The following is a 144,179-nucleotide window of genomic DNA, read 5'->3' as shown; positions in this document are numbered from 1 at the left end:
TCTGTGTCAGAGTTGTCTGTGTGTCTGATGGGCTCACAGTCGCTGTTACGCTGGACAGGATAAAACATCCTCTTGGTTAGGTTGTTCACAAATTTTCGCAATGCAGCACCTTCTTGTAAGGAAGTGGGGATCTTTTACAATGTAACAGTCTGAAAATATTGTTTTTCACCCATTAACTAGCTTGATCACTGCTAGTCTCACTTTGATTCACACTCACTAAAACAGCCATTTGGTTTTTGTTAAGCACCACAACTGCTAAATGGTAAATAGACTGCAACTTAAACAACACTTTTCTATCCCTGAGTAACTATTAGGCAATCAAAACTAACTGGTTAGGTTTAGTGAAAAACATTTTAAGTTAAAATGAACTTAAAATATTAAGCACATCTTGAAAGTCAAGTTTCTCTTATATGCAACAATCTTGTCTGTCATTTCCTGTGTTTCCACATTATGCATTCTTGGTCATCATGAATACCTGTGCTTCTATCAGTGTTGAAAAATGATGCTAAAAGGAATGTGTTGCAGCCTGATGTATGAATGGCACCTTATTAAGTTTAAGATTAACATGATCTGTGTGTGAGAAAGGAATGTGTTTATAAACAGGGACGGTTTCTGATGTTTAGCTTGAAGTATGTAAGTGGAATCCATTCAATCCATGAAATGACTGTGACTGACTGGCTGAAAAAGGCAACTTCAGGGTATGAAGCCACGGTCGCACAATTTCCTTCAGGATTTTCTGTAGAAAGCAGAATTCATGGTTCCGTCAGTTACAGCAAGTGTTCCAGGTCCTGAAGCAGCAAAGCAGCTCCAGACCATCACACTACCACCACCATGTCTAACTGTTGGTACGAAGTTATTTTTACGACATGCTGTGTTACCAGATGTAACAGGACAAAATCTTTCAAAAAGTTCAATTTTTGTCTCGTCGGTCCAGAAAACATTTTCCCAAAACTCTTGGGGATCATCAAGATGGTTTTTGGCAAATGTGAGTTGAGTCTTTATACTCTCTTTGGTCAGGAGTGGTTTTTATCTTGGATCTCTCCCATCAAGGCCATTTTTGCCCAGTCTCTATCATATTGTTGAATCATAAACACTAACCTTAACTCAGGCAAGTGAGGTCATTTGTGGATAATGGCTCTCACTGTGGTTCACTGGAGTCCCAAAGCCTTAGAAATGGCTTTTTAATCATTTCCAGACTGATTGATGTAAATTAGTTAGTTTCTCCTCTGTTCTTGAGGGAGTTTTTTAGATCATGGCACAATGTGTTGCTTTTTGAGATCTTTTAGCCTACTTTACTTTGTTCAGGCTCTATTTAAGTGATGTCTTGATTCAACAGATCTAGCAGTAATCAGGAATGAGTGTAGCTCATGAAATTGAACTCACCTTCCCAAAAAATGTGTTTAAACACAGTTAATTCTTGTATTAACAAGGTGGGCAAGTAATTTTTCATATCGTTTTTTATATTTCATATATATATATATATATATATATATATATATATATATATATTTACTCGGGTTATCTTTATACAATATAAAAAATTTGTTTGATGATCAGAAACGTGTGACAAATGGAAAACAAATGGTAAAAAAAATTAGTAAAGGTACACACTTTTTCTCAACACTATACAACCCCAATTATTATACATTTTTTCAGTGGAATTGAATTTACCACTGATTTATATGATACTGACCAGAAATAAAAGTTATGCTATAATAAAAGAGCTTCATGCACAGCAAAGGTTTTTGTTCTGATACTGTTCGAAAATACTGTTAGTTTGGGATTATTTTTTTAGGGAATTGCAGATGAGCTGAAGAGGGAGTGGGGTTTTAGTCTGCAAAATCATTCCACATCCATAATCATTGTCTTCACAGACTGGATATACAAATCATGCAATCGCTTCTTCACTTTAAAAATAAATCTTCCTTTTATCACCTGTGACTTGACTAATTTCTTTCCTGCTGAGACCTATGACGTCACCAGCATAAAATGAATCCACCCCACCTCCGTCTCTCTCTCTCTCTCTTTGTTCATTTTGTGCACAGCTTAAAATTTGTAAACAATCCTGGTTTGATTGGTGTTTATATAGTTTTGTATTATGACATTATTATTTCCTTTTCCAGGAACAGTGCTGTGGTCATCTTTTTTTTATTAGCATTTTGTTAATTGGTTAAAATCGTGCGTTCCAATGCGGACCGTAATGAAGCCAAAAAATGTTGCAGTTCAGCTGCAACACTTCAAAAAACTGCTTCCAACGTTTTCCACCTGTGTGATTTGCCATACCCAGCCTGGTTAAAATTCTTCCCTTTGGACTTCACACACATGTTTTTAAAAACAAATTTGAGCAGGCTGAATTTGAGCTCATCTAAAAATAACACAAAGCTGCTTTCTTTCACAGCAGGTTCTTTTGCCAAATTAATTCTTTATATACTATTTATTTTTGAGCTTCTAAATTGTTTTGGCCTTATTGCTCTTCCCCTGTACCCACGCTTGTTTATCCTGTTTTAAATAGCCGGCAAACTGACGTGCGTCTGGTGATTTTCACCAATTTTTGAAGCTATCTGTGAAGTTTTTTTCTTGCCCAGCTCCCTTGCTTTTACTCTCAATTATGCAGTCCAATCTGCTGCTGGTGTTTCTGGGTATTTCTGTGTGCCTTCTGTTCACATACATAAGCATTTCACTCTTCAGCTTTTTGACAATACAACTGTGTAAAATAGAAGTTTGGGGTTTTTTGATCACATAAGAATGTTTAAATTTGCATCCATGCATTTCCATTTGAATTGAGCCTGAGCCCAGAGTAGGTGTTGTGATCTACTGTATTATTTAGCATCAGATATTATTATAGATTATATCCCTTTAAATTTCACCTCGTGGTCTGACTATTTCAGAAACAAAGTTTCATCTAACATGTTATTAAATAACCTCATGAATGGAGTGACCTATTGGCTAAGTGTGTGGGTATTAAGTATGTGGGCAAAAAAATCCCTTGGCAGTCCAACACATGTCATTCCTCTGCTCTCTTTTCCAATACCTTCTTTCCATTGTTTTACTTAATCTGCCAACTAAAAGCAGAAACACACACAAAATAAACTTTAAAAAACTTGTGAACCTCATAGAAGTTTGATGATATTTTAACTAAAAAAATGGCTTCTGTGTACACTGGCATCAGTGACTTTTTCCTTGCCAGACAAGCCAGTAAGATGACACCTTAGCGCCAAAGGATTGGGACGTAATTGTTTACAGCGCTTTAGAAATGTCTGCTATGTTGTTATGGGTGTTATATATCCTAATGACCTTATGGAGACACAGATTAAGTACTGATTCAGCATTCCTATTAAAGTCCCTAGTTTTCATTACTAGATGGATAGTTAAGAGTTGGGGGGTGGGGGGGCAATTTCACTACAAGTATAACAGGATGAGAATGAACTGAATCCTCATATTGGCAGGATTATTGAAAACAGCTTACTATTTTCCCCATTTTTCACTATTCAAAGGAAAAGAAGTCAAATGGCATTTATGGCAGGGCCAGGGATAATGGAAAATTGTCCATAAAAGCAAAGAAAATGCCTTGAATAGAAGAAAAAAAAAATAAAGGCTGGATCCAGCTCTAAGCCATTACAATAGTGTACAGGCAGAGGGAAGAGAAAGAATGTAGGGCGAGAAAATGAGTGGGCACAGTTAAAGATTATCTGGGACCTGAAACGGTCGATTCTGGGGAGGTGGGGATAAAGAATGGCGTGCCATCTTGAAATTAACAACTCCATCTGATGGTCTATATTTGGCTGGCCACACACAGTAGGTGGAATTGAATCCCACATCTCTCTCATCTTCCGCTCGTGCAGCTACTAGCAGCAAATGCCCGGTGCTCCAACCTGCGTCCCTGGCAAACAAGGAGGCAACATCCCCTCCTGCCAGCTTCACGGCTGACTGACCCCTTCTCGCAGCTTCACTTTGTAGCCTAATAAATAATGAAGGTCTGATTTCTCAGAGGGGTGTCTGCACACTGTGCACCTGGACACTCTGCATGTCTGCTGGCAGGCATCACAGGAGCTTGCCAACTAAACTCAAAGAACCACTACCATTTCCTGCCACACACAACACACTGTTTAGATGAGAGAGGCATTCTGACTAAACTGGCTTTTTTTCCCTCATGTGAATTTGCATAGAGCCAGGCTAAATTCCTTCACAGCGTGAATTTCCTGGCAACTGAAAAACTAAACACCCCTGCTCTTTACAAAACAGAAGACAGTTTGTGTTTCAGAGGTTAACATCACTAGTGAGATCTAAAGCATGAGAGACATGGCAGGGAATTCTTCTGAACAATGTACCTACCTAATAGGAAAACACAGAATAGATCAGAGTGGAGATCTAATATAGCAGTCAATCTATCATATGGAGATGTGACTTTATTAATGTAGCAGTCAATTCTCCAGACTGTGTTTAAACTGGAGGTACATTTATAAAAAAGTAGAAGAAGATAGACACCCATCTCCAACACTGAGCCTCTTCTGGGAAAAGCATTTTCAAGAAACATCTGCCTTCAAGTACAGTTCCATTATTACACATCAGACTTGGACGTTCAAAGTGTTCCAGGTGTTATATCCACAGGAAATGGTATCATTTACTTTCTTTGTTGCATGCATTTTCCCTCAACCTCCCTGTTCCACTTCTACTTCAGTAAGCGATTTCCCACATTGCACAGAACGGCTTGGAAATCCCCAGAGAACAGGCAGGAACATATTGAATTCAGCAGTGAGCTACGCATGTAGGTGGATAAAGAAAGGCTGATAGCAATTGCATTGAAAAAAAAGCAAGAGAGCAAATGCTTTCGCACTTGGGTGAAAGCCTTGCACAAAATGTAATGTCTCTTGTGGCTTCTTTGCATTCTAGTTCACTGGATATTAACACGGTATATTTATTTATATATTTCATGGTATATGCAACTTTTTCTTTTGCAGAACCCATCGTTGCAAATACTCAAATTAGCCTCAGAAGAATTGATTGTCAAATGTGTAGAAAAAGTTCTTCAAAGTGTATGTGTAAAGTAAAAGTAGCAAAACAGCAAAAACAAAATAAAGGGACATAGAGTTTAAACCAAAAATGTAATTTACAATCCTCTATTTTCTAATATATTGTAAGTTATGCAAATTTTTTGAACAATTAGTGGTAAAAAAAAAAATGCAGTGAAAACAGCAGAAATACTAAGAAAAAGATCTACTGTCACAGTTAGCTGTGATCTGTACAGTATCACAACTATGTGGTAGTTGTGGTAGCATTCCTTAGTATAATAACTAAGGAATGCAGTCAACCAATTCTTCCTTCATCTAAACTTGTGAATTCAATCTGCAATTATAATTATTCAGGTTAGTCTAGGTTTGTGTAAGATGAATTATTGTAATACTCCAATACTTTCCTTTATATTGCTATAATCCTGCATGCAAAACAACAAAACTTCCTTTTTTGTTTTTGCTTTGTAATCTTACCTCATATCAAAAATCCTCAACATTTTTTTTCCTTTTAGCATCATAGCACATGTTCTTAGGTACCAGATATGGTCACCTAAAAGTGAATCACATGAGAATAGAATAATTGCATTTTCATGGGTCTTCTTCCTTAATGATCAATTTAAATTGATGGAGGTGGTTATTTGTTATTTTAACATTTTTTTTTATTTTACAACACTGAAAATTCCCAGTTTTCTGCTTGTAAATTAACCTGCATTCGATCTTGCGCTGAGCTGAATTAATGACAACTCAGATGAAATTTACCTGCTGACATCCAGGTAAAAGTCAATGTAGGTCACAATAGCACAAAGCCCCTGCTCAGGGCAGGTCCCGTATAGCTATTTCTCTATTTTCCTGCTGACCAGGCATAAGTACCCTTTAATAAGATCCATTCATCTTTCTTTATTGGATCAAACTGCTCACCATTATTACTCCCAATCAAATCTATTTACTCACCATTTACAGTAGGGAATATCACACGCACTTTGTATCAGTGTGAAGCAGCAGGACAGATTAAGAAACGCAGCAACATGCTTTAATAGCTGTATAACAAATAAGCATGTTAGTGTACTGAAGAGACTAGCTTGCACATACCTGGACGCTAGATGATTAAAAAACTTGACTAAAATGTTAAATACAGCGAACAATTTGACACATTGCACATTACTGATTTTCTTCTGGTACATAATAATGCACCATATTCCTAGTATATGGACAGCTGGGATGTTTTATGAAGAGTTTTACATTTTTAAGTCAGAAAAAGTATTTAGCTACCCACAGGAACATATCTGAAATCATAAAAAATGGTTTCACCTAATATGAACAGTGTTATCTATTACTAAAACCTAATGAAAAAACTTACCCGACAGGCAGAATTGTGTCTGTAATAGCATAAAGTTGAATAATATAAACAGGCATAAAAACATTGGCTCTACAAATGGCTAAAATGGATTGAACATCATTGTGCTTCACTTGCTTTGCATCAAATTCACTTGCTTTGTAGTTTCCCTTTCTTCACATTCTTTCAGATCTGTGCTCCTCAACATCCTGATTCAACCTGACATTATTTGATTGATCTGATCTTAAAAAGACTTTCCCATCTCACCATTGTAGGCCACAGAAAACTGTCTGGTTTATATCCTATTGGTGTCAGCGGTAGCTGAAGGCAATGTGATGAATCAAAAAAGCTCTGGGAATCATTACCAATTCTCCATTCCAAAGAGGGATTAAATATTATTTATAGGGCAGGGGGTAGACTTAAGTTCACTTCAATTGCTTCTGCCCCTGTTGTCAATCTAAATGATACGCTTGCAGGCATGAGGCCTTTATTGGAGAGTTGGATATTGGAGAGTTTAAATTCTCCATTTCGCTGCAAGAAGTCTACATGATAAGCTGCAAACCAAATTACACTGAATGGACAAAGTACAAGAAAATAAAACTGAGCGACAACATGCAAACAGTTAGAACCTGTGTAAGTATTCTGACCTACAAGTGATAATATTGTTACTGATAGTTTCTAAAAAATATATAATTTCATAGAATATTCAGGTTTTACATGAAATTGACAGCGGCAACTAAAAATCCTTCCACTTTAGCAGGAATACTCATCTCCAATGGAGAGTCATATACAGCTCTCTCTCTCGCACCACCCCATTTTGCCCATTTGTCTAGGGTTATGGTGCACTAAAACACACTCCACTGCCTCCACTGACCCTCTCCAGCATCATAGATCTACATTACAGACTTGGACCTGCATAGGCTGTCTGTGTGACTGATTCTGCCATGTGCCCCTCCTCTCTGCACAAGGGCACAACTCTGAGTTCTCCTAAAGTTTTAAGAGGATGGCAGTGCTACATGGCTCCATGGCTTAATTTGTCATTTGTTTATTATGTAGACCGTTTTATTAGTTGGCAAAACTTCATCAATTATAAAATGAAACCTTGGCGATGACATCTTTTAGAGATAAACTCATCCAACAGTGATTAACGAAACGCTATGAAAACAGTTTTTCTGTTGTCTTAAGAATTAAGACTTCAAAGTTCAAAGTTATTTTCTGTCATCTCAACACTTGAATTTGTGGTGCAGGGACTGGATGATAAGGGCAGTGAAGTCCTTAAGCATAGTCGAGTCTGTCAGATTCTTTAGATGTTTACTTTGTAATATTTTAATTGCTACAACTGTGGCAATCATGCCATTTTTGTCTGCCTCTCTGTCTGTCCATCTAAAAGATGCCCTGTTTGCAGCACAATTCTTAAAAGGCTTCCCTTTAATTAGAGAATCTGCTCAATTTGTTTCAGGATTTGTGCATCCGTCACCTGCTTTCTCATCCGTTTCACAATCCGTTGTCATGGGACCATGGCTTTATGAGCAGGTATCATGCACAGTTCTTTTTGGGATATTGATATAATGGCAGCGGAGGGTACTGATGGGCTGTACGCAGACTGTCAGCATTCATTTAAGTTGAGGATATTTTGATGTATCCTCCTGCAGAAGAATGTTATTACTTCCTAGCCACGAACTGCACCCTCCTATCTTTGCTCTGCACATCTGTCTCTCTGTTGGCCTGTCTTTGTCACTGTGTATACTGTCAGAGAAGATGAGACCGAAGGGAAAGGAAAAACATCTCAGTATGACATAGCCTTCAAAATCTCAGATCCACTAAAAGCAGTTCCACGATGATGTCAACAAGGCTGAGCTGTCCTGTTTTAAATGTGTCAATTCAGCTCTTGACAAAAGCCCTTGGATTCCTAATGGCGGTATTTTCCAAAGGACTTGTTAGACAAGGTATTTTTACCTAACATTTACAGTTTAACAGGCCCCAAAAGGATTGGTGATTTTTATTAGGCAAATGCCTAAATATTCTTAATTGATATTAATATTAACAACAGCAAAAGATGTTTTTTGTTTTGGGTTATTTTAACTTGAAAAAGCATTCTCCGTGTAAAAAAACTAACTATTAGGGAAACGAAATCGCACAAAACGAAATCAATTTATTTAATTAAAAAACATCAGTTAGTAATATGTTTAAAAGTGGTAAGGATTAACCTTGAGTTTGGATTTAATGAATCATGCAGTCTTTATGTGATGCATGTGTAAACTACACAGGTGTGTACATATCCTACAAATACACAGAAAGTCCTTCAGTCAAGTTTATGCTTAAGAGCTCTTGTCTCACATAAAAAAAACCCCAAAACATATGGCCTATGTCGTTCAGTCTAATCTCACTGAAGACCATTAAACTGCCTTATGTACTAGGTCACAGTTGTCCGTCATATAGGAGACAGAGAGGGAGAAGGGAAATGAAAAGCTGATGGGAGTGTTCGAGATGACTTAGCTGTCTGCGCCGTGATGAAGTGGCATTGATTAACTCAGATTAAGACGTAGAGGCCCGGCCTCCACTTCAGCACTGTCATTTTTTTAAAGAAGGACGAGACTAAGGCAGACAATGTCTGCAATTCTTTCACACTGTGTGACAAATATAGTTGTTCTGGACCCATTGTTATCAAATACTTTTCACTGTCTGTGCAGTACAAAAGCTCATAACAGGAAATCATTTGATATGGACTTTAAACTACAGAAGATTTCACTGTACTGCATATGTAGCGTTATGACATAGGGTTTAATCAGTGCTCTGTTTTTGAAAATATAAAATGCATGCCATTTTTTCACTAATTGAAAAAGCAAAGGAGGTAATGCAAAGAGAGGCTTATTTTTATCGGCGTCAGTAGATTAAAATCACGTGACTTAATAGAACTTTGTGCAATTAAACTGGCGCATTAATCTTCACCTTTGCAAAGAACGTTTAATCTTATGTTTGTTCATCGTGTAATTAATGATGTAGTTAAGAATTGATTTGTGGCCAAATTAATGGGCAAAGCTTATGTTTACAGTGTTCTAATCTAAACATATGAACATCTGATGTTTTTTTTCTCCAGTATTTTTCAGCACATGCTGGTCTTCCTCATTACTAAGTATATTTACCACCCGGCACTGCGTTGCCATAATTAGATGCCATAGTGATGATGGTGCATTTAAAAGATAAAACTTTCATTAAGCTTAAATAAATCAATTTAGGAAGGCAAAATTAAAATTACCCAGCTATGAACAATTTCAGGCGGTTGTGTATTAGCGATGTATAATTAAAGTGAAATGTAAAATCAGTTAGTTGCGGCTCATTAAAAGCAAGAAACCCACATGAAACCTTAGCTCAAGGAGCGTTCAGGAGTTCAGCAGAGATGCTAGTGTTTAAATGTTAAATATAGGCACTGGAGAGGACACCGGTTTTTGATCAGGCTAAGTGAAAATGATTTGCTGTAATCTTGTTGCAGACCTGGCCAAGCAGCTTCATGATTTTCTCTCTAAAAAGCATGAAGCTGTGTTTAATTCCTTTAAAGCTCTCTAGTAACTACATCTAATCCTGCACTCTTAATTTCACAAATTCTTGTTTCTCAAGAATCACTGACTGCTTATTCCTCGGAGCCATTTCTTCATGATGAAATATTAAAATCCCTCTAAACGAAGTGGATCGCTGTCTATCACTTGGTTGCATAGGGGGAAAAAAAAACTCATTCCAGTAGAGTGTTAGTACGAAAAGGACATTTGCTTATTTGTAATACCCAGGGCACCACTCTGACCAGCCATGCTGGAAGGACAAGCAGGGCAATAAAATGCAAGGACACTGAGCCCCTTCCCACCACCACCGCTACCACCACTCACCCATCATTCTGCTCTTCCCTCCCCGCTCACAATAAGGAGGGAAATGATGCGTTAAACACAGTGGAGCCACTCGTTCTATAAAACAGCGCCATGAAGGAGAGGAGATATTGCCGGTAAAAAGCGTAGAAGTGACAACTCGTTATTCAAAGTTCTCAGACACTGTGCCTGCAGTTTTATGACTAAGAGTTCCACAACTGAGCACGATGATGAATCTGCCCACAAATACCTACACACAGCAGATGTAGCCTAAAATCAACTAAGTAGACAGTCAGACATTCATCACCACTACCACGGGTATGAGGCCGGCACCGTTAGCTGCTCCTAGAAAATTTATGAAAACATCACCATGACATACGTCGGCTGAAGATGAGGAGTAACTTTCAGATAGAGGTGGATTCCTTTATTGCTCTAATGTAATATTCTTATAATTTGGGGGTAATTGAACACCAAATCCCCTTTTTATTTTTTATCATATTTTATTTTTTTATTATTAATTGGAGGCTCAGGCTACCTAATATTCTGTCCATTACAATCCTGTGTCCGAATGGACATTTTTATGACTAAGAGCAGGAGGGTCAGCCTCACGGGAGGGGCAGAAGTGGTGAGGAGAATCAGCTCATGCAGAAGCAGCTTTGGTTTATGGTGTCAGCTTTATGGTGCATCATGTGAGAAGAAGTTGTCGGCTGACATGCGCGTGGCCATTTTAAAGCCATAATCGGGCTGCTGTTGTGCAGGCTGAACCTGGCATATGCCATTTATGCTTCTCTTTCTGTTTAACAGCAGGCATAAGCAAGTAAAAGAAATGTTCAACTCTTTAAAATATGTTTTTTTTTTTGACTTGCAAAAGATTGGTAGACCATGGTAATTGGTCTATAACTCACAATTAAAATGACCAAATCAACTATACGTCAGGGAATAAAGTTATATCCTAGGTTTGTTGCCTTTTTTAATGGACAAATTATCTGTGCATCAGTTAAAGATCTGAAAGGACTCTGATTCAGTAGGTGGGCTGAATTAAGATTTGAATAAATAACATAAAACTCCAGCCCTAGTTTACCCTACAACACTATGCAGTGCTTTCACAGGATTCAACTGTGTGAACACGCAACGCAGCTTTCTCAAAATCTCCCAACTCTAAAGGCAACTGGGATATCCAGGAGTATCAGGTTAAAATGTTTGCTACTACGGTTAATCTTTGTGCTCTGTGGACTGTAAAAGGATCTCAGGAAGCACTAGGTATACTGCAGAAATCTAACACAGACACACACACACTCACACACAAATATGCACGCTACATTTAATACAGAGGAAGCACAGCTGAAATTGAAGAGACTAAAGGTAAAATTGAATTGCTGAACTCCATTTGTCAGTGAAAGACGAACAGAGAAGGTGGAAAGAGAAAACAGCAACACCAGACTCAGAAACACTGAAATTTCTCTTCTCCTTGTTTTTTCTTTTAATTGATTTCTGCTTATTTTGTTTTTTCACCTACTGGGAGATAACAAGCACTTCCTCTACTTCTGCACTGATCTGTGTCTGTGTAAGATGTCTGCAGAGCAAAACTGTTATACTGAGACGAGCATACATGTCAGAAACTCATATACTAAGCTGTTTTGTATTGTTATTATATTATTATGTATTAAAATCTTACTATTATATATATTATTTATTATGTATTTTTATTGCAATAATTAAACCAGTAACTTGTTATACATTGAGCTGAAGTGCTTTAATTCTGCAGCCGTTCAGTATTGATCAAAACACGTAATGTTAGAAAGAGCGGATTCGTGAGTTTCACATGGTTGCTGGTAGGTAGCATAGCAACAGCAGAGGCTGCAGTGACTCCAGCCATACTTGCAAAAATATGGGACAGGTTTGACTATTGTATGGACATATGACTTACGTCTGGGGGGGCACAGTGTCACGGTTCTGGGTCGGTTCGACCCAGCATTTTGAGTTCTCTTGTTTTGATTTATTTTTGAATGATCGTTTTGTTCGCTGGTGCTTTGTTGATTATTATTATTATTATTTATCTATTGTTTCTGTGATTCTGGTTTTGGTTTTTGCTCTCAGGTTTTGTGTTCTCATGTTTGGTGTGGGTTTTGTCTGCGTCTTTGTGTAGTGATTTCTTGTTTCCTGTTTTATTGTGAAGGTCTGCGTCTCATGTGAGTGTTTTCAGTTTTACCTCCCTTGTCTCATCTTGTTAATTACTCCCAGCTGTGTCCCCCACCTGTGTGTAATCTCCCTGTGTTTCTCTGAGTGTATTTAAGTCTTGTCTTCTGTCGTAGTAGTCGCTGGTCCGTCTGTGTATCTACCATGTTTCACCTGTGTGTTCTACCTGCTGTCAACCGTCGTTTGCCTCTGCCCACCCTCCTTCATGTTCGTGTTCTGGTTTGTGTTTAGTAGTTTAGTTATTCCCAGTATAGTTTAGTTTAATCTCCGTTTGCCATTTTTTTCCCTGTGCTCTGTGTTCAATAAACCACCTTCACACCTTCACTACTGCCTGCAATTGGATCCTCCTTATTTTCTCCACACGGCTCACTCCACTCGCCGTGACACACAGCATATCTCACTTGTGATCGCTGTAAATTTTGTATTAAAAACTATATTTAACCAGGCATTTTAAAATTTACTGCAAGCTTCTATGTCCGATACTTTAAACTATATCGCCTTTTGACTGTTTGTTTCTTTTTGATACACCCTATATACCTGTATCCATTGGTGCTGCAGTAATTGTCTCATTTATCAAAGACAAGCTTTTAGCCACAGGCTCAGGAGGAAGAGAGGGTTGTCTGCTAGTCACAAGGGTGGTGGTTCGATCCCCGGCTTCCCTGGTCTACATATCAAAGTAAACCCCATCTATTGGCAAGTGCATATGAATTCGTGAATGAGGCTCAAATTGAGTAGAGAAGTGCTATATAAGTACCAGTCTTTTGCAATCTGCTTACAAATTACTATTTAAGGCAATGCTGACTGTTACTTTTACCAGATGAAATGAACATTTAAACCAAAGAATAAGCTAAATGTAGTAAATGTCATACATTTATTCACCAGTGTGCTAAAACAGATTTTTCCTGTGAAGAAATCACACTAAACATTTCTGCACAACAGCTTTTCATGACTTTTTCCAGATTACCTCAGGTTGCCCTATGTCTTTGTCTTCTAAAAGCACAGTTTTGTACCCCTGGGACAAAATAATAAAGATCTGCGCTATGTTATCATTCTGTGTTGTGCACTGGTAGGCCCAAAGGCTTTTGAAGTCATCTTTCAGCGGCGAACAGAATGTGTTATTAAAATTTTGCTCAACACTCCAGGGCAATTGATGAACCTGGTCATGGCTGAATGCCTGTGAAGAACCACATTACATTAAAGGTGCGCTTTCTTCATTTGTGCATCCTCCACTTGAGTAGATCCAATATTTAAGATGAAATCTACTTGATGAAAGGCTCTGGCTGATTGTCCAATGTGAATCCAAACTCGTGAAAAAGAGAAAATTTGATGTGACAAATATCTAGACATTTCATTTTCTAAGAACTGTAAGTCAGTTTGGGCCCCTGCTTTCAGACAAGACAGGTATATTAAAGCTTGGGTGTTTGTTGTGCGGTCTCCAATAGCGCCAGGCTCTATTGATTTAGCAGCTAGCTACCGGCATAATCAAAGCCCACCCCAGAGGCAGCACTGTCACTGCTCTGCTGCACTCCAATCATATTCACACTTGATCACATCCCAAAGAGCTTGTCACCTCAGTGTTTTGTGACACTTAAACCCAATATATACATTCCCCGACTTGTAAAATGGAAGCTGACCTCGTTCTCCTTTGGTTAAAAGCAGGCTCCAGTGCCCTTTGAATGAGATGTTTTATGCCAGCATCATGGATTGCCTGTTAATGCCACACATTATACCTCTAACCCACTGAACAAAAAGCCCACAACCTTGCTTGGTGAAGTAAATATAACCTTAATATTGTTTTTTTTTGTTTTTGTTCAGTTTATTTAAAATTATCTAAATAATATTAAGGAGTTTAGCGAAGAAAAGAAAAAAATGCTATATAAAATAAAGCAAAATACATTTCAATATCGCTTCACCTGTTCTGATTCAGTTACATATCAAAAAAGAGTGGGAAGAAGTGCACACTTATTAAACCCAACCCTTCCCCATAAGTTACCAGTTAATATTTATTTAGCTTCCTTAACCATATAAAGTGTGGTAATTACAATGAACATATTTCTAACATAATATATACACCACATAAAGTACAAATTCTTATCATATCATTTTGTTTTTGTAACTCCATAACTTGCCTCCACACAACAAGGCCACTACCTCTAGTTTTGAAACGTTACAATCGTACAATCCAAATAAGCACGAAATAACAACTTTCTAAACAGAGACATTCACTGAAATTCATAATTTTGCCTTTTTTTTTATATCTCATGAAGGTCATATCTTTACAACTCTTTTTGAACTGCTTTATCTTTGAACACTGCTTCAACTCCACACTCAAATTGTTCCACAGTTTCACTCCACTCACGAAATACAAAAACTTTGCCTAATAGTACACACATTCACAGCTTTGAGAGGATGAGTAAGGTCCATTCAATTTGTTTTGCACTTCCTGACTTCACACAAACTCTCTAAATAGGAAGAATCGCTCAATATAAGCAAATATATGTTTTTTCTGTCCCAAAGTCAGTGGGAGGGCAATTCTTGCTTTCATTTAAGGACTAACTAGTTTCACACGGCACGGTGGTTAGCACTATTGCCGCACAGCAAGAAGGTCCTGAGTTCAATTCCACCATCAGGCCGGAGTCTTTCTGTGTGGAGTTTGCATGTTCTCCCCGTGTTTGCGTGGGTTCTCTCCGGGCACTCCGGCTTCCTCCCACAGTCCAAAGACATGCAGTTTGTGGGGATAGGTTAATTGATTAATCCAAATTGCCCATAGGTGTGAATGTGAGTGCGAATGGTTGTCTGTCTCTGTGTGTTAGCCCTGTGACAGACTGGCGACCTGTCCAGGGTGTACTCCACCTCTCGCCCTATGACAGCTGGAATAGGCTCCAGCGCCCCCTGAAAAGGAGAAGCGGAAGCGAATGGATGGATGGATAGTTTCACACGGTCAAGCCTCCAGGTCTCTGAACACACTCTGATTCCAATAAAATAAGAAAATTTATATTTTTGAAATAGTATGGAAATCATATTTTTACTATGAGTCATCTGTGCAGGTGGATTCATTGAAAACAATTCAATGAATTATCAGTTTAATCAAAGGTTTTTTGACTTGCCCAATGATATTACAACATATTTTTTTAAAATATGGCCACTATGACCTCAAAGGTCCTCTCTTTGTGAAACACTGAGTGTGCTAGTGATCCTGCTACTGTATGTTTGAATGCCTCCATGGAAGTCCTGTTCTCATGACTTTCATGTGCCTGCTGTATCCTCTGTTTCACGCTAACCTCAGACTTGTGCACAACCAAACAACTTCAGTGTCAGAATGAGCCAACTTTCATGAAGAGGATCATAGGGCCGGGTCTCTGGCTATGACTCAGACACCAAACAACAGGCTTTCAGTGAAGAAATCTGCAGAGTTCAAGCCCGAAGGCACCTTTCAGGTGAGAAGCACGATCAATAGCATGCTGTGAGCCGTGAATTCTTCCCCAGGGTCAGACTGCCAATGCAGACTTCTGTTGTAAGCGCCTGAGACACCCAAAGAAGAAGATTTGGCACAAACAACTGAAATGTTTGCTTTTAATGGATAGTTTTGAGATGGAATATGATACTACACTAGAAATGCATTTTTCCTAATGTGTGTCTCTAGTGAGTGTCCGGCCTCTTGTCCAAACATAAGCAGAGAGCTTTAAAATGCAAATGCCCATTTCCTTTATACACTTCTTGTGGTCTCACAAAATGCCTAAAGCAGATGACTGAAAGGTGAAGTGCACATAATGTTGGGCTTCTAAAGTTGGCAACGACTCATTTCAGAACTGTAAGTGCAATAAAAGCTTTGGTATTAATCTGTCTGAAACAAGCAATATGCAGACAAAGATTTCAAACAGCTTAAATTTCTGTTCATTAAAAATCTCACAAGCCAAGTGCAATTGGCAGGGGGTCTGCTTCCGATAGCAGGAAAGCTAATGTAGGCCACAGTATTAGCAGATTTTTTGGTGATGACATTACAGCTGCTCTCCCAGACATGTTTAAAAGTTTTCCAGTCCAAAGTTTGCTTGTGACCATGCTGGTTAGTCTGATCGCCATAAGATAACAACTTGTTTATTGTGTAAGTTTTAAAAAAACAAGAGTAGAGACACAGTCCACAAGAGAGCTAGGCTTTGATGTGGTATGCATGCTGTTAATTTGGTCCAAACTATATGATTAATTATTAAAGATTGGTTGGTGATTTCAAAATCGTTGAGCATCTTTGTATTACGGTGCACTCCACAAGCCTGCACACATAACATTTTCATGCACTGGATGCATTCATTTCATTGTTCTCATTGCCAGACTCTAGTGTACATGAACATGTTGTCTGGGGAAAATCAATATAGGGGGCTGCAAAAACGAGATTTGCTCAGAGTTAGCTCAAGCTGTCTGGAGTGTTCAGCATCAGTGAGCTTCAACCAATGGAAAGTCCTCAGAGACAAAGCAGTATCTCTCTGCTGTCTATCTAACTACCCCTGACTGGCATTATTTAGCTTCTGGTCATCTTGGTCTATACCGTCTCGACTCTAGCCTTTAGTATTATATTTTTTCACATTTCTCCAGCCTTGTCTTTAAATCTGTGAGGCAGAAATAGTTTAAAAAAAAAAACGAAACTTTTCCACAACTTTTTCTCCATTTGTCGCATTGTCTGGTAAGCCGTGATTATGCTTGGTTTTGGAAGAAAACTAATGTGATGTTTGTCAGCCTAGTAGCTTTTTTTCCTGTGGGGAAAAACAGCCGATTGGATGAGAAAATATCAAAGAAACAGTGGCAGAGCTCCGTACCACCTCAGGGAAATGGAGCATGTTGCATACAGGTCTGACCCTGGAAAAGTAATTGATTGATATGTGGTCGGATGGTTTAATGACAGACAGCATTCCACCAGAGACTGCCTGGCAAAAAGACATCACCGGTAAACTGTGTACAAATCGCCATTCTAGCAAATGTGCCACTTTCTGTCAACCTGCATCAGGCTAGCAGGGCAAGTGATTGATGACAGCTGTCAGTCTGCTATCCACTCCACCTCGTCACCCCTGCAGGATGCCACTTCTGCTGGGTAAGAGTCCATCTCTGTACCCAGCAGATCTGACAGTAGAGACACATCAAAACTAGGTCTCGTTCACCCAGTCAACATCAGCTGCCCTGCCTTTTTCTCCAAAATCTCTTCCAGAAAACTAGGCATGGGAGCTTGCAAGGATGACATATATTTATTCTGACGGAAGTGTAATCAGTTTTCTAGAACGTGCTCAACATTGGGACATTCGGTTGAGCTTTAAAAGTCATCACAATGCAAGGCAAAGCAAGCAAGGTACAGTGAGAATGAAAGAAAAGGAGAGAAGCCAGACCTGCACTGTCAAGCAACATCTAGAGAGCCGCTGATCATTAGCCTGCAAATATGGTTTGGCTCTAAATAAACCTGCCAGAGAGATGACTGAAAGGCTGTGAATGTTAATAATTAGTCCACGTAAGATCACAGGCCTCAACATTTAGATCAAAGAAAGTAGCTTTACTTTCATTTTTTCTAGCAAAGTTCAATACAGCACTTCGGAAGGGTTGTGCTTTTTTTGCTTGTGGAATTAAACAAGTGCAAGGAGAATTGCAGAAAGACACAAGAAGCAGCATTTTTGGCAACATACTAAGTAAAGTTATTGTATCGATTGCGTGCACCTTTAATCAGGCATCAGAGGTTATTACAGCCATTACTGACCTGCTGGATGGTAAAAGGAAAAACATCTGTTTTTGCCTTTAACAAGTGCAGACGTCGTAAATTTATATGCTTAGATGGTCTTTACTTATCTTGCATTTTAAATACTTAAAAAAAATCTGAATTTGCCTGGCATTTGTATTCCCAGTAGAAAATGACATATGCTCTCTTTAATAAGAATCTTTATCACATACGTTTAAAATTTTGCTGGTTTGAATTATGGTACTTCATTTGCCATCTGTTTTGTCCCCGCATCGACCTCATCAACTACACATCTCCTTTTGCTGCCAGATGCCCACTGGCTGAAAGCCACAGATACACTATTAAAACCTCAACATATGACAGCATGACTTTACATACCGTACCGCAAAGACTGCAGTTAAGGACAAAAAAAATTATGCTTTGTAAAGAAACTTTTCTTAGGGCAGGATACAAGTGCATATGAGCAATGATCTGAAGGTGTTAGTGTAGTGTCACTCAAATGTGTTGTTGCTCCTAACTATAATGATTCAATAAACTTGATGACTCATGAAATCAGTGATTGATTATCCATAACATATCTCTATATATCCTAACAGATTGTTAGAGGGGCAGGCTGCCACATCATTAATCCACCAGTCAATAACTCATGACCTTCTGGTTTATAAGCTCTTCTTGGAAAAGTATTCATATCTTGAAACAAAAAAAATCCATCTTATGAGCACAAATGTGTTGAAGTTGTAAAAATCTAAATTATTGCTCACCTGAGTTTATGAACACATGGTTACAAATTAACCATTAACCATTGCTTTCCAAACCAAAGTATAAAAACTACAAGTCATCTGCTCAACAATCAAAACTTGTGCTCAGGAAGTTAAAACAAAGTGCTTCGAATATTAGTTGTTGTTTTTTTTCTTTAACATTTTTAGAACACATCAAGACAAAGAGCAGGTAAATAAGTACAGGTAAGTAACAAGTGAAACACTAAAGGGTAACATTTCTGATTTCTGGAACAACAAAGATAATTTTAAAAATGAACATTTAAACACAGTAGCAGTGGCTTTTTCGAGTGTTTGTTTTGTTTTGTTTTTTACATCGATCCATTTTTTTCTGATGCAAAAAGTACACGGGGCTATGGACAAATAATAATAAGTCTCAGGACCTCAAGCTGTAATGCTTCATATATCTGAGACTATAATGATAGAGATTCTCACTGGACCTGATTGTTAGTAGCAGATATGACTGGTTATTTGTGCATGTTCCCTCTGGTGGCTTTTGTCAAAGTGGATTAAAAACATAAATATGGTGGGGGAATCCAATAACCATGTGCAGCGAAGGAAGAATATGCATCATCTAAACCTCGCAAACACAAAATGTCAGCAAGCATAGAGGCAGCTGTAACCTTGACAATGACAATAATGCCTATTAAAATAGAAAAAAAAAAGATGACTTTGCCCACTGGGATTACCCTGTCTGATTTGTCTATGCACCAATGTTGCAGTCACAAGTGGCTGGCATCACAAACCCTATTACCGTGTGATCATAACACAAGCACAGTCTGTGATTGATTACCTCGTAAACATAGTTTACAGAGTGTGATATTAAGTTTCAACAAAGGTAAGACACAAGGGAATATCTGAACCCACATTACAGCCCAATGCGATGCACAGAATTGCTGTGATTGTAGTGACAAGCTGGTTTGTCTGCATGGCAGCCATATTTGACTCACTGCAATATTTTTCATTCACTATGTAATTAATAATAGTTCATCTTAACTGGGTCAGCTGACTTGTCTGTGACCAATAGGTGTTGCCTACTTTGCTGCTAGTGTACGCATCTTCACAGTCGATACAATTCCCTCATTTTATTTAACAAAAAAAAGCTGAATTCCAGCAACATGATTTTAATAAATGCTGATAAATATGTAGCGGCTGTAAAGGAATATGCATTTCTGTATTTTTTTTTTTGTAATAAATAAACATTCATTTAATAAATGGTTGTGTTAATCCAGTTAGTTCTAATCATTAACTTTATGGTTATAGCCATCGTTACAGCCTTCCATTTGAACAACAACAGCAGGTTTGGCCTTTCGGAGCGAACAACACTGAATGTTATTTGCATTTAGCTCAACATTACCACTTTATGCTTAATGTGTTCATGCTTTATCTAGTTTGAGCTACTTGACTAATGGTTTATATTTTATTTGGATCATGGAAACTGCAGCTGAGGATTTTCATGTGTGTGTACAGTACACGTGTGTGTCTCTGACACATAGAAACAGGCAATAAATTTACTACTTCTCATCGCTTGGCGAACTGGATAAAATGTCTGCTTTGGCTTCTGCCATTTCCTAACTGCTGATTGGAAGCATACACTTAGCATGCAATAAAGTGCCAAGTGTTCAAACACAGGTCTGTGGAGAACAAGACTGAGGACGCATGACTGGTGATACAAAGAACTCCTGGCACACACTCAGGTCAAATCAATACAAATGAAGATGTCTTTCTGAAATAGGGCAATGAGCCCCTGCTTCTTCTATGCAGACTCCCCTAACGGATCAATCTGACAGGTCATGCGTGAGGTGGGGCCGCAAACGCAAGTCATTTAAGCATAAAACTGATGCTGCCCGTGTTTCCATCCCTGATATTTGTTCACTTAATAGCACACTCCCTCACAGATTTTAGGTGATGGGATATAAAGCCTTTCTTCTTTATGCCTTGTTATTTACACTCAGTAATTCTATTAGATCCTACCGGCAGGAAGAAAGGAGGCTTTTGTGTGTGCTACATGTGTGTGTTTGTGAAGGGATTTAAGTCCACTAGTTAAACAAAGGACTGAAAGCTGCACATGTTTGATTAAGGGTATCAGTTTTAATGGCAGTAACTATTAAAGCTGACATCAGTTTGAAGTTGGATTAGACCTATAATGAGAAGATGCATCGTGGTAATCAATAGTAAAATCAGTTTTGGGGGTAATTACAGCTGGAACATATCATCATATCAATACATGATTACTTTGTTAGCTGAGAGAATTTTACAGCTGGCAGGTCGTATAGCATTTTACTATTTGTATCCTATCTCATTAATTTTATACCATATGTGACTTTTGTAAGACACCTTTTAGGCAATCTTAAAAAGTAAAATACAACGTATCATATGCTAAAACAGAGGAAACTTTTTAACATATTGGTTTATTATCAATTTGATCAACAGGAGCCAATTCAAGAAAGAGGGCTGTGGTTTCACCAGTCTATGAAAGACTGTGTGGGCAAAGAGCTCTGTAAATTAAGAATAGCTTTTGTCAGAGTAAATAACAGCACTGAAATAATATCACTGACAGTTTCTCATTCTCATCTTTAACATTTGATATGCCTTCGTACTATCTGAAAACAAATTAAAGGTTTAAATTATTTGCAAATCGTTCCATTCTGTTTTTATCTATATTTTACACACTTTTGAAACTTTTATTGGAAAAGGTGGATGTAAATTAATCAATCTCTCTCAGATCACAGAGTCTCATTAAGTTTTGCAAGCATGGACAAAGGTTCTCCTTAAGATAGGAAAGGAAAACAGGAAAGTTTAAGAGTACAGCTTTAAGTCCTTCACTGACATCGTATTATAAATGGACAATGTGCACTGGGACCTAATATATTATTATGAAATTATCTGTAGTTTTTGGTTCTTGGTGTGTGAGGCTGCCATTATTTTTCAAATACGACAGTATGAGACAATTTTCCCACAGGGATCAATATTTTTTTTCACCTGAATGAATACAAAATTATATCTGAATCTAACAGAAAATAAAGGTCGCTATAACAAGCTAAATTAATCTACTCTTTGTTCATAACATGTTCTCTCTTCTTGCTGGCAAAAGAAATCCCCCTTTACTGCAAAAGAAACTAACTATATACTGCTGTGAAGTTGTAGAAAATCAACAATAGGAATACTGTTTGTTTGTTTTTGTCTAAAACATTAATATACATTATTCTAAAGGCCTACAGGATTATACGTTCTCTGCACATTTGTACCTGTCAGATTGGCAGGTTTTCCTGCTTGCAGGAGATCATAACCAACAGACACTAGTAAAGACTGACTCTGTGGCACCAATTTCTCATTTGGCGGCTTTGGCTCCTCCATCATTGTCCCATTGTGCCTCTTCCTCACGTCGTCTCTCTCTCTCTCTGTCTCTCCCTCATTCTCTCTCTCTCTCTCTCACACACACACACACACACACACACACACACACACACACACACACATATCTACACACACCAAGACAAGGAAACAATTTAAGTGAAGCACAAGGAGACATGTTAGCATAATGAAGAGCACACCAAAGAAGAAGATAAGAATAGAAGCTAGAAATAATTCTCCATATGAATTAAACATAGCCCAAAAAAGGTAATCATGTCAGTGAAACGGTAACAGCTTATTGCACTGACTCCAAGCACCATTTTACCCCTTAGGTGCATAAGTGGGTCAAAAATGACCCGGTGAGGTTGCTTTCTTGCAATATCTATTTTAGAAACGTTGTTAACATTTCATTTAAGAGTGTCACACCTTAAAAAGACACAGCAAGGACTAACAGACAGCCCACATTCAGCATTTAGAGAGACGTTCATCCTCATTCACTGTAGATGTAGGTTCAAATTTCCGCAGTAGATGCCAAACAAGCCCATCAAGTATGGATTAAAGCTCTTATGGGATTGTGATGCATGCATCCCCTATATTTGGAATGGTTTCCACAGGGAGAGAAACAGGGGAAGAAGTGAGGGGAAATTGTCCAGCAGTTATGCACAAGATTCAGAAACACGAGACGCAGCATCACCACAGATCACTTTTTCTCCAGAGCTCAATTAGCGCAGTGACTCCTGGAGACACTATTGTGGGGATACCACAATAAGCAAAAGGCAGACATCCTTCCTCTGCCTTACCATGGTCAGCTATGTCAGCAAGAAAAGAATGGCTGTTGTACTCCTGAGGTCGATGTATCACAACAAATGGTGGATGAAAATGCCAGACAGGGGAAAAAACACAACTGATCACAAAGGAAGTGTATGTACAACGAACCAAATGGTTGGCACTTACTGTATGCCTAATTTTAACATTGATTTTAACACGGGTCATTTTTGACCCACTAATCGACGAGTGTAGGGTCCAGTTACTCATGCATCTAAGGGTTAAAGCAGTCACTAATCTTCTTATAGTTATTGCACAGAACTGTAGTTTAGGTACCTCAAATTAAGCTTTACAGTGTGGCTGAGTTATTAAAGAAATAGAAACGACTGAAATCCCCTGAATAGTGCCTAAATATAAAAATCCCAGTGAATGGATTATTTTAAATTTATAGTAATGGATTTCTTTTTCCCATTTTAACAGCACACCAAATAACTATGTACACGTAGAGTGTTCTCACTGGGGGACTTGCAGTTCGGAGCTTGGAGTCTGCTTTTCCCACCAGTGTTACAAAACTAGTTCCAGTTCATTATTTTGGTTTCAGCCACCAAACGCCATTGATTTGTGTGCTGGGTGAGTAAATGGGGAGTTGTTTGGGGAGATAATACTTCTATAGGATAATCATACGTCAGATGTCTTTTTTAGTTTGTTCCACTCTCCCAAATTGGAACAAAAGACTTAATACTCTTTGAAATACTGGAGGGCTGGTAAAATAAAATAAATAAATTTAAAAAAAATTCTGGGATAAATATGACAAAAAAGCATTTTGTGCTCACATTCTCACAAAATGACCAGGATTGTGTTTTATGGGTAAATAGTGCTAAACAGAAGCCATTTATAACTGAAGAAAGGTTTTGTTGTACAGCTAATCTTTAAGACAAAAACATGTGTGTTGCACAGAGGGGATGTAATCGAAAGGTGCTACAGCACAGCTTAAAATGCTGGGCGTGCTTTGTTCTTCTTTCTGGCTATAAGAAGCTTCAGAAAATGTTCAGACAGACAGTTTTCCTGAAGCACAAGAGCAACACACAAAGCTAAAAATCAGTATTATCCCCCTTTTAAGCCGTTGTCAACTACAGACAAGAAATACTCCATCCAGCTTCAGGGAATTGTAATACTCCCACACAGACTGTGCAGTATTGAATAACAGCCTGATTTAAGTGCCCATCACTGTCCTAATTGGTTTCCTCTGGCTCCATGTCTACTCTGCTTTCTCAGGCCCTCTCTTACATTCTGACCATCTCTCTCTCTCTGTCTTTCTTCCTGAGGCATCAGGCAAATTCCTCGCTTGCCCTCCATCTACAGCGATGTATTAAATTTGAGCTAGCTCTTACATTGATCAGCCCTCTCTCTTCCAGTTTTGAATACAGACAAGCCTTAAGCAAACCATTCATGAACACGCCCTGGTTTCATTACCGGTCGTTGATGTCCAAGGGAAGTAGTGCTTTCACAAAAAATGTAATATTGTACTTAACCCTGTAACGCCATGTGTATCATATCAATACATGAGTCTTTGTGAGTTTTTGAGAGAGCTACATCATTGGTGTAATTTTGTTTTTAAATAAATAAGTAAATAAATTGCACAATGCATTTTTAAGCAATACATTACACAAAAATGCTGGATGCAGCAAAAATTATACAATAATGATAAAATGATCATTAAAACTCCTATATGTAAAAATGGTATTTTATTTGACAGAAGATCCAATAAATACTCTAGTTTGGGGGAAAAATAGAATTTTCTGGTAATTACTTCAAAATTCAGGCTTTACAAAGTAAACAGCAGAAGTGGGAAGTAACAAAGTACAAATGTTTTGTTACTGTACTTAAGTACAATTTTCAGGTATCTTAAGGCTACTTTACTTGTCTAGTTTTTTTCTGACTACTTTTTACGTTTATTCCCTACATTTTAGAACAAACATTTGTACTTTCTACTCCTTACATGTTTAAAACGGGCTAGTTACTTTTGGTTTAACGCATTTGGGTCGAGTTATTATTTCGTCACTTCAAGTCTCCAAGCATCAAACTGACTTGAGCCTAAACAGTAACACGTGTAAGGCAGTTGTGTTCATGTATTAATCATCAGAGGATGTCGCATAAAAAGAGGTGACGTGCGCCAAAGTCAGGGGTTTAAAATGGGATGGTGTTTTTTTGTTTGTTTTGTTTTTAATTTTTGCCAAAACGCCGGAACTGCAGGTGTCTGTAAGTTGTGGTTGTGGCACTTCAACATCTAGCTAGCGCTACAAAAGAGGAGCTAGCATAAAGGGAGTGAGTGTGTTATTTTAAAATATGAGGTCATCTCAAATGTAATGTTTCTAGCAGCTCAACAAACATCAGCAAACACACAAACTGTTTGTGTGCAGTTTGTGGCACAGTGTGTTGCTAGCTAAAGCTGCTGCGTTTACAGGGAGAGAATGAGAGTTAACTTCACTCAGAGATGGAGAAAGATAAGAAAGAAAAGACAGGAGAGGAAGAAGAGAGCTCAGATTTAAAGATAACGACTGCTCATTTAAAGCTTACACGTAAGTCCTCGTGTTTTTAAGTTAGATATTGGGTCTGTACATGTGACATGTTTTTTCCTGTTGTGAAACGTGCTGCAAATCAAACTGAAGCGGACTAACTGTGTTATTCAAAGGCTGCATGAAGATACTCTGCAGGTTAGTGCAGGATAAACAGGTTTGTTTGCTGTACTGTGATGAGTTTAAAGTGAAGAACAGTGTGTGGCTGGTGCACAGTGGCTGTGGTTTCATGGTCAGACATTTCAGAGCCTGTACTTCTTTGCTTTTACTTGACTAAAGATGTTGAATCAGTACTTTGACTTTTACTAAAGTACTTTTTTAATATTAGTACTTGCACTTCTACTTAAGTACTGTACTTTTGCCAGCTCTGGTTCACAGTAAACTTTGATGTGCTACCATCACCAAAATTATCCTCTTTTTTTCAGTATGACACCTAACCTACTATTCACATTTATGAAATTGATAGACAATATAATTTTATATTATGTTATTCTTATGTTTTAGAAGCAAAGGTGCTCTGACTCCTGCTTGTGTGATAATTTCTGGGTATACTGTTATATTGTATATATTCTCTCAGACTGCAGGCCTACTTGTGGTTCCTATGGTGTTTAAAGTAGAATGGGAGGCAGAGCTTTCATGCCTGCTGAAAGCTGGAGGTTTCTTCCTGTTAAAAGGGAGTTTTTCCTTCCCACTGTCACTAAAGCACCTGCTCATAGGGGGTCATGTGATTGTTGTTGTTTTCTCTGTTTTCTTTGCATTACTTTATGGTCTTTACCTTACAATACAAAGCACCTTCAAGCAACTGCTGTTGTGATTTGGTGCTATATAAATAAAATTGAATTGAATTACATTGGATTTTATTGAAAAGCACAAATTTTAATAGTTAAATAACATTCATTGGCTATATACATATGTATTTTATATATGTATATATGTAAAATATATGTATTTTTTATGCCATGACATTTCTATTGCCTCAACATAAGAGACAGGGTCACATTTTGCATATATATTTATAAAACACCTGTATTACATACTAAAGGACCACCTGGCTCTTTCACACAGCTGACGAGTAAAACAATGGGCAGTAGACGTCACCACTGTGTGCACTGAGGGAACATGGCACAGGAAGTAATGCCCATTCGAGCGCAAACCTCAAATAAACCTTCTGTGCCCCGAAAGTAGGCCTGCCCTTCGTTTTCAGTAGAGCAGCTGCAGGCTTTGGAGAAATAACAACAGCAGACTCACTCAGTGTAACTAGGGGCTCATTTGTAAATGTTAACTTTCACTTATTAACTATTATTGAGTTTTCCCATTTTTGTAGCGGTTGATACCCCGAGGGGTCCAGCTGTGGCATTTCTTCCCTTACTTGCGTTCATTTGCAGCCTAATGAACTGTAAGGTGTTGTAACAGGGGTTCATTGTGTGGTAAAATGTGGGTGGTCTTGATGTGTTAAAACAGAGAGTTTAATGGAATGAGTATTTATTTATGATGCTGATGAATTTGCTCATTGTGGGAGTAAAGCAGAAGATAGTACTCTTTTTTAATTACATTGGTATGGATAATATAGAAGTAGATATAGATTTTTATTTGATTCCTATTTTAACACTTTGTCAGTCATGCACAATTCAAACCACAAATGTATTATTGAACCTAGTTTAAAATTAACTGCTACAACTGATGTGGTGTCCCAGTTAAGAAAATGAGAAATTCTTCTTATTAAAGTATATTATGGTCACATGCCTGCAAAGACTTCTATTTTCTCCTGTGGAATCAGGTGATTGACAGGAAGTAGAGCGTAATGTAATGCGTGCACTAATGTAGAAACGCTTGAGCACAATAACATAACACACACCAACAGTGTCGAACCTAAATTTAGGCTCGGGGTTTGCCGTGGTGGATTATTTCACTCCAGTGGAACTTGTTTTTGTTACTGTTCAGACTGTACACAAATAAATGGCAGGTAATGGAGCAAAACAAGCTCTGCTACATCCAGATAAACATATGCAGGAAATGCCAGAGAAAATGAGGACAGCAGCAGCCTGCCACAAACTTCACATTAGTTATAGCAGTAATAGTTTTTGAATATAATAAATAGGAAGAAGAGGGGGAAAAATGCATGGTAAAATGCAAATGAAACCATGACCTACAGAATATGTTGGAGGGTGTGCAAATAAATAGCAATGTCTATTCCTGTCTGCAAACAAACTGTTTAAAATATTGAATTTTTCGTTAACAAACTCGTAATCATGTTGGGTCAAATGTAAGTCTTATTTTATTTAAGTCTGTGTTGCACAAGTCAGGTACTTTACTTTACTTTATTGATTTATGTAGCACTCTTCACAGGATAAAAACCACAAAGTGCTTCACAATAATACAAAACAGATAAACATACAACAGTACAAACATACAGCACAAATCTAATTAAAAGCTAGTCTAAATAAATGAGTCCTGAGATGATGTTTAAAAGAATAAATACAATCCAGGCAACGTAAAGATGGAGGGAGATAATTCCACAACCTGGGGACCACCGCTCTAAAACATCTATCACCTCTGGTTTTAAAACGTGTTCGGGGAATTACCAACAGCCTTTGATTAGATGCTCTCAGGCTGCAAGAGGGAGTGTGAGGCTCTAAAAGATCAGAAATATAGACAGGAGCGTCATGATTCAAAGCTTTAAAAATCAGTACTAAGATTTTAAAATGAATTCTAAAATGCAGTGGTAGTGCTGGGCCACAGCATCCAGTCTGCATTAGGGTCTTTATACAATATATGGCTGCTGTTACATCTCTTGACAATCATGTTGAAGGACACAAAGTGAATAAACTTTGAATGTAAAGATGACTGAAGCTCTTGAAAGCTAATCACTGAACCAACTATTGGAGAGCTATAAGCACTTATTTGTTTTTAACCTAGCCCTGACCAGAGCCCTGTACTTCGAACATCTTAGTTTTATTGCAGTGTAGCATGTGATAATTAAAAGCTACACTTTAGCTATAAGGAGTGATCATAATCAAAGTAGCTATTTATTTTACGTTGATCTCTCCCTTTCTACTTATGTTTCTACATAATTCTTCTTCCCACGTTACTTACACTTTGAAGCTGTTTATTCCTCGCTCTGTTGTTGAGACTGCTGACCCTCCTCCTGCACTCATTCACAGCTAATGCTAGCAGCAGCAGCTTCCTGTAACTGCGAGGGACTATTAGTTGTTGCTGGTACTAGTGTTGATGGTGCTTCTGCTAACATGTCGGTCAATTTGATACACTTTGCTACATCTACTTTTAGTTTCTTTGGGGTTGTCTGGACTGCCAACTGGGCAATCGTCTAAAAAGACAATGTGTGAACACAAGAACACGACGACGAACACGACGACGGTGTGAACACAAGAAGAAAAATAAGTACACATGAGCTGTGTCTAAGTGTTAGTACTGGGGAACAGTGGCAGACAACCTGCTACACTGACACTGTACTCCCCCCAGAAAAGTCATGTTGTGTCCTTTGCATCTACAGCCAGTGCAAGTCCTGAAATAGACTGAGGCAGAACTGGACGGCATGCACCAAGAGCATGTGGTGGTTGCAGCTGGAAGGACTGCCAGTCCAGGCCGAGTGGCATACTAAGGTGATGGAAAACCTTGTGGCCCTGTCTGGGGTTCATCATGCTGCATAAGATGGGGGAGATGGAGAAGATCCACAGTCATTCCTAGACATGTTTGGGCTGTGTGCCTCCCCTCATGTCTGGAGAAGCCCAAAAACCAATGCTCAGCCTACCAGGGGATCGTGTAACGTATCGTGTCCCAATTCCAAGTTCCAAATGGCTAGACACCAGGCTATGGTTGACTTGGGCTGTATGCAGACCCCAGTCCAGAATCTGTTTGTCCCAGAGCATTGTTGGAAACAGTGGGTATAACAGCCATTGCTAAAGTCAAGAGTGCTGTGGCCCACCTTTAAAAAAGAACAGAAAATTCTGGTCAGAGTATTGAGTAATGTCCCAAACTAACCACCTGCTATTGCCAGTTTTAATTCACCCTTAATACAAATAAATACATTTATATGAATATGTGACTGCACTTTTTTTTTTGTACTGCAGCCCACCTGCAGTGCAGTCAGCCCACCAGGGGGCCCCAGCCCACAATTTGGGAATCACTGGTGAACAAATAAGTGTGTACATTGTGACATACATAAATATCCCAGAGTGCCAGGGGGAATTAAACACAAGGGTAAAACACATACGGTCAAGCCTGTGGTTAGCCCCTGTCCTGCACACCTTCTTATTCTGGGGACAGATTCTCCAGAATTTAATAAACTGGTGGGACAGTGTTTGGCGGTGTATTCATGACAGGGACATACAAGGCTGTCTGACACTGCTGCTGAGTAGGGGGAACCTGTAATACTCTCCATGGAAGATTTTCTACTGGAGTAGTGATGACACCCTAATGCCGGGTAATCATACCCCTGTTTTGCAATGAGACAGACTTTATTCAGTGAGTTGTGACATTGCATGGAAGAGGAAAACACCCAATTGTTGGTGCTGAAAAAGCTGCACAGGGGTGCCTCATTCTATCCAATGACTGGCCAATTGAGATTTGATAACACACTGGACCAAATTATGATCCAATTCTATTGGCCAGGTATGCAAGGAGATGTGCTCGGTGGTGCTCCTTTGCCTTAGTCAGGCCATGTGGTTATGTGGTTATGTTAGCCATCAGCCATGCACTAAAAGCAGGTGGTGGTTAATCTGAGGCAGCTGGAGGCACTGCAAGCCCAGGCAGAGTGACACATCCAGGTGCTAGAAAACCTTGTGTCCTAGTCTGGGGACCTTCCATCCTCCTAAGTGAGCATAACATGAGATGTAGGTCCAAGTGTGTGTATATTCAGAAACTCACGGTGGCAGACAGCCTGCTTCAGTCCTGTTCCCTGGCAGGGCTTTTAGTGAAATGTGTATTTAAGTTTAACATAACCAGTTATGTGAAAAGGTTTCAACAACATTTAATGATATAAAATGTAGGAAGTGTCATGATGGGTTCCAAGTAGAATACATCAATGTAATCGGCTTGCAAGCAAATGCATGCTCAGCTAATGGAGAGTAAAGTGAGAACTGAGGCTGAACTGTTCCTCAGCTTAGCAAGTCATGATCCCATGATGTCATGTCTCTCTTTCATGTTCACTAGTCATGATAGCTGTATTGTTCTCAGTTTGTCATTCAAGATGCGAATAAGCAAAATAAAATGTGGATACATTCTATAGTAGAGCAGTCACGCATGTGGTTTTAATTATTTTGGTAGGTCTCCTCTTTTCTCTGTGGATGTTTGTAGGCAGATTTCATCAGTACAATAGCAGAGCAACTGTGCAAGACCTACTACAGGTCTTGCACAGTTGCTCTGTTGATTTTAACGGTTATTTTAATTTTGAATATGTTGCTCTTGCTTTCATGGACAATTTTTTTATTCCTAAATTTAATCACTCAGTTTTTCAAAATGTTCAGCGATAAAACACTTCAACTGTTATTTTGTATTCCCTAGTATTCAAAATAACAGGCAAAACCTTTTTACCACTAAACTATCCGCACAGTTAAAAACAAAACCTAACCAGCAACCCCTAAAGGCCTAGTTTATAACTATATGTTATAAATGAGGCATTTATTATTAACTACGTAACCATAAAATGTAACAATAAAGAGGTACATGTAAACTTGAAGAAAAAGATTGGGATCTTCTTTTTAAATGTCAGAATGTGCTCACCTGTACTGACATTCTGACCCATGCATGTGAACATTATGGAGACTGGTGAAATTGATGATGCAGATGGTAAGAAGGTGAACTGAAGCCAGATTGTAGAAATTAAATGTGAGAGGCATCTGTTGTGGAAATCTTATGAGACCACATTTACTCGTGCAAGAAGAACATTCAGGAGACTGAAATGTCTTATGCAGATATTAGAGCTGGGCGATATAAGATTTTTTCATATCACGATATGTTTTTTTCATTTCTGGCGATAACGATATATATCACGATATAAGCCAAATAACTATATTTGTAAGATTTAAATGTGCCGTTGCTCACAGGTAAAATGTGAAATAATTAGCAGCTTGTCTTGATTTTACTATTTATTTCCCATAATAAGTTCAACAGGGTAGATGTACTTAAGGAACATGAAACTTCAGTTTCAGATAAATAAAGGCAAATATTGCAAACTACACAAAACGCAGCTGCTAAAGCGTTTAAGTTTCAAAACAGAACAAACAAAACAAACTACTAAATTGTCAATTCCACTTAGAAACAAAATTTTAATTCTAAAAATAAATCTTAGTTCGTTTTACAGAAGAACAGACAAAATTGACTAACTTTTGTCAATATCAAATAAACTGAGAACTAAAAGGAAATTCTCAATCTCTGCTTGTTGTATAGCTTAGCTTTTCAAACAGTTTTAACAGTTACTTTAGTCTGACAAAAGCCGAATGACGAATTAGTGCTTTCAGTCAGAGATTGAGCATGCACCGGTTTATTGTATTTCCAGACTTGCTTTCGGCACAATTTACAGTGCGCGCTACTCTGTTTTTTGTCAGACTTGAAATAGCCGAAATACCTTCACACTACGGAACTTCTATGGCCCTTCCGTTCGACAATCTCTCCGGCATTGGAACCATCATCTGTTTTCTCTTCGGTAACCTTCGCTCACGCTCTCGGTTGATTTTTCTCTAGTCGGCAAACTCATTTCCTTCATTACCCGGGCGGCCCGGCTGCAAAAACAAATACACATGTGCGCCTTGGCACTTGTGCTGTACGTAACAAGTCACGTGACGTGACGCTGCGGCTGTGATTGGTTAGGCTCTGCGCTACTTAATTTGGATTGGCTGTTCTTTTTTTTCCTTTTTTTTAAGAGGACAAGAGAGATGAGGTCTATCGCAATAGTTAAATTTTTCTATCGAGAAAAAGTTATTTCGCAATACATATCGTTATCGTTCTATCGCCCAGCTCTAGCAGATATATGTATGTCAGAAAAGTTAGGTGAGGAGATGGGAGTGCAGCAGTGCAGGTACACTTAGGTTTTTACATTTTTGGACAATTAAACTTGTTTTGTAATTTTGTCTCTGTGCACAACCAGAAAAGATTTAAAATCCAACAACCAATATGAAATTGAAGTGCAGACTTTAAGCTTTTATTCAAGAGGTTTAACTAAATGATGGTATTAACTGCTTAGATATTACTATTCTTTGTTTTGTTTTTTATATAAAGTACACACATTTTCAGTGGCTTGTGACTATTTGGACAAAAATATATATTTATAAATATAATAACTGATTTTGTTTTCGCCATAAATTCTGACCTGAAGTCTAGAACCCATAGACATCATCAAAAGCTGTGTTTCCGCCTTTCAAATGCTCTGCACACTCTTTACTGCAGATGCCTTTCTGTGGATCTTTCTGCCTTCATTTTTCTCTTCAGTAACTGAAAAGGATACTCTACTGAGGTGAGATCAGATGACTAACTTGGCCAATGAAGAATATCTCTTTTTTGCCTTAGAAACTCTTGGGATGCTTTAAAGTATGCTTGAGTCCTCATACATTTGTACTGTGAAGCACTGTGTCTCAGTTTTGTGGCATTTAGCTGAATCTGTACACTTCAGAATTCCTGCTGCTACTTCTATCAGCCATCACATCAATAAATCTAAATGGTCTGGTTCCACTGGAATACATAAACACTTATGTGATAGCATTTCCATCACCATGTTTTTTGACATGTGGTATCTGATCACGAGTGGTTTCTTTCCTTCTCTATACAGTACATTTCTCTTTCATGTATCCAAAGATATTTTTTGTCCTGGACTGGCCACACTCTTTTAGATGTTTTCCAGTTAGATCAACTGACCTTTTTGTTTTTGAGCACAACTAGGAAACCATCTGATTTTAAATTCATGAAAGCATCTTCTGATTGCAGATTCTGACAAAGATACATATTTCTCCTTTTGAGTTTTCTTGACGTGACTAGGGTTCTGTAAAGGAGCTTGTTTGTATGGGGAGGGTTTTTTTTTTTTTTTGGTTTTTTTTAACCAAGAAAAGATTTTGCAAATGTTAATGTGGCAGAGGTGTGGTCCCGGGCGCGGCTGCAGGGGAGGAGTGGTGCAGTGAGCTCAACGGGGCGGTGCTGGAGAGGCAGGTGAGAACAGCTGATGGCGTTTGGACTGATGACGGTTTCCTTCCCCTTTTTTAGTGAGACGGGAGAGGAGCGGAGGGGAAGCTGGGATCAGCTGAGACCGGAGCTGTCCAGACTACGGACTGTCACAACAAATGAAAACTAAAAATAAACGTGGCATGTGGCAATAAAGAACTGTGTGTGCGTATGTGTGTGAAGTGCATCTCACAGTTAACTTTACTTTTCTTTGCCTGGCCTTTTTGGGGTTGCTGAGTTGGCCAATGCATTCCTTCTTTTTAAGAATATTCCAAGTTGTATATTTGGCAACTCATAAAGTTTTTGCTGTCTCTCTTTATTTTATATTTGCTATCCCTCTTTGTTCTGTATTTGCTATCTCACTTTATTTTGAGTTGATTTGTATTTATCAGCCTAACGATCGCCTCTTTCACTTGCATTGACATATCCTTGGCCCTTAAGTTGAAACGTTCAGTGAGAAGCTAACAAATGCAAGTTTAAGATTTTGAATTTACCCCAGAACTTTTATCTGCTTAATTTATTATTTGTCAGCATATATACTCAATTGTACTTTTCAGTACAATTACTTTTGAGGCTCTGGAAATGGAGGACTATAGTACGTGCAAAAATGTCTATAATTCCTAAACGATTAATGCAACAGTTTTTTTTTTTCAAATCCCTGGAATCAGAGATGTAAGTCTGCATTTCAAGGACGTATTGATTGTTTTGACTGTGGTGATGTAAAGAGGAGCATATATATATGGTTACTATGCTATCAGATTCACAGGGCATACGGTAGACACACCAGTGTAGGTCTAACACAGACACATTTTTCATCTTTATCACCTGCATATATAGATTGTGTAAATTTGCAAAGTCTGGAAATGATACCAGTGAAAGCTGATCCAATTCACAATGCAGGTCCACTGCACTGTCGTACCTCAGTAGAAATACAAATTGTGACCACTCATATCATCATTTCCATGCATGGCATGACATTCATGAGATTCTTTCATTTACAACTTTTGTAGATGGATTATGAGAGACAGATTTAATTTCCCCAGTACAGACACCATAGCTACTCAAAGTTACATTCACACACGATACACTATAATTAGCATTACAAGCCATAAAATTAGTACAGGAACATAAGGAGAGATAGGTGGATAGTTTTGACATACCTACTGCTGAGATCTACTTCTACTACTACTTCACTGTGGAAAGGTGTACGCACACACACAGATAGATTGACGCAACATGCTATAATATAACCCAAACACTGATATATTTTTTTTCTTTGCATATTACTCCTGATTGGTAGCTTCCACTAATCAAGAGTAAATCTATCTCAGTGTCTTGTGGTTGCACATCATTCTTCTGAAACATCTAAGCCAACCTGAAACCTGTAGCAAAACACTGCTTTCAAATATAAGTCCTTACAATAATATACTGTATCTGGCTATGAGTGTTTTACATTGCTCTGGAGGATTTTTGGCCCACTTTGCAGAATTGTTTTAATGTAGTCACATTGGAGGGTTCGGGGGCATGATGGTCTGTTTAAGGTCATGTCAAAGCATCTCAATCCAATTTATCTTCGGACTTTGACTAGGCCACACCAAAACTTTAATTTATTTTTTATTTTTTTGTTGACCACACCTCCCAACGGCATCACAGGGGTTGTGGTCAAAGCCTGCGCAGACCAACTGGCAGGAATCCTCACCAGTGCTGTTCAACGTCTCCCTTACTCATGCCACTGTTCCCACCTGTCTGAAGGCCTCCACCATCATTCCTATCCCCAAATAGACTGGAATAGACAGCCTCACTGACTATAGACCTGTAGCCCTCACGTCTGTAATCAGTAACTGTTTTGAGTGGATAGTTTCTCAGCAGAGAATCTCGACGACTATCAGTTTGCTTACAGAGCAAATCGGTCCACCGAGGTTTTCCATCACTGTCACCCTTCACAGACTGCTGAGCCATCTGGAGAACAGGAAGAGCTATGTGATGATGCTCTTTGTGGACTACAGCTCCAGCGTTCAACATTAAAATTCCAGACATCCTCACCACCAAACTGGACCACCTTCAGATCCCCCCTGCCATCTGCTTCTGGATCGAAGACTGTCACTCAGCGCCAGATGCCTGCAGGGCTGCGTTCTCAGCCCTCTACTGTATGCCCTGTACAGCTATGACTGTATACCAACCCACCCAACAAACGTCATGTAAGGTATGCCATTTTAATCACTCAGAGTTAGATTGGCTGGCGTGTTTCCATTCATTGCTTTTCAGCTTCAGGGCAATTTCTGCTTCAGGGCAGAAATTGATGGCCTGATATTCTCCTTCGCGATTTTGTGTTGGAGAGCAGAATTCATGGATAACTTGGCATCAATTATGCCAAGTTATCCAGGTCCTGAAGCAGCCCCAGACCATCACACTACCACCGCCATGTTTGACTGTTGTCTTTTTATGAAATGCGGTGTTAGTTTTATGCCAGATGTAATGGGACTCAAAATTTCCAAAAAGTTTAATTTTTGTCTCGTCAGGCCACAGAATATTTTCCCAGGATCATGAAGATGTTTTTGGGGAAAACTTTTGTGTTCTTTTTGGTCAGCAATGGTTTTTGCCTTGGAACACTCCCATGGATGCCATTTTTACAAAATCTTTCTTATTGTTGGATCATGAACTCTGGCCTCAACTGAGACAATTGAAGCCTGTGGTTTTTTCAATGTTGTTCAGGGTTCAATGTACTCTTGGTGGAATTCTGGTAGGCCAACCATTCCTGGGAAGGTTCACTACTGTTCCAAGTTTTCTTCATATGTGGATAAATATTTTCACTCGGTTTCCTGAAGTCCCCAAGCCTTTCCAGACTCATAAACTGGACTCTGAAAGAATAACTTTATTTCTCATCTGAGAAAATCTGTTTAATGGTTTAAGTGTGACAAATATGTCAAATGTATTTCCTCACCCATCTGGTACCACGATAGAATGCCACCTGTGCAACAAGTCGAGTTGCTACTAAAAAACTAATAAAATTTCCTCGCTACTAAATATTCCTCAGTCAACCAACCAGCTGGTATTATAACAAAGTCAAAGCAATTGGGAATGAGAGCACCTAAGCCACAAAGTGGTAGGCCATGTAAAATCACTGAGGATTGTCCCACTTCTATCTCCATCTCACAATGCAATGGACGAGTCCGGGTCTGGTGGTTGCCAGGAGAATGGCACTTCTCTGACTGCATTGTACCAAGTTTCATTGAAGAGGCATTATGACATGGGTTGTTTTTCAGAAGTAGGGCTCAGCACCTTGGTTTTGGTGAAGGCTAACCATTGGAACCATCTTGCTACATCACTTCACCATAAGAGGATTTAATCTAGAATGTTAGGTGCTGAGGTGCTTACAGCTTTGTCAAAGTGAACCAAATACTAATATGATTGTTATCCTTCACATTTAAATATTTTACTCATCACTGTTGCAAATACGTTTCATGTTTTCTGAGGTTTTACAACAAGTCTATTTAAATCCATATATACTTCCTTTACTGCAAAAGCAGTATGATGGAAACGTGTCTCAACATTTTTTTTCTTTTCTTAATATAAAGCTGTAGTCTGTTCCTGTTGTTACCGCAGTTCTACTCTGACTAGAGTCAGGCTATGACTCAGGAGGACAATGTGACTGAGATTGGAAGATGGCAGCTCCCCTTTTTCTCTTGTCCTCTCTGTCCTTTTGTGCTGTAAAAGAAAAGTGCAATCTGTTTTAGTGATCACTGGCTGCCTCACAAGAAACCACTGAATCCTGAAGTGCAGGTGGTGTCTTGTGGCATCTTTAAACAAATAAAAAGACATTTTATGACATACTGAGTCAGCTCAGGTATTCTATGTGACAGGACTTTTTGTCTGTTACAGTACATAAAGTTACATAATAACTAAAGTCTCACCATGAAACAGTCCAATAATGTTTACATGAGCTGCAGGAATGAGATATCATACGGGCCTTTAAATAAGTATCACACCCTCTGTTATGTCAATGAAATGGCAAACTTACCATAACATGAATTTATATTGATAATCAGTTCCCTGGATTTTGACAGCCTCCTGTTCAAACACTTCATGATGACATCCTGCAAGTTTAACTGTGTTCATGCTATTTCAGCTATTAATATTTCATTTGCATCTACCACCCCAAAAAAACCTTGATTACTGACCAGATTTGATGTATTAAACCTTAAGCAAACAAAGCATATAATTCTTCAGGAACAAAGCTTTTATCACTGTTGCATTTCTTCAGAGAAGGTCCTAGGTCCGTGTCAGAAAAGTCACTCATCATTCTCTGGGACTAGATATTTAATTCAGCTGAGTGGATGAGAGGCTCGAAAATTTTCCATTTACATATTCATTTGCATGTCACAGTAGATCTGTTCCTGGGTGATTTTGTTAGGCAGCAGGGTCTCTGGTGTCTCTGCATACATTGTTAAATGTGAATGTCACTGCCTGTTGAAACAGGACTTTTGCAGAAAAAACTGTCTCATCATTGGCTCACTTTTGGTGCAGTCTCACTTCTCTTAACCAGTTTAATTTTCATTCTACCATTTAAACACTTTGAAATTCTTTTCAGTGTCAAAATTAAAAGCCGCAATATATGCTGTTGCATTACTGAACTCATATCGAAACGGTGGTGTGGTGACTTTTAAAGAATACCAACATACACACAAACATAAAACACCATGAAAACACCCTGTTATCATTGTATTATTAGGAAATTGTGCAAGTTTCAAAAGTAAAAATAATTATAATTAGCTATATATAAAAATATTACTAAAGTTGAGCCTGCATCTGGTCAGCTTGTCTGTTTTATTTGAGATGATCAGAGCTGCCGTCCATATGTGCAATGTGCATGCGCAAACCACCAGAAAAACACTGAGGGCCTCTCAGCTTGCCCAGTTCAAGAAGTAGTGCAAAGAAAAAAGACTTGTTCTGAATGGGTGGGGTGTGGGGGGATAGTGTATATTGACAATCCGAATGGCCCGGGTCTAGAAGCTGTTTGTGAGGGCAGCCAATTATTTTTTTAGGGGTTGTTATTTACCATCTGCGCAGCCTTCCTGTTCTTAGTAGTGGCCTCTGCGTACCAAACACCCAGGCACAATCTCCACTGAGGAGCGGTTGAAGGCCAGCAGTAGCTGTCCTAGCAGGTCCAGGTTATGCTGGGCCTTCTTTTCCAGGGTGTTGGTGTTGTGGGTCCAGGTAAGGGGGCGGAGATGTGAGCGCCCAGAAACCTGAAAGTGGAGACAGATTCCACCCATGCTCCATTTATAATGAGAAAGGAGTGACCTGTCTCTGCCTCCTAAAGTCCATTATGAGTTCTTTTGTTTGAAGGACATTCAGCTTTAGGTTATCTTCTGAATGGGGACAAATTCTCGGATGGCAATAAAGAATGGTTGAAAACAGGCGAGGCGCTTTATGACAGTGCTGTCTGAGATGAAAGAAGAGAAAAATAGATTTACTTTTGTGTATTTCATGAGCACTTTCACCTTGCTTGTCTTGACATAACGCCAGTGTACTTAACATTATTCCAGTATGTAAATATTCTCTACATCAGAGTAATTTCTCATTTGTATAGAAATTGTAGCATAAAATCAATTTACAAATGTGTAGTTGTTGTAGCTTTTCGACAGCTGTTTTCAACACATATGCTATACTAAGTTAGTGAAGATGGTGAGGGATTTAACCAGGTAGGGGAGTGGAAACAGTGGGGTATCAAGAAACAGGTGGCAATGAAGACATGATGCAACATGAAGAAGTTAAACAAAATGCAAGACACCAAGTAGCCTGAGCAAACTACCAACTGAATAGTTCAACCAGCCATCAGTGAGTGGTTTCTCTTAAGTGTAATGAGGTTCATCATCTAAAGTCATGACAGCCACACTCTCTTCAGAGTTATTCAACCCATACACTCACAGCTCATCAAGGAGACAAAGAGAAAGTGGGTTCACACCTGAAAAACAGAGGCCTATATAACAAAGCATTGTTTCTTCTTACACAGCTAACTTCAGGGTTAATAACTTAGCTAACTTCAGGGTTAATTCTGGGTTTTTTGAAGGTGCTTCACTTCTTACTGCAGTACATCACTTTATAACTTGAACCTGTTCTAGATTAAAGATCAATAGGCATGAAATCTCTGCCCACTGACTATAGTGTCACTATTCCTGCAAGATCCTTTGCACCTCTATACGCAGAGAGAAGAAGAGTCTAAAGTTTTTCAGTAGTGTCTGTTTTTATGTTTTCCTGATGAGCATCAGTAATAATAATAATTATTCTTCGATGTAATTTTTTTCAGTTCTCTGACAACATTTGTAAAGCAATTTAATTGTTCTATGAGAACTAATGATCCTAAAATAGGACCATTGCACTGTACTTGTGGACTTTGTATCAATCACAACTAGAACAAGCAAACATTTGAATTCTGTTTTTGCATTTATCCTTTACTTGCTCTCGGACCATTATACACAATCGAGGCTGAAGCTGAAAGAATAAAAACTAAAATTGTGTTATGCAAATTTAAACATTAATTTAATTAAATTCTTTTCTAGTCTCACTGACCAAAATGTTTTTAAAGCACACACATTTACACTAAACAGTTGTACAGAGCTTTTCCTTTCACACCACTGACCTATCTGCAGCTGCTGTGTTATTTTCATTCTGTATTATGTGTGTAACTTTTTCATATTTTTATAATATTATACTTTTATCTTCTTTTGTAAAATGAGCCGCTCAGCTGCCGGTACAATAGTTGTTTCCAGTGCCACCGCTTTCATGTGAAAATCCCGGGTTAACTTAGCGAGTTGATAAGCTTATTGTGACCGCTTAACCTGATCACCAGTGTTAGGGTAAATGCCCTGGGTATGTTAAACTCACTTCATAGTACATGACCCAGGAGTGTCCTTGACCATAAGTATCACAATAAAAACAGAAAGAACAACGTCATACCTGAAACACAGAAATGCAGGACCATGAATGAATGAACAGGAGAGAAGTTACTAGAGAATGGGACAGACGGAAAAGGATTGCGACCGCAAACACTAGACAAAAACCTCATACCAAAAAGCAAATCTAAATTAATCGATACAAAAAAGAAAAATAACAGAAACCTAAACTGAAATTCTAACTTCAATTTAGGCTAAAAACATCTAAAAGTTTTGCTAAAATGCAAAAATAAAACATAGGAAACACACAACCAAAACTGAGCTGAACTATGAAAGACTCACTAACATCGAGAGCAGAAAACTCCCAGAAGAAACGACACAAGGGAAATTAAAATAAAACACCAAAATACAACAAAAAGAACAACTCAAGGAACTGAAATAACAAACTCTACAAATACTAGACTGTAAAACTAAAACTTCAAAATAATAATAACTAAAGGCCTCAAGCTTCAGGAACAAAAATAAGGATGTAAGAAACCACATCAGAAAATAACAAAAGATAATAAATAAATACAAAACTCAAAGAACAGTCTTAACAATATACAGAGGACACAGTGGAAATTAAAGTTATAACAAAAACACAGGGAACAAAATCTAAATAGTACTAAGTACATTACTAAAAAAAAAAAGAGGAATAAAACTCAAAGCAAAAGACCCATGTGAACCCTTAACGTAACCCAAACTGTGAAAAACAAGAAATCCACAAAACTCAAAAACACTAAGCTCTAACCAGAAACTAAGCACAACAAGATGCTTGTGGGTAAAATGAAAATCGAACCCTCAAACAGTAATCAATGAAAATAAGAAGACAGAACTTGTCCTGGTACTGGGTTTTTTTTTAATATTCTAAGATTTAGTGTATATGTTCTTGGTTCTGGTTCTTTAGTTGTTGTTGTTGGGTTTTTTTTGGGGGGGGGGGGTTGGAAACGATGTGCCGGGAGTCTGCTGTTGAGTTTTGGACGAAATGCATTCTGGGATATTTAGCTGTCCCAAGTCTACACCGATGCATGCTCGATAAAACGGGCGGATCGAGAACACATCCGGGACTTTTTCGCGTTCTCGCCGTGATGCGTACTTTGAATTGGAACAGTACTTGGTCTCTGACTGATGACGTATCACGAGTACACGAGAACGCAAGTACGCACAAGTACGCATATTGATAAACGCCCCATGTGTCTTAGTCTTTGCCTTATCATACTTCCTGTTTTATTTTGACAGTCTCTCATTGTCAGTTTTGCTTTCCCTTTCACGTTAGTCTGTATCGTTCCAGCTGTGTTCCCTCCTGTTTCCCATCCTCTCCATATCCTGTGCATATTCAAGTCCTCTCTCTTCCTCTACTCATTGCGTCGTCCCTGTTTGCTCTATTTCCTTGTACTCCTCATTTCTCTCCTAATTATCTCCTAGTTTCCAGTTAGTTTTTGTATTCTTGTATTGTGGTAAAGAATGTTACAGCTAATAAAGCTGCCTCCTTTAGTTTATCCATTTTGTGTCTAAGTCTTGTGTTTGGGTCTTAACTCTGCCTGCCACACAGCATTACATGACAGAACTACATTGAAACCAATGTAGTAAATTAATGAGAATGTTGCATTCCAGAAACTCCAACCCTGACAATGACATGACAAGGGCCCTCATTCATTAATAGTGCCTGTGCACATATCTGTACCTAAATCTTGCAGCGGAATATTTCATGCACAAATCAGGGATTTATCAATATTTTCAAACTTCATGAATACATTTAGAAGTCCCTCTGGCCATCCATAAGAATAAATGAAGGCCTTGCTGTCTTGTAATATTTAAACACACATCTTTAAAATGAATACTACTACTAATTAAAAGTTGTATTATAAGACACAGCAAACTTTGTTCTTACTACCTTGTATTTCCGTAAATCTTATTCTAAATCCATGGATTCGTGCCTGTAAACCATCGATACACAGCTACACCTTCAGTTATATAAGGAAATATATTTACCAGGATGTGAAGTGAAGAGAGTAGTGGAGAGAGAGAGAAGAAGTTTGCACTAAGTCCAACTGGTGAAACCATAATAATAGAGTCCGAGATCTGACAAGGGTGCCAGTAAAGAGGCAGCTTTCCAAAGTATTTCCACAAGAGTTTTGTTTAAAAATAAGTGAATAAATAAAAAGTCTGCAGAGGGGGTGCTGAATACTGTTTTCACTGTGGCACTCACTGAGGTTCAAGATTTTAAAAAAGTTTGGAGTCAAAGTTGCTATGAAAAACTGAAAAAAAAAAAAACTACCATAAGGGGAAGAAAACAGCTGCAGGACAAAGGAATATGTAATCTGTTAGCCACAAATTGTAAACTCGGTACAAAAATAAATAAATAAATAAATGAATGAATAAAAAACTGCAGATTTTCCAGCATATGTGTGATAGTACCAAGAAATTAGACTGTAAGTGACGCCCAGCAGTGATATGTCATTTATAATGAAAGATTGTGATCGGGAATACTGCAATATGTTTAAATTAAGATAAAAGCCTGCACCTTTATATTTAGTGTTCTGGTTTTTTACATATACAATTAAATTTTTTATTGTTATTGTGTAAACGTACTTCTCAATTTGTGCAAACAAATAGAATCAGCTATTGAGCGGCAGGAAGTTTTTTTCTGTTAAAAACAAAACAAAGACATTTAAAGTCCATGGTACATTGAGCGTACATGTGTACACATCAGGAAGGACTGCAGTGTTTCCCTGTGTTTGAAAAATTAATTAACAGACAGATTTTGGTTCACTCATTAGCTTCAGACTGAATAATGCGCTGTATGTGAGCACTGCCTCGATAATTTATTCTTGCTCCCAGTGAGTAGGAGATACTAAGCACTTTTCCACCCCTCCTCACCAATTGTGCACGTGCATGGACGTCCGTGTACATGTGCACGATCCTCTGTACAAGGCACCTTTGCTGGTGCATATATGGTACCACCTTCTGAGGGTTAACAACTCCTCCTAGTGGGCGGGGTTTATCGTGATGGGTATATATACGAGCAATGTTTTTACTGTTGTCCTGGAACACCATTTCTAACCTCATTTACAGTGGACGCATTGCCAGCCATGACCACCTTCCACAACTTCACCACCACGGCTGAAGCTGAAGTATGTCTACAGATGCAAACCTCTGCGGACCACCGCACAAAAAGCAACATGGAGAGACTGATACTATTTTTTCAGTGTGTGCAAAGACAGGGAACGTTTAATAGTGACAAGTGATGCTGAAAACTGGAGGTTAAACCTGTAACTCTTCACCTTTGAAGCATGTCATGGTTTAAGGACTTGTTTTTTATACAGTGGGCGAATGGAGATCACTGCAATGCCTGTCGAGTGAGGTTGCCATCAAGAAAAACAGGTTCAACGCTGCTTATGAAAGCATTAGAAAACGTCTTGTTTTTGACGATTTCACGTCTGATTCGATTGGTCTCCCTTCTGACGTGTGTAGGCTGAAAGTAGCCAGATAATCTGTCTACAAAAAATAAAAATGAGTGTTAGGTAGCTAGTGTGGGGATGAGACAATAATAATAGAGTGGTCTTTTTTTCTTTCTTTTTACGTACAACACACTTTGCATTGAGGGAGCTCCAGAGTCTTCCCTACTGACTTTGCTGATACAGTCTCCTTCTCCATCTCCACCACCCCCCTGTGACTCACAGGATGCATCAGATCTACTGGATCTGTGTGAAGAAATGATAAACAACATTAAACTGGTCTTTCTCCGCCTGCTGGTGGAGGCTTTGACGAAGTATCATAAAGTGATCTGTTATGGCTGTGAAGTCAATTATCCAAGCTAACTGCAACACAGCTGTGTGTTTGAGATTCTTGAGTTTTTCTACAAAGACAACTGTGATGAGATAATGAATTGGGCAGCTGGGTGGTGCACTGGTTAGCTTCACAGCAAGGTCCTGAGTTCAATTCCACCATCAGGCCAGGGACTTTCTGTAAGGAGTTTGCATGTTTTCCCTGTGTTTAGGGCGAGGGTTCTTTCCGGGTACTCCTGCTTTCTCCCATAGTCCAAAGACACACAGTTAGTAGGGTTAAGTTAATTTGCGAATCTTAAATGCCCATAAGTGTGAATGTGAGTGCGAATGGTTGTCTGTCTCTATGTGTTAGCCCTGCGACAGACTGGCAGCCTGTCCAGGGTGCACCCCGCCTCTCGCCCTAAGACAGCTGGGATAGGCTCCAGCCCCCCTCAACCCTTAATTAGCTAAGAACTGGCTGTATCTACCTGTGTGTTAGGGAGGGCAGACAAAGGTACATTTAAATCTGCAAGGGGTTTTAGAAATACATGCCACACTACAACTCCTAACATGTCAGACAGTAAGGGGTGCTTACATCGTGATTCAATGCTTCTATAAACTATTTGGAGTTACCAGGAAGCATTTGTCTTCCTTAAAAGTTAGATTTTATATTTACCCCTGGGTTATTAAACAAAATTATATAGCTAGTGTTCAGCTGTTTTTCTCCTAAATAAACAATTATCAAGCTAAATAAATACAATTTAAATTCCAATGATGTGCAAATGTAGTGAAGTTATTTTGTACTTATTATTGGCAACATCATTCATTTAATCATCTATAATGAGCAAATTGTTCTTGTCTGGAGGTAGAATAATTCAGGTATACCATTTACAAAGTTGATATCTCTTATTTAAAGAAGTTGATTATATAAAGCAATATTATGACTATTGTGTCTTTCCACAATAACTACTGCACTATCATGTTTGATGGTATCAGATAGGACAACCACATGTGTGTCTGTTTTCTGGTTGGCTACAAGTGAGTGTACTTACTCTGTCCGCTAATCGTGGTTAACCGATTTGGAGTTTAATGCACTGAATAAAACAAAACAGTCTCACATCATACTCATCGCTAAACATTAGCTGTGTGAATCTGGCTGAGTCAATGAGTCAGTCAACTCACACGAGGGCCTGTTGGTTCTCATGCTGACCCATCCCCACACTGAGTTGAGCAGTAGTCTGTTACAACTCCAGACCGCTTCTTTGCAGGGTCTAGTCTTATGCCCGCTTTCTCATAATAGTCATCAATAGTTTCACATTTTCTGGATAACCTGATGCCTCCTGCTTACACTGTAAAAATGTTTTGATGTAATTTTCAAACAGTGTGTGTTTCTTATTGGGAAAGTGCCATACTTCATAGTTACAAACTATTTTGTAGCCTCTCAAAAACCTTATTAAGCTCAAACGATACCCGTGTGACCAACCGCTCATTCTATCATAGTCATAAAAGTGCAGGTCTGGATACAAACCTACATAATATTCATTAGCCCGTTCTCTGTGTCGTCAAAGCCAAGTGCAACAGCTGTTTTGGCTATCCATCTCTGGTCAAAACACTCGTCATACATCAGAATGACTCTACTTCCTCTCACTGTGACAGTCGGTGTTATTCTATGCTTGACAAAGTACTCCAAAAGTATGTAGTTATCAAAACTTGATACATGGTTAGCGATGTAGGTGTACCCACGAAATCTCGGATGCCCGTACCACAAATATACTCCCACATTTTAACCTGTTGAAAGAAAACTTGTTCCCCTGCAAATCCATTGCACACACAAAGTTAATCTTACCATTCTCATATCTGGTCTCAAAACCATATAAATAAGTATTTGTCATTTGGCTCTTGTTTTTTGATGGGCTGGATGAAACACTGATGTCCCAATATAACACGATAAGACCAAACAGCTGTTGGTGCAATTTCCTCATCAACATTTGTTATAGAGCTAAAACAATAGTTAGAAGGTGGTGGTGTTTCTGATGTCATCTTTTTAGACTTTTTTAAGACCTCATCAACCATACTGCTCAGCTTCTTTTCCCCCACAACTTTCATCTGGGGGGAGATGAGTTGCAAAAATAGTTTAATTAAAAACAAGCTGGTTTGGTTTTTGGCTAAATTAAGCATAGCCTTGGTAGCCCACTGTAATGCATGCATGTGATTCATCTTTAGAACAAAGATCTTTGTTTCAGAGAGAAAGTTAAATATTAAAATACTTTGTATTTTAATATTTGTTATTATTATTCTATTATAGGTTAAAGGCCATCTCACCTTACAGGCACCATCAACATCCCCATTTTTAAAACCTCGCCAACTCCATACTGACCTGCTACATTTCCCATGGCTTTTCAAACCTTTATAACACAAAAGACCAAACAGCTGTTATTGCAATCTCCTCATCAACATATGTTACAGAGGTGATGCAATAGTTGACAGGGGAGGATGTTTTTGATGTCAGACCTTTAGAGACAATATTGTTTTAACACCTATTACCCATACTGGCCCACAGCTTTCATCTGAGGTCCATTCTGACATCCTATAAGGACCTTACCACCTGTTTCCACTGACACCTTTCACATGCACTAGCAGTAGTGCCTTGTGTAGAGAGGGCAGAAAAGTGCATAGTATCTACTTTTCTAGTGGCCAACAATATGTTAAAGGACATATTACAGCTTTACAGCTCACACACAGATTCTTCTCAAGATCCACTTATAATTTTCATACTGTCACAATATTTATAAATGGATGGAACTCGTAATTTGTATGTAGTTTTTATTGTTGCTACTTATGACGGTTCAGTAACTAATATCACATTTACCGTACCGCATTTTATTCATTATTTTAGAGGCACCATCACTCCAGCTCTAGCCACTGTGCCTGAATGATCTTTTCTGTGTCTTACCCTCCATTTACTGATACATTTTCCTTTACTTCATTTAATACATGTTTTCAAAAATCTGAATAATGCTGCAGTTGTCTAAGGATTAGGTTAGCAATTGTGGAAGTAACGGTCTTGTATTTATATTCTAAAATCCCATGTGGGTTTACCGATGACGTGGATCTCATGTTCTACATTACAATGACACTCCTGAACCTTTAATATGATACTAACAATCATTTGAGAAAAAAATGAATAATTTAGCTGAATGCTGGTCTGCTTTATTACCATGCAAATGACAATCACTAGACGAAACAGTGAGCCCTTGAGATTAAAACAATTACTATTATTGTAAGAGACAGCTACAAATGAAATTGCCAGGCCTGCAGCTTTGAATTGGTGACAGAAAAAGAGGTTAGGAAAGTCAAGCTGCTGAACCATCTCCATCAGGTTAAGTGCTTGAACTCCTGACAGACTGGTTGCAAATGAGGTCTTTTAGCTCCCATGAGCTGTGATGTGACAAGCTGTCTCTCAGCAGACTATAACTGGCCTACACTGCTGCATGATGAGCTGCTGATCAGGAAGTCAGCATATGCTGAGCTTTAAGCAACAGCTCCCCCTTTGAGCGTGGTGAGTTCCAAAATTTGTGTCATCTAGAAGAGGAAAAAATAAGGCCAATTAGCGTTACATTGAACTCCACAGTCCAGATGTGTCCTGAGGCAAAATTTGGAGTCTCTCCACTTTCTTCTCTCCTTCCAGAAACAAAGCAGACATCCATAGAGAACTGAATTCATACATCTTTATGCTGACTACAATGGGTTAGACAGGAGGCTGAGTCTGGAAGCAGACTCTGAGTCTGCAGTCTTTGGCTGTTTGGGGATTATTATTTTTTTATTGTTGTTGTCTTCAGATTCTTATGAGTTTTCTCTTTCTGAGATGGTCCTTATGCTCAGTCTGCCAGCGGTGCATGCCTTCATTTCTCCTCTTATTCCTTATACATCTTTCTGTCTGTCTCAGGGTGTGTTTCAAGCATAATTCTATTACACAGGTCTGTCAGTGTGTCTGAGTTATTTCGCTTTTAATAAAAGTAAGAATTGTCCACAGTACAATAAATCAAATTGTCTGTCACAGATGTCTATTTCATAAATACACTAATGGTGTAAAGTGCACACTTTTATTTATTGTATGAATAATAAGCTTCTGATTCTGTAACAACAGCCATATAAACAATGAGTATGCTGTTCACCTCAATTATATTTATATAACACGATTTCACAACAACTTCCAAGAACCTGGTGACACTGCGAAGGAAGGTCTCCCCTTTAACAGAAAGAAGCGTGACCGAATCAGGATCAGGTTGGTGCTTCTGATTGGAGGTAAAGGGAAAGTAAAGAGAGAAAAGGAGAGCATAAAGACAATCAACAACAAATTGAGTCAAATGCCAAACTGTGAAAGAGAGAGACAGACATTAATGACAATTGCATGTTGAGTAAACAGAAGCGAGTGGAAGAGAAATATTCATTCCATCATGGCTTGGGGTAACCTGATCCAGCCCTGCCTATAAACATTTTCAAAAAGGAAGGTCTGAAGCCTCATTTTTAAAGTAGAGACGGTGTCTGTTTCCCAAACCCACGCTGCTGGTTTTACAGAAGAGGAGCTTAATATCCAAAGGCTCTGCCTCCCATTCTACTTTTGGAGACTCTAGGAAGCACCAGTAAGCAGCAGTTTGAGAGTGAAGTGCGTTATTGGCATAATAACAGGGAGCCAAAGAAGAGAAGCCAATATGGGAAGAAACATGATCTCATGTACTCTCACTGCTGCATTTTGTAGCAAATGAAGGCTTTTCAGGGAGCTTTGAGGAGAGCCTGGTGATAGGGCATTACAAAAGCCCAACACAGAGTAACAAATGCACGAACTAGCTTTTCAGTATTACTCTGAGATGGTTTTAATTTTAAGCAATATTCCTCAAATAACAGAAACGAGCCTGAGCCTGGTTCTGCCAGAGGTTTCCTCCTGATAAAAGGGAGTTTTTCCTTCCCACTGTCACCAAAGTGCTTGCTCATAAGGGATCATCTGAGTTTTCTGTTTTTTCTCTCTCTTTATTGTAGGGTCTTACCTTGAGGCAACTGTTGATTTGGCGCTATATAAATAAAATTGAATTGAATAGTTCTGTCTCTGTGCTGTTATGAACTCCAAATGTTGACTGAAACTCTTCAGATGATGAAATGTTGGACATTGGTCTATAATTAGCTAAGACAGTTGGGTAAAGTAAGGGCTTTTTGTGTAATGGTTTGAATACAGTAGCCTTAAAAGCCTGTTGTTTGTAGCCTACTAATAATGATGAGCTGATACTGTCTGTGAGGAAGGCTCACTTATTGGGTGTGTTTTTGTCCTTGTTAAAGTATTTGCTTTTGTAAAGGAAGAGGTAAAACAACATAAAATGAACATTGTGTTAGGAGAAAAAGTCAGTTTAACATTGTTTAACATTTAACAAGTTATTACAGTCATGTTAGCTAATTTATACTATTGTTGGCAGTATTAACCATTTTTATACAAAATTTTAAAAGAGTTAGTTTAAGCTTCAAGAAAACTAACTGATAACAAGATTTTGTGGTGCCTTGATACCTTTTACCCTTTTCATTACCCTAGTTTTACTTTTATCTCAACCAATATAAAGAAGGTTAACAGCATTTGGTACTCACTGACTACTATAGCCTATGTTACTCTTTTATGCTGGAAGTGGGAGGTGGTGCATCTCTCTCTTTCTTTCAGCTGCAGCATTCTGTGTGTAGTAGTGTCTGCTTAACAGTATATGCAGTACATCTGAGGCTAAGGCATGATAGTGTGGAGATCGTTTTCTTGGCCCACTTATTGTCAGTCAGTCTGTGTTTAAAGACTCTAATGAATAATTGAATTTGATAACGCAGCATGTCAGAAAACAGAAGTTGTCTGAAATATGAGCCTAATAGTGAGCTCAGTGGACTTCAGTGGTCTCTGCCGTTTAAATAAAACAGAACTTCTCTGGCAACAGGAAATTTAGAGCAGGAATACATAGCTGACAATTATCTGATGTCATCCGATCATGTCAGTAGAATCTCAAAGGAATTAATGAAAAATCTTGAAAAATCCAAATCATAAAGCGCTGTGGCTGTTTGAGAGCAAAGGGAGACCCTGCCCCATTATTAGCACTGCACTGGTTCTCACTAATGCTGCAGATGAAAGCTCATCCTTGAAGAGACTCAGCAGGTTACAGCAGGGGCTTCATTTACTATTCTGCAAGGCTCACAAACCAGCGTTCACTTACAAGAATTTGATTAATTACCTCTGAAAGAGCATCTCTGATTATTCTTTTGTTTGGCTACTGATTTTGGCTAATTTCAGTTGCCCCAAGCTGACTTGTAACAAGATGCAGTATAATCAGTTATACACCTGGGTCAGCGATTAATTCGAGTTTTGCAGATCATAATCTACAAGGTCTTTTAGCTGGTTACAACAACAGAATTTACAAATAATGCAAAACATGATGTGCTATAACTGATAAAATGTGATATTTGTAAGGCTTGTTAGACATAAATCTGAATACAGTCAGCCAGAATACAATAACTTTTAAAGTCTAAAGGTGTTTAGACTATAGAGGTAATGTGTTTCAGACATTTCTGACAGTGCATGTATGAGGTTTGAGGTATTGACACAGTGGGCTTACACTAACAAATACTCAAAGGCTACGTTCACACTGCAGGCGAAAGCGCATCAAATCCGATTTTTTTGACCCTATGCAACCCATATCCGATCATGGTATGACAGTGTGAACGGCACAAATCTGATATTTTCAAATCCGATCTGGGTCACTTTTGTATGTGGTACTGAATCCGATACATATCCGATGTTTTAGAAAGCGACTGCTGTTTGAATGGTCAAGTCGCATTAAATCCGTCTTTTACGTCACTGACACAAGACAGACGCCAATTATCAGCTCCGGAGAAGCACCCGATAAGACATCGCGAACGCTTCCTGGCCATCCAGCGTAGATGTTAGTGAAACTGTTGGGAAGACAACGTTGGAGAAACGTGAACATTTTATTTGTACTGTATAATCTGCAGATTCTGACAGAAATCTGCAACTATCCTTTGAAGCACCGCTCCTCTAAAACAGCAATAAGGATAATTATTAGGTTATTTACATTATTATGTAAATAACAAAATAACTTAAAGCAAAAATTGGGAAACGTAAAGTCCGAAGTCTTTATGTTAAGGGCCATCAGTCAAACAATACTGTTTGGTCTGGGTCTAAACAGAGCGCATTGTGTGTGACGTCTTCTTTTGCGCATGCGGGCCACTTTGAGCGTTCACACTAGAGCGCGTTTGCTGTCGCATTTTATTTGTAGTGTGAACAAGCAGACAAAAAAATCGGATTTGATCAAAAAATCAGAATTGAGCATTAAGACCTGCAGTGTGAACGTAGCCAAAGTGATACTAATACCAGTGTTTGTATCAGTACTATTGATGATTGATGCTACCAATCCGTCTACCTCTAAATCATGCTGAGTTAGACTAAACCTACTGTGCCACATGACCTGTGCACCCAATAAAATGAGGACTGAAATTAAATTGTTTTGTTTTTGTGCATGGTAGGGTCTCTCCACAAATATCCAACTTCTATCAACTAGTGTTTGCTAATTCTCCAAATATCACCACATAGATATTTGAAAATAGCGGTGGAGGCTGACGTCGAACACCAGCAACACAGTTTCTGCTGGTGTTCAAGGGACTATCAGCAAGTTATTAACCGATCAAGCTAGCTGTAGGTTAGCACCTGCTACCATTGGATAGTATCATACTATTTACTCTTACTCATACTTCCTGACTCCAGCCTCTCAGCAAGTACTACCTCAGTAAAGAACTGGTGGAGGTGTGTCTAAATAATTAACCAGCTCATAAATTTGTGTAAAGTGTTCATTTTTTAGCTCTTTGCTTTGAAACCAGGCCTTTGCAGCTATAACAGAGTGAAAAACCCTAATAGCATTGGCTTTTTTTATATCTTTGCAATGCACCTGCTGGTGTGCAGACATTGTAAACAGTGGAAAAAGCTGATTTGCTGCATATCTGTGTGAATTTGAGCTAATATTCATAACTTATGTATCAGCTCATGTATCTCCATCATGTTTTGAGGGATACAGTCTATCAATTTTGTGGTACTATGAAATCTGACCGATCAATATCAGTAGAAAGACAAACAAGTTCTCCACAGAAGCTCATAGCCTGTAGACAGATACTGAAAGACCTTTGTAGGATCATGTTTGATCCACATTTTTGCAGTAGCAAAATATAAACCCAAATAAAAGAATAACTCAAAGCAAGTATCTGACTGTTAACAGCACTGAGATCCACCACCACATCTACCACTTTCTCCTTCTCTTAAACATCTGTCAACCGCTTTTTCAGAGATCGCAAAGCAAGGGGAAAGGATTAACAAAAGACTTATTGTCTAGTTTTCCTTTGAGACTCAACCATGGAGGCTGCCCATTTATCTCTAGCTTGGTTTTATCAAGTCCAAAAGTCCAGCAATTACTTTTCCCCTCACCTTAGGGAGAGCAGGAAAGAGGGTTTCTGTAATCCCTGCTATTGTACAATAGGAGAGTTGTCCCTTTGTCATTTGTCCAGCTTACTTTAAAATATACTGCTCAAGTTGAAGGAGGCCACTAAGATGGATGCTTTCTGAGATACTCAGCCTGGAGGATGTCGGTTGGTGTGTTGGTAGTATTTTGCACTAGAGAGACACAATTAATTAACTGGCAGTGTGTCAAGTCTCTAAACTGTGCAGAATTTAGCATCTGGTCGCATCAGTAGTGCTGCTGTGTTAGAGTCCAACTTTGTCATTACTGTTCATTTACTACATTCTTTCTCTGCATTAAATTACATTTCTTTGTATTAACTGGTTGAAATTGTGGCTCCAGAAGGCTCTGTTTGACTGTTCACAACTGTGTCCAAAACACAGATCATTTTGTCCCCGCTTTATTGCAGGGCTAGAAGGACAGCATGATGATGAGTGAGCAGTGGCTTTTTGAGGCAGTGCCAAGTCAGATTGAAATTCAGAAGTCAGATTCCATTAACACAATGGTGTTAATGGATTCTGACTTCCATAAAGAGCTAATGGTGGTCAGTCTCTGCTACTAATTTGCATGGAGAAGGCTGTGGCGTCAAAAACACCGCAGAGAGCCATCTGGAACTACAGCTCAATTGCAGTTGCCTGGATATGCCATTAGCAATGAGTACTGCTACTGTACCAAAGCCAATCAACATCACATAAGCGTCCCACTGTGTGGAGGCGGCTAACAGGGACTTAGGCCCAGTCTCTATCTTGGTTGTTCCATCCTGTCTCTTGTGTCTTTGTTTCTCAGTTTCTCCTATAGACTCAATTAGTTAAAAAAATAGAAAGAGCTCAAATTAATGGATATTTATTGGTGCAGTGTATCGCTAGATAGAGATAGATGGATACCAAGTCCCCAGTTTTCATTACTTAGGAAATTTGTTTGTATTTGTGAAATCTGAAGACTGCTTGATAGGTCTATACAATTTGAAAACAGACATCAGACAAGTCTCACGTTGTCTCACATTGTCTTCCTTTCATTTTCTTTTCCAGTCTATCAACTGTTTGTTCCACATAAAAACATGTCATCAACATTTGCATTCAAAATGCTATTTTAAATGGCAACAAAAGAAAGATGCCTTAAAGTAATCCAGTCTTATTTTCATTTGTATCTAACAACTTTTATACTAATTCTAATACTAATTCTTCATCAGCCCCAAATATTTTGCTTAACATATAGTACATGAGAGCTCAAGGTCATCTATTGGCTAACCACACTCCCAAGGCGTATTTTGTTTTCATGGCTACTGTTGTTGAATAAATATGTTGTTTAGCAAACACAGAGCTACACTTTTGGCATCCCAGAAAGTTGATTTTGTTCATCTGGATGCAGGGTGTAGCATTTTCAGTGGGAGAGATATTGCATCACTTATCTAACTGAGACTTCTCCAGTCTCAGTTCATTCTTTTATGTTTTAACACAGCAACAGTCCATCAGCATATTGTATAAATCCTTTAAAACAGATGAATTACTTTTGATGTGGGACTTGCTTGTTGGTAAATGGTTTAAAGAAAATGCTTAACACTGTTTACAGACGGTTTGCCTTCTACACCAAGATGAAAATGCAGAACGCAAACATACTTCCCCTTCCACAAGCGTGAAACGTGCCTACTGCTCCTCTTGATCTCCTGAATCAGCTAGCAAACGAACATCCACCCAGGAACAAGCACTGCTAATGTCAGTTTGCAAGCTAAATATCTAACATGCCACTCAGCTTACCTGAAAATGCCACATGGTATAGATGTTAAATTGCTGCATATGGTTGTTATTGTACAGCTGTGTAAAGGTACAGCTATCAACAGTGATTTGTGTCTCTGCTAGTGCTAGCTCAGCTGTCAGTGAAACTGCTTAAAGCTGTTCTGGTTTAACTGAGATCACCTGTTTTCTCCTTTTCAGTCATAAAAATATTAAGAATGCAAATATCAGCCTTTTATTACTTTTTCAAACCTAGCTTGGATGTTTTATGCCATAACATTTACATTTTTCCTGCTAGTGTGAATATGGCCGTGATGTTGGGCTGCAAAAATTTATGACTTATCAATAATAAGATTAAATATCAAACACTAACAACAATGTGTATTCTATATATCTATGCATTATACATGATATTTAAACATTTTCACATATTATTGTCATTTTACAGAAATTCTAATATTTAAAAAAACAACACCAAATATGTTCATATCTTTTTATCTGTGTTTGAAAGCATTTCATGTATTTATTGAAACTGCAGACACTGCTGTTTAGATGATTAAAAAGGCATTATAGTTGTTGTTTTTATAAACTTTTCCTTTTCCATTTTCCCTCTTAGTATCTTTATAGGCTCTGTGATTTGTTTCAGCTTTATTGCGCTTGACTCACTCTGACATTCTGATTCGACCTATTGGCACTCACACAGCAGAGAGTGCTGAGCGAGTAATAAAGTGCAAGCAAAGAGCAACAAGGGAAACATATGCATCTTTTTTTCAGTGCATCGTAGTTGCTACAAAGCTGCTGCTGGCATCTATATATGTACAGTAATGTATGTAGACACTGATGTGTTTATTTGAACTGGTGTCTGTATGTGGGCAGGAGCCTATGCAACAACCTTTCCAATCTTTAAGTACATATTCATGAAGAAAATATGTCAGGAATTACATTATTCTATTGCAAACACAGATTTAATTGCACTCTTTCAACGTGAGCAGATCGCAAAATAAAAAGAACAAATTATAAAGGTGCAAAATGTGACAATGTACAGAATGTTCGGTTAAAGCAGTGCAGAGCTTTGCTGCAGTATTTTCTTTTGGCAGTGTGTGAGGCCTTATTATTGCAACAGAAGCCAGGAATCCTTAATCCACAGGGGTCTCAGTGGGAAGGAAAAGCTTCTTCAACAATCCCCGTTCTGGGAGCCTGTGGTGAAATCCAGCGATCAGTCAACCCTGAGCCCCTGAGCCTCCTGAGGGCTTGGGACTCAGGCCAGTGTTTTACAATGGCCCCTGTGCACTGAGTAAAAAGAAAGGAAGAAAAAAGGAGAGTGAGTGAGATGAAGAGACAAAGGGAGAGAAACAAAAGAGACAGAGATGCACCGATCGAGAGAGAGAGAGAAAGACAGCCAAGGTCTGTTGGGGAAAAACACCGTAACTCACATAAACACCCAAAAAATAGGCCCAGTGCTGCTGCATTCATAGAGCTGAGCTGCAACACTGGTGGGACACAAGAGTGGGTGTCAATTTTGCACGAAGCCTACACACATAGACATGTCCTAATAGTGTCTATGGGACAGTTTTGTTTCTTTTGAGGGGGGATATGAACAAAACCTCCTTTCAAACGGCTTCAGCATTATTCAAGTTATCAAGATGCATCACCCGACAGGAGGCCATCTTGTTAATTTCAGAACAGTGATTTAGAATCGATTCATGCAGCACTCGCCATGGAGCTCACCAGAACCTCCTCACATCATTCTGCGGTGTTGTATCATTGAAATGCAGAATCAACCGCCGCGTGGTTTTACACAGCTCATAAAATAAGAAAAGCAGCGTTCTTTAAAAAAAGAAACAGGAAATCTTCTTCAGATTGATTGCGGGTATGAAATTAACACTCGCTGTTAAATGTCACTGAAATTATGAGCTGTGATGAGATTCATTTTTTTTATCATTGTTATTAATAAAAATGGGTTTCGAAGGATATAATCAGTTGTCCTTTAGAAATGATAAGAAATCAGCATCACTTAAAAACATTGCACTGGGCATGGCTGCATGCGGTTTTATGCACACGCTCATTTATTCAGCTCCCATTTAATGATAACCTTTGATCACAACTAACCGCGGACATCCTATTCACATGCGTGATTTCATTGTTCAAACATCCCACACTGTCTTTTACCCAGGCACCCAGAGATTGACCCTGCATTTCTGACCACTTCATCGTGGTGGAAATAACTCATATACACTACAGTTTTTGTTTACATGGCTGACTAACTCATCAAGTGCTTAAAGTCACTGAAAAAGACTAAAAGTTCCCACTCTGTGAATGTGAGAATTTTCCCTTGGAAGATATCCCGGTGAGTCACATAACTAATAGGAAAAACTTATGCCCCTCACACGAATCTGTTCATTACCGTGATTGTAATTACACGATTAAGTATGTGCAGGAGTAGAGGCCTGATGGGTGGCCATCAAAGCTCATCTGATCCTCCACCAGAGGGCACTGCAAAGTGCTCTCTTGACCTCAGAGCTCTTCTTAACTCCCCGGTAGTGCAATACTTGTATCTCAGTACTCTACCTTTGAGCTGTGTTTAGAGGCACTCAGCACAGACACACACATATACAGATACACATACATACACAGAATAATCTCAAATGTTGTCCAGCAGATTTCTGTGCTGTGCTGCTTGTGTAGCTTTAACATGCAGACTGTAGGATGAAACTTTTCTTCCTTTGACTCCATACGGTAAAATGCATCATTCCGTTTCACAAAGCAAAGACGCGGATGTGCTTTGGTATCTGCCAAAAGGAGTGTAAGAACAGAAGATGCACAAAAATCACTGAGCACACCAAAATGGATCTTTTTTTTAATAATCGCCTTGTCGCACTGTGGTAAGCTTTGAGTGTATCTTTTGTGTCTGAACAAGCTCGACGCAAACACAGAAGGCATTCAAACATTTTTTAGGCTCCCAGCAGGATTCTTTAAATGTTTTAAAAATGAATAATACCCCTTCTCCACATGGCATCCTCAGTCAGCGTTACAGAATAGAAGGCAATAAAGTAATCTCCAGTGTGCACCATCAAGCTCAGGCTTCTGCTTCTGCTGCCTAATTTCTTTTTCATTTTTTTTTAAAATAAAAGCGCTGAAACACGCAGGAATGTGACAAATGACAGCGAAAAACCTGAAACCTTTGACCTCCTTGCTTTAGCATGTCGGTATGTTTTTGGTCCATCTGGTCCCTTAAAGCAAGTCAGTGCAAAGTTGTTATGAGTGATCACTTTATTCCTATAAGCCTATAGTATGAAGCCTTCCTATTCTCATTGGAGCACCCTGTTTGAACTCTGATGGAACCCTACTAAGATACTGTGTGTTGTTTTTTTTTCCTTTAATGTGCCAGCCATCTGTTTGACACTTCCATAAATAATTTGTATTTCTGTAAACAACACGTTTGTCAGTAGGATCTATATTTTTTTTCTTAAAGCATGTGAAGGCTGATTATTCAATGGTATGGCAAAGCTGTGCACTGACCTCTGGAAAGACAAGTGTCTGAACACCCACTGCCTGACACTGAGATTGCACAATCGCAACACATTCTTGGATATAAATATTCTGTACGTTTTCAATTCAGATACTAATAAAGTTCAACTCTGAAGCGAATATTATCTCCTCGTTAGTGGGTGTAAATTAAGAGACATATGGTATGTTTTGCTTAAATACAATATACCAGAGAGGAGACTTGCAAGACTTTGGTCTACACACACACACACACACACACTAGATACACTGTATATACTGGATACACTGGATACTATAGTGGTAATAAGACAAGATAAGATAACCTTTATTAGTCCCACACGTGGGAAATTTGTTTTGTCACAGCAGGAAGTGGACAGTGCAAAAGTTATGAAGGACAATTAGAATAAAATAAAATAAGAATAAATACAGTACACAACTGTACAGAATAGAATAAAAATAGAATACTATATACAGTAGAATAAAATAGAATAAAATATACAATAGGATAAAAATAGAATACAAATGCTATATACAACAGAGTGAAAAATACAACGGTGCCAGAAAGATTATTGCACATTTGTGTTATTGCACATTTGTGGATGTGTGTGTATGATCAGTTAAAGTCTTTGTTGTGGAGTCTGCCAAAGCCATACCAGCTTGGACGTCGGCCGAATTAACAGGAATCAGGTGTTGAGGAACCAGGATACACTGAGGTGAAGTGGGCTAAAGAAGGAGGCAGAGGACTGGTGAGTGTCAGAAACGCTGTCCAGAATGAGACAACAAACATCCACGAGTACATCAGGAAGATGGCCACAACTGACCACGTGCTTAGTGAATACCTCAGGCAGCAGAAACCCAAGAAAGAAGAGGAGGAACCATTGTGGAAGGACGGGCCCCTGCATGGTATGTGCCACCGGCAGATAGAGGAAGTGGCTGATATCTAGAAATCCTACCAAGCTGGACTGAAAGAAAGCACAGAGGCACTAATCATGGCAGCACAGGAACAAGCTCTGAGCGCAAGATCCATAGAGGCTGGGGTCTATCACACCAATACAAAGTGGTGTACACATGAGAAGTGGAACAAAAATCATACATGATTCCAAACATTTTTTACAAATAAATAACTGAAAAGTGGCATGTGCGTAATTATTCAGCCCCCTGAGTCAATACTTTGTAGAACCATCTTTTGCTGCAATTACAGCTGCCAGTCTGTTAGGGTATGTCTCTACCAGCTTTGCACATCTAGAGACTGAAATCCTTTTGCCCATTCTTCTTTGCAAAACAGCTCCAGCTCAGTCAGATTAGATGGACAGCGTTTGTAAACAGCAGTTTTCAGATCTTGCCACAGATTTTTCGATTGGATTTAGATCTGGACTTTGACTGGGCCATTCTAACACATGGATATGTTTTGTTTTAAACCATTCCATTGTTGCCCTGGCTTTATGTTTAGGGTCGTTGTCCTGCTGGAAGGTGAACCTCCGCCCCAGTCTCAAGTCTTTTGCAGACTCCAAGAGGTTTTCTTCCAAGATTGCCCTGTATGTGGCTCCATCCATCTTCCCATCAACTCCGACCAGCTTCCCTGTCCCTGCTGAAGAGAAGCACCCCCAGAGCATGATGCTGCCACCACCATATTTGACAGTGGGGATGGTGTGTTCAGAGTGATGTGCAGTGTTAGTTTTCCACCACACATAGCGTTTTGCATTTTGGCCAGAAAGTTCCATTTTGGTCTCATCTGACCAGAGCACCTTCTTCCACATGTTTGCTGTGTCCCCCACATGGCTTGTGGCAAACTGCAAACGGGACTTCTTATGGTTTTCTGTTAACAATGGCTTTCTTCTTGCCACTCTTCCATAAAGGCCAACTTTGTGCAGTGCACGACTAATAGTTGTCCTATGGACAGATTCCCCCACCTGAGCTGTAGATCTCTGCAGCTCGTCCAGAGTCACCATGGGCCTCTTGGCTGCATTTCTGATCAGCACTCTCCTTGTTCGGCCTGTGAGTTTAGGTGGACGGCCTTGTCTTGGTAGGTTTACAGTTGTGCCATACTCCTTCCATTTCTGAATGATCGCTTGAACAGTGCTCCGTGGGATGTTCAAGGCTTGGGAAATCTTTTTGTAGCCTAAGCCTGCTTTAAATTTCTCAATAACTTTATCCCTGATCTGTCTGGTGTGTTCTTTGGACTTCATGGTGTTGTTGCTCCCAATATTCTCTTAGACAACCTCTGATGCCGTCACAGAGCAGCTGTATTTGTACTGACATTAGATTACCCACAGGTGCACTCTATTTAGTCATTAGCACTCATCAGGCAATGTCTATGGGCAACTGACTGCACACAGACCAAAGGGGGCTGAATAATTACGCACACCCCACTTTGCAGTTATTTATTTGTAAAAAATGTTTGGAATCATGTATGATTTTCGTTCCACTTCTCACGTGTACACCACTTTGTATTGGTCTTTCACGTGGAATTCCAATAAAATTGATTCATGTTTGTGGCTGTAATGTGACAAAATGTGGAAAGGTTCAAGGGGGCCAAATACTTTTGCAAGCCACTGTAACAGCAAGGTGCAAGATGCTAGCAGGCAGGGCATACATGGAACGCCATAACCAAGTGGCCGGCATAGTATTCAGGAGCATCTGTTCCGAGTATGGCCTGGAAGTCCTAAGGTCAAAATAGGACAAGAATAACTGAGCTAAGATCCTGTGGGACTTCCAGATACAGATGGACAAACTGGTGATGGCTAACCAACCAGAATATAGTAGTGGTGGACAAGGAGAGGACGATGGCCATAGTGATAGATGTAGCTATTGTGAGTGATAGCAGCATCAGCAAGAAGGAACACGAGAAGCTCAAGAAAGACCACTGGCTGAGAGAAGAACTCAAGGAGAAGGCAACAGTGGTCCCAGTGATAATCTGAGCACTAGGTGCAATGACCCCTAGGCTAGGCGAGTGGCTCAATCAGATCCCAGTAACAACATCCAAGATCTCTGTCCAGAAGAGCGCAGTCCTAGGAACAACAAAGATACTGCCCCGGACCCGCATGTTCCCAGGCCCGAGCTTGAAGGATAAAGACCACCTGATACAGGATACATCTTATCTTTAAGACCTTAAATCTTAGCATACAACATCGTACTTTAAGGTATTTTATCTTAAAGTACAACAGAGCACTCTCAGACTGGAGACTCTCAGACTTTAGTTCCTAGATTGTATGAAAATAAAATGGGCAGCAGAACATTCAGCCTTAAGACCCCTCTTCTGTGGAACCAATTCCCTGTTTGGATACGGGAAAGAGAAATAATAAAAACAAACTTTTATTAGGCTTAAGCCTTTCTTTTTTGATAGAGCTTATAGTTAGGGCTGGATCAGGTGACCCTGAACCTTCCCTTAGTTACCCTGCAATACGCCGAGGCTGCTAGGTGCTGGAGGTTTCTTCTTGGTAAAAGGGGGTTTTTCCTTCCAGCTTTATCTATGTTTGCTCGCTCATAGAGGGTACTCAGATTGTTAAGGTTTTCTCTGTTTACCTTACAGTATAAAGCACCTTGAGGCAACTGTTATTGAGATATGCACTATGTAAATGAATTGTATTGAGCTAAACTGATTTGAACTGAAACAACATTTTGTCTATTTAGTTCAAATTAAAAACACACAAGCGTAAATTTGAGTTTTTACCGATATTTCTTGAAAGGGTGCAATAACATCTTGGCATCACCAATACTTCTAACAGCTAGTAACAATGGAAACAGGACTCAAGAGAGCAACACAGACTCGGGAGGAAAAGCACAAAAAGCCAGACTTTACTTGGAATAAAGGGTTTGTATATGGGTAATCAATCAGAGGGAGGAAAACAAGTCTGCCAGGTAGTGAGCAGAGGGAGGAACCAGGGAAAACAGGCAGAGTAAAAAGAAAAAAAACACTAGGAGACTAGGAGACTAAGAAAAAAACAACAACAACAAAGGCTGCCTCAGTGCTTAAGACACTCCAGCCCATCTGGCACAGACAGAGAGGGGAAGACACAGACCAAGTACACAAAGTTGGTAACATGGTTAAATATAGGTGATGCACATTAGGAAAGGCGCAAAGATCACAATGGCGGGAAACACCTAAGGGCAGGAAGTGAAGTGTCTGAATCAAAGGAGGCCTGAAGTGTACAAGCATGGCTTAAGGAAATGAGAGCTCACATTAGTCGGCAGCCTAGTGTGACAACAGCATATGTATGTAATTAACTTTGTGAGGTAAGTTCATAGAATAATTCAATTGTGGTGGCCTAACAGTATAATTTATATACGCATTTTTCTTCTTATTAGCTACAGCATGTTTTATTATTAAGCGCCATTTAATACTGACAAAGGCAGAGTTTGTTTGCTGGTCATACTAACATTGGCTTTGGGGCTTTTAGAATTCCTTTTAATGTGAATTTCCTCTTCGGTGAGAGTCCACCCTGGTTATGGCAAAATCCCCATGAAGTTTTTTTTAAGCAATTTGCATATTGCAAATTCTACTTTTGTAGAAACAAGTGTTTCATGCAGAGCTCACAGCACTTTCCCTTTTTCAGAAAAATGCCACAATACATTATTTATTGATTTCAGGTGAGAAATCAAAGAATGTTTTCTATTACTTCAAATATAAAAGCCTCACAGTCTCATAAGCCTGGACTCTTTTCTTCTTTTCCATTTCAATCACTACCTGACTTTCTCTCTAAAGAAAACTGGCAGCTTCATATGCGTTGTCTGCATCATGCTGCACATTTTCTGCTTTAAAGCGCTGCGATATTCTGAGGCCCTTCACTCACAGCAGGGGGACTCAGTGTTACAGAAACAATGTTTGCCACCCTTTCATCCTTCCTACCATTTAGCGAGTGCATATATGAGCAGCTAAACAGCGTTCCTCTTTATCAAGTGAAACAGTGCATGAAATTCAGATTTTAGTTCTGACTACGTGCTGACTCTGGCGCACACTTGATTGTTAGAAAGATTTCTGTCCCACTCTGTCACACGGCTTTGATGGAGAGAAAATCCAGTTTTACATGATCAGCTGTGGTTTCATGCTTTACAGTATTAAACATGTGCCCAGAAATAAGACTGGGGGAGGTTTGTAGCAAACCAAGTGTGTTTATCAGAGTGTTAAATCCTATCAAATATGCTTAGTTTCTCTCTGAATATATAGCTAATTTAACCTGGTTGAAAAACATGTTGATGGTGAGGCCAGGCAACTAATGTTTTACTTCTGCTTAGTTATTTATCCCTCATTTCCCTCTGAGGTCAGTTTATTAATATATTATTCAGAAGCATCATCTAAAACCTGAGGATTGCCATCCATCTGCTAACATTGTGCCACAGACAGGGAATAGATAAACAAACTGGATGTAGGGAGGGCTTAGCCGAGGAGCCCTGTGCTGAGGAAACTAGATACGAATAGAGGTTAGGGAGCCTGAAACAAAGTTTATGCAAGGCCACTTATCATTAAGTTAGATAATCGTAAAGGATGTAGAGTGATTTGACTAGCAAGCTTAACTCATCACCATCATCACCTTAAAGAGGCTGGGCAATTCTTTTGATTTTGATTATCTTTTATTGTGTACCTTTTTGTGTATATAAAACCTCTGTAAAAATTACCGAGCCCAAATTCTAAAAGAATGTGAAAAATTATCTCCCAGAGAAATGTTTCCCCTGTCGCTTATTTATGTCACCATAGAAACAAGTATTAAACAGCTAGTCAATCATTTTTACTTTTTGACGGGAGTAGTTTTTGCTTGTCCTCAGCTACAAGCATGGCAAATGCTTTGTTGACTATTGTATATGTATGATACAAGTGTCTTATACTCCCAGTATATAAGATCATCTTTTCTTTAGAAAAATCCTTTGTGGTAGGACATTATTGTGGCTGTTATTAGCATTAGCTGTGACTAGCTATAGCCTAGCTATAGCCTGTGACCCAGGCTAATATTTAGGGACAGACAAAATTCATATTAAATTAAATATCAATTTTAAATCATCACATGATAATTGAATATGTTTCCTGGTTAAAAATTGTAAGGTACAGCTGATAACTACACTCACTGAATTTGGTGACACATGTCCTTTTACCTTGTTTTCACCAGGCCAACTGGTCACACCAGACTGGATAACAGACAGGAGATAAAACAATAGGGTAAAAAAGATGTGCTGCTGTAATATATGGGGTAATACAAATTCCTGTTTTTATTCATCTTTTTCTTTTTGTAAAAAATGACTGCATGTCACCATAACCTGAGAATAATATTTACAAAAATAAAGGGCATGACACAAATATTGTCAAAAGGATTAGCATTATCAATAAATTGGGACACGTTACACATATGGGACACATGTGGATTCCAAATTTTCCAGTGCTGTCATATATTGGCTTGGTGAGAAGAGCAAATTAAATTGACACTACTGATGGGTTGTCTAAAAAGGGAGAGTAATGGGTTTATTGTGGGAGGAAAGTGTTTCTGACAGCTAGCATCTGTTAATCCAGCAATGCAAAATAAAAGCCTAAAAAGTCATTTCTCCATGCTTTTATCATTATCTGAAAAATAAAGCAAATAAACACCAGGCCTCAACTTCAAAATATGAGCCCAATCAACACCTTTCTGACAGTGTTAAGGGTGTTATTCACGCTGTAACACCTTTACCTTTAAGGCTTTTGGGAGACATAGCTTGACTACAGCTTAAAATAAATACATCTCAACTGATGTCCCACCAGTATATATCTAGACAGTGAAAGCTTGTTAACATCTCTCGTGCAGGACATATTTATTAAACTGGCAGTATATACATTTATATACAAACACTCAAATGCTAATCTAATCATAACACGGTATGTGAGAAATTCCACTTTGGGCTCTGGCACTCACTCCTCAACAGAAACAGTTAAAATTTACAAAATCTCTGCCAAGCACTGAGTCATGAATAGTGTTAGAAAGTCATTTAAAAAAATACATTCTGATGCAGAGATTACTAATCACTCAATTCTAGCAGCTAACCTTTGTAATTTGTCAATATAATTACATGTTGTACTACATGTTTCAAGTAACCTAGTATTCTGTAAAAGACTTGCACACCTTATAGTGATCATTGATGTTAGACAGGCATTTTAAGTTCAATCTAAACTGAAATTACCATGAAAAAAAATGACTGGTTAGTAAAAGATTAATGTTATGAAGCTTCATTTTGCTTTATATTTCCATGTAGTTCCACTTTGAATGGCACTTAAAGAATCAAAGAACAAAGATTAATGTGCAGAAAAGTGAACATTAGTCAATTAATTGAACTAATGAATAAAAAGTGAGCTGTTATACTCACTAAGAAGACCAAAAGTGAGTGGGTTCGTATTAGCTAAAAAGGCATGGAGAAGTGATAGCTCTTGGAAAAAGTTAAGGATATGCAGTTCTCTTCTATTTTCTCCTCTGTAGGGTCCTCACTGCTGTCTTTGTTCAGGGGGTACTTGATTATTACAGTGTGTCTTAAAAGCATTAAATCATGGTGATCAAAACAGACCACTGCGATTATCTGGCATTAAGCTCAAGTCTCTATCTTGACATTGGAAAAAAGGCTTCACATAACATTGACGTAGTTTTTGTGGTTTAATCAAGTCTGGAGTTTTGAGAGCGCGGGGCGGTCTGGCCAGACGGCTGGAGCAATGCACGAAGGTGATATTTGAGACTGTGTGTTGAAAGTCGAGCTAGCTCTCTCTTTCCAGCATGAATTGAGCAGTGATATTTCTGCAATATGTGTCCAGTTTCTGCTCTATGAAAAGATTGCATCAACAAAGACAAATGACATCTGATAAAACTTGTTGTTGTCAACTGAACTGACTCTAACCTCAGGCAAGTTAGTGAGATATAACAGGAAAAAGCAATGTGTTATACTGTAGCAGAAAAGTATAAACACTTCTAGATAGATACATAGGTAGATATCCTTTGAGGTAGATACATATTTCGATATACATTAATCATTTGTCCTTCCCACAGTGATAGTGCTACTAACACAAATACAAGTGATAGGGAGACAATCTACAGTGTTCATTTATAAAAATATCTTTTACATTAAAAATGTTTCGATATCAAATTTTCATCAGACTAAAATAAACCTGTCAAAGTCAAATAAGAATCATTTTAGTTCAGTATTTCCAGTCTGTGTTTCATGTGTCTTTGCAGATGTAAAAGGATGGTACAATAAGACAACGTTGAAAGGTCTGCTAAATCCCCTAATTTAGTTTAAACAGAAATTCAAATGCTAGGAGGAAAAGATTGCTTCAGTGGCAATTTTTACTTACCTGCTACTTACCTGGCATATCACTAGGTGCACTCATATTGGTGCGTTACTGCTACATGGCAATAAGTGAAATCAGTGGCCACTGTGACTTAAAGATTGGAGAGGACAGTTGGAAAACAAAACATTTTCACTGTTTCCCCAGCTAGCAAATAATCTCTACTTTCTTTAACCTCCTAAGACCTGAACTCTTCCATGGCATGCATTTTTAATTTCTCTTCAATATTTGGGCTGATTGGCACCTGATGAATGTAAAAACAAAGAATTACCAGATTTTTTTTTATTTTTTTACCAAATTTTTGTTCCTGAGAAAAATGAGATTCACATATGAGGATATTTGTTTAAAATTTCAATAGCACAGTGGCAGTATAATGTCCTCGTAAGTGGATATCAGGCCCTTGTAGAGCAAAATGTAGTATTTTGCTCTAGACAACCCAAAATGTGATGTCCACATATGTGAACGCCAGGTCCTAGGAGGTTAAAAAAAATGGCTCTCAGAATTTCTTTAAAATATTTTCTGCATCATCAGGAGTTGGGCTCAGTCCCTTAGTTACAGTGGAAAGAAATCTAAATGCTTCAGCATACTAAGACATTTAGGACAATTTGCTCCCAACTTTGTTTGGGGATGGCCCGTTCTGGTTAGAATATGACTGTGCACCATCGCACAAAGTTTTAATGAGAAAATTTGGTATAGAAGGACTTGACTGGCCTGTACAGATTCCCAACCTCAACCTGATAGGACAACTTTGGGATCAATTGGAGTGGGGACTGTGAGTCAGGCTTTCTCATCACATATCAGTGTCTGACCTCACAAATGCATTTCTTGAATAGTCAAAAATTCTCATAAACACTCCTGAACCTTGTGGAAAGCCTTCCCAGAAGAGATGAAGCTACTATAGGTGCAAAGGTTAGGACCTAATGGATGAAGAATGGGATGTCACTCAAGTTCATATGAGTGTGAAGGCAGATGAGCGAATACTTTTGGCAGTAAAGTGTATATGTACTTGTAGATATCACAAGTAGATTAATTATTAGATTGTGTTTTATTTTTGTTTTTACATTGATTCTTTACTTGCTATGAAAAACATCACCAGGGCTGTGACTAAACAAATAAAAAATTAAACTGTCTCACGTACATTTAAACATTTATTTACCAGAATACTGAATTACAACCCATCAGATTCTCCCTTGTTTTAATGACAGAACTGTAATTAATTCTATAATGCCCTTTGTATCATATTTGACACATGAGTTTCTGAGACATCTATCTCATCAACATGATCAATACTTGCCATAATTTCAAAATGTTAGGAACAAAATTCTTTTCTTGTCTAAAATTAACATTGTTGTTAACAAACAGTTGCCAAAAACACCTAATGTATCAAATGTGATACAAAAATATGTCATAAATATATCATAAAAATATATCATACACAAAATGATATAGCAAAAAAAAAATTGTGAATTTTGTTATAAGGGTCAATGAACATCTCAGTTCCAAAAAATCTGAATTTTCTGGCTATTTTTTTTATGGGTTGGGTCTTACAGGGTTAAAAGGCAATTGTAAATAAAATGCAGTTGTTTAGTTATGTCTCAAAAAGTACTTTGCAAGGAGGATCAACTAACTCTTGAGCTATGGACCAGCCAGTGAAATGAACTGAACCATGTTATCCATGTGAATGGGGAACCTTATCTTCACCTTCTGGACAGAAGCATTACTCTAAATGAATGCTAATATTGCTCCTTGAAATGTTCACAGGCAAATGATTCCTAACAAGTCTGCAGCAATAACCCCATCCCTATCACAGACACTGTGCTTCAAGGTAGTACTGCTGCACTATGGTGGCAAAAAAAAACAACAGATTTAATGGTATATCATGTTTTTTTTCACTAGTGGTGTTTTTTGCAGTGTAATGTTTGAGTGAATCTTTATTTGCTTTTGTCTTGTGCTGCACCACAATAAATGCACACATGCAGAATATCAGCATAATGTATATAGACAGCAATTGCAGACAGCACAGCACAGCTTTAAAAATAGGCATAAAGAATTACACATAGTGATGTAAACAAAAAGCAGATGTTTTACGAGGTTGGAAATACATTCAACATGCTTGTAGACCTCAAGGATACGTATAATGTACTTTGTGAGCATATTTGAATGTGAACAAAAACCTGTTTGTTTAAAAGCCTCCACAGGACACCTTTAATCACTGTACGACCATATTCATTATTACCAAAAAAAAAGTCTTATATATAGTATCAACTTACTTTAATATAGACAAGTTCACAGATATCTACTTGCATCATCTGTCATGCTTATGGTAAAGGGGTTCCTGGTGTTGTGGGTTACATAAGCCTGCCTTTGCTTTCACATACTGCAGGAGCCCACTCATATCAGTGGGTGACATCCCTCCAGGGAGAGTTATGCATCCCCAGGGAGGCGAGAGCATGTCATTGGTGCAAACGGTTGGCTAAGGCTCAGAGGGAGCGTTTTAATTGTAGCTTGTGTCATGTTGAAATAGTCAGTGAGGCTTTGGTGACAGAAAAGGTTGCCAGCAATAAATGGTGTTGTGTTACAAGTATGATGTGTTTTTACAGGTCTTCCAATGGTCACAGTGGCTCATGCTCTTTTTTGAAGTGTGGAGAAATGAGGTCTTCTTCATGTTAAATGGATCTACTCCTTTGTTTTATTCAACACAATAGTGTTTTGGAGAATTGGGCTTTTATGCTATTTAAATAAAAAGTGCTTATGTGTACAATGCATTCAAACTTAGAATTATTACATTGAAAATACACAGGAGCAGGTTTGCGGTTTGTGGAAGCCGCCATGTTCCCCGCATCATATTTGAATACAGTGGCTGGTATGTGGTTAGAGACTGGCCACATACTAGCATATTGCCAGAGAAGGGGTACTCTACACCAAAGAAGCGAAAATGTCATCCTCTTTCTCATAACCTCAGGCCTCATCTCTTGAACTGAAGCCAGGGATCTAACACATGAAAATGTGCATAAACATGTTATTTATTCGCGATATTGTTGTAGTTACTTATTGTCAGCAGATTAGACATGCGACCCTAAGCAACAACAGTGACATGTTATAAGCCTACATTCTGCCAGCTAATATTAGGCATCCTAAAAATAATATTTTCTGATAAACTGATCAACAGTTTGATTACATTCTCACATCATATGAGAGTTTATTCAGTAAGAGTCAGAGTTATATCCACTTCAAAGACAGAGAGAGTTTATTCAGTAAGCGTGAGACAGAGAGAGCACCAACCCGGCACTGACAGCTGAGGTAAACAGTAGACGGATAGCCTCCTACAGATAGGAGACAATTCTGGGGCAGCTCCAGAACCAGTCTAAACAATAGCAGAAACACAGGAACAGGTCTCTCTTGGCTAACTAAAACATGTTTGTCCTACAGCGACCACCGTAGCTAAGATTATGCACTATCCACATTATGGGGTGAGAAGTTTTACACATACAAGACCGTGTGGTTGAAAGGAAGCTTGTTATTTTCTCCTCAGATGTATGAAATACGACTGAGAGACAAAAAGTGCTTATTTTAAACATTTCAGGTTGTCCGTTCACCAAGTCTGAGACTAACAAAAATGCAGTCCAATCAATCCACAGTTAATGCAAAAAGCTCTCCTGACTGCCATAAGTCATTTGAAATTATCTGTAATATTTCACATGCCAGTTAATTTGAAGATAATTTCGGAGGCATTGTTTGTTCAGCTGAAAAGCAAAAGTCTAATTAATCTGCATGGGCTGCAGTGAACGGCGAATAGCTATTGTAAAGTCATTCCACACCTGAGAGGAAGTGTTCAGAATATTCTAATTGTATTCCCATTTCAGCTGTCAGCAAGAGTGACGAATAATTTGCCAATCTGCTGACTGTGAGACAGATGAAATTGAACGTTCAAGCTTTGCGAGTGAATTTGAGGTTTAATCTTAGCATCCAGCCAGAAAATACTAATCCTTGTGATGAGTGTATGCATGTTCATTACCAGAAATGAAAGTATAAGCCAAGTGGAGAACAATCAGCGACAGCACTCACCACAAATAAAGTCTTTCCCCGAGTGCTTTATTTGCGCAGTAAAACTTTTCTATTGTCCCTGCCCTATCAATAGGGAAACAAGAGAGAATGCAAATCCAAAGCAACCAACCTCTACTCCACACTCAAGTGTGAGCTTAATTAGCTTCAGGAGCAGGTTTGTTGAACAAAAACATGAAGAGCCAGACATTGATCAAGGGAAAGGCTCGAAAGATAAAGCACCAATGGCAACCTGAGTTGTCTTTAATTAAAAGTAAAGGGTTTATCCTTGCAAACAGGAGCTGCTGGTCTCTAAAGGGCACTCCAATTACAGACTGAGACAAAAGGGAAAAAATCCACTGAGATAGTGAGCTTGTCGTGTCAGAGTTTTGATTTGTGTGGTGTTACAAAAGCCATGTAAATTGATGCGTGTAAATTTGTTGTGTGCGTGTGTGTGTGTGTGCGTATGAGAGACAAATATATGTATAAACGGGTATTGTACTTGTAAAAATATGTAAGTGTCGGGTCAGCAAAGAGAGTCTGGTTATGATTTTCCATTCTTTGAAGATCTGTGTGTGTGTAACGTGTGCACGTGCAAGTGTGCTGGAGAAGGGTAGGGGCTGGGGTTGGAAAGAAGGCGTCCCTCTAGCGGTCCCTCCTCAGCCCTGCCCCTTCACATAGAGAAGTATCTTGTAGCAGGTCCCAAAACTGGAAACTCATTCAGTCTCTTCTGAATGGAGTGTCTTTAACACAACAGTGGAGGACTTAACTCTTCAGCAACGAAAATATGAGAGCCCTGCATCTGGTTTTTGTTGGTGCCTTCCTGAGTGTACTGCTCTGCCTCCCCAGCCCTGGTCATGGAGGTAAGTGCCACTGCAAATCCCTCTTTTAGTGTCCTGGCTCTCCCCTTCTGCTCCCATTTGTCAGAGATCCACAGGAAAAGATCAGATCACCATCTCTGTCTTAGGCTTCCCCTCTGCATAAATCCAACCATGGTTGGCTGACAAGTTAATCCCTCAAAACAAACCCAGTATCAACGTTATCCTTTACAGATGCTGCACTGGGCTACAAACTTTCTAAGTAACTCCACATCAGATCTTCAGTTGTCTTCCGTTTACTGCTGTTTATTCATTCTCACGGGACACATGTCATTCACTGTTGTAAAACCTTTTATATTCTTCGATGAAACTCAATACACTGAGGAAAAGATGAGCAATGGTCTGACCACTTGTCCAAAGGCTGGGGCAACATCTGTCGGCTTCTCCTCTAACGCATTTTTTCTTCTTTTTTTTTTTCTTTTTTTTCTTTCCAGTCTGTGGTGAGCTGAATGAGTGAGCACATTTACCTTGGGAATGTTTGCATTGCAAGCGTGTTGCCAAAAGGCAGGAGGTAGAGAAGTTGAAGCCCTCTTAGCTGAGGTCCTGCTGCCGGCAGCAATGAATGGCTCTTTCAGAGGGGAAGTGCACAGTGGCAGGCAGAGCCGCTCCTTATCCACCCAGAGAGAAGAGAGATGAAAGTAGCAGTGAGAGAGAGAGGTGCTAGTAAACGAGTGAGAGAGGCAGTGTGTGTGTGTGTACAGGAGGCAGCCGCTTGATGGCCAAAGGATTATACAATGATCCCTTAGAGTAAAGAGGTACAGATATACTTTCTCACTATGATGAGCTAGTTTAGTCCTGCTGGATGCAAGTGCAGTTTGTGTGAGATGCAGAGTTTTGTGTGTCTTAATGGGAAATGAAAACCCCCTGTCTTCAAACAGCTTAAATAACTCACATTGCCACAAAGTTGTACACATGGCAAGTTGGCATGTTCAGCCTTGGACTTGAGCAGCTGTTGGGCCCATTGTTTTCCCCCTGCTGTCAGATCTTCAAACCCTCGCTGAAAATTCCACTCCAATTAAGTCTGGACAAATGTCTCCATTGGCAGCTAAAGTGAAAAAGTGTCCCTTGATCTGCATGTAGGACTATTGCTTTGTTTTAGTGGCACATAGTCAAAGCTCGGCCGGGGAGCTGGACTCAGTTCTTCGGCACTGTGATCTGTTCACGGCAAGCATGAAAAGAGTCATCTGCCATTCTGTTTGCTCATTTCTAGATAAACCCCGCTGACGGGCGTGACAGTGACCCCTCTGCTGAAGAATTAGCTTTACACTGAGCAAACAGTGCTGTCTGAGTACAGAAAAATATCATTTGCTAGCGATTTATAGAAGCCTTTTGCATAACTGTAATTTATGTCTTCATTTAAATATAAAGTACACATTCACTTGTTGGTGTTATAGTTACAGTAGCTTTGCAGTTCTCCACATATTTAAGATTAAATTTTCCTTTGATTGAAAATGTGGCAGAATATAACACAAAAACTGCACCAGGGAACAATTTCTCCTCATCTAATTTTCTGCTGGCACAATCCTCTGTGCCTCAGTGTGAACAGCACTCACCCACTGACCCTAGAGAACTAAATGCTAATGTTGACCAGATGTACCAAGTCACTGATTAGATTTTGGCCCCCTCTGCTCTACAAAATGCCTGCCACAAGCTGTTGGGGGATTCTTCCATGGGCATCCTAGAAGGCTTACAGAGGGTTTCATTTCTTCCCAGTGTTTAAGTCTTCAGATGTCACGGGACATGTACGCATGCACAGTGTCCAGATGCTTTGGTATTTTTGAAGTCGTTTGCACCTTCCTATTGGGGATGCCCATACTGAAGTGGTAGACTTGTAGTTGCTTTTACTGCAGTTCTCCAAGTCCAGAGAAATATAATCACTTCTGCCACAACAGCAGAAGCAAGCAGCACAGTGAGACGTCCACTATCATAACATTTTATATGAGCTTTCTTCTGTGGTGCAATATCCCATTTTCCAATTGAGTCTTATGCTGCTGTTTTTCATCCACTTAAATTGCTGTGAAAAAGTATTTGCTCTGTTTCTGATTTTTTTGATTTAATGTCACACTTACCAAAAATCACCCCAAATTTTTTCATAGTACACACGTGACATGTGAATAATGCAAAAATGCAGCTTTTAAAAGATGATTTTTTTTTATTAAGGCAGAAAAAAAGTCTTTCACATAACTCTGGAGGAATTCTGTCCCAATCTTCTTTCCAGAATACTTTTAATTCAGCCACTACCTGAACTACCTGTTTAAGGTCATGCCAAAACATCTTGATTGGATTTGACTAGGCCACTCCAAAACCATTTTGTATTGCAAGCTACTAACTTGCTGGTGTGTTTCGGATCATTGTCCTGCTGAATAACCCAAATGAGAGTGCGCTTGAGCTTCATGGCACAAACTGATGGCCAGATATTCTTTACTTCAGGATTTGTGAATAGAAAGCAGAATTTATGGTTCCGTCGATTACAGCAAGTCATCCAGGTCCTGAAGCAGCAGAGCAACCGCAGACAATCACACTACCACCACTATATTTGACTGTTACTATTATCTTTTTTCTATTAAATGGTGTGTTAGTTTAAAACCAGATGTATTTTGGGAAATGTGGGAAATTGTGTTCTCTTTGGTCAGCAGTGGTTTTTTTGCCTAGAAATACTCCCACATATGCCATTTTTGCCCAGTCACCTTCTTGTTTCTGAATCATGAACTCTGACCTTATCTGTAAGGCCAGTGGCAAGTAATGTCTGCAGTTCTAATACAAAAGTGATATTTTTTGGACACACAGCCAGAAAATCTCTAGTATTCTGTATTCATTCGTTATGAGAGCACTTTTTTCATATCAAGAGATACTCGCTTTATCGTGGTTGTGTCTGAAATTGGACTTGACGTGTTCCTGTTCTGAGTCTTTAAAACACCCTGCAGCTCTGTATCTGTTCAGCAGCCATTAAAGCTGCCCTTTAACCAAAGTTTGGAAAAATTGGATAGTTATTTCCAAATCATAAATAGCTCCCTAGTGCATACACGTTGTTTGGTTGTCCTGGTAATAGAGTTTTTCCTCATTTTTCTGTCTGTTGATAAGTGCACAAAGTTTGATGTTCCTAAGGAAGTCACATCTACTGCCACTGCCACTGTTGGCTGTTATTTGCTTATTTACTGATTTCCTTTTTTCTTGCAAATCTTTCTAAAGTAGGTATCTTGTTTGTTGTCTTGTTTTGCTTTCTGAAAAACCATTTATGAGATGTGGGCATTTCTAAAATACAGATATGAACAGACAAGCCCCTGCTGGCAGAACAAATGCTGCTGTGCAAAATGCTGCCAATGAATATGTTATGAAATACATACCATCTATCATCGCAAAAGCACTGTTTGAATTCCCATATACCTAATTGAGGAAGCTTTTCCTAAATTGCTCAGATAACACACATTAAGAGAACATCTACTACAAACAATATCAAATATTTTATGCACATTTGTAAGTGTTTCAGAGATGTCTTTCTGCTGAATGTGTTTGCATTTTCAATTGCAAAGCTTAACGAAGGGATTTGCATCCCAAGACTGCATATGAGCCAGCTATCTCCCCATGGGTATAATGTTACTATGGTAACGAGAAAAAAAAATAAATATGGAATTTGCCTCGGCTTTGTGAAGTGTCCGTATACAAGGCCTCCACATGTTCCTTGAGAGTTGGCAGGGAAAATGGTGTGACTACAAGTGTCTGCACAGAAGATTAATAAGTCCAATATTTGTGCTGGGAAATTGATGAGATTAGCCTTTATTCCAGGTTGTACTGGTCCCGCAGACATGCTTCGTGACCCTTCCCTCAACTTTTAGTCTAAACACAATGTAAAGCTAAGATAGGATAGAAATGTAGCTTTTGGAGTAAATGTAAACAAAAAAATCTGTGTTTATAAAAGGAGGGAAGAACACACGGCTCCTCATCTGCCTTTTCTCTCTCAAGGGAGGACCAGGTGCTTGTAGCTCACAGTGAAATGCTTTTGTATTAAAACTGAGCGTCTTATATCCATGTTAGTGTTGTTAGTACACTGTCATAACAATGCTGGGTTCAACATTGCAACTGACCAATCACGTTCTCTGAGCTTTGAGTTAGCATTAGCCAAGAAGTTAGCTAATGTGATGAAAAGCTATCACAAGCAAACCAACATAAGTAACCTAAATTTGGCTAAAAGCAAAGCTAAGTTGGTAATATAGCTGTTGTTTTGCATAACTTAATAAAGAAAACTTTAGAAATGCTTACCATTTGTTCCAAAAGAGAGTTTTGATTAAAGAAAGACTTTTTTTCCTCTTTTCCACCACAGTGCAGGGCAACGGCATCACCACATGTCTTATCAGTTTCATGTTGATCCTAGTGGACCAACATCAGACACACCCATCCACTATATAGTGTTTTCTACATAGTGGACACAGTTAGAATAAGTAAACACTGTAATGGATAACAGCACAATCTATACACATTACTAGAATATTAATCTATGCACACCTATTAATTTCTGCATACTTTAACGTAAATGTATCCACTTACAAAAGGATGAGAGAAATTGCAACTGTGCTACAAATCTTTTATGAATCATCATTATGCTTTTCATTTCATAAGCAAGCTACTTTCCACTAACACATTTACAGTTTAAATTGACCAGCTAAAATCTGTAATTTGAAAGTCATGCTGCTCTGGCATAGAAGGAGATGAGCCACTGCACGGTTGAAACATCTGAGCAGCATTATGCTTGCCAGGCACTCTCAAACAGTAAGAAAATCAAATTAGCTCCATATCTGGTGTCTCTGTTTTTTTTATTTGTTTTTTTTGTTTGTTTCATAACAGATAAACAGGCTGCAACACATGATGTCTCGATGGATATAGCGCTCCTTCTTCTGTACACTACCTTCCATAGCGTCACTTCACTGCTCTGTAGTGCACTATAGGGGAAATTCACAGTCAAGATATAGAAGGCTTATGCACTTACATAGCGAACTGGTGGACAGTTCAGACACAGCCATGTTTTATTTTCCAAGAAAATATGAGATATAATCTGCTTCAAAACACAATAATACAAATCCCATCATTGAGGAGAAAGCAGGGTTTTGTTATGGGTTTTTTTTATCTTAACATTTGCCTTAAAGAAAACAAAAAAAACCTCAACTCTGATTGCTTATGCACTGCAGATGAAGTGCATCTCATCAAAAACTTAAGTGCAGTATATGAGTGGCCCTTGTACTTGAGACAACATTCTGCTCACTGCCAAGCTCCTTCTTTAATGCTTCATGGAAATGAGACCCTTATTTCATCTCGAAGCATGGACGACTATCAATATTGATAATGTTTCTCGTATGATATAACCTTCCTCACTTCTGCCTGCCTGATGTTTCATCCTGCCACTTTCAGAGAGAAAGTTTCAGTGAGTCATGGTTTATTAACTGTTTTTTTTTTTTTTTAGGATTCTGGCCTGAGGCAAACATCATTGCGAGAATCCAAAGTTAGCTGTATAGGCAACCTGCCTTACCCTGTTCCTTTCCTTTCTATAGCTTCATCTTGTTACTACAGGTAGAATTTTATATTTGACCTGCAGCTACAGAATGAGCAGCATGTCTGTTCAGTGATTACAGTGGCGGGCCAATAATAGAGTTTTTTAGAGGTTTGATTGCTGTAAAAGCAATAACTTTTGTCAGCTTGTCCTTGAGCAAGACACTGGTGCTCATTCACAACGTGCTGCTGTGGTCAGATAAGCAAGTCAGCTACAAGCAAGAAATGTAAAATACAAAAGGCCTTAGAACAGTTGGGCTTGCTGACCACCTTATCCTTTTTTTCACCTCAACAGCACAGCCCCAGCCAATTTACAAGGTGTTTTCATAGTTTCCATCATTTGCATTAGCTAGCGGGATCCCAAGAATTTGGATGACCTTGAAACAACCATGTTGGAGCCCCAGACGGTCAGCGTCTTAGTGCATATGCTTATAAAATCCCATATGATAATAAAAATATAATGGATAATGGGGCCGTGAGAGCATCTGGAGTTACATTTTTGATAGTCCTAGTTTGAGCTTGGCTTGTGTAATGCAAATCCTTCTGTTTTTGTGCTTAAATCACTGCATATAAACCACTTAAACAATATTATATAGTATGTATCTAGTGGAAAGAATTGGGCGACTTCATCATTTTGCCCCAAGGAGACCTGAAACACCCCTTTTCATTTTTTTTTGTCTTTTATGCAGCTGTAGATGTCAATGCCGAAGTACAAGAGAAATTCTGACATTGAGGCATTCAGTGTCTTCAAAAGCACACGTGATAATGCACATATCATAGCTCACTTTATTCTCAGTGTGATGCAAGAACCCTGAAAAACAAAACATACAAATGCATGTCCCTTGCCTTGAAGACTCTGTACTCCTCTGGCAGATGATCTTTCCAACATTGTTCTCTTTGAGATTGCTGGCTGTCATTGGAAGGCAGCTCAGATTATTTTTTAGGGCTATGATCTGCTCAGAGCAGGCAGACAGCCCACACACAGAAGTCATTTAGCTTGGGGTGTGTGCACAAAAGAGTTTCTGTGCATAAACACAGGCCCAGATTTTGTCCCTAGTTAGAAGTTCAGAAGCTATTCCAGCAGGGCTTCCTGTGCTGTTTTAACCCCTTTCAAGGCAATCAGATAAGTTGGTGGTACGGTTGAGTAACAGAGATTCTGTAACCAGATTTCAGGTCTGTAGGTGACAATTTGGAATTTCAGATTGTTACAATTACCTCGTCGCCATGCAATTTTAGGCAATTCTTACCTACAGGAGCAACAGCACGGGGTTATAGCTGCGCCGGCGAGGGAGGAAAATAGCTGACATTTATCAAAACACCACACTGTACAAAAAATGTGACCAATAATTTGTTTTTTTCTCTAAAACCATGGCAAAAAACCCCAAAATAGTTAATGAATACCACCGGCAGACATGACTGAGAAAAAATATTATTTTAAATGGCTTGAGAGAGATATTGGTGGTGGAGGTGTAAGCAAAGGGTAAAAAGTTTGCAATAATTATCAAACATCACATGTTAAAACATATATTTTCCTTTTAAATCTGTCCAAGGTTGTTGATGGAATATTTAATTACACTCGTTGCAACATAATGTGTTGTATTTACATCCTGTTCCCATGCTTTGTCATTTGCTTAAATTACTAGAGGTTGTATGTTTGTGTGGGAATCTAGCCACGCATACAGTAAGGTCCCCATTTGAAACACCTTGAGACACTGAAACTGAGAAACACCTGCAGATTCGATGCATGTTGACAGTGTAAATTTTCATTTCTGTTTGAAATGGATGAGATTTTCAATGCAAGTATTTATATGAAAATGCCCAAGTTTGTGGCCAAACTCCTAAAAATAGTTACACACAGCTTTTTAAGGTGGCGGCAGGTAGATTGTTCCGGTGCCCTTGTGGATTTAAGCTGTCAGAGTGCCTTCTGTCTCCCCAGGCTAATTCAAAAATATTAAGACCAGGGCTCTTTAGAGTCCAAACCATCTGCTGAAATACTTGTTTTTCTTCTTGTCACTGAAGATACTTTTTGTGTGTACACCAGTTTTGGTGCTATGAATATAAAAAGCAAAACTTAAGGTTCAGTCTGTCAAAGGAACTGAAACTTTTTTATGAGCGTTGTTAAGGAACCAACGTGTTAGACACACCCTAAAATACATTTTTGGCATAGGAGCAACCTTACACATCCCCTCCAAAAGGAACTCACAAAACTAAACTAAACAGCAATAATGTGATAATTTTATGCACATTATGATACCTGTAGGACCGCAACGGGGGCAGAATCTGTGTGGGACATTTACATTCAAAGTGTGTTGTGACCCTGAGAATGATGGACTTGTATTCTTAACTGGCTGCACCAAATGAACTGTGTTTATTTTTGATAAGAGCTGTCGGGGAGTTTAGTGCCCAAAACGAGAACTCTAGAGAAAATTCTCATCATCACAGAACGGCCAAGTTTTCAATAAGCAGGAATTATGCATGACCAGATGTCTCGATATGAGCCGCCTCTATGGGGTTTTCTTGTTTTGTTTGGGATTTTTTTTTTTTTTTTTTTTTTTTTTTTTGAGGATAGTCTATTTTATCATTTGAATAAAGAAGAATCCATTCTGTTCTGGCTGCCATTGTTTCCTTTATCAATTGAAAATAAATGAAAAGGGGGAGGGGGGAAAGGATTAACTAAATTTTTTCTCATTCCAAAGACCTTTTGTGGAATCACTCATTCCCTCTAAATCAGTTTTCAAAATCCTTCATCTTTGTTTGTCTTGTTGATCATCTCATCAGATGTTTTCTTTTTAATGATCATATGACGTAAATTATGTCTGTGTTTTTATTGGGGAACAGTGCCTTCTTTGTTGAACACTGCACTGCATGTTACTCACATGTCCTGGAATCAGACAAACGTTGCCAGTAGGGTAACAAAAGGCAAGCACAGGCGCTGGAAAAGCAGCATGAATCATGGGAAAAATGTTTCCAGTGTGGAGCTGATTCATATGAGGACATGTTGGGAAAAGCCTGAGGTTTCCACTGCAACATCTGGAGCTGGCTTGGTCAGTTAGGAGCGAGGCAAAGCTGGAGGCTTTAATCAGACTGTCCCACTGATTTCGCATACCGAATATAGATAAAACATCTGTGGTGGAAGAATGTCAATTAGCCAAGTTTTGAAGTATTCTCAGGGTTGCTTGTTGCTTTTTGCTTGAAACAGATGTACAGACTGGGTTGTTATCAGGAGCCATTATTAATCTCCTGGCAGCCCTCCAACTTCCTGAAAAGGAAGTTTTGTATACAGTCAGCCAAACAAAATACATCAAATGCTGTACAGCAAATGAAAAAAGATGGCAATATATTATATGTCGAACTGCACATTTCTCAAGTTTAATTGTTTTGTTCACACTGTTCCTTAGAGAAATGAGCTTGCTATTTTTAAGTGAATCAGTGGTAGTGTGCAGATGAATATGACTCACTGTTTTAAATATAGAGAAATCCACTTCAACTGTGGGGACTCCCTCCAGCCCAGAGGGTGTATGACTCACAAGCACAAGGCTGCAGTGGTTAATCATGAGACATCAGACTCCAGACTAATAGTTTTTTGTGCTTCTAATTAGTCGTCCACTCCTAGTTGTTATTAGCCTTTGCTCCAGGACGGCAAGACGAGGTGCTGCAGTGCGAGAACCTCCAGGGACAAACAGCATAGTTCTGCTTGGCGCATTTGGTGACTGACAGAGTTTAGAGTTTTTCCTGTAAACTCCTTAGATGTGACGTGGGAAATTCTCCAAAAAATTTAACACAGATGTGTTTTTTTCCACATGCATGATTTTCAGCGATGAAATCCCCCTTTTTATCCAAATAGCTAGTCTCCTGCTCTATCATTCCAAAAACACAGCAGCGGGGGGCTGCGGTTAGGACAGCCACTTTTCACAGCATGCAGACCAGCGCCAGATCTCATCCTGTTGAACATCTTCATCAACACCACAGAGGGACCTGAGTAATTTGAAGCCAGGTGGCCTCATTACAAGCTGGGTTCATACAGAATCGAGGGGGGTGGGGATAGCACCAGCCCTGGGATCTGGCATTCTGGAATAACATGGCCTAGTTAAATATAGCTAGACAGTAGCGCCAAGCAAGAGCATGTTGCTTCACACTAGGCTGACGAAAGAGACAAGGGAGGGAGGGAGGAAAAGGGGATCCAGGGTGGGGATTTTGGCTGTGTGTATGTGTGTGTGTGAGAGAAAGTGTTTATGTGTGTTTTCTTTATGCATTGTGGCTCACACAGATCCCAGTGTTGAGGGGCCAGAGCAAATGTCGTCATTGCATTGGTTACGAAGGCTTAAAATAACCAGAGGAAATGATGTGTCCCATGAAGTTTAGTTTGACTGACTGGTCTGCAGTAGCATGAAGCAGAGAACAGCTACACAGAGGAGCTGAAACACACGTCACTGCTTTGCCAAGTTACACAAGCTCCTTGTGCAGTTATGTGTTAAATCTTTCACACAGTGATGGCAAAACAGATCCTCAAAACCTGCTGTAAAAAAGTTTTTGCTCCCTTCCTGATTTCTTATTTATTTGCAAATTTGTCACACTTACATGATTCAGGACATTCAGGAAAATTCAGTTTTTCATAAATCATGAATTAATTCACTAGCCATGCCCAGGCCCGATGACTGACAGACCTGCTGCATCGAGAAATCGCTTAAATACAACCTGTCGACAAAGTGAAGCTGGCTAAAAGACATGATCTAAAGAAACAACAGAGAAGCAAAGTCATCAACATACATCCAGCTGGAAAGGGTTACAAAGCCATTTTTAAGGATTTAGGACTCCAGATTTAATTCCTCTGGTACTCTCCACCATTTGACCTTAGAACTGAAGAAGCTTCTCGGATGAGAGGTGAAACGTCTTCAAGCAACTTAAAGAAGTCCAGACGCTTTTCTTTCCAAGCTTTTTAGACTACGATGACCTGGATGACTGAGAACCTTCACAAATATACAGTGAGAGTCATTATCAAATGAAGAAAACCAAAATTCCTCCAAGAGCGCATCAACAAGTCAACCAGGAGTTCACAAAAGAACCCAGAAGAACATCTAAAGAACTGCAGGCCTCACTTGTCAAGGTCAGAGTTCATGAATCAACAATAATACATAAACTGGGCAAAAATGGCATCCATGCAAGAGCTGAGGCATCCACTGCTGACCAAAAAGAATACAAAGGCTCATCTCACATTTGCCAAGAACCCTCTTGATGATGGGAAAATATTCTGTTATTAGCTGGGCTTGATCTGATGGTAACAATATTGGCTTTCCCATGTCTATAAAGCTCTTTAGAGGTTGTTTGTTCACTGTATTTGTTTTGGAAGCATCTTCACTTAGTGGCTTAAAGCCTTTGCAGCGTTTTCTACATGAACGCGACCAACACACTCATAAAACACATATCGTTTTGACCCATTGCATTACATTACCCGATAATTCTCTATCATCCCTAAGCATGTATTCCCATTTCAACGCATTATTAACGTGTCATCAAAGGGGAGGGAGACCAAGCTCAAAAACAACAATAAGCTTTATTAAAAACAATTAGAAGAAGTAAATATATATTGCCCTTTAACTTCTCATTAGAAGAAAAGAAAATGAGAAAAAAAAGTTGGGACTCTAAGTAATTGACAGCAGCAGCCGGGTGCATTGAAGTCAACAAATAATCAGCCAAACCAAAAATGCAGATGACAAGGAAGGATTACTGTGATCCAAGAACAACCTGTTTTTTGTGGCTAGTTATGCAGTCTGATGTACTATATTGAGTCCGACCAGGGCCATTGGATAGTCCCCATGGGAATGTGAAGATACAGAAAAAGGGAAGCTGACCATGTGTGACCCCAGAGCATCCTGTCCTCTAACAGCCAAAAACACATTCCTAAGCTTCTCTTCAGAGCAACTCTTCATTGTACTTTACCACAGAGGAGATACTTCAGATATCTGAAATGTTATTGAGTTTGGTTTAGATTTGGGTAGCTTGATTGTCACCACGTGTTTACTCGTAGTAAATTGCTGGGTTTCTTTCTGCAACATTGTACCGTCTTTAAGCTACAATGCAAAGTGACCTGAGAAGTGGTTCTATATAAATATGACTGAAGAGAACTGAATTCTTGTGTTCTCACAATTGCTGCTTTCTTTTTATGGTCTTCTGATGGGGAAGGTTAAGGTTTAAATTATGCAGGTAAAAGAATGTTTCCACTTGATTTCATAAAGCTAACCAATGATATATATATATAACCCATTTTAAGTATGAAAATCTCCTAGAAATGTGGTCCAATCCTTGCTGAATACTCCCCAGAGGCTGTATAGTGAATTTGCAGTGAAAGAGAGAACATTTGCTACACATAAGGGAACCAATAACTGCTGGATAGCAATTAGCTCAAGGCCAGCCTAATGGGGGGGAAACTGAACTTGTTTTTCTCTCTTCCTGCTTTTTAATGCACACAAATGTATTTTTTTTTAAATTACCGAACTCACAGTACTTCTTTGCCCTTTGCCCTTCCAGTAAACTTAAAAACTAATCTTGTACATGTATGGAAAGGCAAAATGGTCAAGTAAACAAACTGTGTTATATAAACAGATGGCCATTTAGTCGAAGCAGGCTGGAGGGAAGCTTTGGAGTGTAGTTTAAGACTGTAGTTCCTACTAACTTTGAAAAGGATTAGATCTTTTAAATGTTGAACTAACAATTTGGGTCACTGGTTTCCATCTGTGGATGTCTATATATCTGTAATATACAACCAGTTACATCAGCTTTCTACATCAGTAGGTGAAAAAGCAATCATCATTTACTGAGTAATTAGTCTGAGTTCTGTCTCAAATGAGATAAGTAGGTGAAGGGGAGTTACAGTTGTAGTATGAGCCAAGTGAGACATTATGGATGGGGAAGCATGATTAGGAAGGGTGTGTCTTAGGTTTCACACACACACACATACACACAAGCAGACAGTGAAGGAGAGTTTAAGAGTTTAAAACTGAAATATCTGATACCTGGAAAGTGTAGGCCAAAATAAGAATATCCCCCCGTGATTCTGAAAAGCAGTATCACAGCCACAATAAACTTTCTCTAAACAAAATTTATGTTTTCCACTTTGCAGCCAGACATTATCAGCCCAGACAGTAAATCAGTTTGTTGACAGGGGACGATCTCCGAAAACTGACTGGACAAAAATGGAGCTTGATACAATCAATCACAGTTAGAAAAAAACAAGAAAACAAAAAAAAACTTTTTATCTTTCTGCAGGAGTAAAGAGTTCCTTTCAGTAATTTGTCATATTGTCTATTTTGGTGGAAGTCTCAACACTAACTTGCTCAGCAGCTGTTGCTGCAGCAAACTCATACTGTCGTCCAACGTGCAAGCTACTTGTGAGGAAAAATATTTTCCTGGCAGCTCAAAGTGGAATAAACTCAACCCACTGTCTTGCCAAAGGCAATGTGGATCTCTTTTGAGATGTAAAGCTACACAGTCAGTTGTGTGGAAAGCTATGGCTTCATGTTAAAGGCTCTTAGTGTTTTACATGGTAAATAGCAGAGATAGCAGCACTGGTGAGTGAAACATCTCATGATAGAAAAACTGAGGTAATAATTACTGAAATTGCACCTACTCAAGTATAGACTCAAATTCTGACTCATTGATTAGGCGTACTAATGAACATCCTTATTAGCGGCTGCACACTATAACCAGAGGCCCACTTAAGGCTACCACTGCTGCTTTGAGCCCATAGCATATTAGAGATTGTGCTTGTTAAACACATGTTGGCATTGCTCTAACCTTTCCCTTCACCTCAAATGGGAAACCTCCAGCTTCTCAAAATTGACTAACTCTGCAAAAAAGCCTCTCCCAAGCAGCCAACTCTTCATACCGGGAGCACTCTGCTCCTGGAGAAGAGGCTGTTTTCAACATTACATCCATAGCTCAGCTCTGTGCTGGAAGGTGAAATCCAGTCCAGATTTAAAAACAACATGATTCAGTACTGTCTCTTGAAGTTTGGAATACTGAATTACTGCCAGGGAATGTTCACTTATTACCTGACATCTGTCTTTGTGCATGTAGGTCAGCATTCCTGAGTCTCTGTATGTGCTGCGTGCGCAAAACTTTGGAACTAATGTACCAAACCTTACTTTACCTTTGCAGGACCTGCCATTAGAAATCAAATGCAAAAGAGCTGCATTAAAGCATCAGCAAACTCTGAGTTTCTGCCGTGCACACCACACGGCTGCGATCGGAAGAAATGTAATAGAGGTGAAAAAGAAATGCCAAAATCATAGATGACAGCCCTATTCTTGAAATGCTGTGAACAAGTAGGAAAGTTGGAGCTGAAAAATGAAGCCAACACTTAAGTTTCAAAAACAGCAGTGCCTCAAATGGTCCAAATGTAAGTCAGTTACTCCCATGTTAATATATCCAAATTTACAGTCTATAGCTACATCTTCACTACCTTAACTGTGATTCCTATTTAAAAGTAAAATGGGAGGCCGAACCTTCAGCTCCCAGTTTGGATTCGGGAGACAGACAACCTCTCTCCCTCTAAGACTAGGCTTTCCTTTGTTCCTTTCCTTTCAATTGGAAATAGACTTTAGGCCATGTTTGGGATATTAGTGTATTTATACTGCAGATTGCTGTTAGATCCTTTCACCATCGCGCTACCCTCTGATCTTAATATAGGGTGTGCTCAGTGGTGGTGACCATAAGGCTAAATTTAAGGCTTTAGATTGTAAATTCACAGATCAGTATTACATCCATTCTTTATGAACAGTTTATAATGCAGAATCATGGCTTTACAAAGGCTTGAAACCCACTTACACTTTCTGTTTTCAAGTTTCTGGCTTAGCGCACTGACGCACTGCCTTTTACTTCCAACTTCTTATGAAATTTTCTCTCTTTATACTGCTGCCATTACTACTACTCACCTAATCTGGCCTGGAAAGAGCTGCAAATGGCTAAAGTCTCACATCATGGCCTTGATTTAATTTAAAGGCAGAAAACAGAGCCCAGAGGAGGTGCATAAGTCGGGTTCCCTCTCAGACCATTTGATTTACAACATGCTGAAAGGTTATTATGGATTTTTGGTCAAGATAAGTTATTTCAGACTCTAATGGCTGAAATTCGGTGAAATTCGTGGCTTATTTCCCGTGTGTTTCCCTTAATATAACTACTAGGTTTTTCCCTGTACTATGTTTATCAAGCGCAACATTGATTGCTGCAGTGTTAATGAGAAAATTGGTGGCGGTAGTGGGGTGTTAGCATAAAGGTGCTACTCTTTAGAGCAGCACCACTCTTCAGGGAAAGTTACGTAAGTGACATTTTAAACCCTTCGTGGGTAAAGCTCTAGAACAGATGCATAAATGCCCATATATTATTTGTTGTTTGTTGTTTTTTTCAGTTACCTCCATGTTGTGAGTTATGAAGAACATGGTGTCATATATTCCATTCGACCCCCTGACAATAAGTTCTTTTTTTCCAAAGTCATGTGGTTTAAGGGCTATGCTGTAAGTTATGTTTAATGTAACTATGGAGTGCATGATCCATTTACAGACAATGGGGTTTTTTTTTTTTTCCTTGACCAGAAAAGACCTCCTCGGGCCTCTTTCAAATGCTAGTCATAAACTATTGATGGTGGTCCGCATTTGAACTTACTGCTGACTCCTGAATCACATCACTCGGGAGTGAGGTCATTTGGAAACAAACTTAGTGGCCCCAAAATAGTCAGTCTGTGTGGGGGGAAAAAGGGGAGCTATACCACATGAGGCCACTGTATTAGATTTATGAATGAGGCTTTAACTATGAGCAGGTGTCCAGTGTTACCGATATAATAAACGTCTTTCCTGTGAGTCTTGAGTTACAACAAGTATATTGTCAAGGGAGGGAAAAAGTGGTACTATGCTTTGTTGAGTGAAAAAGAGATAAATAATGTTAAACCATAGAACCTCATGAGTATCGTCTCATATGGGCATGTGGTATGATTTTAGGGAATCAATATGAAGACATGGAACACATGTTGTGTGAGGAGGACACTATAGTTTGGCATTTTAAGGCAAGTCCTGTACCGCTTTGCTTCACCCTTCCTCACTCCGATATGCTAGCTTTATGCTTTTTAAAATGGAGAAATCAGGACTAAAAAAAATCACAAAATATATGCAATCAAATATATAAATTTGTGCAGCAATAACAGAAAGGATGGATGATAAATATATCAAAACACATGGGCAAAAAACATTAAATGAGTGAATAAGCCCCGCTCAATAACAAATGAACTATTGTGTCGTCACAGTGTTGCTTCACATCCACACCGCTGGCTTGGAAGCTCAGCGGTTAAGCATGTTTATGAAAAAGCATCATTCTCCCGTTTTGTACTTTGCAGTTCAGTGTTCTGGATGCGTTTATTTCCACGGGTCTTATTCTGGTTGAATCAAGCACATCTGTACAGCATCTGAATGCCAGCTGGATGGTAGTGGATGCCTTTGGCGGGATTATCGAGAATCAGTGCACTATGGAGCAGCATTCATTAGCAGTCAGAAATGCACGCGCCGCTTCTCTTAGCCTGTGGAATTCAATTCTTCAACCTCATTTAAATTCTTATAAACAACTGTAAATATATTCATAACTAACTTCAGAACTCATTTACATTTGATCTATGGGGACAGCGCCATGCATTCTGAACAACTTCTCAACAACATATGTTGTGTTACATGCATGCCTCGAACCCATTATTGTATCTAGGGTGGTAACATAGGAGACACTGATAAGTCTAGATTTGGCAATAATGGAAAGAAGAAATGGGAGACCTGTGAGTGAACTGCGTTACAGCGTCAGCACTATTCATTTTCATGTGTAATTCAGTCAGTCTGCATCTGTTCGGCACAGTTGGGAGGGAAGCTTGAGAGCTCTAAGAGTGAAGCATGTTATTAGGTGCTCAGAACACCAAAGTCTTAAAGACTTAACTTTAAGATTAGTATATTTTTGTCATAAATGGCTGGAATGATTGATCTTGATGTTGGCAAGTTCTTTGTCAAGATAAAACTACCCTCTGTATTGCTGTGTGTGTGTATGCTCCGGCTGAACTGGAGCTTCCTGCCGAGGATGACTGTTGCCGTTAGTGCTGCCACATCAGATATCTGAAGCAGTTAAAAATAAAACACATTATTAAGATCTTATGAAGCTGCTGTCACACAGAGAGTGACGTTATTGGAAATAAGACCAACACCCTGATGCTACGCCAAGGCCTTCTGGTGAAACAGCGGCTCAGAAGCCTCCAGAACGAGCTCTTTCACCCACCGAAAAACAGAATCCCCTCCTCCCATCGGGTACACTGCGTACTTTCTCTTTGAGTCTTTCTTTCCATTTCTCCTTTCCCTCGCTGCATTTAGTCAAGTGTCGGTTGGAACAGATTTTTGAGGACACAAAGGATCCTTTTACAGTAGCCATCTGAAAAATAACTTTCTGTGCCATTTGTTTGGTTTTCCCTTTTTTTTTTGGAGGAGTCAGTTTCCTCCACAGCCCGGGTTGGACAGCTCCTCCCTTTTTTGCAACCGAGTCGCCCTGCAACTTATAAATGTTTAAAAAAAGAGCCTCCTTCTGCTCGCTCCAAAACCACCTCAAAGCTTGGCAGAGTTAAAGGGCGAATGCAGTAAAAACGTATCAAACACATTCCATGTCATCAGCCACAGAAAACCCTGTTGGCTGTGCAGGCGAAAGGTTGTTCATTTCTAAACAGTCTTTTCAAGCTCTCCAAAGATCACCTTGCTTCTGCCCACCCGCAGCCCCACGCGAAGGCTGCACGGTCGTTTAGTGTCACTTCACCCTCAACTGCTAATTTGATAATTACATAAATACTCCTGAATTTATAGGATGCATCTTCGCAACAGTTTGCTTTTGCGCGGCTGCTGCTGGATTCTCTGCATGGCAGGTGCGTCGAGGATGACGGGTGAATTTTTCAACACTTTAGCAACACTGCGCCCGATATTCAGGTCATTAGGCATATTCGCACCAGGGAGCCACCACTGGTAACTGCAGCTTACAAGTATTGCTCAAGGGCACCTCATTGAACCTGTTTAGTGGGAGGAAACGACATTACTCAACCCAGAGTTCATTTGGAGATTCAAACTGACATCCCTGCAGTCATAAAACCTCCTCTATAACCTTCATGCCATCAGCACATGCATATGCTTTTCACTTAATCAGGTGGTCCTTTCTCTGTATCAAAAGCTGTGTATGTGTGTGTGTGTATGAGTGTGCGTCTGATTTTGCTTGAGAGGACTGAACTGAGCGTGTCTGTGGTTCATTGGAGGGACTCTGTGAGAAGAGGAAATGGGGGTCCTCGTGTGTTTGTGTGTTTATGTTTTTCTTCATGTGTGTGTCTATCTGTAGCATGAGACAAACGGATGACTCATTCATTTTAAACTTCTCGCTTTTATCGCTGCCAATATGTAAGGTCCTGTTTTTTTATTTGTCTGGTGTGAATCCTCGGATATAGTTTAGAACTCACATTTCTATTAATATTCAGTTGGTGGAAGCCTGTACATTTATGTCCTGTTAATCAAATCATAGCATAAGAGTTTACCCATCCTTGTACTACTAGAAAAAAAACAAACATGGTTGCCATATACCAAGTACCGTTGGTTACAAAAGGTTACAAAAAAGAACACATTACCTTTATGGGGCACTAAAAAAACGTATAAAAGTAATGGTAAAATCCAGCACCACACCCTGCAAGTGACTCAAAGAAAGGAAACAAAATGTCATGCAGCTTTTACAAAACTACTGACCCGACTGCACGTAACATGTCTAAAAGACAGAGCCCCACTTGTCTGAGAAGGAGCCACATACACAGCCAAGTATTTGCAGCAGTGCCTTGTTAACCATTAATTATGCTGCCATTGCTGAGCACATGCACATTATTCAATTATCTTGAATGTAAACCATCTTAGCAGGTGGGCTTCCAGTTTTCTGCAAATCTTTGGCTCCTTATACTTAGCAGTTTTTTTCTATTTAAAAAGAGCAAAAGCAGGAGAGCACTGCCTGCAGTAATCCTGTTTGAAAACGTGGGGACGTGTTGCTGTTGCCATGAATAACTACATTCACCAGCCGCTTCAATATAGATATACATGTGCAACTACTTATTAACGCAAGTATCTAATCAGCCAATAACATGGCAGCAACTCTGTGCTTTTAGGCATGTAGACATGGTCAAGACTGCTGAAGTTCAAACTGAGCATCAGAACGGGGAAGAAAGGAGATGTAAGTGAATTTGAACGTGATGTGGTTGTTGTCTCAGAAACTGCTGATCTACTGAGATTTTCCCACAAAACCATCCTAATGTTTATAGAGAATGGTCCCACAAAACAGTTTTCTGGGTGAAAATACAGTGGTCCTTCGCTATAACGCGGTTCACCTTCCGCGGCCTCACTGTTTCGCGAATTTGTTTTTGTTCAATTTTGCATGCTTTTTTTGTTTGTTTTTTTACAGCGTATTGTGTTCTGTGTCCTGGTTGGCTGTAGACCATTGTCAATCAATCTCGTGCCATGTCTCCTGTCCAGTACAGAATGCGTTCAGCTTGTCAAATTTACATAAATCTTCGATCCCTAGCAGTGTGACTCTGAAGTGCTGTACTGTATGTTTGTAAGTTTTCTCCCCAACAAACACAGCAGTGTTGATGAAACGTTTTGCACCTTCAAAGGCACCTGTGGTAGCACCCAAAAGGCAGAGGAAGATGCTAATCATCACACAAAAAGTTGAACTTCTGGACATGCTAAAGGAAGGTAGAAGTTACAGTATTTTCCAGACCATAAGGCGCAGTAAGCGAAACAAAACAGTCAGATAAGTCAAACTTTACTCAACTCATTCTTCTTGCTTCCTCTACTTCCGTACCATTGATTCAATAATGTTGAATTCTCTGGCAGCTGCTCTATTCCCATGTTCTGGACCTGAAAACAGGGTTTGAACTTTGGTTTCATTCTGTAATACTGGACTTATTTTTCTATGAAGGTTTGAACTTTGAGAGTGTTTAAACAAGAGAGAAAAGTTTTCATGCCTGTCTGAGAAAAGTGTATAAAGTGTGTAGTGAAGGGTTTTACAGCCTTAAAACATCTATAATAATTGTAAAAAAAAATAAAGTTGGCTACTTCGCAGATTTCACGTATCGCATGTCATTTTTAGAACGTAACTTTTTAAAACGACAGACCACTGTATATGGTTCAGGTCAAAAGAGCCTGCCCAGATGGCGTTGAGCTTGTAGGAGGCAACATTTATAATCTATGTACGAACACTCGTTAACCATGCTATGCAGAAGAGCATCTCTGAATGCACAAAACATCGAACTTTGAAGCAGATGAGCTATAGCTGCAGAAGACCACACCAAGTGCCACTCCTATTAGTAGAAAACAGGAAATTGAGGCTACAGTTCACACTGACTCATCAAAATTGGACAACACAAGACTAGAATAATGTTGCCAAAGCTCAGATAACCTCAAACTGGTCTCTTGAACATGACATTGAGTTCTGTGTACTAACATGGCCTCCCAAGTCACCAGAGTCCAAATCCAATAGAGCACCTTTGGGATGTGGTTTAATAGGAGATTTGCAACATGGATTTACCACTGGTCACTTTCTTAGCAGTACCTAACAAAGTGGCCACCGAGTGTAGCAAGCATGTTAATTGATCTGGGTTTTTTTGTTTATTCTTTTGCCCGCGATCTGTCTAAAATTGTCTGTTTAAGTCACCTAAACGCCAAACCATCAGGCCATTCGCGAGATCAAACCAGCTGAGTGACTCTTCGTCTTTTTGTCTTAAGTCTGCATTAAGATTGGGTGTGAGAACAAAGTGGCTTACAAATGCGTTCAAAGGGATTGAGTCACTGAAATCAAAGCAAAAATATTGCACACACCAAAAAGAGATAGAGATGATATCACCCACACGCATGATGGGAAAAAGCTGCTAATGAGCCTTTATGAATGTCTGACCCTAATAAGAGCATAATCGCATTGGGAGCTGTGAAATCATGTGCTCACCCATTAGTAAAAGGAACACACTTCTCACTCTCTCCGATTAGTCCAAGAAGCTCCCAAAAGGGCTGTTAGCATGCGCACTCGAGAATGTATTTAAATCTGTAGAAATTTTAATTACACTCAGATGGCTTTCAACTGGGTTTGCTTGTTTAGTTTGGGTGGCAAATTAACGGTTTTACATGTGATTTCCTTGAAAGTGCACATTAAGTACAAAAGAGCATCACAGGTGATATAAAACTATTTTAATAATTTTAAAAAACAGATAAAAATATAAAGCAATTTGTCGGCCTTAGAGTAAATCTACATATCACATCACAAGAACTTGTGTCTGTGTCAGGTTTTCAGTCTTTGTGAGACACTGCCGCTGCGCACTTCTGTGTCTTCAAGCTGTGTTTGACAGATATGAGTCACATATTTCATTTTACTTTAAAAAAACAGCAAAAAAAAGCGGGATAAAATTTCAGAAAACATCAAATTCCTCCATTCATCAGAGGTTAGATTTGTTGTGACAGATGTTTTTTTCATGATAAAGTAACTTTGTGATTTTATCACTTGTTTGTCTGATGTGTGAAACAGAAGCTTTGCGAGAGCTGCCACAGAAAACGGGTTGCCAGCTTGACAGATCATCCAGATCTGTGAAATACTCAAAAAGCTAATCCTCAGATTTATGATTATCATATCCACTGACATAGAATTTAATCTCCCTGTGAGGTATGAGATGTGTGCATCCTCAGCCCATGTGGTGCATCACTTCTCACATATATTGGCATTCTCAGAGTTTGTTTACTTAGCACTGGTAAGCACATCTGTAGATTGTTTAGAGTTTGGATTTTGTGCTGTAGGAGGCCTCCTGACTTATTATGCCTCCCTCTTTGTTTAACAGAAATGTCAGTTTTAGTTTCCCCGAGCCGAAAGCAGAATGAATAATATTAATCACCACAAACTCTCCGCCCTCCCAAATGATCCAGACAGACCACTGTGCATGTTAATATACTTTTTTGGAAAAAGTTCAAAAAGTTTCTTTTCATTATATTGTCGAAACTCAGGTAACAATTAATGAATCACAATGAACATCCCAAATACAGGTGTCCAACAGGGACTTCTGCAGGAGGTCAGAAGAAGAGCAAGGCTATGAGAAAAAGTCTACCTAAAGCCTTGTCAGTACAAAAAAAGTTTTAAAAAGAGGCTTACTCTGTGCTTTCTGACAGTTTGAAAGTTTGAATTGATTAGGACTGTAATCCTTCCATAGATATTTTCCTCTGCGTATCCCAGGAAGAGAGATTTAATGGCATATTGTGATTTCGAATGAGCTCAGAAACTCATATGTCAGCAGAGACGGATCAGAGTTAGTTAATATGAAATATGTGTATTGTTTGAGGGTAAATTAGGCCAATTGTAAGTGTGTGTATACAAATACTAAATCGAAATAATGTGACAAAAATGCTTCTGCAGATGGATCAGCGTACTGGTTTTGGCAGACTGTTGCATCAGAAGCCCTCCGTCACACAGTCCTCCAGTGGCTTGTGTCCTCTCCTGGTCTCAAACCAGGAATAATTTATATATTAATCGAATGTGTTTACTGCCACACTGGTTGTTTTGGTTGTTTGTCAAAATCAAAAAGATTCATCAACTGAGTGAAAACACCAAGGGTGCTTTCAACTAGAAAATGCTGTCTCCATGAAACATTGTGCAGGTAGCTTTTAAGCACATTTTGTCTTGTTTGGTGATGTTACAGTGTAAACTGACTGTACCATTTACACTTAAAGGTAGAGTCAGTGATTTGTTTGTTTGCTTGTTTGTTTGTTTGTATTGTTATATGCACAGCAAAGAAACACATTTACCGTTCAACCTAATCGCCTTTTATGTACATGGCAAGAGATTGACCACATATTACACCAAAGGCAGAGGAGAAGAGCACGCATAGGCTTTCGTGTGTCGTGGAGGTAAATTTCAGTTTGCGTCTGCACCTTCAAGAAAGAGACAACATGAATGGCATCTTAATAAAATGTCATCTTCTTCCTCATCACCTGAACTAAAGGCAGGGCTGTAACACACAGAAACGTGCACAGACATGCTTAATTATTCCAGATATTGTTACAATTACTTATTGTAGGCAGAATAGACATACAAGCCTCTCATCTCTGCAACCAACAGCTGCTAAACAATAAAAATAGCCGGTTAAAAGCTAATATTAATCCTGCCTCATGTTAGGCTCAAGCATCATAAGAGTCACAGTGTCCCACTGATGAATACTCTGATTATATTCTGACATTGTATGAGAGTTTATTCACTAAGTGTCAGAGTGCAGCTATGTTAGGGCCACTTCAAAGAAAGTTCCACTAACACTGGCTAACAGCAGCTAGCAGTGGAAAAAACAGCAGCGCTAACTGACTGAAAAAGTCATGTTTGTCCTTCAGGGGCCACCATAGATAGGATTACGCACTTGAATTGGGAGGGATTAAAAAAAACAGAATTCAGTTGACTGCAATCTACTGGCATCTAGCAGTGAGATATTACACCCTGCACCTTTAAATAAATGTTTCGATACATTTTTGGTCAGGCTAAACGCAGTCCCAGAAACGCACGTGTTCAACACAGCACCATCTTAGAGAACCAAGATGTTTCCTTGTTTCTTAGTCTGTCTGTTGTGTTATTGTGGACTATGCTGAAAGCTTGTTCAAATATGTAAACCTGGTTCTACTACATATCTGAGACAACATGGTCTATTACCAACCAGTGATTATCTTTTATACAAGTGACTTTGTTGTTGGATCCATGAATACCAGAGCTGGCACAAAATAAGCCCCAAATGCCATTTACAGCCAAGAAAGTGAGGCAAAAGAGCTGGCACTCTTGTTTTGCTTTTAAGACGGAAACATCAAGCACTTTACTGTGTTATGCACCCTCCATGGTTAATAAGCTTGATGAATTGCCCATCCTTATCAACAGCTGACAGGATATTGCAGACTGCTCTGTACTGTGCTTCACCAAAACTTGGCTGAATGCAGGTGTCAGCACTATACCGCACAGAGGCTTCACACAAGAGGAAAGGTTGAGTTGTGTGTTTCTATGTAAACAAGAGGCAGCGCACAGGCAACACCGATTTAACGGGCCTGCTCTTTGGTGTTGGAGACGCTCATTATTAAATGAAGCCCATTATACCTGCCAAGACTGTTTGCTCCTATTGTATTAGCCTAAAGTAGCAGTCACTGAGGCAGCCCAGCACCTATTAGACACATCATTGAAATGGAAGACTCCTACCCAGAGCTGGAACGCCAGGAATTTAGAGGCATTAACTTGAAGAAGTCATTACGAATGTGCACACTAAGTATGATAAAGCACTGGATCAATGCTGTAGTACTACAGTTAATGATTTTTATGCTGTATACTGGCCCCACCCCTTGGGCTGTAAGACTACAACATGATCCTCCTTGGAGCTGTTCAGAAACTGGTTAAAACAATAACTAACATGATAAAAAAACAGAGATATTTCCAAGCAGCGGGTAAACTAAAGGACCCTCTGAATAGTGCTGCCCGTGTTTTAACTTCCTACATCAATTTTTCTGAGTTTTCCATCTAACTCTGATGTGCGAGTTCAGTAAAACATTAAAACTATTACAGAAAAAATTGCATATTGACTTTAAGCAACATTTACTGGTTAGTGATGAAGCTTTAGTTTCCATCGTGACAGATCATCCAGATCTGCTGAGTGCGTCTCAATGAATTCTGTTGTTGTCTTAATAACATAGCACTCTGTTTGTGTAGAAAAGCTTTAATTGTGGCCACATGAGATTTTTGATATGAAACTACAGTGGAGAGGTGTAAACTAGATGAAATCAGCTTACTGATTCTATCTAAAGTAGAAAGTACTACTTGTTACCATTTATGGCTACATAATAACTTCAGAGTTTACATAGCTTGAATTATAAAGTAGAAAATAAGAAAGAATAAGAAAGTGAAAGTCTGCTTTGCAAGAATAAAGGTGATCCAGTATATATGCAGGATGACATATCTGATCTACAAAACCATAAACATGAAGTACATGTGTTTAGGAACACTGTGTGTGCCAGATGACAGCATGTTGTGCACATGTTCATAAAACCTAAAATGGGAAAGATGTGATGAAAAAGGGTGAAGGACAGAGCGCTTGCTCGACAAGGAGCTATAATCATAGCATACCTTCACTCAAGCATCGGGAGGGGGAGTGAGCAGACTTATAATGAAACTCATTTCAATTCCATTGTGCTTACACAATGCCAATAAAGTCTGTGAGAACTTAAATCTTTAAACAGTTTAAAGAAAGCACATTTTTTATTAGCATACCGAATGCTAAACAGTATTTTTTTTTACTTGGTGTGCAAACTGAAAAGTTTTTTCGTCACTTTTTAAAATTTTACTCACAGTTTGGGGTCTTTAAGAGTTTTTCCAGGGTTTTTGTTTTTTTATGTTCATCCACCATTTTCTTAAATGTATCCATTCTCTTCTGCTTATCCTTGTCAGGGTTGCGGGGGGGGGGGGGGGGGGGGGGGGGTGCTGCTGCTGGAGCCTATTGTTGTGGAAAATTTAACAATAACCTGCAAAACACCCAGTGAGCTTGATTTGAAGTGGGTTTAATAAACACATTGCAATGTGGAGAGAGCATCCCAGTGAAACCCTAGGACCATCTCTGAATTGTGGCCACCGCCCTTACATCTTATATACAGAGACACAGACAAAGAACATTCCACAAACTCTTACATGTTGGCCCTCTCACGGGGGGCTATACCTCCTCCCTCATAAAGAGAATTATGACCTTGTTTTCTGCTTGGCCGTCACCTAAGGATTTACATCCCTGATAAGCAGAAGGAGTCCCACTATCTGTTTAACGTCTCCCATTACAATGGCCTCACTGTGTTAACATTCCACATGCATGTAAACTAGTGACAGGAGTGCTCTTACTATAGTAAAGTGAGAAAGTGATATTACTATAACTAATGTGATATGATTAAATATGTGATTACTACATGAGAAAAGAAATCTGCCACCACGTTATCCCAACAGTCTTAGGGCGAGAGGTAGAGTACACCCCGGACAGGTCGCCAGTCTGCTGCAGGGCTAACACATAGAGATAGACAACCATTCACACCTATGGGCAATTTCGATTTACCAATATACCAATTAACTTATCCCCACTAACTGCACCAACCCTAGATTCAATTACATTTAATTTATATAGCACCAAATTACAAAAGTCGCCTCAATATTGCAAGATAACAACCCTACAATAATACAGAGAAACCCCAACATTTAGACAACTCCCTGTAGGCCCACACATTGGCTATAGTGGGAAGAAAAAACTCCCTTTTAACAGGAAGAAACCTCAGACAGAACCAGGCTCAGGGAGGAGCAACCATCTGCAGTGAGGGGATGGAGACAGGAAAAAAGACATGCTGTGGAAGAGAGTCAGACATTAATAATAACACATAATTAAATGGAGAGTGGTATGTAAACACAAGGTGAGTGACAGCCTACACAGGTTGGCAGTCTATTGCAGGGCTAAAAGAGCGAGGCAGACAACTATTCATACTCACGGGCAATGCCACCTCACCAATTAAACTAACATCCATGTCTTTCGCATGTACTGTCGGAGGAAACCCCAGAGTATCAAGTTGGGAGCCCATGGGGAGAACAGGAAAACTTCACACAATGGCTCTCAAACCAATCGATAGGCTTGACCCAGTACCGTCTTATTGTGGTGCTAACCACAACATGCCATCAACGCCATTAAAATCTCCACTTACCAGCGGTGTCTGTGAAGCTGGACTATAGTTGAAGTATATACTCAGATTTAAATTACAAAAACAACAAGTAAAACCTTTCATACAATCAATACTTAGCATCGCCAGCTATCCAGAACGATTTTTAAGAGCTTTGGTTTTTTTTGTTTTTTCATTTATGTTTTGTTTTATCTTCCACGTCAGAGTTTACAATGGTTGCCCCTCTCAGGTTCTTTTCTGTTTACAGCTGCGGGGTTTTGTGAAGGCGAGCATTGATTTTAGTCCTGGGCTTCACTTTGGTCTTCAGTCAAGACAGTGACTCTGTCTCGGTGGAGCTTTCGCCTCCAGCGGTGAATAAAAAACACATTCCTCATTTTCTCCTTTGCCTGCGCTCACTCGCGCGGCCCCGCTGATGATCTCGCTCTCACTCGCTCCCGTTGACACTTATTTCAAACAATGCGCTCCTCCAACCCTTGCATTCATCAAAGTCTGACAGCCTTGTCAATATCCTGTGAAAAAAGTCATCTTGTGCCTCAACAGGAGGAACAAATGTGCTCATAAATCTAAATATGGACGAGGAGTTGTCAGGATTGTATGTAAAGCTATATGCAGTGATGTGGGTACTATGCACGAAATCTGTGCAAGCCATCTGTGGCCAGGCATGTCTTATGCCATCAAATTACTCACCCGTGTGTGGCACTTTCATCAGTACGCGTAATTATGCTCTGCCAAGATTAAAGATTTGCCGACGTGATGATGGATAAAAGGCTGAGAAGATGAACCAGATTTAGATTAGCAGATACATTTCCACACAAGTCTAAGGAACATGTAGTCTGATACATAGACTGTGTAATTGGTCAATTTTAAGGACTCTTTTTAGGGATGCTTTTATACTTTACTGTGTATTCAAAGTACAGAAAACACAAAAACAATCACTAGCCAAAAGTTTCTAGTATTAAAAGCAGCTTACATGAAAACAAATTGATCTGTAACTCATCACTGTGCATTGTTACTTTTATTTGCCCCAATTTTTGTTCTGGCTACAGTCAAGAGTTAAATGCGTATTGATTAACCTACTTGTTTCAAATACAGCTATAGTATTTGTTGCATTCAACGGTAGTTTTCATGAGGCTTTCAGAGTTGCTAATGGATCATTGCACAAGCATTGGAACAGCTAACAAAATAATTAAGCTCTTGCCAAAACCTGTAGATTAAAGTCTTCTTGTTTCTACAGCGTGAAATAATAACTGGAAATCTCTCCAGTAGCCGAAAGCACGTACCTTATTGTTTTGTGCTAAAAGAATCATCAGTTCTTCTTCTTCAGTTTTTCAAGGTGTGGAATTCAAGACCTCCAGCAATCCGGTTAACTGATTTGTCATTCATCAAAACATAAAGCAATTTATTTTAATAATTGATTAATGATTGGGCCGTGTGAGAAGATAATCGTCATTCATCATAATTTTCTGTCTTTTTCGTATTGACGAAACAATGTATCAAGAAAATCATTTCAAGAGTGATTGATAATGAGAATAATCATCAATTGATCGCTTGGAAATTCATTAACATTTACCCCAAATCCAAATGTGAACTGGTTTAAATTGCTGGTTGTATAAATGATTATGTTTTTTAACTTTCAACTAAAAATGTTATGTCCCATAATTGCAGATGTACATTAATAGTACATTTATAAGGACCACAAAAATTGTCCCTCAACAGGTATTTGTTTGAGGAAAGAAAAATAAATCAAATGAAATGTTAGACAGTTATGCTCTCTTATGAAATAATTTAAAATAAAAGAAACCAATGTGAAAATTAATGCACTGGATAGCAATAAAGATTTTCAAAATAAAACCCCAGGTTTCTTAATGTTCAAAACCTTTTCCTTAAGCTGGGCATACACCGTGCGATTATTGGCCCATTTTGAGCCGATTTTTCAGTCGTGCGACCGTTTTGGGGATCGGGCCGAGTTTCGCCTTAATCTTGTGTCGTGTATCATGTAGTATACATGAGGTAACGAGAAGCGATTAACACCTCACAACCGGCTCCCGATCATCAATCGTTTGGTCCTAAGAAAATCAAACCTGTTTGAAATCTTGTCGGCCGTCGTGAGGGTGTCAACGCAGCCTCTCACACTGCGCACACGCAAACAGAAATGAAAGTAGAAAGACGGAGCAGCACGGCAGTGCAGTGTGTGATCTGGACAAAAGCTATGGAGGTACAACTTGGAGAACTTTGGCAAGCTCATCTGAGCCTTTTCGATGCGGCCTCACAAAATTGTCACGACCACAACAACCGTGAAAAGAGTTGGATGGACATTGCTGCTCAGTCGCAGCTGCCTGGTCAATGTTTTTCATTAGCAATTTAGCAAAGTTGATGGTGGTGGTGTGTGTGTCTGTGTGAGTGAAAGACAGGGAGGGAGAGCGAGAGACAGATTTTTTGTTATAAGCTTCATGTTGGGGACACAATGTGAGCACTCAGGTCACATCAGAGCATCGGGCCGTATAGTGTGAGACCCTGCATCGTGACCTAAGAACTTCTCACCCCTGCGATTCAATCGTACAGTTTGAGCAGGAGCTGAATAACGCGACTGAAAAAATTGCACAGTGTATGCCCAGTTTTATACCTTTAAAGACGAATGAACTTTACCTTTTCATATCAACCAAACTCTCTTCCCCTGCACAATAAACAAACATGAAATCCTTTTATTTATTGAACTCTTACCTCTAAAAAAGAGTGCCTCATTAAACTAAATATATGATTTTTAAAATTTTCATCAACTATATATTTTATTACCATGAACTGCCTCTTTTTAATTCTTTTTATACACAAATCTGAATAATTTCAGCCAAGTCTCAGCTATCTTCCTAATTGAAAAAGGAACCAGGCAAGGTACAAAGTGATGCAGAACATACAAATATGCTGCAATAGTAAATTGTATGTACAATGAGAGTTTCGTAGGAGTGTTTAAAAGAGAGAGGCACTGAGGAGCTCCTGGGTAACGTGACTTAAATATATTGAAGCATCTTCATTTAAAGTAAACATGAATAAGAATATCCCAAACCAATGGGGAATATTTCACAGACCTTCACAAGTGTAGGTGTAATAAACTGTGTGGGAAACCATCTCTTGGATCTCAACTGAATTCAGCTTAGTTTTATTTGTACAGTGCCAAATGACAACAACTGTTGTTTTATATACACAGTATTTTACATTGTAACTTAAAGACCCTACAATAATATGGGATTAAACTCCCCACTCAGATGAGTGAGCAAGCACTTGGCCACAGTGGGAAGAAAAAATTCCCTGTTAGAAGAAGAAGAAACCTCCAGCAGACCCAGGCTCAGGGAGGGACAACCATCTGCCACGACCGGTTGGGGATGAGGGGAGGAAGACGGGGCACATATACACTGTGGAGGAGAGTCAGAGATTAATAGTTCTGATTAATGCAAAGTGCTGTAAAGAGTTTGGAATATCATTAGTTTATTCATCAAGTTTCCTCTGATATGTAGACAGTTAGCTTTGGCCAGGCAAGTCAGTGTCCTGTATGGTTCAGTTCCAAAGTGCTCCTAAATCAAACGAAGAAGTGAAGTTGTCCAGTCGTGTTCAAACAGGTGAATTCAAGCGTAACAAAGTAATGGATGGTCTCCTTCTCCAGCATAATGAAAAATCAGAGCAGCTCCTCGGGGTAAGAAATCGATCAAGTTCAGGTATGGCTTTCTATTTCCTTTGTCAAGGAAAATCCCAAAGCAAATGGTATTTGCATGGAATATCAAAACCCCAGTTTTACTACTGCATGAAATAAATAGTTACCTATATTAAATGGCCATAAGGAATATAAAATCAACTCTCAAAATACCACTCTAATAGATTAGTAAATCCACACATTGACACAGTACTTATGTTTAGTGCAGCAGTCATGATTTTTTGATCTTTTATTTAATCATCAAATAAACAAAGTTGCAATTCATATTTAAAATTCAATTTATTAAGGCAGAAATATGCTACATTAACTAAAGGTTTAAAGACAATAATGTAAAGTCAACTTCACCTATCAAAATTGGGAAAATAGATGCCGCCGTGCTAACACAACAATGGACAACAGGGCTGCAAGGCTAATTAGCTGGTTAGCTCAACACAGCTCAACTGGGCTAAATTCACCAAGACACACTTCCAACAAAGTGTCATCCCACACTTTAGTTATTAAAGATATGATGAAACATTGACATAGCCTAAATAATTTGTTTGTCTATAAGCTTATTAAGTAACACTTTATATCCATTCTATTAATTACATACTAGGGAGGAGTAATGCTTTATAAATGCCATCTTAATGTTTAATAGTTTTCTAATAAGTGTTTTCACAGGATGATTCCATAAAAAAAGGTTCAAATGTTCACTTCTCATGCACCAACAAAGGCTTTTTTGTCTCTTTTAAGATCACTTCTGAGCTTACCTGTGGTTACATTCAGCTGTCACAGTCTGTAAGACTTTGTATCCTGGGTTCTGGCAATTCAGACATATCTTTGACTGCTGTAAAATAGTTTCACTTTCAGGACACACACTACCATAGATCAGTTCTGAAGTTAAAAAGCAGTCAACCTCCAACAGTAACTGCTGTGATCTGCTGTCATGCAAGAGGTAGGTGGTACAGTATGGGAGGAAGTTTGATTTCTCCTCAGTCATCTGCATATGGTAGTTTCTAACAGAGTGAAAAGCATTTAGCTCAATCAGCCGTGCACAGTTGGGAGGTGGGGGGTGATACACAAAGGATGATTATGAGCAACTTCCCTCAGATAAAATGAAGAAATAGCATTGTAATCAGACAAATGCAATGAAGTGCATTACTTGTAATTACATCTGTTGGAGCTGAGAAGTAGTTGTTGGAACAACACCCAATTCAAACTCCCTGCTCTTGTTATCATCTAAATGCAAATTGTAGGTAATAAGAACCTCTGTCAATCTGCTGAAGTTCCATGCCAACTTGAAGAAACAGCAAACAGAAAAAGCTCTCTGATGTAGCTCTTTCTGTGCTCACTCTTTGGATTTCTGAAGACTTTTTATTTTGTTTTCCAGATACAACATTCACTCAGTTTCTTTTTCATCATATTCTTCCTCTGAAAGCGTTTGTCTTTCTAAAGTTTTTTTTCTGCTTTCTGTCTGCAAGGCATCCCTGAGGTGCGGTGAGCTATGCTGCTTACAAACTCGTGGCACTGTGGCGTCAATTCTGACTCATGACCCTTGTCACAAGTTAGTCCTTTCACACAAGAAACCAAACAGATTAAACTGATAACAAAAAAAAGCAGCATGGGTTTTTCAATTTGTCACTTTGTTTGCAACTGCAAAATATCTTGGAGCTTGGCATCAAAACTCCATTAAACATTAGTATCTTTTTGTCTTTCTTAAGCCAGTCTTTCTGTTTCAAACTTAGGTTGTTTCACCTGCCTGAACATGATCTCTCAACATTGTTTGACTGGCCTACTTGTCTTTCTCTCTTAGACTCTTTGGTTTCTGTGACAGCCCTCTATATTGTCTAAATATAAAAACTTTTTAAGAATAGCATCTTGGTTACACACTAGATGGTAGTGGTTTGTTGCTCAAATAACAGATTTGGATTATGGGTAAGACACAGCGGCCACCCTGATTTTATCCTTTACTGTAGTGTCAAATGTTGCAAGCCTATATGTGAATAACAATATTTGGAGGTGAAGAAAAATGGCTGGCAGACCAACTAAAAGTGGTCTTAAAGATTTTGCTTTGAAAGGCAGATGGCTCTATGAGAGAAGGGCAATATGAAGGGTTGTGTCAGCCATCACAGATTATAGTGTTGGTCTTGTACTGTTGCTACATCCACGCACGACACAACTGCCAAAGGGTGTGAGTTATGTACAGTAAACAGTGGCTTGTGTAAGAGGATGCATGTTGCCACGACGTCCCCTCAGGCTAACTGCGGTGCGCGGAGTAGCCGCCGTCATTGATTGACTTGGCAAGCTCACGGGTTCTGTTTCCCCTCCCCCGGGTCAGTTTTGTCACCACATGTTTAAACCATTACCACTGATGTGGCATGAATGTTAAGATCCAGCAAAACCAGTGTTTGCCTTTAATGCGTAGCCTTCCCTGTTTTGCGTAGGCAGGCGTGCTGTGACTGGACAGATGTCAGTGCTCTCACTGAGAAAAAGAAGGTGATCAGAAGGTTGCTGGTTTGTGCGCAAGGACAGATTTGGGCAAGTGTGTGTGTGTGTGTGTGTGTGTGTGTGTGTGTGTGTGTGTGTGTGTGTGTGTGTGTGTGTGTGTGAGAGAGAGAGAGAGAGAGAGAGAGAGAGAAAGAGACCCTCTAGGTGTGTGTATCTAATTATGCTCAGCATTACTGGAGCCCTAATAAAGGGTTAAATAAATGTATTTTTCACACTGGTCTATTTTGAATGTTTTGGTTTCAGCCATATTTGTATTTGCTTGAAATAATCCTGTAAGGAGACAATAAATCTTAGGATTAAATAATAATAATAATAAATAATAATCCTAATCCTAAAATGTATTCTTTTTTTTTCTACAAATCAAATTTACCAGTTGAGCAGTACTGTAGCATGTAGTTGAGTATAACGTCCAAATCCCCTGTGCGTTCTTCCTCGTCTATTATGCCTGCTACTAAAATTTTCCACTAAGAACCAGTATTATCCATCTTCAAGCCAGTGCTTCAATAATAAAACCGAACCCTGCAGAACTGTGGAAAAATGAAATAGATGTATTTGTTGGAGCTGGAACATTAGACTGCTGTTTAAGTTGTTGCGCAGCGTTCCCGGGCTTTCCATGTTAAATGCTGTTTACTTTGGACTGAAGGCTGTGGGGTTGAGGAAGAGTGAGATCTGCACAGAGGGATGCTAAAGAGAGGTTTGGGGTTGGGGGGTAGGGAGTGCTAGTAACATTTTCCCGAAAGAGAGTTGGAGAAAAGGAGCTGGGTGGAGCAGGGTGGGCCTCTTCAACGGTAGCCTGGTGGAAAACATTTATCTCAATGGCGGGAGACGGAGGGCTGACTCAGCCAGCGGGCACAGGAGGAATGGCTGTTAGCTTGTGAGATCCTTAAGCCGTGGCGAAGGGAGGGAAAGCGTGTGTGCGTTTGCTCATAGCCACTAATAGGTGCAAGGGTGAGTATGGGTGTTTATGTTTGCACCGTGTGCTTCTGTTTTTGGGTGTGTGCACTAAGACGGTTTAGAGTAACGCCAGTTGATGGAAGGGTTTGAGAGAAAGCATCTGGATAAAGCATTTATCTGGGGTACGGCTGCGAGGGTGGTAGGGAAATGAAGGTGGGGGCAGTCTGAGCTGGAAAGGGTCAGTCTGGTGGTGTGTGCCTTCAGCTGGTTCTCATTATGGAGCTAATGTGACACTCTGATCTCAAACACACACTGACTCTGCAGACCTGGTTTAAAGCCGGATATGGGTTTTGAGAGGCCCCTACACTGCAACCTCTGTATCACAAGTTCCCCCTCTTTGGAGACTAGAGGCCTCATTTACAGATAAGCCTCACCTTTAGATTTGGTCATGGAAAAAGTGTGTAGCTGTGAAGGTTGAAACTGATGTGACAAAGGCTCCTTTCAACATTTAACTATTGTGAGGAGAGAAAAATGTGGCGTTTTGGGTAACTGACATAAAGTTAAAAGGTACCCAGAGTTTGAATACTATCCACCTTGCAACCAAATAAATCAAATTTTTTATTGTCTGTTACAGGGGTGTCAACCATAAGGCCCGGGGGCCAGAATTGGCCTCACAAAGACTCCAATTCAGCCCATTGTATGCCTTTGGGAAAATGTGAAGGAGTTTGTACATTTTTGCACTTTCAACTGTATTTCTTCCTTCCATAAAGACTTCCTCCATGGCTATTTATAACCACACTATTATAATTAAATAATTAAATGACAGAAAAGTTCCTGTAGAACTTTTTTTTAATTAACAAAAACTTTATATTTTATAATTACAGGACAACCTGGGCAATAACAAGCCAAGACGTCTTCTGTAATACACACTAGGCATTCTTTTGAAATTGCACTTCTTTTTCCCAGCCTAGGTCCGGCCCACTTAAGATCAAAGTATGTGGCTCCCAATGTAAAATGACATACCTAGTCTGCTATATAGCATGGGGTGAAGTGGCAGCCAGGACCACATAAAATTGACAAGTCATTTTCTATTTTGAATCAGTGAGACCCAAATGAGAGAAAGACATAAAAATAATTTAACTGATCTGTCTGGAACATAAAGCCATTTCTATCAAGTGTTCCCAGGCACTGGACCCCAGCTGAGCAAGGTTTCTTGGTTTAAGGTGCTAAATCTCATTCCCTGTGCTGACATATAAGTGGAATGATTTATGACAGTGAACTGCTACTCAGCAAAGTACGTTCCAAGCCACTGAAAAGCCAATGTCATGCTGATAATTAGCAGAGGAGTGACTGATGCGTGCAATCGTACTCATAACTGCAGTCATGAGGGTACTCAGTGCGAAAGCTGAATGGAGCTATTGATAGTGTCAGAAATGACTGTTAACGATAAAAGAATTAGGATGAGAGCAAACACGCAGACATGTACTTTCAATACCCCCCAAAAAAGTGTGGCTGTGGAAATTACACGACCAAACGGTGGTGCTGTCAAGTCTTCTCTTCTCATTCATACTTAAATTGTGGCAGTTCCAAAAATGCCTCAGGCACTCTCAGTAGTGTGCAACAGCGTACCAGCCATATGTATTGTGAAAACATTAAAACCCAAAGCATAACAGAAGACACAAACCTCAAGAGCATAGTTTGGAGATATTAAGTGAAATATTAACTGTAGGCGGAGAGTTGAGGTGCAACACAGAAACACAGGCCCCTTGTGACTACTTATCTAACAAAGCCTGCAAACTGAAAAGAATGCCAAAATGTCTCCTTTGACCAAGATGCTCTCTACTCAGTTGATGTAAGTGAGAAATTGGGGGCAAGAGCCTATTTGAATTCTGTGTAAGCTAAATGAACTGAGAGCAGGAGCTGTTTAGCTTAGCCTGCTATGCTGCTACATATATCAGCCATATGCCCTTCAACTTGTAGCATTTATATGCAAACTAAAATTTGTTTATGGAACACTGAGGTAGAGATATGTTGGCATACATGTCATTTACTGTTATCAAAACTAATGACTTTTTCCAGCTTCATGCTTTTATGCTAAGCTATGCTAACTAACCTCTGGCTCCAGCTCCACCATACTTAGAGGCAGATTAGCTTTCTCTCAAAAAAAAACAAAAAAAAACAAATAGGTGTGTTTAAGATTTAAAACTTAGCTTTAACTGTTTTTAGACACATATATAGCAAGTGTGATAAAGAATAAAGAAAGCGGTATATAAAAAATATTTAAAAAAAAAAAAAAAAAAACTTTCTAAACACCTCTTGTGCCTCATTAAGGTAAACACAGTACATTCAGGAAATAAGCTGATACATGTACTTCCAGTAGATTTTTTTGGTTTCTGAGGATAACCAAAGAGAGATTAAAAATAAAAAGTAAAAATGAATAAACTAAAAACTTTACCCAGCACATGGGAATGTGTGTCATAGTTTCAGCATCCACAAGTGTGCAGTGATGCAAATTTCATCACCAGATGATGAGCAGGAGGCTCCAAGCAGACAACCACATACTGGCTAATTTTGGATTCATCTGCACAGAGACTGCACTACCATGTGCCAACTACCCATGCACCCTTCAGCTGGTCTTCCAGTGGACTTATAACAGGAATGGCTACTGGTCCATGGAGCCTGCAGTTGTGTATGTCCAAAACCGAGCATAAGCCCCACTTCAGGGCTTCTGCCAAGAGAAGTTCCCCAAGAGGTTGATGAAAAGTTGCTAAAAAGTTCCATTTAATATTAACCGTGATCTTTTTTCAAAACCTGCTAAGCTATTTGTTGACTAAACGTGAGGAAAATGTAACTGAAAACTGAAAAAGTTTCCTCCAGAGATGGACTTCGATGTGTGCTGTGGACTCATATCAGCATACTGATATAGGCTGTATCAGATAAATCATAATGATATGGGGGGGGGAAAAATTCTATCATGGGAAAATTAGGGGTTTATGATGTCTATTAATTAAATCCAGACTTTAACCTGGGTATGATGTGGTATCACACTTTGAAACAGGGGCTTAAAATAACCGACATTAAAATAATTTAGTTTAATTATCCGTGCTAATCACGACACAACAACAGGACACAGAACGTCTTTGCGCTCCCATTTTGTGTTGACATTGTAAATGTTAGAAACTTAAGAGGCTGTACTTAACTGCGTGCTAATTTCCTGCTGCTATTACTCTTTGGTCCATCAATGCTGTGGGAAAAAAAAGGCCCAACCGTTCTAGCTACCCATCCATTACATGCTGCGCTCTCAGTTTATTTTTTTCACCTTTAAGCTTCTTTTCAATCAAGCACTGTAGGTTAATGAAAATCCTCAGTTGGCCTCTAATTAGATTTCAGATGTGAAAGCACAGAAGGACAGTACACTTTCTGTACCGAACGATGCGAAAGATATCACTGTAAAAAAAAAAGTCTTAGATTTGATAGTTTGTATGCAATTTCTTCCTTCCTGTCTGCTCCCTTGACACACTGTTGCAGTCACTTCTCACATGTGAGACTTCATTAAATGTCCTTCAGCTCCATAAACAATTTCAGGAGCTGAGGGAAAACAGAGAAAGGCATAGCTACATGTATAAATAATCACACGTTAGAATATCTCTTTTAAAACATGACAAAAGAAAGTGTGTGTGCTCAGGCGTAGTGAGGGTCATTTATTGTTAGGGGAATTGCAGGTTGAAATCCTATGAGGCGGTCCACTCCTCTGATGTCACGGAGAGATTATTTTAACAGGACTCACTGTGCGGGACCTTGGCGGTCCATGGTTTCCGTAGCTCAGCTGGGCTGACAGTGGCACGCTTTGTATTAGTCAGTCATAAACTACAGCAGAGCCCCAAATCACTACAATGCATCTGTTCATGGCTATGTTTGTCTTACAATGCTGTTCAGTGAGTGAGATCATCAACTGAAGTCATTAGGAACGACAAGTCTTTTAGCCGAGTTTTAGGAGCCAAGAGCCTGCAAATTAATCAAACACCTTAGTGGTTGACAAATTGAAATTCAGGAAAAGCATAGCTTGAAAATTTGAGAATGTCCCATTGTGTGCTTTTAAACTACCATAATATATCTTTGTCTGCTGTGGCCTGAAAGAGTTCAGTTAGCATTTAAGGGTAATGAAGCCCAACTTTTGAGGGGATATTTTCCCTGGAAGCTGTGCAAGAGAGTGTACATGCTGTAAAAAGGCGTTCGTGGCAACTTTCAGGAGTATACAACAAGACTGTTCTTTGGCTTTCCAGTCATGGGATTGGATGTTACGCAGTGGTAGGGTACTCCCCTATAACCCCTGATTTATCCTTCTTTTTTTCCTTCTTAAACTAAACAAATGGGCATAAAAAGACAGATAGAAATATCTCTGTCAGTTTTATGTGTTTTTATTTATTTATTTATTTATTTATTGGTCATTAGTCTTCAGTTACACTAATTAAAGACACTACCACTTTTATGTCATTCCAAAGGCAGTGCTTTTCCTTTCATTCTGCATGGAGACCAAGCTTTTCAGAGCAGAGCACAAATCCAGACAGCATGAGTCTTTCACATCCTGCACTCCGCGCTTTGTCACAAGTCCATTTACCTAAGCTAAAATTACATTGCACTTCCATTCTCTTTTCACAGAGAAAGGTCATAATTTTTCGTTGCTGCCGCTACCCCTTGTCTGTTTTGTATGCGTGCGTTTTATAGAGAGACAGCCTGAAAAGTTGTAGGTTATTGCCAGGGAGGAGGCTTCCAGCTGTGGCCTCCACAAGCCTTTTTTTAAGTATTGTACCTCTTCAATCTGGCTGTGATTGGAGTGTCTCAGAGGGATGCAGAAGTGGATAGGGATTTGAAAGGGAGGGAGGGGGCTAGAATTATGCAGCCTGCTTTCACGCTAGCATAGCTGGGTCTGAGAAATGGCTCCTTAAAGCCTGTAAAAGTGTGTCCCTGGTGACTTCTGAAAAGTCTGGAAGGGGTCCTCATAAAGCAGCACTGTCAAAGTATGTAGAGTTGTGGCTCAGCTCTCTGCTGTTTAACAGCACCGGAGCTAGGACTATTGTCTTATGGAGAGCTCTGTATTCAGAGTCTCTAAATGTTTTTGCCAAAATGCTCACTTCCTGAGCACATTTTAAGAATGTCTTGATGCATCCTCAATCATCCAGGTAAGTAAATCTCCAAAAGTTGATTCTGTTCATCTGGACGTAGCGTTTTGTTCCTTCAGTGGGCTGGTTTCAGTCATTATGCAAATGTACTGTTTATAAGGTTGGGGAAACCTGCAGTCAGCTGAGACTGAAGAAGTCACTTGGATGAGTGGCGAAACGTTTCTCCCACTGAAAACGTTACGTCCAGATGAACAGAATCAACTTTTGGAGACATTTTAAGAACATTTTTCTTCTGTTGGAAATATTTTTTTTTTGAAAGCTGTATTAATATAGTGAATCTGAATGTTTATTGAGGGATGGCAATGCCATCCAGTGGTTAGCACTCTTGTCTTACAACAGGAAGATTCTTGATTTGAACCTCTTGGCTGGGTGGGGCCAACAGCTGGAGTTTGATGCTCCCACCAAGTGGGTTCTGACATATAGTTATGACTTAAAGCACACCCTATATCAAACTTATGGTATATTAAGAATATTATGTTAATTATATAATGCTGCTTTGATTATGCTCAGCAGCATATTTTATTTAGCATGTGTCAAAGCAAAGAATTGGAGGGAGGTGGCTGGGGTGGATGGTGGGCATATGAAACACAGGCTCTGTAACTGTAGTAAAGGATAGTAAAGAAATCCATTTAAAGAATGCTTTAGTGCAGTGTTGAAACTCAATCCATCCTCTTCCACTATGATATTTGAAATACTCACAGCTGATACTTGGCATTTTGGTTTGATAAATAACAATAAATTATCAAGGCTGTTCACTCAGCTGATTAGTTGTAATGTGCAACTTCTCCTGTTCTCTTCCAAACCCTAACAGTACATTGAGCTGTCTGCAGACACAATTAGAAAACAAATGTTTACCACAGGGCTAAGTGCTATTGACCCTTGCAAAGGATTATAATTGTTTCGTGGTAATGACTGAGTTGCCATGTGGCAAAAACAATATTGCACTTATAAGCTCTCAGGCTCTATCGGTGGTTAACAACACTCTATTCTTCATATCCTTGAGCCATCATGCCCTGTTGCAGTAGGCAAAAGCCAGCAAAGGAAAGAAATGGCAAACATAACCTCTATTTATAGTCAATCTAACCATAGCTTAACCATGGGTTACGCAAGTAGGTGGTTTGTTTGGATTCCAAGCAGTGTTACCATGGCAAAATTTGAGAAGAGAACCACACACAAGGTCCTTTCTTCTGCTAAATATTTCAAACAAACAGAATAAGTACAATAAATAAAATAGCATTATTCTGTTTATGCAGTTAATACAAACTTCAAGGATATCGGTTTTCACAATTTTCTGCATATAGTTTAAAGATTTCCTTGAGTGACTGTAATGAGTCATTTAGCACCCTGAATCCTTACTTCATGTGTATCTGCCACATCTTCACACTCACTTAAAATAGGACTAAAGCGATTCTGACTGATCAGTACGGACATGTCACAAAGTCAACTCACTGTCTCCAACCTTCCGGCACTTGTGGTCAGCGTGTCTCTCTTCCCTATAGCTTTTCCGGACATGTGTCACTAGACTGGGACCAAAAGAGGATAGAGAAGAGGAGGAGGAAAGGGAGAGGAAGACAAAAGGGTAATTCATCCAGCGATTCTTAAAAGGGAGGAAGACTCAGTTTCCTCCGAGCATTATAAATACAAGTGCAGTCAGTCATCAAATTATAGCCATCTGCATTGGCCTGAGACCAGGATTCTGCTTGACACAGAATGGTTTGTGTTAAAGTGGTGTTAAGGGGGAGGTGTGGTAGTTGAAGCTTATCAGAGACTGTGCTCTTGGGTGGTTAAACTTCAACACACAGACTGACACCAAGTGTGGCAGAAGAGCCACAGCTCCAGCTTACATCCTTTGGGAGCAATGATGTTCCTTTCTGTATGATGATGCCTTGTCAGCAAAATCCCCTCAGCTAGTTCCCATCTACATCCAGCACTGAGTGCCTGGAAGATGGAGACTGTGGCTTAGTCTTATACTGCAGGAAAAGAGAAGAGAGGAGGTTTGTGTGATGCACAATTCATTTTCTGTCATCCTGGAGGTATCTCTTTGCAAACATATTAGGAACTGTTAACACTGAACAGGTTTCACCAAGGGTGCAGAGACAAAAGAAGTGCCACAGAGCGAGACATTTATACAGATAGCATGTTGAAAATGTGCTTTTCCTACATGAAGCCTATTCTACACAGAGCTTTACACAGCTTAGATGGAGAACTAATGAATTCCAGGTCCAGGTACACTGCAGAGAGTAAAGCTTTTGTGTGTATCATTAGAAAATGTGCTCCTTTTTCCTGAAGGCAACAGCAGCAAGCTGAATTTGAACCAGAAAATCCCCAGGCAGAATTGTCTTGGCATCGCTCTCTCCTTCAGCTTTTTATCCCCATGCTCAGTGAACAATCCAACAAAAGCTCGGGTTTAAGAACCATGGAGCTCATTGCGATTTTCTTTGTTAATGCAATTGCCTGTAAGAAAAGATTCTGTTCCCCCATTTTTCAGTTTCAGCCTAGAGGGTCCTATGCAATTAGCGCTAGTATTTCATTTAGAATACCTTAGCTTTACCAAAAACTCTCTGAACTGTACTATAATAGCCTCTGGCGCAGTCAGTAACAGCTAACGACAATAGACTCCAAAAAGTGACATTTTGAAAATGAATGATGTGTAACTGCAACAATTTCGTCCAACTCTCTTGTACAAATGACATTTCCATGTTCTGTAACATTTCCTTGTTGAGTTGTCAGGGCTGGTTTCATTGTCATTGTGATTTCTTTCACTTTTCTTTGTTATTATTCACACAGTATGTATTACAAAGTTTAACATGTGATAATGTCAAATCCACTTCTTGTGATATCCGTGGCGTTTCTGTGACTGCGAAAAGTCTCTCTGTGTGCTTGGCCTTGTGCTTAGACCATTCATCACTGACTTTGTTCATGAGAGAGCAGCCCTGGAACCAAAACTAAATGCCTCTTAGTTAAAACGCAGAACCGTGGGCGTGACGATAAAAGCTTTGCTTTCGTTCTTGCTGACATCAAAATGATTGTCTTTGTTTACATTTTCAATGTTTGTTGCAGATCCGCAGTGGAAAGGCTCACTTACAGGATGAGAGACAAAAGGACAAAGTTAGCCTTCAGTGTTTTGAAGTTGGCAGCATGACATTAATGTAGACGTAACCCAGACATAGGCTGTCCTTTACAGACACACACACACACTCATTTGTTTCAGCCCTGAGAAAATACTTTTTTCCATTTATAGTTATGAATGTGAATTCTCGAGCCTGTCATATTTTCTTCTGCTCTCCTTTATGCCCTATCGCACGAAGCCTGCTAGGTTAGTCGACGCTGCTGCTGATTTTGAGGGAACGTTTTGTCCCTCATGATCTCCCAGGAATTTACGAACTTTGACACAACACTGTCTCTATCTCTCTGCTGGACTATTCCAAATATTCCAAAGCATTAGCACTGGCCGATCAGAACATTGCTTTCTTCACTGTGAGCTTCTGTGTCTTGGACTATCACCCTTGTGATGGCAAGTGAGCGACTAATTCTATATCTCTTGGCTAAAGCCATGGAAAACCCATGGCTGAGGAAACGGGTTGTTGGAGGTGGTCCAGTTTAATTTCAGAGCATGTGCACTGGAAAATAATTGACTTCCTCCCTGGTTTACATTTTGTCAAGGGCTCGAGAGAGCACAGTCCAGGGCAGGTGGCTGAATTAGCATATCATTGAAAATGAGACAGCTCAAGCCTGGGAAATCCTGCACCCCATGACTCTATGTGCCCGGAAAAATCTCCGCAGGGGTAATGACTGATGTCTCAGTGAGAGAATCCCTTTGAGGCCGCAGGAGCTCCTCTTCAGCCAGGAGCAGCTGGAGGACACCTGATAATATAGAAATCAGTGCCTGAGAAAGTTGCACTGTAACATGAGACTGTATTAAAAAAATGCTCCTCTAATTGGTTTCGCCAAACTTCCACATCAGAATTCAGGGAGTTGCCAGTCAGCAGCTGTAGGATGAGTTAATAATGTGTCATCCTGCACAGGTGTCTTTTTGTGTGGGCCACTGTAGTAGGCCATGTTATGCTTCCACAGTGCAGACAATGCAAATGATCATGCAAATGAGGCTATTTTATGTTTAGCTACAAAACGTTTTGGTGCCTTTTCCTAGCAAAATGACAAACAAGACATATGGTGCAAAGTGAAAGAAAATACGTGTCCGTGTATGTATGCGGGGTATAAAAACAGAAATGTCTTTGATGTCTAGGATAACATGATCCATATATTATACTTTCAGACGCTATAACCTACATTCACTCTTCACAGAATCCTACTTTGGGGACAGCTTCTGCCATTTAAACGCCTTCCAAGATGTCTCCACCTTCCAGTTGTCACTAAAGTTCAAGACAAGTCGACGAAGCGGGCTGCTACTCCTGGCTGCTGGAAACGAGGACTACCTGTTCCTTGAGCTCCAAAATGGGAAAATACAGGTGCGGATTTAGCCATGGCAATAATCTGAGCCCTTAAAACTCTTTTTAAACAAAGCAGTGTTGGCACCTATTGGATAACCAATTCAAAAACAGAGCAGTTGTTCAAAAGAAGAGGCTAAAACAGACAACTGCATTTCTACTTGCAGCTCTATGGGAAAAGCAAGTCTAAGGACTCAGAAAGAACGAAAAGCACCTTGAGATCAGCATAACTTATTGTATTTGTACAGAAGTGTAGTTCCACACTTCAAGAAACTTCAGCTAGAGTGCTAAATATGTTATTGTCAAAGTCACCTATGCATAGTACAGAGAGTCCTGTTTCAGAATGTTTTGTTATAGTGAAATAATAAGCAGCTGAAGTGATTTACACACAGAAATGACCTCAAAATAGTCATTTCATCAGGATAATTTGCTTAATTTCTCACACATTAAAATCCCAAAGAGATTACGAGTGAAATTACTAGAAGAAACAGAACGTGTAATGGGTTATGAACTACGTGACTTTTAAAGTAGTCGTGAACTCTGTTTCAATTCAATAAGCTATTACATCTCATCAGGTGTCCCTCGAAAACAGGTGGATTGATTAGATTCTTTTGGGGGATTTTGTCCTCTCTAGTTCTCTCACTTAAATGAAAACTGTTTATGTCTATAATAAATAAATAATAAATTAAAGCAGTAAAACTCTCATCAGTTGCGGTGCGACCGAGACATACAGACTTTCCCCAGAAGGGACAATATTGCTGCATTTTCAGTGAGGAGAAATCAAAGGTTATTTGTAATAAAAGGAAATATTACTAGTCGACGTTTTTCAGTGATATCAGATACATTGAACAAATAGAGTCGAGGCTCCACAAAAATGAAATTGCCTTATTTTGAGGGATGTTGAAGAATCATGTAGTTCAACATTTTTTAAAGAACATTCTGATCTTTAGATCTTTAGATTAGTGAAACTTCTGGGAATTAATTCATTTTCTAAATGAGTTAATTAATTATTAATTATGACTTCTTAGTCATTTGCTTGGGTTTTGTCATACACTGCTTGAATGTTCTATATTGTAAAAAATGTAAATTTGTCTTTGATTAGCCAAATAATTAACCTGCAATCAATTGTAACTGACAGGATCTAGCAATGATAATGACCACAGTTCATTTATGACAAAACGTTTGAGGCAACGACTCATTTCTTTATATTTCTTGGAAAATGTGAAATTGGTGGAGTGTCTTATTGAACCCAGGAAACAAACAAGTCTGTGTGTTGAAACAAACGTACATGAAAATACAGTATATAAGGAAAAAAACTGCTTTTTATTCTGTTCTCTGACAAGATGATCCCACACTGCTTAAAGAACGTTGAGGTCTGGGCTTTGGGGAGGCCAATACATGACTGACGGTTTCACATTGTGTGTTTTTCTGTTCTGGTATTCTTTTAGTGAATTGGCAGAATCATAGCCATGGTGAAAAACAAAGCCATTGCCAAACAGACAGCTTTAAGCTGGCACTGCATGGTGTAAACTGCCAAATCTGACTGTACTTTTCTTCTTCCCTAATTCCATCAATTTTGACAAGATCCCGAACACCGCTGACTGAAATGCATATCCCAAGCCATGACTCTCTACATGCTGATGAATTAAACCCAAATTTACAAATTTGGATTCATCCCTCCATAAGAACTGTTCCCACTGATTTTCAAACCAGTTCTTGTGTAATTTGGCATAGCTCAACCTTTTCTCCTGATTTCTTTTCCTTAAGGACACCCAACATTCCAGTAAGACCATTTCTGATGATGCCTCAGCAAACAGTAGATGGACTAGATGCATTTCTGAAGTCCTGTGTAGGGTCTTTGCTGGATTCTTTGTATTTTGTGTAGCCACAAAAAAATCATTCCTTAAGTTAGATGCTTTTTTAATGCTTTAATTAGTCATAGGTTAGTGTTAAGTAGCTCAACAAACAAATAATTAAAAAAAAAAAAAACATTATTTTGAAAATGGTCAGGTACAAGGATTGGACTGAAAATGACCGGGAAAAAAAAGCAGCCGATGTCAAAAAAGAAAGTCTACAAAATGATTGCTCAAGACCACAAAGGAGGGGTGACTGAAAACCTTTGCACAGTATGTAGGGGTTTTTTTTATAACCTTTTTTAGTTAAACCATACTGAAGTAAGTCATTAATGTTAAGTATCATGTCCAGATAAGAGTGCAGAGATAAATTCATATAATAGCAGCTCCAATTAAATGCACACACAGAAATACCGAGTGTTCCACAATATACAAAAGATGCAATGCAATGAAAATTTTCAAATGAAATAAATGATGTTTGTTTTCACGTAGGCTCGGATGAACATGGGGGCTGGTGAGGTCACGCTGTCCTCATCTGATGGAGCATACCTGAACAATCTTCTGGACCACAAAGTCTCGCTGACACTGAAAGAAGGCAGGCTTACCATGACAATTGATGATGTCTTTTCAACATATGTTCCTGTGAGCAATGACGGGGGGCAGCTCAATATTGACCAGGGCATTTGGCTTGGAGGAACTGGAGACCTGCATACTTCATACCTTAGCAATGCCATTACTCCTTTTCGTGGCTGTATGACTGAAGTCAAATTTCAGTCCCATCAATTTGATATTCTCACTTCAACATTTAAACGATGCCAAGACACAAAGGAAGCCTGCAGCAATGAGTTTGAGGCTGGAGATGGCGAGACCACCAGTTTCAGCACCCCTGATTCTTTTATATCCTTCTCCACCTGGAGTGGAGGTAGTGGTTCTCGAAGGGCCTTGGAATTTCTAATGAAAACCACCATTGAAGATGCCTTACTTGTTTTCCATCCTGGCCAAGATTCTGACTTCATTGCTGTTGGTGTTGTGAAAGGCTATCTCAAAGGTGTACTGGACCTCGGTAGTGGTATGGAGGCCCTGAAGAATATGCAAGTGCGGCTGGATGACGATCAGTGGCACAGAGTTAAGATCGAGATCAGTCAGGATTCTTTTGTTCTTAATGTAGACAGCCAGTCTTCCTCCCTTTCCCTTGACTCATCACAAAAACTGGATTTGGTCGGAAGCCTGTATTTAGGGGGCATCCAGGCAAAAATGAAGGAATTCTTCCATGAGAATGGGCCATTAAGTCGCATCTATCAGGAAGAATTGACAGACGAATCCTTCATTGGATGCTTGGGAGAAATTAAAGTGAATCAGAAAGACAGAAACCTGCAGGATGCTCTGGTGACCAAAGATATTCATGTTAAATGTGAAGGAGAGGACTATGACTACTCAAATTATGACGGGGAATTAACCTCAACCTCCCCTACCATCAGTACCCCACATATTTATGTTGACTTTAATCAACAACAGCACTGCTACCCAACAGAAAACACAACAGAGTTATTTAGAAATGTGACCAAGCTTCTAGATGTCACCCCATTACAAGTGCCAGAAGGTGGAGAGGTTTTTCTTGATATCAACAACTTAAACCCTACATTTGACCTCAGTGCTGCAAACATGCAACAGTCACAGATTACCTTTACTCTCGTGAGTCTTCCCTCATATGGCTTAGTCGATATGAACATTAACAGACAACACATTCAAAAGTTTACTCTTCTTGATATTGTCAATAAGAGAATCAAGTATATGCATGATGGAAATGAAAGGCTTGCAGATCAAATCTATTTAGAGGTGGTTGCTCAAAGTGATTTCTACCTTCCAGAATGTTTAAAAACTCCTCACAATTATGTCCTCCCAATTGAAATTCTTCCAGTTAAGGATACACCACAACTTGATATAGAGGAAATCTCCATCGCTGAAAATGGCCGCACTCGTTTGAATACCAACATCATGAGGTTGTTGGATTTCGACTTGAATTGTGATGACTTAATTATAACTGTTACTTCAGAGCCTCCCAAGGATTTTGGTTACTTAGAAAACAGAGAAAAACCAGGAGTAAGCATCTCAGAGTTCGCTTGTAAGGACCTGGAAGATGGAAATATTTATTTTGTACACAGAGGCGGTAGTACTGGTACGATGACCTTAAACGTGCCTTTTGAAGGATCATCAAGCCTTTTCACTACTTTTAGGTTGTCCGTGATACAACCGGATTTAACTATGGTCACTAACTCTGGCCTTCTTTTGTCACAAGGAAGCAATGCATCCATAGACAATCACAAGCTGGCTGCTCTCGCTCATCCTCGTAATGGCGATATTGTGTATAACATCACACAACCTCTAGTGTTTGGAGAACTGCAGATTCTGACAAATGACGGAGTGCACAAACAAGTCACAACTTTTCATCAGTCTGATTTAGATCAGAAGCGCCTTAGGTATGTCAGCACAGACTCAAGTGACCAGGAAAATACTGTGTTGGAGCAGATCCAATTCAGCGCTCATCTGGGGCGGTTCTCCCTCTGGAACAATACTTTTGCAGTCATGATTGCCCCTGCTCAAGTGAAGGTTTCTCAGCTGGTACCACTGGAAATGGAGGCTGGTGAAGCGCAAACAATCACAGACCTTCAAGCTGAATTCACTGACAAAACCCCAGACCCCAGGACAATTAAATACATCCTCATTACACCCCCGACACTGGGTAGCCTCCTGTTGTCAGACAGAGAGCTGGGTGAGGGTGACATGTTCACCCAAAAAGACATTTTAGACAATGCCGTTAGCTACAGGGCCCGAGTGCGAAGAGCTGTGGATACTACAGATCAGTTCCAGTTCAAAGTCTTTGCTGAGGATCAGCACTCTCCTCTGTACACCTTTCCGATCAATATCATTGCCAGCGCAGATGCCCCCATTTTGACTAATAAGAAGTTGGTTGTGTTGGAGGGCGCAGAGCATGCTCTTAACAAAAACTACCTTTGGCTAGAGTCTTCAAGTTCTGTTAATTTCGTGTATCGGGTGACTCAAGAGCCAAAGCATGGGCGGCTAATAAGGGATTCCCCACCTGGAGTTGCTAGATTTGAGGGGGCGATAAGAGTTTTTAGTAATGAAGATATTGAGTTTGGAAGGCTCGTTTACAAGCACGATGGCTCCAAGACAAGCAGTGATGAGTTCCATTTTTTGGCAAATGAAGAAAATTCAGAGAGAACTGTGAGCGATGTTTTCAGAATATCAATCCATCCCAAAAATGAGCATGCTCCTGTGAGGACAGTGGATAAAGTCCTCAATGTGGTCCGTAACGGTCAGCGCCTGCTGACAACAGATGTCATTCAGTTCAAGGACAATGACTCGGGTTTCAATGACAGTCAAATCGTCTACGCTCGTGAGGGAATCCTTTCGGGCAATATTGTCTCAACATCACAGCCATCACAACCCCTTTTCCGCTTTACACAAGCCGACCTGAAAGATAAGAAAGTCTTATTCATTCACCACGGAGCAGATCGGGAGCGCTTTTCACTCCAGGTGTCAGATGGCTTCCACAAGACCACTGCGGTGCTTGAGATCCAGGCAGGTGAACCCTACCTGCGAGTGGTGAACAACACAATCATCGTCATCGATCACGGAAGCACCAAAACCCTTAATACCACCCTGCTGAGTGCAGAATCCAACATGGACATCAGACATGACAGTGAGATTACGTTTCAGATTACATCCCCACCCAAGGATGGCAGAATTATTGTGAGTGGGATTGAGGCATCAGTTTTCACAGAGGAAGACCTGAAAAAGGGTGTAGTCTCATATGAGCACAATTATGAGAGTCTGAGGTCCAAGGACTCCTTCAGCTTCACTGTGCAGGCAAATGGACATTCCAAAGAGGGCACGTTCAGGATTAAAATATTTAAGCAAGGTTACTTGTCTGAGCCTGAGGTGGTCGTCAATGCCGTCATCATTTCTTACGAAGGAGAGCACACCGTAATCAGCAATGATCATCTCAAGGTACTGTTTACTAATTCTGTAATTACAATACTTTTTTGTATTAAGAGAGCTACAGTCAACAGTTTGCTTTGCTGACATTCAAGTTGTGCAGCACGTATTTGCTTTTATTTAATAAGAAAGACTATGTAGTAGATATGATCTTCATATGACAGAAATATCATCTTTAGAAACATATTTTCTCTTTGTGAAAAAGATCTTTCCCATGAGTCACCAAGCATACCCTGCTTTTAATCTATATTATAACCACATGAAAGCAGGGCTAAATATGACTTTACAGTCCCTGCTTTTAATTTGGTTTATGTACTAAATTGCACTCTATTAAGTGCAGAAAACAGAGCACTAAGTATCCCCCGAGGAGCTTCCTGAATCCCACTGTAATTTATAAGATGAGCCTGCATGCAGTTCATCATGGAAGCAATTAATGCAGTTTAAAATGCTGATCCATTCATTGCAAGATATATGTAAGACCTTGACTAAGGTCTAAATAATAAATAAAAAAATCTGAACATACACTGGTTTTACAGTACGAGATGCATATTAAATATACAGTGCTGACTGCACAGTATACACAGTACTGAAATATGTATTGAACAAAGCCTTGACAGAATGGCCTTTACAAGAGGTAAAATATTGACTTTATTTCTAGGAGTTTTTCCAATGTGTGTGTCTGTACAATGAAATGAAAAGCGGTATGATCTTTTGAAATATTGCCGTATGTGAGCATGGCTCCTAAAGACTCCAAGGCTCCGCGCAGGCTCGAGATTAAAACTTCTCAAAGTGAGATGACCATAAATCTGCCTGCGCGTAAATCTGCAGCACGGCTCTAACTGTTGCCAAATGTCACAAATGTCTATTGAAGTTTCTGTTCACAATGCTGTCTAACAATGTGGCTTAAGTCTATATTAGACACTATAGCAGGGCTATTAATTATATATTGTGAACTAAAAATACAGCTAAACTGTTTTAATGCAACAGAAGAACAACTGTACTGTATATTTGTGTACGCAACTGTGGATGTTCAAACAGGGGAACAACAAAATCTAGCTGCAGTTTTTCGGTGCTGCCACTTCCAATCCAAGATTTTCCAGAATTTTAGCCAAGTAGCTAATTTCTTGGTTTTGCTAACTCTTGAAGTTGTGCAATATTCTTTAAATTTTGCCCAGAACAAAGTATATCTAAACCATACTTCAAAAGAGTTAGAAACAGCAAAAGATTTAAACATTTTTTCTTATTCATGCAATGCTACAAATGTACAGGGTTCTTCCAATGCTCGTTATGTACAGTCTGCATCTTTATCAAGCTACCAAACACTTAGGATACATAAAAATCTAGAATATTAAATTAACAGGATATACCTTTGGCTTTTTAGGTGGAGCAAGCTGACATTTTGCCCAGTGAAATGATCTTCACAATCAAAGAACCGCCTCAGCACGGTCATGTGGTCAAGCTGACAATCAGTCCAGGCGCTGAGGCCTCACCTGTCCTCGATTACATCCACTCTTTCACTCAGGAAGATATTGATGAAGGACACATTCTCTACGTGTCTGCACCCACCCAGGTTTTGCTTTGTTTTTTCCTTTCTTTCACTGAACTTATTCAGTTGTAATTAGTCAATTACTTCTTCTTAATCCCGTTCCCTTTCATATTCACAATGAAACTAAAACTAGACGAAAGGCGACCACAGCTTCTGATGGTTTTAAGGTACAAGGTTTTTCTCTGAACATCAATAAATTATTTCCTACATTTATCTCTTTCAGGGGAATGATGTCTTCACACTGGATGTCAGTAATGGTTTTAACACAGTGGAGGACCTGCACATGTTTGTGAACATCGTGCCCCGGATAATCCCTGTCCAAGCCCTCAACTTTACAGTGAAGGAGGGCCTCAGCAGAGTAATTAATGCAGACATTATTAACATCTTGGACCCCTTCTACAACTCATCAACCATTGACATTTCTGTGGATGAACCACCACAACACGGGGATATCCGCTCCTTGAGTGGACAGGAGCTTTCTTACTTTTCATTAGAAGAGGTAAGCAGACAAAGTACATAGTTAATGAGCTCTTCTGCTCTATGCATGTCATTTTTGACGTTCGTTATTTCCAGTGCATGTGTACACCAATGATACACTTCCATTAACTGTGACTACCTGCCAGAAATGTCTAACCTGCCAGCATCATGAGGAACGAGCACGTGTAGGAAGAAGAATCATTATTGTAGCTACTCGGAAAGTGGGTTTTGAAGTTCCATTAAAACTCTGACATTTGTTGTTGCCCTGCAAATTGGCAGGAAGAAGCAGTGCAAACTTTTTATTTACCAGATGGCTGCTTGCACCAAATGGTTAGCTTATGTGCAACACATGTGTTGCCAAGTGGCCCAAAACATTTGATTTTCAGTATAACATTGTAAGGATTAACAGATTTCTTTGTGTCTTGCGTCCATACAAGGAACCTGAATTTCATTTGGACAAAGATTCATATATTTTTGTCACACTGGGTCCAAAAATATTCTCACAAGAAAAAAAAAGCCATCAATGGGCAGTGTAACATCTTTCTCACACTAGTAGGAAAGGGCAGTTGTTCAAGAGGATTACCACAACAATGCGTCACTTTGGAACTTTTCTCAGCTACTACTCGGTGCTGTTTGGATTTGTGTAGCTACACCAGATGGAGAGAGGAGAGAAAATCTGGGAGCTTCTGCAGCACAGCTAGCTCGTCTCACTCCATGTGGTTCAGACACCCCAGCTTTAGGAAAATATGAAAAATGCATGAGTAGTTACCGGTGGAAAAACCTCGTGCATTCTGAATGGACCGCATAGTTGAGTGGAGCTAGTTAGACATATATCTTATAGCTCCTACATCTAACCCACTGCTCTGCTCTACTTTGCTGAAGCATTGTGGAAAAACTGACGATGCCTTTGGAGCGCCTGCAGCCAAAATAAACTGGCTTGCTAAATTCCTATAATAATATGTGAGTGCACACAAGCTCTCCCACACTTTACTAGACTCACTCATGTTGTGTCTTTAAGAGTCTAATGTGCAGCTCCAATGAGTCTACTGCAATGAACGCTGGGGGAAAAAAAATTGTGATACTTTTTTTGACATATTTGTACTTCTTCTTTTAATTTTTCTTCAAATGTTATACTCAGAGAATCCAGTCCAGTTAGTTATCCCAAATAAGAATTCAGGTTCAAGCCTAATTTTGAATATTTTGTGAGTCAAGCCGCAATTATTATAAAAATAAATATAAAATACATATTTTAAATATATATAAATATTATAATATATAAATAAAATAATAAATGAAAACAGCTTAGAGGGGAAAAAAGCTAGTGCTGCTTTCTTCAGACATCTGTTAGCGCAATTAACCACACAGCAGGTCATGTTATTCGTTAGCTAATTGTAAAATACTCCAAAACATAAAGTCAAGAAGTCCAGGTGAATGACTTGAATTAGACGAGGTGATGCTCAGTAGACAGCTCGCAGCGACAGTCACCTTTCACTCTAAGCAGGCGTGCTTTTATCACACACTAATGACCAAATCTGCTTTTGTACTACGCTTTAAACATTCCTACATAAATTAGGAAATTTAGAGTCGACAACGACTGACTAGATTTTGGAGCCAGCCTCAAGTGGCCATTAGACAAACTGCATTCTTTTGGGGACTTTGTACACTGGCTTAATTTTTCCCATCCCGAAGGTGCCACATGGGAAAGCTGTGTTTTTTTCTGCCAAGTTCAATATTATTTGAAGCTCAAGTAGGAAAGTCCCCAGATGTCACTTGGGAATGCACACTGGACTTATTAGTAGTAGTGCTGCAATGAAGACATCAGTTTGGGCACTGAGGTTATGTAAGCCTACGGTAACACAGAAGAGTCTACTATGAGAAAAAATTATGACTCATACAGATTCACAGGAACGCCTGCCACAATAATTTCAATTAACTTTATGCGCCATGTGGTCCAGATGGGACATAAGCACAGAATCTGTCATATGAACATCCAGTAACATGAAACACTTTGTTCCAATATGTCTTTGTTTTAATCAGTTTCAGCTTTCCATCAGGTCTCCATTAGGTCTGCAGTAACCTATTAAAGTCTGCATTGTCTTCTTTATATTTTCACACAGTGCATGTTTTCTGAACACTGCAAGCATGCCTTTGCCGTTTATACTCCATAGCTCAATAGCCAACCAGACCAACAGACTTTTCATCGGTCTAAAATTAGACTAACATAAAGTCTGCAGCTAGTAATAAACACAACCATACACATCAGCCTTGCTGAGTTGGCCAAGTGTCCAATTACCAGCAACTGTTTATTGTTCCAGCAAGCAGACTGATTTTCTCTCCGACTTTCCCTGATCAGTAATGATGATGAAGGTTGTTATTCCAAAAGGATGCCAGTCATATGGAATCCATTCGCCAATTGCTGCTCTCTGAAGCAGGTCCCTTCATCTCTGTGGCTTTCTGGCCTTTGTCTAGACAAAGATCTAATTGTTCTCTTTGCAGAGAAGTGTTCTGAATCTGTAAATGTGTCAAAAAGTATCAGCGAAAATGGATGCTTAAGTTAAATTATTCGAGCCAGACGGCAAAGATTTTAAACAAGAACGCAGAAAGGGAAAGCTCTTTGTTCGGCCCAGCCACAGCCGCTGTTTTCTATGTACTTCCCTTAACAATGGATGACTGACTCTTTTCTGCATCTGGTTTCTCTCAAGGTGTCATCTCACTTGCTCCTGAGCTGCTATCAGACAGACATTTAAATCCTGATTATAGCCTTTTCTCAACTTTGAAAACTGGTATCATATTATCTGGTTGGAGAAAAACATAAATAATACAGTGCCTGCTATAAACAATATATTCTTCTCATCCTTTTAAAATATAATCCTTTTAAAGAAAATGTTTGAAACTATACTTTGAAACACTTTCTTTGCTAAGACGTGTCCAATGAATATTAGGTTACATCTAGAAGACAGTGGGTCTGGCTTCACATTAAAAAAAAAAAGGAATAGCTATCCAAAAGAAAAAGTCTATCAAAAACTCCACTTACCAGCAACTCTACTGCCCGCTTACATACGGTAAGTTGTTTATTTAATCAATGCAAAAGACCGATCTTTATGCTGAGCTGGGGAAACTGTCTCCTGGCAAATTTGGCATATTTAACCAATTGATTTATGACCCAGACCAGAGAGTAGTATTTATCTTCTCATCTACAGTAGCTCCAGGCAAGAAAGCAAAAGAGCCTATTTGTAGACTGCTTTTAAAAGTTACAAAGAGCATTGTAACAAAGTGCAGTTGCAAATTGTTCCAAGCTCAATTTGGTGGACTACCCTTATCAGTGCCTTGATTTCGTTACACTTGACTGTAATAATACAGTATTGTGGCAGTAGTTTTACTGTCTCACTTGCTGTGAAGAATAAGCATATTGTGCTTCATATGTGACGAACACGTTGAATCCATCCACGTTTCAAACTACAGCCCTGTGCAAAAGTCTTGAGCCGACCCTCATTTTGTTTTATTTTTCTACGAAAATGGGAAATAGCTGCAGCGATTTTGTTGAATTGCGCAAACACAAATGGAAATGCAGTATACAAAGCAAAAACAGTGTTTTCAGTAAGCTTGAAAGTCAGTATTTGATATGACTACCATTATTCACAATCTGAACTCCCTCAAGCAAGCTTTCCTATAATTTCTTTAACCATCTTGTTCTCTGAAAAAGATGATCCCACACTGCTGTTTTTCTCTCCAGGTATGCTTTTGTTGCATTGCCAGCGTGTTTGGGATCACTGTCATGATGAAGAATGAAGTTGTTGCCAATCAGACATTTTCTGTCATTTTCTGTATCACAGTCATTCTCAAACTGTGGTATGCGCACAACTGGTGGTACGTGGGCTCCCTCTAGTGGTTTGCAGGAAGTCTCTGCCCAAAAACTTAAGATTAAATAATATACCATGTTCTGATTGAGGGATTTCTGAAAAATTAAAACGTACAGCTCTGCTATCACTTCTGACATAAATGAAGACAGAAAACGAAACAGCAGTGACGTTTGTAGGTTTACTGAATTTGGGCTAGCTGGTATAATGATGTGCCACATGGAGGCTAGCTACGCAGCTATGATTAGCATAATGCAAACACATTGAAGCTGGAGGATGAAAGCTAACTTTTTTCCATTCAATAAAAGTTAACGTGAGGGTTCCTGATGGTTAGGGACAAATGCAATCGCGTGGCAGGATGCTGTAAATGGACCAAACTTCAGTCAGGAAAACAACTGAGATAATTGCTGTAGCAATACCAACAACTGGAACCAAAAATTTGAATTCATCACTCCATCAAATCTGTTGCCATTGATTTTTAGTCCAGTACTTGTCTAATTTTGCATTCCTTGTCCTTTTCTCTGTGTCTCTTCCTTAAGAATGGTTCTTTGTTGTCTGTCATATGTTGACCTCACACCTTGAGTTAGCTGCATTTTGTTATAATTAAATGATCGGTGTTAAGTGGCTTAACAAACAAAAAAAAGAAAAAAAAAGCATTCCTCTGACAATGCGCAGCTATAAGTACTGGTCTGACAATGAGTGGCAATAGATTTTATGGAGTGATACATTTTTGGTTCAAAGTTTGGAGCCAGTAGCTAAGGTCTTTGAAAGACCTTGAGAAAACTATTGTTCAAGATCACTTTGAGGAATGGCTCAAGACTTTTGAATAATGCTGTGTGCAGGTCGTGATCTTGACTTCCTCCTAAAAGATTTATCCAGGTTTATAGAGAAGTTACGGCTCCCTGGTTTCCACTGTGTACAGATGTTGACACAGTCACACTGTAAAATTGAATCCCACCTTTGAAGTTCATCTAACCTTCTGCCACTCAGGTATGATTCATGATGAGATCTATATAACAACTGGCATCCTTTTGGTCTCTTGCAGATGAGACATGGAGAAGTCTACTACATGCACGACAGCACAGAGAGCACAGAGGACAATTTTACACTCTCGCTCTCTGCTTATGACATTGACCGCAGGAGCCTCCCTTTCACCATCTCGGTTACTGTCATACCTGTCAACGATGAGCCCCCGAAACTGATGCGCAACACCGGAACAGAGGTAATACTTTGCTCTTATGAACATGTGATAGATGACCAATTCTCCCACATGCTCATCAAGCCAGAAAAGTTAACATATTGAAACTCCCTTATGCTTATAAAGTGTTGTACATTTTACCCGATGGCAATTCAAGCTGACCACCAGCTTTCATTCCCTGTGAAAGAGAAAAGAGCACATGTTTATTGCAGTGTTTCAAACATTATTGGAGCAAGTTATTAAATGAAAGTGTATATATTTGGTCTCTCTGCTGCAGTTTGCAGGAAGAGAGACCTAGTTTGACTCGTGCATGCATGATTGACAGGCTACAGGCATTACCACCTGCTTCAAACTCTGGTCTGATGCTCAAGCCGCACAAAATATGAAAGAATGACAGATTAATGGCTTTATAACGGTTGATGAGATTCTGGCGTGTTGAAAGGCGGTCAATTTAGCAGAATTACCCCATAGTGCTTTGTGCTTTAGTCTTCATTTAGTTTGATTTTCCAACAAAATAACAGACAGATCTATCTGTCTGTAGAAGCTGATAGATTAATCTTCTCTGAATGAAATCTGTAGGCTTTGCTGACAGTTCTCACATCCATACACTATAGTTTCAGCCGCAGTAACAGTCCAAAATCATGAATCTTGTATGAACTGCATATAAAATGTTCTCCACGCAGTAAGGCAAATGAATGCATGGAATTTGTACATCGAGTCTGAACTATACAGATCTCAGACATGCACCGTCTCCCTAAGAGTATTTGCTTTTTTAATAAAGTGAAAATTCAGAATGTAAGTCGTGCAAAGTCACGTTACAATAGAAGGGCAGTGATTCACCTCTGTGTGCCCACTATAAAGCGTCAGGCAGAATTTCAGGTATACATTTCTGAGTATGTGTCTACATTTTCCATTTTGATCCTGTACTGTCACTTTTCTGAGGGGAAAGTTGTGCTTGGGTTCCAAGTGAAATTACACCATAACGACACAGAAGTTTGATGGACGTGCATATTTGCTTCTCCCCGGCGATTTGGATAATGTTTCATAAGTTGGTAGTGGCAGACTGTCAAAGAACGAAACACCTCCGCACTGAATTCTTAGAACTTTATGTTGTAAGAAGAAAGGTGTATATCTAACAGGGAATTTGAATGACTCTGCTGAAGGCTTATAATGAGTTTGTGGCAAGCTTTTAAACTGATTTACGTCAGTCATGAAAGAAAAGTTTAGGGGGATGAATAACGTAGATTCTACAGCAGGAGTAGTCACGCAGTCGGAAAAAGTCGACAGTAATCAGCTCACAGAACTGGAAACCAACTGTGTCATTCAGCCCTCCCCGCTCTGCCTGTGGCTCTTCGTCTCCCTGGCAACCCGTATTTTTGGAAAACCAAGATGGTCGATGAGACCGCGGCTTTCTGGCAGAGTGAGGGCAGCATCCAATCCCTGCGACTCCTCTGCTGCGGCTGCAGAATGTAACATAATAATATGTGGATGTCTAACCCGAACAGAGCAAGGGGCTGGCCCAGTGGCACTTGGATTGATTTAGAGCAGGAAGTGTGTGTGTGTGTGTTCTGTGTGTGTGTGTAGTGACCTCTGTAGACATGATGACTAACACGACCGTGATCGGGTTCTGCTCAGTCTGATCACATTTGGCCCGGTGTTGCAGGATACAGCTGGTCTTGATTAGAATTTAAACCCTGTCTGTCTTCGTCTGCTTCCGCCTGACTTTGCTGTGTTCCTGTGCAGAAGCGCCTCACTCTACCTGCCTATCTATTTTGCTTTTGCATCTCTCACATTTTACAAGATTACTTTGACTTTGAGTGATAGCCTCATTACCCTCGCTAAGTAGTTTTGTTTAATCTCTCATTACGACACAAAGTAGGAGCGAGGGCATGTAGTTAACCTGTATCTCTGAGAGGAATGGGCTGGATGAGGGGAGGAGAAATCGAAATGAAACAGCATTATTCCCGCTGTCAACTTTAGCTCCCCAGTATAGAATTATGAACACACTGGTGGACTTGTACTTAAACACCATGCCTAGGCAGTTTCGGATGCAGCTGCAAACATCTGGCGCCCCTCAGAGTCTCAGACGTTTAGAGGATGATGTTGAGTCACTGGCAAACAAAGTCATTTGCCTATGGCAGCTACTTCATTACTCCCTCAAAATGAAATGCCAGCCATTATCTCCAATCAGATTGAATTTGCGGCCCGTCCTCCTAGGTGCTAAATGCATTGATTGTTATATAAACTATCAGTTTGCGAGACCATTTTCAGATTACCTGCCCTAGATTGGCTCTGGTTGAGAATGGGCTAATGTGGCCATCTAGTGTAAAGGACCGGGAATTGCTCTGTAATAGCATCGCTCAACTTCAGCCTTCTAACAGTGTAAATTCTGTTTGCCATTAGCAAACATATACCTTTTTGTGAAAAAGGTACAGTACACATTTCACCGTTTAATTAGTATTTGATGGATCTCGGACAACACAAAAAACATTTGAATGGGAAACAGGGAAAAAACTGTTTGTGTACTAAATCCTGCTGGAGACCAACAGGAAAGCTTCTCATGTCAGCCTCTGGAAAACCTTAGTTAAACCTAGTTCCTATAAGAGCTGGCATTTAACAGCAATCTCTTTGTAAAGGTGAATAAATCCTGGGCTTTAGATGACTTGAGAGCTTTTCTTGAGGATGTGTTAGGCTGCTGTCGAGCAAACAGTTTTCAGCATTAACATGATTATTCCCACAGATAATTGCCAGTAGCTTGTCCCCTCAGCTTGAACGATGGGACACCAAATTTGTCTGCAGTGCTGCTTAAAGCTGAGAAATTTTCCAGGTGGGTGGTGCTATTTTCAGCTGAGTCATGTCTGCATACTGTACACCGAAGGCTTCTGCGAGAATAGGGCTAAAATAGAGGGGTGGGCATGCACTGAGCAGCTGTCTCATCCATGGTGCAAAGAGGAAAAGTGGGTGTTCTGCCTTAAGGCAATCCACTTGCAAACCTCTCTGACAGAGTCCAGATTTGGCTGGGAACGTTTGGGTTAGTCTGCACTCCCCCACCATCGGTGTGCCCCCGGACAAACTATCAGACTGTGCTTTTTGCAGGCCGCGAGAAGAAAACTGCCCCAAGGAGAACGAGCTCCTCTAAAGCCCCGTATCACAAGATCTCTGCAGGTTTCTGCAACAACGAGGATAAAACACTTTCCTGTTTGTTGTTGTAGGCTGATGTGATAGAGCTGTCGGTTCTACCTAGCACCTACCTAGCGACACATGTTTTTGCTCATCAAGGAACTGGACACATGTAAGCTTATTGTCCCTCCTTTTTCTCTCTTAGTCCAGAACCTCTATGGTGAAAAAAAATCACCAGGTCCAGTCACAATCAGACAAACGGTCTCTGCAGGGACTTCAGCCAGCAGTGCCAGTGCTGCCACAGTGTGAGATACATGTTTAGTAGATTTTTTTGGCTCAAAATTCATGAAATTCATGAAGTAGGCCTCTCTCCCCTCCAAGCTGACAGTTTGGGCATTATTCCAAATTTTGCCACATATTTGCTTCAAAACAACCAACTCTGCTCTCCAAGGAGTAGACATATGCTCATATAGATGCCTTTGAAGCAATAACTATGTGTAACTTAGACTTTCAAAAACATTTACCATTCAAATAAATTTGGGTTCTCTTTAACCGAGGTGTCGAAACTTCTTTTGAACTACAGATGAACCTGTCGGTGCTAATTCTGTTTGACTGTACACGCACATGTTTCAACGCAGAAATACGCAACACATGGGTAACTTTCACATGAAATGACCCCAGTCTTATTTCCTTTTTATCTGTTGCAAACATAAGTCTTCTTTTATTTCTTGCTTATGTCTCCTTTGTTAATAATAGACTTCTGCATATTCTAAATGCGTTTTTTATTATGCGAGGGACAAATATTGGTCTTTTCTGCCGCTCGACACTGAGATTAGACATATAGACATAGGGCTTTTGTTATGAATGGGACTCTTGATTTATCTTTGACTCAAAGCCTACTTATCTTTGCGCTCATCACCATTTTTTAAGCGTTATCGTTTGAGAGCAACAAAGACAAAATCTAGCAACAGAAAAAGCAGTAAGTGTATAATGATGGATCACAGCTTTGAACTGTTGATGCAGTCTGGGCTTTGAAAGGGCTTTGATGGAGTGTCAAATTGAGTGGGATGTTATAAGCAGTGGACTGAAAGGCAACTAAATTATAGACTTCATAAAACATTTGTTATATTGCAGAACTCTGGAGGTATGTGAAAAACCAGAAGTGACATAAAGCACTTAAAAAGACAAAAGCTTAAGAACTAAAGATTTAACTTTCTCTGAAAGCGTCTATAATAGGGAAATGGAAGACAATGCGGTCCCAGGGATGTTGATTGCTTGATGAGTCTTAAGGTTTTCCCTCATCATCTATTCCCTGATATTTGCAGCAGCGCCACATTTCTGGAGAATATGGAGAAAAATAGATTCGATTGGCAAATTATTTTGTACACGTCTTACTAAAGATGATTTTCTGCCTGTGATTGCTTAAATTTTATTGACAGTCATATTATTTTAATTTGTCCAGTGAACACATGAGCTAGCATGACATCAGCAACAGAAGCCTTTAATGTAAAGTCCAGCAAATGGAAGCAAAACTAACCCAGAACATGATAAAAAAAAAAAAAAAAAACTTTCAAAATAAAAACAGGAAGTTGCCAAAATACATATATTAAACAAAGAGACAAGACCCATATACGTGACATAATTATGTAGTGCATATGTGGAATTCATTTCTTTATTTAGCAGAATTCATTAGAATGTTTTGTAACGAATATTAAGTGAATATTAAGTTAATTTTGTTTCCCAGAAGAAAAGAAAAACACTTTGGGAGATTGTACAGGTACTGAAATTGTTCTGTATTTAAATGGTTATGACCTGTTATTGTAACAAAGTCATAATAAAAGAATCCCTATATATTATTCCCCATAGGCTTACATGTTGTCAATACAAACAACAGCAGTAAAGAACCTAGTTTTAAATACAGCTGTAAATGGCCTGTATTTGTATAGCACTTTACTTAGTCCCTAAGGACCCCAAAGCGTCCACACACCGGTGATGGCAAGCTACATTGTAGCCACAGCTGCCCTGGGGCGCACTGACAGAGGCGAGGCTGCCGGACACTGGCGCCACCGGGCCCTCTGACCACCACCAGTAGGCAACGGGTGAAGTGTCTTGCCCAAGGACACAACGACCGAGACTGTCCGGGCCGGGCTCGAACCGGCAACCTTCCGATTACAAGACGAACTGCCAACTCTTGAGCCACGATCGCCCCTATAGAGCCCCTACATTGCCCCTATAGAGCCCCTAGATCGCCCCTATAGAGCCCCTAGATCGCCCCTATAGAGCCCCTAGATCGCCCCTATAGCTGTATAGCATTGTTAGCATATAGCTTTCCTATATGCTAAAATTTACCACAAGAGTAAATTGTAAACTTGTATCAGTAACTCTTTGAAACCGAGACACCAACCTGAACAGTACAAATAAAACTCATCATGTTAGAATAACAATAAAATCATGACCCAAAACATCATAAAACAGAAACTATTTACAAAAATCATGTAGATGAAGTAAAGACATAAATGAAAACTCAGGACTATTCATAGTAATCCAGCTCACTATTAGTATGTTAAATCAAACAAGGAATCAACATTTTCAAACTCTGTAACAAATCAAATCCAAACAGTTACCCAAACTAAAATGAGCCCATAAAGGACCCTCCATTGAGAAACACATAAACCCTGTGACCAAACCTAGTAAGCATGCACAGTAAGTATTATACCAGAAGACCTGCTAAACGTCTGTAGTCTGCCACATTCAGTGTGAGCATGCTAAAAGCACCACTGCACCCAGTTACTCTCTCACAGGCGCTTCATCTTGTTGCAAATAATCCTTTATATTTCATTAAGAGTGTTTCGTACCATAAAGCAGTATTGGTTTTAAATGTGTGAATTGCCTACAGCATAAACTTAACTATTAATTTAGGCGTTCAGCTGCTATTAGAGTCAAACTAAATCCCACTTTAAGACCTGAAACTGTTCGTGTGCCATGCCTTACTTACAATATTTGGTAGTGTGTTTTTGAAGCAGTGTAGACACTTTAGTATCACTAAAAGATTTTAGTACCGTGGCTGTGATAATAGCAGAAAGAACGGTATCAGTTTTCTCTTTAGACATCGTCCATTAGCAACAGGGTTTCTGATAAACAGCCACCATTAATCTGTACAGAGAAATCAGTCACAGAAGCTGAGCAACTATTTCTTTTTTTTCTCCTTTGGTGGTATCCTCATTAGAAAAGAATCCCATCGAGATAGTTTGTCTTATGTTTTTATTTTATTTTTTATCAAAACACTTTCCAGGCTTTGGCTGTGTTCTTGTCAGTGTGTCTTAATCTGCACTTCCACCCAGAAATTCATACCGAGACTTTATGTGACACTGACAGACAGATTTGAAAAACCAGGTCCAGCCAGATGTGTCTGGTCTCATTCTACTATGGATAATTTTTTTATTAAGAGACGCTGTTTAGTTCACTGAAATTTGCAATTACAGATTTGAATCAGTTAAAGTAAGTGATCCTTGCTTTACTGAATGATTTTCATTTTAGGAGGAAATGCATATCCGGTTTGACCTCACGTATTAAACAGTGATCACATGTTCTGTTTTGTCCTCAGAGGGCAATAATTGTGTCCTCCCCAGTTCGATTACCAGTTTCTGGTCACTGAGCCTGTGCTTTGTTAGGATCTGTCGCTTTCTGTCTCCCACTGACTGACACTTACCACATTAACATCTACCACCGAAGTGTCCTCTTTTCCTCTGCCCAGAGGCTTTCTGGTCTTTATCCTGGGTCTGTAAAAAGAGGGAGTGTGGTATTGAAGGGTGAGTGGCTTTCTAGATCGATATTTACTTCTCACTGCAAGGCACCCTAAGCACACTCTCCCAACTGATTCCAGCTATTTAAGAATGTCTTTCTAGAGATCTGGCCCATTTCTTTCAATTAATGCTCTTTTCAGCCATCCGACCATTAGAAGTCCATTAAGGGCCCTCCACCTAGGGAGAGTCATTCAGTCTGCACTGCTGTGTTCCATCTTCTGATAACAGGCGTGTGTAGACTGCCATGGAGAAATAATTAACCTTTTAAATTCTTACTTTGGAGCTGGCTGCTTTATGTTTCACAGATAGGCTGGGTTTTCTTTTTGTACTTACCATCGATCGATCCATCTATCTATCTATCTGTCTATCTATCTATCTATCTATCTATCTATCTATCTATCTATCTAGCTATATGTAGAGTATTTTTATTTATTATTTATGTATGTATTTTCATATATTAAATAAAATACTGCACAAAATATCATGATACTGTATTGATGTTTTTCCCCGACCCCTAAAGTGTCTTTAACTGTGTTTCTCTCTCCTGTTGTCTTTGGTATTTCACAGGTTTTTGCTGGTGAGGAAGCTGATATCACTTCCAGCATGCTGAGCACTGAGGACGCTGACACTCCCGCAGAGGAACTGGTTTACAACGTTGAAATGCCGATCAATGGGAGGGTTGCACTGAAAGAGGCGCCTGATGATGAGATCCTAAATTTTACGCAGGCTCACGTAAACAAAGGCGAGGTCATCTTCGTCCACGAGGGTGAGATCATTAGAATAAGAGGTTAAGTGCTCGATCACGCTGTATCTCCGCTGACACGCTGATTACTCTGTGACCTTTATCTGCGTCTACCTCAGAGTGTTGCTAACACGACGAGCTTAAACACAGGTCTTTATGTTTCTCCAAGCAGAAATCTCAATAAACTTGTAATGTAATCAGAATGTCACTGGTATTGATCAATAGGCCAATTAAACCCTAGAGATATACTGTGGCTAGGTTGTAAAAAAAATAATTAAATAAGTAGTACATGTAATATTTATTTGTACCTTATTGTGACAAATACGTGGTGTTTTTTTACGTTCTAACAAGGCAATAAAGGTGTAGCAAGCTTTAAGCAATGTTCCGCCTTTTCAAGTGTAAAGACAATAAAGTTTCAGAGACACAAAAAAGGGGCACAAACACACAAAAGCAGATTCAAAGCTCGAACTTAACAAGTGACCCGTTAAAATTGTTCAATCTGTTCTGCTCCAGGTGAGGATTCTGGCAGCTTCAGTTTCACAGTGACAGACGGCGAGCACACGTCTCCTCTCTACAAATTTGTCGTCACAGCCAGGCCACTCACCATCACCATGGTAACGCAGGCGAACCTCATGGTATTTCCAGGTAAGATGCCAAAAAAAAAAAACCTTCTGAAGATGACAGTGATAGAAAGATAACCATGATGATGAATGCGCAGTCACACACACAGTATAGTTATTACAATGACAACATTTATTTTAAGAACTGGTTGTTAGTCAGGCTTATAACACACAGAATAAAAGTGTGTGCAAAACTTATTTAAGGTGTAATACACAGGATGTTCCTAAAAAACAACTTGTTTTTTTTAAAAAACACATTTTAGGTGTCAATTATGAACTTCTGAGGTGTAATCTTCTACCTGACCTTTCTTACTTTTTTCATATTTTGCTGTTTGGGATGCTTCTGGGCTTACAGTCTTTAGGAAGTGTGTGGGTGGGTGTGTATCCCTCAGCCAGTAACAGCTTGCTGGGTCCATGCTATTTCCATTTCCTTTGCCTTCCTGTCTGTGTTAAATTCATTTTACATCATGGGCCACATATGATTGATCTTAAGTGGATCAAGCCAGTGAAACACCCCTTTCTGTCAGTATAAAGAAGTTCATCAGTGCATTTAATCCATGAGACATTGCAGTTTCAACAATACAGTTTACAGTTTTTATACATGACAAAGAAATGCTGCCGTAGTAGATTATTTGTGCTCAAATCGTAAGAAATAAAGTTGTCGATTGTTCAATAGCAGACTGAAAAAACAGGAACATTTCTGTCATGGCATTGTTTTTTTGTTACTTAATTACTTTGGTGTAGTATGAATCACTTGGCTCTAAAACATCTGAAAATACAGTTAAGAGTCCAAAATGTATACTCTTTCACATTTTCCACATTCGTCCAGTGGGCCTTATTGGAGTCTTTGCCGAGCCGATTCTGGCCCCCGGGACTCATGTTTGACACCCCTTCTATAAGGTCTGTTTTTAACCAACAACAGACTGAGCTGCACGCATACACAGAGCAGAGAGGCTACAGGAGTAGTCATGATGATTTGTGAACATTAAAATCCAGAAATGTAGCACCTTTCTCCTTTATTTGTGCTTCTGAGCAGATGAAACAATCAGACGATAATGTATTTAAAACGTGGCTCCATCTGACACATTTCATGCTCTCCGCATCAGGAAGCTCATCTACCCTGTGCATGAGTTAAAGTAACCTCTAAAGTTTGGGGCTGTAATTTTACAAGCTAAACTAGACTGCAAAGAGGCCACATTCAGTAGAGTCATCAGCACTCATCAGAGGACTGCTTGTCTATGTGTGTGTGTGTTTGTCTTTTCACAGGAACAAGGCAGCCCATCACAAGCGCCAATGTGGGGGCTGTAACCAGTGGGGATGGAAATGAGATAAGCTACTCACTTATCCGCCCGCCTCGTTTGGGAAGACTCATCCTGGCCAATGACAGGAACCAGTACGAGGAAATTAGTCAATTCTCACAATCACAGGTGATTGCTTTTTCTGCGGGAGCTGCGAAATATGCATTTCTGGCATATGTTTCCTTTAGGAGACATTTAACACGTTTTCCTTTCTCTTTATCAGAAGTTGTAAATGATTTTATGTTAGCAGGGAGATATAGATCGACATAATAAACCATGAAATGAAATTGAAACAAAATTGTACGTTAGAAAATTGCAGGAAAAGATCCTTTAATGTTAGCTCCTTTTAATAATTACTTTTAGAGTTTCGGGGTTCAGTGAAAATATGTATTTCTGTTCTTTTTTCCAGAGTAAATCCTCTTTACTTTGAGATTTAACATCACTATTAATAGCAGGTCCGCGTGTCTAAGAAGTGACAGCTGTAAAAGGCACGTCACTCATCTGTTGCACAGACCATCAAGCACACATGGGAGATATAAGACATAAAACTGCTTCCATGCGTGTAAGACAGCTAATCCTATCAGCACAAGCTGGCAGCATAGGATCAACTTGTGCTGTTTTATGTACAGTTTTATTTCCTCTGCATACGCCCATACCTTTTTGACATGATAGAAAATGTCTTCTTGCTGTATTAAATGCTCTCAGACAATCAATAGTGCTGATTTTTTGGTGTTGTTTTTGCTTCCTGAAAACCAGCCTCTTGTACAGCTCTCTGATTACTGGCACTAAACGTTTCAGTTTGTACTTTGGCTCCAAGGAACAAATTAGTGGTGTCGGTTGCTGTTAACCAAGCAACAATGCTGTCCAGTTTTAGCAAATGTTCAAACAAGATTTGAGAACACCTCTTCTGCCACACCAGCCCTCTGTCCTCCTTCACTCCATCCATGAATGGTATCCTTCTTTTCCTCCTGTCTGTTCAACATCCTTTGTCCAGTAAATCTACTATCCCTCTTCTCCACCTCAGGATTCCCGATCTAACTTTATCTCCAAAGGTTTATTTGGACTGTTTTGGGGAGAATTTAATAACGCTCTTCCAAAAAGTTGATTCTGTTCAACTGGACGTGGCATTTAATAATGCTCTTTTTAGATATTTATGAATGAATATGAAGATAACTTTGCAATCCACATTCCTTTCTCTCATCCTACGTTCCCTATCAGCATCTTCACAGATACAGATAGGGAATGATTTGTAAATGTATATGTATTTTTTGTAAAATTAATTGTAATCTACTACTTAAATAGGAAGCATATTTATGATGATAGCAATAACTGTATTTTCATAAGGAAAGCAACTCAAAAGTTATTAGCTCTGAAAGTCGTGCTTTACTGTCTGATGCTGTCTAAACTCCCTTTTTTGTTTGTTCCATGTTCATGTCTGTAACTGCAGTTTGTTGAATCTGAATGTATTTTTCTTTCAAACTGACAACATGTGAAGCATGAACATTTCTTTCCCACCAGGGGGCATCATTGCTAGTGATGTCTCACTGGTATTAGGAGTTTTTGTTTCTTTGATATCCTTTTAATCCTTTTAATATTGTTTGAAGAGTGGGTGTGTGCAGCTTTGCTCTGCCTGTACCTTTATGACTGTTAAGTGCACATGCAATGGGCAGAGATGGAAAGGGCAGAAAGTAAGGATTTCTGAGTATAATAAAATCTCTTTGGCTTTTTGTGGCTAAAACCAATTTGCTTTGGCAACACCCTTCATCAGGGTGGGGTTCTTGATTCCAAAGAGCTCCGCTGTTCCATAACCACGTATATGTTTATTTGTCTAGCGTTATTATTATTATATAACCAAATATTCAGATTACAAAAAATAAGGAATATTGAAACTTTACTGATGCTAGTTTTAGCTTTTAATGGCTTTGGTTTAGGATTATGAGGCACACAGCGTCGATAGTTTAGCAGCGCCACACGTGCAGCTGTGTTGGCAACAGTCGGATCAAGACTATCTGTTCATTTCCATTCTTGACATCTGACCGTGCTTGGACGAGCATGAGAACAAATTATTTCCCTGAAAACTGCTCCTTTTGGACTGTGACAGAAAATCTAACACGTCGTCAAGCCGAAAGCGTTTGATGATTTGAGTTATTCGGCAGCGTGTGTTTGCTTTTTTCCTGCATGCAGAAATTCACATGTGCACCTTTTTCCGTGTTTGTTTGAGAGAGAGAGAGAGAGAGAAGAGGCAACAGTGACTTCAGGCAATCCAGCTGAGCTAAGCCAAACCACTGCTCCAAATAAAAATATCTTACCGAGCTAAAATACCAGTCTTTGCCTATAAAGTTAGTCAAGCAAACAAGTGACTGACTGCAGTGAGCCAGATGTCAGATAATGAATCCTCGATATTTCTGTCAGATTCTACAAAAGTTAGTTGGAATGAAATAAATAAATAAAATATCTGCTAAAATAAAACTTGCTTTGAAGTGATTGCCAAATTAAGAAATGATTTTATTTGAAACAACTTACCACCTTCTATTTTCGCTTCCTCTGATGCACAGCTGGAGTCAGGAATGGTCTACTATGAGCACCAGCTACCCGAGGAACCATTCTGGGTAGTGAAGGACTCCATCGAGCTCTCGTCCCAGTCAGCATCAGACGTCCATCACATCCTGCCCATAACCGTGTCTTATTATGCTGCTCACAGCAACATCTCCTCACAGCTGTGGAGGAACAAAGGTAAATGATGAAATGAGGGACATATGCAACACTTTCAATTAAGTAAATTGCATGTTTTTTTTACAGGCCACTCTGATAAATGAGAGTCTGCCTAAATGATCACTCTTGTACTTACCAAAAGCATACATATTATAAATACATGTGCACAGATGTTAGGAAGCAGAGATGAGAGTCTGCATCTGTGAAGCACCATTAGAAGACTCCAGCGAAGTCATTATTCAAACAGACATTTCAAGTATTTTTCTGTTAGTTAGCCGAGTTTATCCTTACCACACATTGTTGTATGCTGTAAAAGTAAAAAAGGTTACTTTGTGTGTTTGAGTGCAGAGCGTTCCTGCAGAACTTTAAAATAGTTTTTGTCTTTTTTATTGTATCCTGGAGGTGGCATTTTGCAAAGTGCTGTAAGAGTCTATGAATATGTTGGTGAATACAGCGCAATGCTATAATTGCTGATGTCTTTGGTGAGAGCACAAAGATTCAAATAATGTGGATCAGTGATGATTTGAATGCAACTTGTCATTCTCACACTTTACATATAAATGTTTAGTGATACATTTCAAAAAAGAGATGCTATTTCTAGGATATGTTGTTTTGTTTTTGGTTAAAAAATTCAAATCAAAACTGTGCTCAGACATTTTGGAAAAATTCACCCAGCAACCACGCATTTGTTACTGAGTATGGAAGAAAAAAAGTTCTATTTCTGGTGAATCTGCTGGTGAGTTGCAGCTTGTTCTTCATTTTAGATTCTCTTCCTTATTCTTTACAGTAATTTACTGTTAAGAGTCTGAAGTCACAAAGGGACCTGTCAGCCTTACTTCTGTTGCTGCCAAAACAACAAGCCCCCTGCTCCATCTGTCTCTCCAAATGTACTCCAGATTCGATTTCCTGCATAATTAAATATCAACAGGAGACAGACAAAAATAAATAGTAGGTATCTTTGGGGGGGGAAACAACTGGATTAAATTTAACATTTCTCTTCGTTTGTGTGTTTTCTGCTTAGGTCTGGATATTGTGCAGGGCCACAGAAAAACCATCGATGATTCAATTCTTGATGCTTCCAACCTTCTGGCTAGCCTACCGGAAGAAAACCGAGGAGAAGTGGATGTCATTTTTGAAATTAAGCGTTTCCCCGGTCGTGGTCGTATCATGCTGGATGGTCAGGACCTGCCCCGTAATACCCCGTCCTTCATGCAAGAAGATGTCATTCAAGGAAAGGTGGAGTATGTCCATGATGATTCGGCGGACTCGTCTGACAGCTTTGCTTTCAGAGCCCATCTTAAGTCTGAGGGCCGTGGTTTGACCTCACCTGCTGAGTCTGTGGTCCTGGAGGAAGTCTTTAACATCTCAATCAAACGGAGGGGCTCTGACCCCCCTGAACTAGTCACTACAGAAACACTCTTTGAGGTTCTTCAAGGCGCCATGACCCTCTTGACCCAGAGACAACTTAACACTCATGATGAGGACAGTCCTCCAGATGAGGTGCACTTCAAGGTGACCAAAGCACCTAGCAATGGTCGACTAGTTGACTCAGGCACAATGGAGGCAATCTCTGAATTCACACAAGAGATGGTCAACCGTGGAGAGGTGGGCTTCTACAGTGACAACAGCCTTGTAGATAGCGTCATGGAATTCATAGTATCAGATGGAGAACACCAAACCGAAGCATACATGCTACACATTGTCGTACTGGCCCACACCCTGCTTCTTGACATAGCCCCTGAGATCAAGGTGAAGCAGGGCAACGATGAGACCTTAGTGACCGAAGAGATGTTGAAGGTCAGCACTGGTGGCCCTATTGAGGAGGACATCCTTTATAAAATCACAAGTGCTCCCAAGTACGCCGCTGTCATGGTAGACCGGCAGCCTACATCTGCTTTTACCCAGAAACTGATTAAAGAAGGCCGAGTCAGTGTCCGCTTTGTCAAGTCCACTTCACCCCGAGACAGTGTTTCATTTACAGCCCGCAGCCGGGCTGCTAACATTTCCTCTGTCCTCAACATTACTGTGCAGCCTCTGGCCAACATTGCTCGGGATCCTCTCTTACCCCAGGGTGCGCTTGTCCAACTGGATAAAAAGCTTCTAGATGCAACTCCCCTTGCCAACAAGACCAAAGTTACCCCAACGTTCACTGTCATCCAGCAACCAAGAGGTGCTCGGTTTGTAAAGTCTGGAGGCCCAAACGCAGGTGACTCAGTGAAGTCGTTCAGCCAAAAGGACCTGGATGAGGGTCGTGTAGCTATGGAAGTCTTAAATGGCTCTTCTGGATCACACAGTGGTGCCACTCAGGATGAGGCTCGCTTCCTGCTCAAAGCTCACGGGGTCCCTCCTGCAGAATGTGTGCTTTCCTTCCAAACCGGTCCCTACAATGCCTCTGAAATTTACCCTGTCACTCTGTTGAGGATTCCCTCCAAAGACATTGATCATCTTCCTGGGTTCCCTCTAGTCACTCCAGTTAGCCCTCTCTGGCCCCACGGAGATGCCACTACAGCTTCTGGATCTGGCTCATATGGAAGACCACAAGCTGCCAAGCGCAGTAACATCTGGCCTATTATCATCCCTATCATGGTAATCCTCATTCTCTTGCTACTGGCAGCTGTCTTGGCCTACTATCTGATTCGCAAAAACAAGACGGGCAAGCACAATGTCCAGACGGCAGCATCCAAGCCCAAAAACGGCGAGGTGGCTACCACAGAGACCTTTCGCAAAACTGACCCAGCCAATAACATCCCAATGTCCAAGATGGACTCCAAAGACGCAGACCCTGAGCTGTTGCAGCACTGTCGGACAACAAACCCGGCCTTGAAAAAGAACCAGTACTGGGTCTGAAGCACTCTGAGATCGGACACAGAGGGAGTGTTGGGAAGTCTCCTCAAATCATTCCTCTCAATATTAAAAGCAGCAGTTTATACGAGGCTAATTTTGTTTAAGCCCTTTACTCAACTCAGCATAACTCTGGACAGATTCTCAGGCAATGAAACACTGAATACTTATTGGCAAAGAAAGAGGCAGTTTCTTATCTACAGAGGCTCAGGCCATGTCTATTTATTTTAGTTTTATCATTCCTCTTTTTCACAGGTCGCACGTTAAGACATAAACATGGCATATGTTTGCAAAGAAGTATTTAGGTTGTGCTCTGTCTGTGTATTCCATATTTATCGTAAGCTGACATTATTCAGTGAGCGGTTACACATTTTCAAGTCCCAGATTTGGTCAGATTTATTTTCTTGGTTCAGGAAAGCTAAACGTGTTTGGTGATGAATATGAAATGAAATGTAATATTTTCAAGAAGACAGAAAACTGCCTCTTTGTTTTAATTGTTTAAAGGTTCTTGCGTCTCAGGGCTAAATCTAGTTTAAAGGCCAACACGCCTTCATTCACTTTCTTACTGAAAAAGACAGATAAGAAGACTGATACCGTTTCACTACATCGCATGTCAATGATCATGAACTAAAGCTAAAGTCTCAAGTTTCATCTCATTTTTAGTCTTTATGCTACGTTAGGCAAATCTAAGCTAATGGTCTACTTGCTGTACTGAATACACAAATAAAAAAGCTGTACCAAGCTTTCCATCTAGTGACTGAATACACGTGTTTCCATAAAATGCAGAACTTTAATCTCATCGTGATTTGATTTGACTTTAATTTTACAGAGAAAAGACGCTTATTTAAAAGGCGTTTATAATCAAACCCTTGTTGTGACAGCGTGCACAAAATGAACTGGATTTAGCTCTGAGTCACGCCATCATCTGCCATATGTTATTGTTTCTAAATGCTTCCAAAGTACTTGTAAATATTTACTGGACTGGCACAGCACTGACCGCATAAATACACACTACACAGTCTGTAGACCGCAGGCAGGACGTTATTTCAGTGATGCTGGACTTTAAGACATCCGCATTGGCCGACAGGCGGGCGTGAGGTCATCTCAGAATGAGATGTTTCCAGTTCCTGGGTTTGCAATTATGAAATGAATAAAATATTGGTTATAATAATAATTGGTACTGTACTGGGATGTGAATAATAAATATAACAATCCACTTGTTAGGTTATGCTGATTAAAGAGGTAACTGACAGGAGGTCTTTGGAAGCTAGTTTCGCTTTTAAGCATTCCATATGTAAGTGGAATACATAGAAGTTATTTTCAACTTTTATCTATAAATATATATATATATATGTATGCTAAAACTAAGAGGAGTGCTACTGTAAGTTGGAAACTTCTTTTTAATGTGCATTTTTTTGGTCACTCTGACCTGTGACGCTTATCTTTTTTAAGGTAAATGAAACACAGCAAGGGGAAGTGAAAGTGCACAATAAAAAATACTGGATACAACTTTGATCCACTAAAAAAAGGAGAGAAAAAAAAGACTTAAACAACTTATTTTCTTAAAACTGTTTGATTATTTGCTGTACATTTTTCCTCATGCTGTGTACCAATGACAGCTTTGTTTTTCTAGTCATATAC

At 39.5% G+C, this 144,179-nt stretch overlaps 1 protein-coding gene across 1 annotated transcript; it reads left to right on the top strand.

The window, feature by feature from the left end:
• Nucleotides 1–71,316: 71,316 nt before the first annotated feature.
• cspg4 (chondroitin sulfate proteoglycan 4) lies at nt 71,317–143,003 on the top strand. The gene is made up of 11 exons (XM_063480986.1): nt 71,317–71,409; nt 114,312–114,475; nt 116,800–120,336; nt 121,706–121,894; nt 122,094–122,369; nt 127,250–127,426; nt 134,893–135,091; nt 135,581–135,712; nt 136,954–137,114; nt 139,541–139,718; nt 140,719–143,003. Exons 1-11 carry the CDS (start codon nt 71,334–71,336, stop codon nt 142,542–142,544), a joined length of 6,915 nt encoding a protein of 2,304 aa, XP_063337056.1. The 5' UTR covers nt 71,317–71,333; the 3' UTR covers nt 142,545–143,003.
• The last annotated feature ends 1,176 nt before the right edge of the window (nt 143,004–144,179 follow it).

The sequence above is a fragment of the Pelmatolapia mariae genome, linkage group LG7 (assembly GCF_036321145.2).
Source record: "Pelmatolapia mariae isolate MD_Pm_ZW linkage group LG7, Pm_UMD_F_2, whole genome shotgun sequence".
Taxonomy (NCBI): domain Eukaryota; kingdom Metazoa; phylum Chordata; class Actinopteri; order Cichliformes; family Cichlidae; genus Pelmatolapia; species Pelmatolapia mariae.
The sequence above is the reverse complement of the archived record's forward strand: the minus strand, read 5'-3'. Positions and strand labels throughout refer to the sequence as shown.

Bases quoted from the DNA above. Each gene is read 5' to 3' on its own strand.
- cspg4 (XM_063480986.1), top strand. From the start codon at position 71,334: ATGAGAGCCCTGCATCTGGTTTTTGTTGGTGCCTTCCTGAGTGTACTG. The intron at 114,476-116,799 runs GTGCGGATTTAG...GTTTTCACGTAG, and splicing joins TCCAAAATGGGAAAATACAG to GCTCGGATGAACATGGGGGC. The intron at 120,337-121,705 runs GTACTGTTTACT...TTGGCTTTTTAG, and splicing joins TCAGCAATGATCATCTCAAG to GTGGAGCAAGCTGACATTTT.